Source organism: Maylandia zebra, linkage group LG13 (genome assembly GCF_041146795.1).
Source record: "Maylandia zebra isolate NMK-2024a linkage group LG13, Mzebra_GT3a, whole genome shotgun sequence".
NCBI lineage: Eukaryota > Metazoa > Chordata > Actinopteri > Cichliformes > Cichlidae > Maylandia > Maylandia zebra.
Window position 1 is genome coordinate 17699540 of NC_135179.1, and position 116592 is coordinate 17816131.

The window sequence follows — 116592 nt, forward strand, 5'->3', positions numbered from 1 at the left end:
TTTCTTCCGTTGAGCTTGAAAAAACTAGTTCGCACGTGGATAGTGTTTACAAGTTTTAAATGAGGTTTTTATATCAGTATATCAACCCCACTGGCGCAAAGGCACGAGCGTCAAGGAATGGCTTCATCGGATGTCGCGGCCCCCCCTCTCACAGCCCCTGCCTTCCCCGTCCCTGTCCTGAACCTTGACTGTTGTGGATCGTTTCTCGAGCCCCCGCTGAAGCACAGAGTGAGCCCGCCTCGCAGAGCGCTACATCGGGCTGTGCCGGTGACAGTACCAAACACCTTCAACCTGAGCAGCAGCCGTGGATCAGCAGCAGATCACAGCCGCCGTGGACTGCGCGGCTTTGGGAAAAGAAGCGGACTGTAACTACGGGGAACGGACAGCAGAGTCGATTTTTTTCTGGCGTGTTGGTGCTCTCTGAAAAAGTTGCATCTGCTTGGGACGCACAAGATACCCACTGCTGAAGGAAATATCCCCGCACGGGTTGGTTGTAAATAACATCTTTAAAGGTGAGCAGATCACGCAGTGTGCAACAGTGATTGAGTGAGTGTTGTGTTTTTGTGCTGTATTTTAACAGAAGGGTTAAGGACTTCTTGACTTTTATCAAGCGCCCTCAAAATGCTTTGTCCACGCATGAAAAAATAGAAATAGAAGTAGTTGTTGAAGTTTAGTTGTAATTTTATCGTAAAATACGAATTTTGCTTAAACCTGCGTGGATATTTATGTGAAAGTGTGCTTTGATTCTGCTGAGTTGCGTGGTTAGAGTATGTATGGCTTACGGTGTAGCTGCATGATCATTTGATTTATTGATAGTTTAATCTGAGTACTTGTGCAGTTAATCCACTTGAATGCAGTGATTTGCTTTACACGAGTTTCCTCAGCTTTTCTTCCTCAGGAGCTGGTGTGTGTGTGTGTGTGTGTGTGTGTGTGTGTGTGTGTGTGTGTGTGAGAGAGAGAGAGAGAGAGAGAGAGAGAGAGAGAGAGAGAGAGAGAAACAAGAGAACAAGCTTTACTGTTATCTTCATCCCGCTGTGTCAGTGAATAGGGGGGCTGCCCCTTGGAAATGGCACACATGCACACTTATTCCTGCAAACCGCGTTTCCTGTTATGGCCGTTTTCCTCTCTGAAAATGCGCAGCCAGTTTTGTTTGTATTATAAAGACAGAAGTGGATGGGAGAGGATGAAGTGAAAATGATGAAAAGGAAAGGTCAGACAAAGAGAGAGGGAGAGCTCTCATGGCCATTTCTTTATGCTCTCAAGGCCTACTTTAATTTATGGATTGGGTTTGAGTTGAATTGGAAACACCCGGGGTCTGATTGGACCATAAATAATCCCCACAGGAGTAGATATAAATGCCGAAGAAGCAGCATGCCTGAGATTCTCTCCATCTCTTTCTCATCTGCGGTGAACCCTCACAGATGATTGATGCGTTGGGTGTCCTGTTGTCACAGCTGTACGACTTTAGCTGAATGCAAACACGAGTACAACCACGCATGAATGAATGCATGCACGCTGCAAATGTGAATTTGTGAATGCTCGGCACGCACATACTCCATCCTCTCCTGCACAGACTAGTAGCATCACAGCACCATGATGTGCTCAAGCATCATGCTCCCTCTTTGGGAGAACCTATATCATACTGCTCTGTCACTGCAACATAACACAGCTAAAGAGAAGGGGGAGAGGGGGATTCGGTAGCAGTGGGAGGTAATAACCAACCTGTCAGGCCATTAGGATTGAAGTAGCTAAAGAGGTGGATGGGGGACAGGTAGGGGAGGATGCTTGTGATCATTTAAATCACATGTCCCCTTCACAGCAAGTGAAACCCTGAGGGGGTGAAATGTGAGGCAGCTAAGTGATAACATTACCAAAGTCATGGTTGTTTTTACAGCATCTTGTCCTCAAATTGTTTTCCTTGTCTCCTTTCCTCCTCCCGTTTTCCCTTTTTAACAAGGTTATGAAAATCCTTCTGCCTCTGCGGTCGAATAACGCGACCTCCCATCTTTTTTTATTACATTAACAATTAAGTGTGAAAAAAACTAGATCACAGCTGGAGGCGCAATCACAGCTGATGCACATCTGCCAGCACTCGAGAACGATGAAACATTAAAGACGCAACCCACTGTTCAAAATGTCGCTCCGGCGTTGGCAGCTTAATTTGCCCATTAGATAATCTCAGCCGAAAGTGACACTTACATGAACGTGCTCACACACACACACACACACACTTACATAACATGTAAAGGAGAATCCCTCGTGAAGCAGCAAACATCGTTATCCCACAACATTAAAACCACTCGTAGGTGAAGCGAAGTGTTTGGCTCCTGGCATTCATTAATCATTACCAATCTAAACGTGGTTGTTGACTCAGAATCCCTCACAAATACCTTGTTCAACAACAGTGAGCCCGAGAAACAGCCCCAGCCTTATAAACTGTGAAAAAGCCAGAATATAACTGAGCCACAAGATGCCACACCACAACCCTGAATGTACAACCTTGTACTGAATTTCCCAGAGGAACCCACCTGAGGGATTAATAAAGTTTCATCTAATCTAATCTAATCTAACACACAGGCCCTGCCAAACCTGAAGGTGCCAGACACCACAGGGGTCCCGATGGCCCCTGATCAGTCAGAAATACTGATCGATGCCTATTAAGTATTAGGTTGGTTTTATTGTTAAGGCTAATTTGGTGTATAAATACAGCACAATCTGATCCAGAAGACTATCGCTCTGCAGTGGTGATGATGATAATGATGGTGATGTTATTAAAAAGTGTGCAAACAGTGTGTCAGCACTGTTATCTATTTAGATGTAATGCAGACTGCAAACGCCTCGTGCAGCTCAAACTATCTCACGCTGCTCTTATTTAAACACTGCAAGTACATTTGAAAGAAAACAGGAAGTGTCTTTCTTTCTAACTTTCTAACATGTAAACTTCTCTGTGTGGAAGCACCACAGGAGCCTTGAATTCCTCAGACAGAGTCAAACGCACTCAGAGGAGCTCAACAGATACCTTTTCTCCATCTGATATTTTGTCTTTTCCTGTGCCTCCATTTCATGTCTTCAATTGCATGTCAGAGAGAAGCTCTGTTTGATTTTTATGGAGTAGTTCAGTGTTTAATATGCTTCTTTTTTTTTTTTGAGCATGTTGGTTCCAAGATTCAGTTTCCCCTCAGCTGTGATTTTTCTAGCAGTGCGTCACTAAGATTTCCGTCACAGTTCCTCGCTGTCAGCCTATTAGAACAGGACATGAGCAGGAGCACAACAGGGGAGAGACAAGCTGTCAGTCAGACACACGCACACACACACACACACACACACACACATGTGCGCACAAAGACTGCCCTTGTGTGTGAGACTGTAATTAGTAGCTGCCTGGGTTTGCAGTGACCTTTCTTTTCCTTTTTTAAAAATCCCCATTCAGGACCATAAATGTTGCAGCACCGCTAATGACTTTACTTTACAGCATCTTCATGGAGTTTTCATTTTTAAAGTCACTTGAGGTGTTATACTGTTGATCAGGTTAGTTATTTAGACAGACTCATTATGGATCTACATATGAATCGCTCAGCATAGGCCAGCAGACTCCTGAAGTATATTTAAATGAAACATTTATACGTGAAAGGTTTTAAAAAGCCTTTCCCCAGCTTGCAGTCCTGTGTCTTTTAGAAGAGAATGCTGGATGAGATCATTCCTCCTCTGTTTGCTATTGTAATTTCCAGTGATCGATCATCAGATAACTTTCAGAGTTTAGCATTTAAAAATAATGTATGTACTAGTAATGTCCATACTGTTAAAGGCTGATTATAGACACTTCTAAGCTTCCTGCAGACGTATCATTGCTTTACACATTTCAGACACTAAGAAAGAAATGAAAGAAAGTCACATTCATTTTAACTTTGACATTCAGTATTTAACTTGCAGAATAAAATCAACATCACAAGTCATCATTTGAGGTAGTTCTGGTTCACATAATGATGACTACATTTTTCTGCTGCTACTGAAGTGAAGTTGTTGTAAGAAGCTTGACTACAGCAAATCTATATCATTTCCTTGTTAAATATTAAAGGAAATCAGGCTTTTCACAGTTAAGTTTAATTTTATTTCATGAAATCTTGAGTTGCTGATGGCTTTAGTAAAATAAAAGGATTCTTGCAGTAGCAGTGCACTGTGAAATGTTGTAATGGGCAAGCAGAATTCTTATCAACAAGTGGCACTGGATCAGAAATCGCGTGCTGAGTGTTTCCTGTAAACACTGTTGTGAGAAGGGCCTCGTCATTTTTTTCCGAATCCTTTCTGTTGCATACTTTCAAAGCTTTTTTTGAACCCATTAGAAAAATGAAAGCTGGGCCTTTTGACTTTCTGACCCTGTAATGCTGACAAGAAATCCAGGTGGTATTTTAGGTTTATGAAGCTCTTTACTAAATGAATCGAATCTTTGAATCTCGCACTGCTGCATCTCGTCAGAGGAAAGCAAAAGAAGGAAGGAAATGGGTACACAGGAGGCGCAGTTGGTCTGCATAATAAAGTCAGATTTGATTCTTCTGACTGTGACACTCGAAATAACCCACATTTATCAAGTCATGTATACGTGCAGCAGGCTTATCCATCAAGCTGCAGGAGATCAGGTCAGATCTGCAGAGAGAGGCAAGGGTAGATGGGGGTAAATGGTACTCCAGAGATTTAGTATTATATTTCTTTTTGTTAAAGAATACAAATCAAATGTCTCTAAAGCTTCCTTCCTCCTTGCCTCTTTGCAACTCTTTTTTCTTGTAGATACCAAAGTCTAAAACTAGTTCAAGATAACCTTGATGACATTACCCAGATTAGTTTTTGGAGGTTGGAGAGCTCACTTCACAAACACAGAAGACAACTGTTTTCTCAGCTGAAGTGGATGAGTAAAGCGACCTTTGGCTCCATTAGGTTTGAAGGTATGGCTACAGTATTCCCTCGATTATCGTGGGGGTTAAGTTCCACACAATAGGTGTAAAACCCACGCTCTTATAAACCCTTTTTACACTCGTAAACACACTTTTGAGACACATCCTTACGTATTCAGCAAGTCCACCAGGTAGTTTTGCATATTAAGCGCCTTAATTGTGCGAATAACACCATGAGCCATTGGCTGGATCAGCGATGGGGTGTAGTTATTAATTTTTTAGGCAGAAAATATTTATTTTACTGCAAAAATAATTGAGATCTAAAAAATTAAAATAGGTAGCAGAAACCCGCGATTTAATTAAATTCCCACAATATAAATTTACAGGTAAATTTGGGATGTCAGCGAAAGGTGAAGTGCAATATGGTGCAGGAGTTCTGTATGTGAAGCTGTAAAAGCTCACAGGGACACATGTGGCCATACAGACTACTGGACCACTACTGCTCTCTCATTGTCAAACAGCCCATAGCCTCAGCTTGCCATTACCTCCTTTGAGTTTTTTTTTTTTTTACAAAAGAAAAGCATATATTAGATGGCCCATGAACATGCATGCAGCAGGTCAATTATCATACTCTTACAGAACCTTTCCAGCGCCAAAAGATACTCATAATGTGTTCTTTTCCCCCCTTTTTTTCTTTGCGTAAGTAGATTGCAGTTCAATTAAATTGCCATTGCAATCTGATAACTGAGATGGCAGGCGGAGATGGGCTCTGAAAGCCCTCGCAGTCTGTAAGAAGAGCCGGAATCAATGCAGGGTGGAGTAAGTCATGGTATAATGGACATTAGTGAGCAGAGCTCTGGCACAGATCACATTAGAACCAGCAGTGCTGAAGTCTGCCAAGTGCTCCAAACATCCATTAGTAGGCCAATCAAACTGTGTTTGCTCAACATTTATGCATTTGTTCACAGCACCCCAAAGATCCCGTAGAGAAGCTTCTCAGAGTGATTTTTGTCTGGAGCAACAAAAATCTGTTATTACGTGCTCAACCTTCGCAGTGCACAAATCCGTTGGCCGTCCCGTTAGGAAAGTGTCGTCATTGCACATGGAAATGGTTTTCATCTATCTGGGAACAGCAAGGCCTTTCTCCAGCTCTTTCTCTCTTTTTCTGAAGAGAAGGTAAAGTGGCATCATATGTCACTAAGCATCACTTCACTGCTGTCGGGAGGGTGATGTATGAGGACCGAAATGGCCAGTGCTGAAACAGCAGACCACACACACGCACGCAGACACACACACAAACGCAAGATTGATGGATGACACGAGTATTAGGTCCAGAATTGAGGCTCGTTGCCTGGTGGCTGATAAAAGATTTTAAGAGGTGACGACCTGCAGCTGCAACAATTAGTTCTTAATGGTAGCAGTCTTTGTTTTTATGAGAAAACTCATTCAGGAGACTCTTTTTCCTTTTAGCTAGGCAAGAAATTGCCTGTTGGTTGCATAGTTCCTAACGTGACTAACAGAGGCCTGCTTCCACTTAAGCGTGAAAGTCATTGATTAAGCTGTTGGTTGATTTGTCTTTATTGGAAACCTGATTTGTGCCAGCAAGGGAAACAAAGCATGAGTTATTGATCCAGTATAAAAGCTCATCAGCGCCTGCCGGTGTGGAGTTTTAGATAGGAAAACACTGCATATTTGTTCTTAGCCCTGCCAAACCTCAGTCGAATTGAATCAGTGAGTTTTCCAGCTTACAACTTACAGTGCGACACCCCTGAGCTAATAACATAAGCAAAGATCTCCTGACACCCAGTTGTTTGGACATGTGCTGGATTTATAGATTAGATTTCCTCCACCCTCTTGGTCAGCGTTCTTCCCCATTGTGCGCTCGACGGAGTGAAGCCAGCCCAGAGGATGCATCTGCCAGATGACCCCTCTGCAGAATGCGTACCATGCAGCGCCCCACCCTCCTCCCCCTTTCCTGCATCAGCTGACTAGCTTGGGTAAACTGTGTTTGGCTTGTCTGTGGAAGCGGAGAGGGGAAGGAGGCTGGGGGCTGGGAATTATTAACCATGAGAAAAGTGTTTACATCGTGACTCTAGAGTATCGCTGCATACTGTATCTCTCTGGCGTAACCTTGGGATCAATCCCTCCTTTTTAATTGGTGACAGATGTCGCCTCTCTCATCATCTGTGCCTCAATCGCTTTCGTTCTCATACACACATGTAAGGCCCCGATGTTCCCAGAATTCTTCCGGGAACCTCTGGGATCCCATCCCAAATCTTGATAACATAACTCCCACCGCCCTCTCGTCCGAGCCAACACTTCATCCCTCAGTTTATGAAGCTGTCCTGTCACAAGTGGATTGCCAGGACTCAGCTGGCCTGGAAGCTGTCCTGCGCTTATGAAACATTTGGCATATTTTTAAACTTACTTGCAGTTTATGGAGTGATGCTGTTACTTGGTTTCTGCTTATTTTCCAGTGAGTCTTGGGCTCAGACTGACAGAGCTGAATCCTGGAGGTGCTGTCTGCTTCTTTGTCATGGTGTCTTTGTCTGCTTGGCATTATCCTGCAGAGGATTGTGTCCATCTGGTGGATGAGATTTCTTGGAAATGAAAGGCACGGATAGGATAAAACGAAGAAAGACAGGGCTTGTCTTGTGGCTGATCGGTGGAAAAGTAAAACCAAGTCCCTCAGCATGTGTCCGTGAGTGTGTGCCCAGCTAAAATTTAGAGGAACTGTATTAAACAATGAGTTCAGTCTTTCTTTGCTTATTTCACATGCACACATCCTCAAGCGTCCCCCAGCTTCACTCTGTGATTTGACCTTCAAAAGATGTATTGTCCAAATAAACCTTTGATATTCATATTATTATTATTATTATTATTATTATTAACAGGCTTGATCAGCGTGAAGCTCGCTGCGTTTGAGGCCTTGCTGCCCCCACCTCCTCCTCCTCCTTCCAAAGCCCAGACTGATGGCAGACAGAAGTAGGTCAAAGTTCAGTGGAGCGTCCTGTCTGGGGAGGAGGATTGGAGAGCTGGAGGGGGAGTTAAAGGGCATTGTTGGTGCCAAGGACCTCCTTCCTACATGGTGGGGGCTTCTGTTTTTTCATATTAAAACTTTTAAAAAGTTTAACAAAGTTCAAAAACTGCTTAAAATAACAGCCTTGGTACTCATAAAGGAGTTAATTACCTGGTACTAATACTGAACGTTAAGAAACAGCTTATAAATACTCTACTGATCACAGACTGTATAAAAATAAATATAGATTTCTTCATCACCACATCTGTATATACACAGTCTGTGCTACAGATCAGTAATGATCCAGCTGATTGCATTAAAATGGGGTTTAGCCGGTGGTGATTTCATGCAGCACTCTCATGTGCATGTATGAAATTCTGCTGTTGTAAAGGGAAAAAAAGAAACTCATTTTAGGAGGTAATAGAATTTAATTTATAAAAAGTTGACTACGTATGAATGAATGAAAATGACTTAAAATTTAATATATGTTCTTACATTTGTTTTTGGGGAACCTGTAGTAATGGATTTGCTCACCTTGCTGTGGGGATGAAGAAAAGTACCCCATTATGTGTGGCTGTGACAGTGTTGGGTGGAGTTACAGGTCTAACGGACTCTGCTCATAAGTAATGGTGGGTGCAGGGTCTCTGTGTCACAGGTACACTGTAACCACAAACTCCCCTGAAACCCTGCACCATAACCTATGCAATAACCTGACGTGCACCCCCCTAAAAATGTAACCATACACTGGTTTATCTTCTGTCATCTACTGCCTTATTTTCTGTTTCAAGGTGTTTAGAAGAGAATTGATCACCTCGAGTGGAGAAAATTCCCAGCAAACGACTCTTTTAGTGGAAAATTGCAGAACACCTTACACGAGTGTAAATGTTCACAACGGTTGCCATTTCAGTGATAAAATGTGCTAAGCAGTGTGATAATTAGCCTTAAAATGTGCTCAACACTGAACTATTAAACCAGAGACATTTAACTCATGAAAAGTTACACGTCCTTTGTTCATTAAGCCTGGTTGTTTGATATAGCCCGCTTGTGTAAACTAGAACTACAACTAAGACTCTTTAGCTATGCTAGTGGCCATTTGCAACTATGCTATGTGTTAACGTGTCCATATGAACACAGTCTGTATATAAAAGATAGACGTAGCCACCAGGTCTGGAGCACAGGTTCAAAAGATGTTAGGTTATAAATTCCTATGACTTTCAGGTCTTTCTCTATACAGCATGGTGTTCATTTTGCAAACGGTAGTCCCATTCTAAGTAAAATGAATGATGCAGGCAGTTTTAGGGTGTGGCTGTCTTGTGATTAATAAATTGTTTGGTGTCTCTTGTGCTTGGTTGCACTAAGAGGCTCTAAGCAGGAGAGAAATTCAGGTTTTTTTGGTTAGACATTTTTATTTTAAGCCTTTTTTACTTTAGCCAAAATTAACGTATCCCTGAAGTGCACGATCGACTCGACCCTCTTGCCTAAATTTGAGGACCTCGGGTTTCAAAATGCCCAGATCTCGATTACCAAAATGTGAAACTTAAGCTTCAAAGCAGCAGATCGTAAATCAGTCGGCGGGATTAGGTTTCTGTGTCTGACACAGTCTGAAGCAACACGCTGTTGTGCTACAGAGTCATGTGGTGTAATATTGATATGTGTCTCGGCATTAATAACATGTTTAAAATGGTCATGTTGACCCTTGTGAAGCATGCCTTTGCAGATTAGGATGTCTGGATTGAGGCAGGGTCAGACTGCTGGGTTTAAATTGAGAAGGGAAAGCTGCGGAGGACAGCACTTCAAAGGATTGTATCATAATCTTTGACATGTTATCATTGGCGCTCCAAAAACATCAGGGGATCTGATGGGGTTTTTTTTAAATTCTATTCTTGCTGTCCCGCATTGGCTTGTGTTATGCAAGAAGGCTTTCAAAAATCTGATGTTATCTTTGATATCGGGGGGAAAATAAAAGAGGAGGAACGGATGCCATTTTTCTTTTCTGGGAGCATTTTCCCAATTAAAACTTCAAATATCTTGTATAACTGCTGTTGAGCTATTATACAAGATATTTATACAAGATGCTTATACAATTATACAAGCTTTCAACATAGCAGGATTTGCTGGTGTGCGGAGTTCAAAATGAAGCCCTAGACTGCTGTCAAAGATCAAACAGACAGATTAAGGTGGAGACGGAGCGGTTTGGAAGGCTAGTGGCGGCAGATGCAGGGATGAACGGATGAAATGAGGCCAGTGTCATCCCGTCTCATTTATTATGCAGGGTTGGGAGGGGATTAGCTTCACTTACATAACTCCATCTCTCCCACCCACCCCCCTAACTAGCATATCTCCCCCTTTTCCCCACCCTCCCCAAACTCTCTCCCTCTCTTCTGAGACCATTCGATTGGTGTTGGCCTCTTTGTTATTCCAGTATTTTGTTTCTCTGTTCTTTTTTTTTCTTCTTCAAGAGAAAAATGCATAAAGACAGGAGGCAGCTGGAGACTGAAAATGGAGGGACAACAGGGAGAGATGTTGGAGAGACATAGCGAGAGAGACAACCATCAGGAATAGAAGGAAATGGAAGACACAATCTTTATTACCAGCGACGGTTATAAAGATCTGCAGATAAAGCAAAAGGAAAAGAGGAAACAGGAAGAAAAAGGGGGAATAGGGGAGCTTTGGGGGTGGATGAGAGAGTCTATTTATAGTTTATCCCTGCTGTTGGGTTAAACCGCATGGTCCAGTGCAGCACAGCTCAGTGTCCATGTCAGCCCTCATGTCAGTCTCCATTAGCTCCACGCACAAACACGCACTATATATATAAGTTATGTATATACCCCGAGGATGTAAACACAGGCTGTCACGAGAACATGGGTACGCTGACCTGCCACTGAAGTAAAGGAAAATTACACACCAGCAGATCTGAGTGTGTGTGTGTGTGAAGCACTGACGTGCTGGAGATATTTGTTAACCGGTGTGTGACAGAAAATAGGCAAAAACTGCACACTATTCAGCTCAGCTCTTCGACAAAGGCTGCACTTCTGAGAGGATTCAAAACACACACACAGACTTTTTTTGTGTTCCTCTGACATTTCCTCCTGCCTTCACTTCTTAATCTTGGGAATAAGTTAATCACACCATCTCTTCAAGCTCCTTTTTGTTCCCAGATCACATTTGCATATGTGTTCACTTCCTCCCTCTCACGCTCTCCTTCGTACGTACAGCTATAGGTGCACGTGCAGGTAAATGCATGTGTTTCAGAGCGAGAAGCATGTTCACTTGACCCAGTCTAACTGTGGTCTGAGTCTGATGTCATTGCTGCTGCAGGCACACACACACACACACACACACACACACACACACACACACACACACACACACACACACAGGCAAAAATGCACATTCATTTAAATTGATTGAATGCAGGAGTGCAGTATATATCTGAAATACTGCAGCTCTGTTGCAAATATATAAATATATTTATTACATTTGGTCAGTAATATATATTTTGAGCACCTGCCATGTTGCATAGGAAGTCAGTTATTACTGGTGAGCTGAATGCTGTGAGAACAGGCCAGCTACTGTACACGTTTATGGATGATTCATGCAACAGTCTTGGGGTTGCACAGGACCTTGTTTGTTTCTTTTGTTCCTTCCCCCCGGCTAACCCCGCTCCAATAACACACTTACTGTGACAGAGGGTACACATTCACGAACGCACATAAAACCAGCATTCACTACGTGCACATGTGCAGGCGTCTGCAGGAAGAGTGATCAGGTGCTTTCACTCCTGCAAAGTACGCTAGCACGTACTGGAAGAAGTTTTCAAGAAAATAATCTCTTGATTTGAGAAAAATGACAACTTTTATTGTTTCTTAATAATGCATTTTCATTGTGCAGTCAATAAAAGACGCTTAAACATGATAGATAACCAGTGTGAAGCAGCAGCCCCCATACTGAATCTGTGTGAAAATTGTGTTTGAAATAATGTAAGAAAAGCTAAAGATAGGGAGGATGGAAATAATAAGAGAGGAGAAAAAGCGTGTGAATGAAGAGAGATGATCCATATCCTCCAGACAGACAAATTGTTACAACAACAGTGGTGGGGCTGATAGAGCTGGAAACAGACAAAGCAAGACAAAGCCTTTAGCTCCGGCTGTGATTTAAGCAGTGAAAAGGAAAAGGAAAATTTTTCCTGCAGTCATTGTTTCTCATTTGTTAATCTTCCTCTGTGTGGTCACCTTTTGCTCATCCTGCCCATGTTGCATTGTTTCTGCATAGAAGACCCTCATTAGTCATCAGCTGTCGTCAAACATGCAAACTCATCATTTGTTCTGCCAAGATTTTCATAAGAGGTTGACTGTGTGCAGCTGTGGCCACACATCAGCTGCTGCTCTTGAGCTCGGTTACAGAGATAAACTTTACCCACCGCTGCTGCTGCTGCTGCGGCCATCCCCTCCAATCTCTTGTCATCTCATCTAATCTGGCCACAGAGGAGGATGACTTATGATCCTTAGAAACATTATAGGAGTGGAGATAGGGGTCAAAGAGTTGGAGTGCATCAATTAGACCTTTCACTTTACGGTGGAGAGTACTGATGAGGTCACTCCCCTCTGACATAACTAAATACTTTCATTCAAATATTGTAAATTTGTTTTTTGTTTCTTTTTTCTACTCACAGATTTTATATTTTTGGTTACACAAAAAAGAGGAGTGCATGGTTATCGTGGTAACCAAACTGGATGTCTTGTCATACACTTACTGGCCACTTTATTAGGTACACGATAGAAACATTCCTCAGTGATTTCAGTTCATACAGACATGATAGCGTCACACAGCTGCTGCGGATTTGTCATGTGCACATCCGGACTATCAATCCCCTGTTCCAACACATCCCAAAGGTGCTCTACTGCTTTGAGATCTGGTGATAGTGGAGGCCATTTGAGCAGCCATCAGAAGATGGACATGTGGTGGTCATAAAGGGTTGAACATGATCAGCAATCATATTCATGTAGGCTGTGGTGTTTAACTAATGTTCATCTGGTTCTGAGGGGGCCAAGATGTTCCAAGAAAAGATCCCCTACACCAGGGGTGGCAAACTCCAGGCCTCGAGAGCCGGTGTCCTGCAGGTTTTAGATGTGTCCTTGATCCATCACAGCTGATTTAAATTGCTAAATTACCTCCCCAACATTTCTTGAAGTTCTCCAGAAGCCCGGTAATTAACTAATCATTTGATTCAGGTGTGTTGACCCAGGGTGTTATCTAAAACCTGCAGGACATTGGCTCTCGAGGCCTGGAGTTTGCCACCCCTGCCCTACACCATTGCACCACTACCACCCTACCCATTCATACAAAGCAGGATGGATCCATGCTTTCAGGCTGTTTACATTAAGTTTAGACTCTAAGATGTGAATTTCACAGCAGAAATCAAAACCCATCAGTGAACTAGAAAAGACCCAAAATATCTGAATAAGTAGCCAAATAAATTAAAATAACTGAATTAATTCCAGCCAGAAAAACAAATTCCCCTTTGGGTTGCATTAGGAAGGAAATCCTGCATAAGTCTCCCAAGTGGAGCTACCAACTGTGGCAACTCCTTGTGACAAGTCTCAATAATGTGGCCGTATGTACTTTTTTAAAGCAGTGTACATAGTGTACTGAATATAGAAAAGGAATCAATCTGAATGAAGGTTAAAATAATCATTTAAATAGCTAGTGCAATAGTTTTGCACAGCAGATATTAAAATAACTTTATACTATATTATCTGTTCCTTCTGTTATTTGTTGCTACGAACAAGTTTCACTCAGGACTGAACAGCCATCATTGCAGCTGCCAGATTTCACATCATTGCAGGCTGCCCTCTAGTGAACAATGCTGGATCTGCAGTGATCCTGATCTGAGCTCCTTGGACTCACACGTGAAGTGCAAACTAACAGGACTGAAGCTCGAGAGCATCACGGGCACACACAGTCCCTGCTGGGTTTTTTTTTTCTTAACCTGTAAGATGAATGGGCCTCATTAATCATGGCCATTTGTCTTTAGTTGTAAGTCTAGAGGTCAGTGATTAAACCTTGTTCTTTGTATCGTAGCCAGCTCTCTGTCTCCTTCTCTCTCTCTCTCTCTTTTCTTCCTCACTCAGAGGATCAGAGGGAGAGCTGCATTTCGTCGCTGCTCCGCTCTGCTTTTCATGGCTCTGATGTTGTCTGCCACCAAATCCCAGCTGAATAAAAGTCAGAAATTGAAGCAGCAAATCATGTTTTATGTATGTGTGCTTACACAATGAAAGCAAGATGGAAAGTGGGCCAAGCATCACACAGGGCATATTATGGCAACAAAGCAGCTTTCCACTTTCTTGGGAAAACGGCAGCCGCAACAGCCAGAGTGCCAGACACCGAGTACAATATGGCTAATGACAGAGAAAATAGAAAGAAAGATACATAGAAACTGCATTACCCGACTGCTCTTTTCCTGGGAAGTGCTTTACGATTCTCATTGATTCTATTCTATTCTTACTCAATATCCGAGGATGAGCAATGTGACAATGGATGCTACGAGACGCTCGACACCTGTCCCGATTTTTCACATTATGCAGAAGTAGTTTAACTTACATGTTTTCAGGTGTTTCGGGACACTTAAGTAGCAGCAGTTGTTCACTTTCATGATCAGCCAGTATTTATTTTCCTGGATATTGATGAATTAAAAATTACAGAAAATGGTGCAAAGATGAAATTTTAAAAATGTTTTTATAATAGAAATGATGATGATTTTTTTTTTTTTTTTAAAACTCAGATTCACAACAGTCCAAACCAAGATGAAATAGTTTACAAAGACAGTGGGAGTATTATTTGGAAAGAGTTGCTGTGGTGTATCTTGATTAAAACCCTTCTGTGTGCGTGGTTGATATGAGCAGTGGCTCAAACTGATAAAATTCACTTTGTGTTATTGAACTGATGTGTAATCTGCTTGTTTAAACAAAATAGCTGGTTGCTTTTCCCCTATTCCATTAATATACGTGCGTGATATTTGTGAGTTTTGGGCATAGAAGTTGGATGCTGACATGATGAATATCACCCACTGGTTTCTTGACTCCCATTTTAAAGCCGGGAGTTCAGTATTTTTGACATCACCGTCAAGGTATTTTGAAACGTCAGTGAGGTAACTGTGAAACTGAGAACACTGAGTGCTAATAGATTAGCAAACTGTTCATCACAAGCTAATTCTAGCCTAAATTGTACCCTCATTTACTGTGTATTTTGCTCTAAATGGGAGGATAATTAACATAATTGTTATTATTATGCTGTAAAAAATAAATAGATACATATAATGGGGAGCATGGTGGTGTAGCGATTAGCACTTTTCACATCAACAAGGTCTTAGGTATGAAGTAATCAGTCTGCTGAGGACTTTCTGTATGGGCAAACTGAACATGCATGTTCTCCTGCACAGTGTAAAGACATGTTTGTTAGGTTACTCAGTGATTGTAAATTAGTGTGAATGTGAGTTATATCTGTTAGGTCTATAATAGATAGGTGATCTGTACAGTCTGTACCCTGCCTCTCACCTGATAGCTTGCATAGGCTCCAACCCACCCTGCAACCTAGAGTTGGATAAGCAGAAGAAACAGGATAAAAATAGCAACTGAAACTCACCAGGAAAGTATTTACTGCGCTATCAAGTCAGGTGAGAAGTTGGGTTATTTTCTCCTAGGCTGTGTTCACACCAGAATGAATAAGAATCTGGTCTTTGTCTGAGGTTATGCTTTCACACAAGCAGAACACAGTTGGTCACGCTGATGCTTGGTTTAGGTGAGGATGGTTTCTGAGTAGACTGTGCAGGAGGCGGGTGAGCCACTGAGTAGCTGTGAATTCAACCGGTTATTACCTGAGATATGCAAATCAGCATGTTTGGAAAAAGGTATAAAGCACCTACAGTGGGGCAAAAAAAGTATATAGTCAGCCACCGATTGTGCAAGTTCCCCCACTTAAAATGATGACAGAGGTCAGTAATTTGCACCAGAGGTACACTTCAACTGTGAGAGACAGAATGTGAAAAAAAAAAAGTGGAGGCTAGGCCACTCCAGGACTTTCAAATGCTTCTTACGGAGCCACTCCTTTGTTGCCCGGGCGGTGTGTTTTGGATCATTGTCATGTTGGAAGACCCAGCCTCGTTTCATCTTCAAAGTTCTCACTGATGGAAGGAGGTTTTGGCTCAAAATCTCACGATACATGGCCCCATTCATTCTGTCCTTAACGCGGATCAGTCGTCCTGTCCCCTTGGCAGAAAAACAGCCCCATAGCATGATGTTTCCACCCCCATGCTTCACAGTAGGTATGGTGTTCTTGGGATGCAACTCAGTATTCGTCTTCCTCCAAACACGACGAGTTGAGTTTATACCAAAAAGTTCTACTTTGGTTTCATCTGACCACATGACATTCTCCCAATCCTCTGCTGTATCATCCATGTGCTCTCTGGCAAACTTCAGACGAGCCTGGACATGCACTGGCTTCAGCAGCGGAACACGTCTGGCACTGCGGGATTTGATTCCCTGCCGTTGTAGTGTGTTACTGATGGTGACCTTTGTTACTTTGGTCCCAGCTCTCTGCAGGTCATTCACCAGGTCCCCCGTGTGGTTCTGGGATCTTTGCTCACCGTTCTCATGATCATTTTGACCCCACGGGATGAGATCTTGCGTGGAGCCTCAGATCGAGGGAGATTATCAGTGGTCTTGTATGTCTTCCATTTTCTGATGATTGCTCCCACAGTTGATTTTTTCACACCAAGCTGCTTGCCTATTGTAGATTCACTCTTCCCAGTCTGGTGCAGGTCTACAATACTTTTCCTGGTGTCCTTCGAAAGCTCTTTGGTCTTGGCCATGGCGGAGTTTGGAGTCTGACTGTTTGAGGCTGTGGACAGGTGTCTTTTATACAGATGATGAGTTCAAACAGGTGCCATTCATACAGGTAACGAGTGGGGGACAGAAAAGCTTCTTACAGAAGACGTTACAGGTCTGTGAGAGCCAGAGATTTTCCTTGTTTGAGGTGACCAAATACTTATTTTCCACCCTAATTTACGAATAAATTCTTTACAAATCCTACCATGTGGATTCATGGATTTTTTTTTCACATTCTGTCTCTCACAGTTGAAGTGTACCTCTGGTGCAAATTACTGACCTCTGTCATCATTTTAAGTGGGGGAACTTGCACAATCGGTGGCTGACTAAATACTTTTTTGCCCCACTGTATAATGCTGCTTTCCATTTACCTCAGAAGTCGGATGACTGAGGTGGAAGTGATGTCACTCCTGAGTTGTGTGTGTTTCAGTAGTGAAGTCAGAAAAACAAGGAACAACAGCATTTGTTTTGCTCTTTAGCAAGATAGAGTCAGTCATGCATCATTATCATATTAGTGCAAAGCGTATTGTTTGTTTGTTTGTTTATTTTTTTAGCACTTAAAACCACCATTGCCACACGTTCGTGGATAGACCCTGACTTACTTAGCTGGTTACATGTCTTATGGTTTTACTGCTTTTTACATGCCCTGAAGCAATCTTGGATTGTCTTAGGGTTGGTGGGGCTGCTCTGACTGTCTGATTTTGGAAGTCTGGCTTGGGGGGGCGTTCCAGTTAAAAATTCTGTCCTCCAGTGAAATGCACCATAAGTTCCTTCTTTTTTTCCATCTTTTTAAAATTTTCAGATTTCCCATTTAACGCGGGAATCTGATAACGGTCAACTTTTCATGATTACCTGACTTTTTTTTTACATTAACCAATCAAGAGAATAATTGCTGATATTGTATTATACAGTGATGTGTACAGTGACAAATTTCTCCCATTAATACACTTAGATACATCCAGTACGTGTATTAATGGACTGAACTGAACACTTCTCTGTCTCTCTTGCTTCATTGTGCAAGAGTCACCTTGGCACAAATTTAGCCACGCCTTCTGGGTGACGGCAGCGACTTTCGCCTTCACCCTCCTTCGCTCCTCCCTCAACAGCACACCATACTGCATCTCTCCAGTAACCGAAAACTACTACTAACATAAGGATTGCTTTGATTTACAAAGTGAACCTAAGGCAGCCAAGCGCACACACAAGCTGCATGACCTTAGCGCTACCCTCAGCTGAAGTTAATACTGCAGCACCGTGCAGGAGCCTCAGTCACAGTGTCATTGTCCTGACATACAGTGTCATCCCTGCAGTGAGGACATATGCTGCTATTGCGATGTAATCTATCTAGCAGTGATCTAAAGGATGAATAATCTCTATCTAATCTGCACCCATGGGTTTACATCAGCCCATCATACTGGGTGAGATCTCGTCGCCTGATTAGACAGAGAGCATCGAAGCGAGATTTTATGCCTGTGCGTGTATGTGTGTGTTGAAGCCTTTAAACCACTGCGGAGATCATTATAGCATCACAGGTCATGTTTTATTGCCTTGCAGTGGGTTTTATGACAATTAAAAGACAGGCAGACCAGGGTTAGATCTATAAATCTGTGTGTATATTGATGTATTTGCACATTAGTGTTTCTAAAAAAATAAAATATTCTTGTATTTGGCTGTGAGCTGGCCTTATGGGACACTACTCTTCATTTATCTGTGAAGCTTAAAGAGGGTGAATAAATTTAACCACTCTCATGTTATCTCAACAAATCTTCCCCCGTGTCTCTGTGGAAAGGCTTTGACCCTCCTGCCACCCCACCTCCGTGTTAGAACATGCTAGATGCCCTTGACCCACCCCGTTTCTCGCACCTTCTCCCTCACAACGTTTTCTTTACTATTTGTTTCGTGGTGTTAGCGGCTACAAATCACGTGTCCATCAAATCAGGCCTGAAACACAATAATCATCTAATGGCAGAAATCCCAGACCCTGATTGCCACTTTAATCAGTCATACCTTGGCTTAAAGCCTTACTGACCTCTGTATTTCATTCAAATCTGGTTCTAAATTTGTGAGCTTTCCTGTTAACAGACACAGATGGACACCCGGTTTTGTTTCATTGTTGTTCCATGCTGATGATATTTGGGCTTCAGCTGGATGGAAGCCATATGGGAACCAAGTTAGTCAATAATTGTGTTTTATGTGGTCTTTTGATTGAATTAAATGGATCGTATTGATTTATATGAAACGTAATGCATTTGCATTTTTAAGCCAATGATGATCGCTGTTCTTTTCTGATTGTGTTTTGTTGGACACAAAATTACACAAACAATTAAGGACAAATGTTTAAAAAAAAGTGACATATATGGTTTAGATTGATGTGTAAGCTGTGTGATGCTCCGGTCCTTTTTGTTGTTTAAAGTTTGACAAGAAAAAACACCAAACTCCGGCTGGTCTCAGCAATTCTAGGAAAATCTGTCAATGTGATGGTCTGTGGTTTTACAGTCTATCTGCTGGTGGCACTGGCTGTCAGTGCCCAGTCAGCACTGGTCTGTGATTCCTGAAAGCCGCTCTATATCCTGGCCTGGAGGTCGGGTGATGTGGCATTACTGACCCCCTGGTGCACTGGGACATGGGGGCCAAAATCAATAGTCGTATCATATCGCTTCAGACTGTAACAAGCTGACTGATTACCTCATCGGCTTCCAGTGAAGATAGTGGAAAAGAAGAAAGAGGAAAAAAGGGTGCAATCAAAAGATTAGGAAAATTACAAATAAAAAACCCCAGCAAAGTAGCATTTTTTGGTGGGGGTGGAAATAAAATCCTCCCATGTGCATGTACTGCAAACCACAAGAAAAATGCTATAGTTAATATTATTGGACACCAGAGGGTGGTAGTACTAATGGAACTACATTTACACTTTGAAGTTATGATAAGGTATTTACACACAAGTGTATTCGGAGGAAGCAGTGTTGATATTATGGGAAAACACATATTCTTTATCTGCTCATAGATACGTTTTCTTTCTCTTTTTCATTTCATTTTTTTGCCTTAATGAGGATTTTTCCATTTCTCTTCCAAAGATTGGAACCACATTTAGTTTTAGGAAACTTGTGCAAAACTCCAGCTGTAAGAGCCGCAGTACAAGATGACAGTTTAATTTAAAATTTGTACAAATTTCATGATTCTTTTTTAGCTCTTGCACAAGAAAAGCGTGATGTATAAAGATAAATATTTGTGTATCTGCAGAAAAAACATCTACTGTCATACGTGTGAGACTTAAGTTACTATGCAAGCAGCTCAAAAGTGGCTTGTTTAAAGACAGAAGGAGAAAGGAAGAGATCAAGGATTGTAGATTTTATTGATCAAAAAGTGCATTTTCAGCTTCATGTTTGGACTGTGGTCACTGTGAGGTCATCACATTTGCTATTTCTGACTGTGTTTTTGTTTTCCTATGCTAACCATTTTAGATAAATTCAAATCCACACTGTAGAGTTTAGATGTTTGGCCCTTACTGTTTCAGTTCACTCGTACCTGACGGACACAACTGGTCAGATTAGTTCATCTTAACTCTTTGTTTTTCCTCAGGTCACGGTCCACCTGAAGAGAATCCCAGAAAGAAGCAAAGTCCTGGGATGAAAGCACTCTGCCATTTTCCTCTCTCCCCCAGACCACCAGGAGGAGGACGCTGGGTGACACACTGAGGTAAAGAACCACGCTAAAAAACAAAAAATAAAACACCCTCTGCAGACAAAACCCTTCTCTGATAACGCTGACCTTCAGTATTTGCTGACTCAAGCATCCCCCACTCCTCCTACTACCCACTCTTGTTCTTTCTTGCCCTCCCTTTTGTGTTCTTTCTCTCTTCTGTTTTTTTTCTTCTTCTTTCTTTTCATGAGAGCCGTCAATGCTGATCAGTGGACTGACAATGTGTGGGCTCATATTAGAGTGTCCTCATTTTGTCACACAGATGCAAGAACATTTATGGAAATAGGGGTCTTGGCCTCTTTGATGCTTCTGTTTAGGGACTAGATTTGGAGAAGGATAGCAGTTGGAGAATGTGACACAGGGGTTAGAGGGAGTAGAAGAAGAGATGAGGAGGTCAAGAGGTTAGAAATTTGCGGCTGAGCTCATGTTGTTCCATACTGTAGTCGAGTGCCTCACATGAGGCACCGAAGGTGCTGCTAATCAAATTGTCTCATTCAGAAAACACAATTTTCTTCGACTTCACTTTTTTTTTTTACACACCTAATATAGCTAATGCAGAGAATATTATGCACTTTTTTGTGTCTGTTGTTCTTCAAAAGCAGTCACACAACACTCAATCTTGACATTAAGCCCTTATCATTTCTATCAGCTAAAGAACAGTAAACGGCAGCACTTGTAAGATATTTGGGGTGATAATACTATGTTGTCAAGGCAGCAGCAGCTGTCTTCCTCTCTTCTTTCCACTGTATCCATTACAGATCTGCTATCTCTGCTGCATTTTTGTCCTCCAGTCCTCCCTGTCTCAGCCCAGCTGTCTCCTTCCTTCATTATCTGTCCCAAAACACAACTCACCACCTGTGTTAGAAGGTCGTTTTCAGAATACAAAGTCCTACTTAACATTTCATTTTTTGGTTGATACCTGTTTAGTAAATGCTAACGCTTCACTGAACTGTATTTGGCTGGGTAAAATGAGATTTAATGTGATAAACCAAAGCATACTTTGTCCTCATCTCTATAGAGTTTCAGCATCTTTAGAAATGTTTTCTGGGTTTTAAGGTACAAGTTCACAGTAAAATTGGCCAGAGTGTATTCAAGTAATCCCTGTGGTCCAAAAGCTCTGGTTTCAGACTGCTCTAAACACTTAGTTTCAAACATTTTTTCTACTCTTGGACCTGTATGATGTCACTGACAGCAGATATCCCAGGCACTCAGCTGCTCCTCCCAAGTGCTGTTCAAAGTTTCTGTTTGAGAAGGGCAGCCAATTAGAAGAAAGGAAAGAAAGTCAAACTGCTTGTTTCAGAAAGTGGATGAACTCAGGGGCTGCAAAAAGTATATTGTGTATCATTTTGTACTGTGAAAACTACATTAGTAGAGTTCAACAATGAAATATGGAGTTGAAAATGAGCATAATATGTCCACTTAAATGATTTATATTAGTTTTAGATACAAAGTCTCTCACTTTTCTTTAATACGTCACAAGTCCTGTTTTTCACTGACTCAAACTGAGCTGATGCACTGGTTTTGTGGATTTTTATTACCTATTCAAAGGCTGAAATAGAAACTCTTGCTGACTCACACACACTCGCACAGTGTCACACACATATAAAAGACTCAAAAGCTTTCTGGTGTTGTATTTTAAGCCCAGAGAGGTGGGCTGTGTTAGTGGTAGCAAAGTGCCAAGTCAGGGAGCAAAAGTGAACTCTTTCTTTTTTTCCCCCCTCTCTCACTTTACCACCGTGGGACTCAGAGGGAGGAATGGGGGAGTTCCAGTAAGGAGATAGAAAGTGATGACACACACACACCATTATTCAGTCCTCTTATTGGTTTTCCACCGCGGCAGCACACAACAACCAACCAAGAGTGCTAAGTGCTGCGTGCCACACAAGAGCCAAGTGTGTGATCTGAAAGTAAATTAGGGCTGAAACAGTCAGTGACTTAATTATTGATTAAATGATGAATTTATTTGTAAAAAAAAAAAAATTACTCAACAATTGAGCTGTCCTGATCAATTAATTGCCTGTACCCACTTAACAGCTGTATGAGGCTGGACTTAGCAATAGTGATGCTAACAATGATAGTGCTTTGATAACATTAGCACTTTAGCTTAATATCATAAAACTTGAAGTAAATTTATGAGGAAAGGAGAGACTTGCATCTCTGACTCTACAGTTGGTATGTTAAATGTTAAAGGTAATGACAGTAGTACTGGCTTGGAAGGGTTGCCAGGTTTGTAAAGTTGCATCTGAACAAACCACAAGATTTCTGGAACAACCTTGAAACCAAAGTAGATGTTTGGCCATAATACCCGCCGCCATGTCTGGAGAAAACCAAACACAGTATATCAGCTCAAAGACCTTCTATCAGCTGTCAGTGTAGTAGTGAAGGGGTGATGAACTGGGCTGGTTTTGCAGCCACTGGACCTGGGCATCTTCCTAATACCTGGTGAACAATACCCACACTCACTTTCATGTGCACTGGAGAACATGAGGTGCACGCTGCCAGAAAGATGTTATATAATATACTGAGATAAATGACTCGCCCTCTTTCTTCCTCTGTAGCGACTGCTGCTCTTCATGTGGTGGATGTTGTTTGTTAATTGGGTGTAACTAGGCCTAGTATTTAGCCAAAGGGGATAGGTGCTGCAAACCGTGTTGAAAGGGGTATTCCCCCGATGCCTGGGGCCATTGTGCTCGAACACAAATCCACTAAACACAAAAAGTGGATAAGATTTCCCAAAATGTCATATCCGATGCAGCACTGTGCTGATGCAGAGAGTAAATGTGAAAGAGGAGGGGGATGATTCTAAGGCTAAAAAGAGAAGGGGGAGGAGAAAAAGGGAGTCAGAAGAGAGTAGTGTGTGTGCTAAAAGAGGGGAACTAGAGGCAGACAAAAGTGGGAGAGGGGAGGGAGGAATGAGGAGGAGGAGGAGGCGGTGGGGGAGGCGGTGCTAAGGCAGACAGCAGGGAAGGAAAGCTGAGAAGAGAAACAGTGGAGTGAAGTGAGAAGACCAAGAAGGAGGTGGTGAGGGGACAGGAAAATAAAAGGGCTTCCATTTGAAAGTCCTTGTGTCAGGATATGAAGTCTGGGAGCGGCGCAGAGGCAACGGCAGGAAGCTGGAATGCTGTAGGGGAGAGATAGTCGACAGAAGAAGGAAGGGGAGACGCGGAGAATCTGAGCCATCAGAGCACCGGACTGATTTTTTTTTTTAAACTTTTTTTTCCAAGAGAGACAAGTGAAGGCAGCGATGCAGGGCTCTCACTGGAGTGAGTATGGAGGGAAGGAGAGAGTGTGTGTGCTCTTACATGTGTCTGTATGAGAAACGTCAGTGCATATGCCTCAGATTCTCCAAACTCAGGCTCTCCTCACCCTGCTTTCCATTGCCGTTTGGCTTCGTTTAAATTTATGCAAATTTGCCTGAGAATAAACTTTGTATTCATGAGCACCTTGACTCTCTGTGTGAAGCCCCTTATGAGGGTGAGTTACATTTAACGAAAGGCGCAAGGGAGATGGACAGCGAGGCGCGTGCAACAAGGATTTTGCAACTAGAATGGAAACTAGTTTAGTAAAGAAAAAATGCTGGTGACTTCTAAAAACTGAGTAATGAATAGTTAAATGATGATTCACAAACTTCAGTCAGCTGACAGACTCAGAAGCTTGAAGTTACTGCTCTTAAGTTGTCACTTTTGTGGCTGGTCTAAATGACCCTGAAGAGTTTTTGTGCAGGGACAAACAAAACTGGTTGCCTGGATTTGTTGAGGTGGGATGATGAGGGTTTTTTGTGGTGTCTGAGCCCAGGTTTTCTAATCCTGACCCTGGCTAATCTACTCATTACACACTGTTGGGAGTATTGATTTGAAATTTCAGCCTTAAGAAAAGCTGCCCCCCTTTTTGGACAGTTGGCCTGGAGGAAGAAGGAGAAGAAGGAGGAGGGTGTTATTCAATCTGTCTTAACACACACTCACAGTGAAGATAAGAAAAGCATGAGGCAGCATGTACACTTGCACCAAAGCAGACAATTAGGCCACATCTCAAAAGTGTGACCTGCAAAAAAACATGTTTTCATCCAGAAGACTCAAAGGGAATCTTTGTGTTTCTTTTGATGACAAAGCACTGGGGGTAGAGCCCGCTGCTATTCCTCTCATGTCTTCCCTATGTGTGTAATTACAAGACTCCTCGTGTGCCTCGGGCCACATATTGTAGTTTCTCATCAAGTTTGTTTTGACCCGAGAATGGTGCGTCAGCAGATATGTTTATAGACAGCTCGCAGTGCTGTCCATTCACTCAACTCTTTGTAGTATCTGTGTTTGATTGTATCATGTTAAGGCTTCATTTGAGGGCTTGCTAGGAGAAGACTGTAATTACCCAGAATGGGATTTGGCAGAGTTCGCAGGAGTGACGTTTTACTCTATAAATGCACAAACGCTGACGTGACGTTAACGGTAAGGTGAAGGGGAGTGAGAATGGGGGCAGAGATGGAAAAGAAGGGTTACCTCATCTTCTCTGGACAAAATAAATGAGGTAACGTGTCACATGTTGCAGCCGTGTTGACTAATGCTTCCTGTGTGCTGTGGGTGTGTATGCACAGTACTAAAAGGTAGTTAAGCAGCTTCAAAAAAAGGTATTGAGACCTTTTGTGGCTCTCTTTGTCTTTTGAAAGTCTTTTACCTTTTATCCTCTCTCTGTTTAGGCTGAGCTTAGGTGGGCTGGATTCATTTAAGATCACGTTCCAGTTTGTTAAAGTCACGTTCTCACACAGAATGCCAGCAAAAACTTTAGATCATTTGTCATTTGCCCTAAAGAAAGGATAGCCATAGCCACCATGATGTCACCCAACTGCTTCACAGTCACCATCTTCATATTTTGAAATTGGATGTGATGAGAAGACAGTGGATCTACCTGAAAAACCAAGGGACACTCATGATAGATGCTAGTCAGTCAAACTGTAAAAGATACCCTGCTTTATCCTTCTTTGTGACTGAATCAAACCAAATTCACAAAATAAATCTCACATTGTATTAAGTAAGACTTAAAAATAGTGATTGAGGCCATCATTAAACTGTGTTACTGAGGTCACAGTCAAGAGCGCCAAAAGGGTCGTTTTCTCCATGACTTCTATACCAGCGGTGCCCAACCCCTGGGCCACGTACCGGTACCGGTCCGTGACTTGTTTGGTACCAGGCCACAAGAGTTGAGGCTCGGGTGTGAAATTTATGGCTTTCAGGGTTTTTATCGTTAACTCGGTTTCCCTGGGTCTTTTCCCGTGTTGTAGTTGTAGAAATATTTACACGTTACCATAGCAACCAGAGAGCATTAAGGGCCAGAGAGGAGGATGTTGCTCTTGATGTTGTTGGCGGATTTCAGGAGGGCGCTGCTAATAAAGTTACACAATTACACAGTAAATTCGCATTTATTATTATATTTACAAAATACCACAGTTTTTGTCTTGGTTGTATCATTTTATTTTGTTGTATTTATCCGCGACATATTGTCTGACATTAAACCAGTCCGTGGCGCAAAAAAGGTTGGGGACCATGGTTCTATACAACTAGACTTCATTCCAAATTCAGTGTAGTCGCCCCCTGCTGGTCGATAAGAACGAATAGCTTTTTAATGCTCGCTGCAGTTTCTTTACTCATCAGACGTGCCTATGCTGTAGGTATGTCATAATTTCAAACCGTTTCTGAAAGACTATACCGTAACCTGACACCTCTCTATAAATGTGCACGTGGCCATTGATGCACCCACACAGGGATAAATGCTAGGAACAATCAACATCTGAGAGGTACATGACCGGCCGAAATAACACCAAAGCCCCGTGTGCGAGAGGGTTAATATAAATAAAGGGGTCCTACAACAGCATTAGCCAGTTTGACTTCAGCTGTCACACCAAAGGAAATAAATGAGCTTGTTTCTGTTTACTTGGTGGAGGATATGCTATCAGTATCAACTTGCTGTGCAAGCATTTAAAGGTAAATGTATGGTAGGCTGCACATAACCTCTGAATATAACCAACATGTGCAACAATGACTTTTTAATGGCAGTAGCCTTAAAAAAAACAAGATACACTTAAGAAAAAAAGTGTTATTCAAAACTATTCAGTCTTTCTCAGATAAAGGTTTTTATTGCTTTTCATACTGGTTTTTGACAGCACTCGCCCATGCAAAGAAACAAACTGTAGTGATTTACAATCTATGTGCTAATCGTGCACTAACATGACTTACTGAGAACGGCAAATGTTCCAAAGTCAATAAAACAACAGCAGAATGCTTTTAAAACGCTGAACTGTCATTGTTCTTGTCTCATATTAGTTTAGGAACTTGTGTTTTTGGTTACAGTAGTGTTACATCTTAGGCTTCCTAACCTTAGGGGGTTACATTGTCATGGTTCAGGTGATGATGAGTGCATCGTACCTGGAGAAAAATCTGTTATTTATATACCTTAGAATTACAGCTCTTTCCCATGTGTCATTTATTACTTTTTCATCTCCAGCAGAGCAACGAAATGCTGTTTTTGTTAAAGCAATAGGACAAATTACGTTTTGAAATACATGTACCCATTCAGCAGCGGTAGTCTCTTTGGTGTGGGGGCACCAAGTTCATCAAAAAGACCGAATTATAAGGATGGATTCAGATTCCATAAAATTTTACTAGCCCCTTTCACACTTTCTGTGCTCGGCTCCATTCTTTTGCAATGATCCCATTTAGCTACATCTCATGCCAGGTGTTTATGTAAAGCCTCTAGTTGAAGAGCAGGGTGGACGAATCCAGAAAGAGACAGACAGATATGCAGGAAGACAGAGAGACGGCAAGAGATTCGAAGTCGGCCTGGCTTGTGCTCAGTTTGCTGAATGAGTATTTTCCAAGCCAGCCTGTCCCCACTCTGTCTTTCTCGAGTTTGCAGCGGCACGGACAGTATGTCTGAATACGTCTGCACATGTGCTCCTTCGCCATGTCAGAATTTATGCAGTGAGGCTGGCACAGTTAAAGTGAGGCGTTGTTGCTTATGTAATAGCTGCTGTGGAACTCATTTGCCTGGCTGTATTTAGTAGCACTCTGTGTTTTTTGTGTATGCGTGTGGGCGGCATTGTCTTTGTTATCTTCTGCTTCAGCTATGATTGCTGATTTCACTCTCGAGCTGTGACACTTTCTGAGAAACATAAGAAAAATTTGAGACTTTTCAGATATCGAGTCCTACTTTTCCTCATTGAAGGATGCCAGTAAAGAGAAAGTCATATCGCTCGCTACCCCGTCTTTGTTCTGCGTCGCATTATAGGTCACATTGTGTGCCAAAGTGTGGTTGCTTTCAGTGTAAGATAACAGGCCTTTTCTCTCTGCTTTCTACCCTCTTGTTAAACGGAAACAATGGCCCTCCACTGTCGTACAGCCAAAGCAGCAGGGGGGGAAGGAAGGGAAGTTTAGGAGGGAAAACTTGCTCTTCTCACTACTGTTGGGACAATGAGGCTTCAAACAGAGTTTGGATTAGCCATGTTGTTAAAGACCAGATGACATGCTTTTCCACTGATAAGATTTCATAAATTAAGTGAAATAGTTTAGTTTGAACTGGTCATTGATCCTGACAAACGGTAGTCCACTGGCCAGACTAATCCATGTGTCTCTACCACCGGCATTCTTGGTATTTCCAGTGTCTGTGGGTCTGACCGCTGACCACTGCTGGATAACTTTCAGTGGCTGGAAAACCTCCTGGAAAATCCAACATTTGGAGCAGACCAGGAATGTCAGCCATCTTCCCCTTTTTACACATACTGCTACCTCAGTTTCCTCCAGCGTCAGCTGACTGAAGCACTGTTAAAGGCTGGGTATTGAGTTCTCTGTCATTTCTAATACAAATTTAAATATGTCAGACCTAAAATTTAATGCCATGTTAAATTCATATTCATACTCATGCTGCTATTTCTGTCAGCATGTGAGATCATCAATGAGTGCTGATGACCTGGCTCCACTGGCAGGCATGCATGCCCATGACATAACATTACCTCCGCCGTGTTCGACAGATAACGTGGTATGCATTATCTGTCATGAGCTGTTTGATTCCTTATCCATGCTTTTTCTTTTTTTTAAACTATCTATCCTTTATCTTTCATCTTGGTCTCACCTTTCCAAAGAATTTTTTTTGGATCAGAACAGGGTTTTTTTTTTTAATGTTTTCTGGCAAAGTCTAACTAGTGCTTTGCTCCTTACTGTAAGCTCCCTGTGTTTTCATTCATGAGGGCATCTCTTGATTAGTGTGGTTTTGACTTGGTTAGATTTAGTTTTTCTGAACCATGGAAATAAATCTGCGATCATGCACATTAGTTGTCTTCTTTGGGTTTTCAGACCTGTTAGTCTTTTTCACCGGGCCAGTTCATTCGATTGCTGACTTGATCACTTTTGAACTTTTTGCTGTCTCTCTGAAGCTTATTTTAGTTTTAAGCCTAATAAAGGACTGTTAACTTTCATTGACATCTCTGAGCCTAATTGAGACTTCCAGTGAACAGCTACCAAATGCAAGTTAGGTACTTGCAATCCACTCTAGATCTTTTATGCCTTTTACCCTCTTCTTACAGTGGAATAATGAAGGAACAGCTCTCACTTGGCAGTGAATCTGCTTGTCAGTCAATTGTCCAGTTACTTTTGAGCCCAAATGGCGAACTATGAATCAAAATGTCTGTAATTCCTAAACAGTTAAGTCGCTACTTTTGTAAAACTCTCTTCACATCATGTATATCATTGTATGATAAAACAAAAAATCCACTGTGTTGGTGTAACAGTGGTACACCACCACAGCCATAAACCCATCAAGGTTGAAGTGTATAAAAGGAGTAGCTGAGTAAACAAAACGTGCATATACACACTAAAACTAGACTAGACTTGGTAATGGTAATGTAACTATTCTTCTAACTGCTCATCCATGTTGTTTGCAGCTGTCCACGTGTGCATCTGTAAGTAAGTATAATCCATTTATTAGTGACATACTGGCTGTGGAAGCTTGGTGTGTGTGTGACCACATGTATTGTCTGGTGCATCTTGACAAAATGTATGAGAAGATTCAGTTCTTAAGTCAGCTGTGGGTGTTTGTGGGGAACCTAACAGGCAGTGTGTTCCAAACTGAACTTAGAAATAATCTTCCCAAGGTCTATTCGTGGCTATATGTCAACTTAAATGTCTTTCCATTTTCCATTTTCAGTAGTTTCAACCCCCACAAGAATTTTATGATTTGCCCCTGCAGCTATATGTATGTGTGAGCGTCCCTGTGCGTGATAGGACAACAAGAGAGTCTGGGCTTCGGTAAGCCCGCTCTCAAGTTCAAATTGAGGCCAGATGCTTTGAGATGCTAAAGAACCAAACCTGTCTGCTGTCAAACTGTCACAAATGCACAAAACACACTCCTTCACTCACCTATTCACCTATTCTATCACTCTTTCCCTTCCTTTCTTTTTTTCACCACGCTTCCTGACTCTATCTCATTTCGCCATGCACATGAAAAATGTGGGCCTCAAATGCCATGGCAACGCTTCCAAACAGAGGGAGAGGCTAAGGTCTGCAACAGCAACAAGTTGGTTGTAAAAGCACAAAAGGAAAAAAATGGAGCAAAGGAGAACCTGTTGCCAGTTACTCCTGCACAGACTTGCACTTTGCTAGAAAACGTATTTCTCCAGTTTTTTGTTTGTTTGGGGTTTTTTTGACAAAGAAAATGAAAAAATGAAGTCAGAGCTCAACACGAAAAAAGTTAGCGTCAAACAAAGAGGACAATATCTCTCCTGAGTGAAGAGAGATTTGGCACTAAGGTGATGAGTTAATGAGGACTAAGAAAGTATGCATGCATTCAGCAAAACACACACACTGAGACTGTAAAGCCTAGCCATGTGGGGGTAGGTGACAGTGAGCGCCCACTCAGACAGACAGTCATTGTGCAGGAATGATGGAATAATATAACCTCAGGTCTTCTGGCAAAACTTTAAAAGACATGTCTCATTTTACAGTGGTGTCGGCTTACTTCATTATAATACCATTTCTTGCCCGTTTGAAGTTTTATTGCGGCGTTTCAGCGAGTAGATGCGTGACAAATAAAGAGGTGAGCAGATTAGGGCTGAACTGATTGCCTTATTGTGTGCTTGTGTGTCGCTGCCTTGCCTGTACTTGTGGATCCTCTTTTGTTAGCAGCCATCGAGGATTATTGTGACTCACCTAGCCTGTTGATTTTCACTCTACCTCTGTCTCTCTCTCTGTTTCCATCCACTGCGATCACTTGTCTCAAGATTAATCAAGGCCACCCAGGATCTGTATACCAGAGTGGCATTTTTCTGCTGCGAGCATTCAATTTCATGTTATGCACTCTCTCTGTCCTGCTGGGGAAGTACTTGAGTGCCACTGATCAAAAATATACAGCTCGGCGGCCACCCCATCATAATGTGTGGTTCTTATTACCACTTGCATACTGATATTTTTGCAGCACCGACTCTGATCTGGTGATTTTTATTCTTTCCACTTGTTGCTCTGATCTATACACTGGCTTTACCTTTGGTTAGTCACACTGTGGTGCTGCAGTTAAAGAATGGGCAGTTGAAAATCTAGCTGCATAGACCAGCGAGCAGGGAGTGGTATGAAACGGTGAGGATGGAAAAGAAAGAGTGACAGGAGAGAGATGGCTCCATACTGTAGTGGTTTACACATTTTCTTGGAAAGCGCTAGGGTTAGGGTTTCTAGTTCATAGGGGACACAAATCCACCTTTGAGGTAGCATCAGGAAGGGTATCAGTGTAAAATGCTGCCAAATCAAACATGCAAACTCCTTGTGAAAAAGGGAGGAGACATAAGTACCTTTGGTAACAATGTGAAATACATAAATATTCACTTGCAACACATTCTTATATGATTAAACACAGCGATGTTTACAATCCATGCAGCATTGTCACCACAGGTGGAAAAGTCTGCAGCATCATTAAAGGGGCAAACTTTGCTGGCTGGGTGGCCAAGTCACACTAACAGGTGTTTTGAGGGTGTTCCACTTGCCTCGGAGGTCGGAGCTAGGAGTGACGTTGCTCATGAGTTGAGCTTGTTCCAGTAGTAAATTTGAAAAAGCAAGGAAAAATCGTTTTGCTCCTTAACGAGGTGGAACAATGCACTTTAAACATCGCTGCAGCAGGTTTATGCATAAAGCCTGGTCAATGCTCTGTGTATGGCTTATTTAGCCAGCTTTAACTCACAACAGTGGAAGCGGAAACAGTGGAAGTTTTTATTTCTGTTTATGTGCGATGCCACCATCTTGGATTGTGAAGTCAGGGTTGGTGGGGCTCCTCCAACTTTCTGAGGAGGCATTTCAGCTGAAAATGCAGACTGAGAACTCAGAAATTCTGACTTCCACTTTCAAATGAAATGCACATTTTTATCCTCATGCCTGAGACGTCTGCTGAGTGAAGATTTGGGGCCAAAAATAATGTGTTATTTTCAGTTTATTCATCAGAAACTGTTCAATAAATTACATTTTTCTGACATACAGATATCAGAAATGTAGAAGATATTTAGATATTTAGAAACAAGAAGATATTTGGTGGAGAATAGACCTGAGATAAAAGCAGAATGAATACTGGATGTGCTTTAATTGGTCTGATCTAATGCAGGTGTAAATAAACAGAAAGCACCCTGCAGTTTATGCATTTCCTTGTTCTACCTGCTCCAGTGTGAACATTTGCTGTTTTGCTCTATTGAAATTAGTCTAAAACAGGGACTTTTGTGTCTTTTGTCAAAACATCTTCAAATTTTAAAGGATTAATTAAGCAAATTTAGCCCTGTGTGTCAGTAATGGATACGTTTATCATGATTACGGCATACGCTAGTTTTTTTTACAATGTCATCAAGCTGCATGTCCTGGATTACAAAGGAAAGCACTTTTTGCTAGTTACATTTGAGTTTAAACAGAATGCCACACTCTGCTGCTTGACCGCATGTACTCATAAACCCTCGGGTTTTACAGGACCGAAGATGCTTCAGCATGACTTGTTTTCACAGCCATAACACAGCTGTGGCCTGCCGTGCAGATTTCACTGCATGTCGTTGTCGTCTTCGGCTTGTTGGGTTGAAGGAAAGTTCCTGCAAGCCGACATGAGTAACAGCATTTTTGCTCGGTCAGCAGGAGGTGGTTCAGCAAAGACAAGTTGTCTCGGTTCACATTTGATTTGAGACGTTAAGGTGCTCAGACCTCTGTGTCTCTGCACTGGCAAAATAATGATAAACAGGATTATGGATGCACGGTTCTCCCTGAAGCTCATTTCTGTTTGGCTCCTCTTTTTGGGCAACCTGATATTGGAAAATCCCCTAAAACCCCAGGCAACACTCACAGCTAGCCTTCCTTTGTGTGTTTACCCCTTATCCCCTTTCTTTTCCTTCCTTCGTGTTCTCACTTTTCTGAGTTTGTCCTGAGCCCAGCAGAGTCTCCGGAACAGCTCTGAGGTTGCGTGGGATTGCAAGGAGCGATCTACTGCTGCTCAATAATGGGGTTTCCTCTCCTGGGAAGGACTGGCATTATTAACAGACTTATCATAACGGGATTATTTCCCCGTCACAGAACTGACTTCTGGATCTTGTTAGAGAGCTACCTGGGAACTTCTTTCTTCTATCAGCCCTGCTCTTGTTCATCCTGGGCCAGTTGGTACCATGTGGACGCTAAACTCTCACATCCACTTGAAGTATTTCCAGTTCCTGTCAGAAGCAGTAATGCTGCCTTTAAGCGGTTCAGCATCATTTAATAGTTTTAGAGTGTCAGGATGTGGTGTAAAGTGCCCCTGGGTTGACCCCATCACAGCTAGCTGTAACACTATTGGAGTTTATTTTTGAACACCGAATCAAATGCCTCATGAAAGACTATCAGAATGATTTCAGGCACTTGAGATGTTTTCTATATTTAGTGGTGATGGCTGTTTTTTCTCTGCCTGTCTTGTGCTGCTGACAGCAGAGGAGGATGCGTGTAATGAGGAAGGTGGAGGAAGCAGTGAGGGCGGATGGAGCGGATTATGAAAATATTTTCACTTTCTCAGAAGAACCAAGGAGGAGAGGAGGCCTTCAATAACTTTTAAGAACCAACCAGTGAGCAACATCAGAGGGGGAAATTAGCTTTTGAGATTTGTTGCCCGAGTAGCCAGAACAAAGCCCTGCCCTCGGAGGTCACAGGGGTGGGAGGGGAGGGCAGAATCAGACCAGCCGCCCCCCACCCCATTCCTCAGGAGGAGGGGGTCACGGTTGACGGTCGCAGAGGCTTGTTAATTCTATTATCCCTGCCTGAGAGGTCCTTGTCAGGGCTGGGAGTGTAGAGGAGAAGGGTGGGGGTTAGTGGTGGCTGGATCAAAGGGGAAAGGAGGTTGTGTGAGGCGTGATTATTTTGGCATTGGAAATGATCACATACCACGCATATCTTTATCTCCTTGACTCACGAGTACTCACGAAGCCTGTCTCGTCTCTTTAACTCCCCGTCACTCTCTGCCATGTACTCACAGACGGTTTAGTCAGTATGGAGTGAACTGGCAGGAATCGAATCGTCCTGCTTACTGATCACGAATGAATAGTTTGAGCCGTTACATATGCTTTCCTCAAACTCCTATCCAGTGAGTTGTATTTTTTCAGTGATAAAATCAAAGCAGGATATTGTAAACTTGATTGCTTGATCAGGATTCAATCATTAATGACAAATAAAATCCATTATGTCAACATACTTTCACGAACAATCAAAATATTTCAGCTTTTCTTACCCAACAGAGCTGCATGTGAAACAGCAAATGCCCAGTTAACCTCCCAGCTTCCAAGTACAAAGTCCATGTGATGTCCAATTGCACCAGTATTCAAATAGCACAGTTAATATCTGTTGCATTCACCACTAGCGAGCGGGTGTGATGTGTGAGTTGCTGCACGCTCTGCCCGTAAGGCTCTCTCATCTAAATCACACAGTATTTTCAATAATACAAACATGTCGGAGCTTGACTGTTTCCTGCTGTGTGTCATGTGTGAGGCAACCTCGAGCACACAAAATGAGGCCAACACTGAAGTGCCAAAAACCTCAGTTCCTCTAGTGACCCCTTGAAAATTTCATGCCACCATGATATAAACCTTTAATTTGTAGAGTCCCATCTTTAAGCCTTGAGATGAGCATTTTCACCATTGCCATCCTTTTGAAGCTAGATGTGACGAGAAAGGGGTGGAGGAGATAGTTTAGCTTTTCTTAATTCAGCTGTGTAGTCATTGCAGATGGTTAGCAGCTAAAAGACCGCTTTTCTTCCAAATTAAAATGAGTCGTTTGATGACCGACTTTTGTTGGAGAGTGAAATACTGAGTGTAAGAAAAAACCCACTCCAGTAGTGGTCTGTGATGGATGGAATCAATGTCACTCACCCATTTGGGCCAATCATCTAAAAATCCAATACCACTAGTCAATATCCGATATATTGGCCAGTATTTTCAATAAGATACATGAAAGAAACATTTGCCAAACAGTTTTCATATACAGTTATGTATATGTCCTTACTAAGACAAGATGATCATGCATTTTAAAAAGTAAGTTGTGTAACTCATTTACATGCTGCTGACTCTCCTCGGATCAGCTGGTTCTGGTGTTTGTTGTGTCCCAAACACCTTTTGACAACATGGAAAAGTTTCAGGGTAATCTCTGGCAGACAAACAATCCACCATCAACACTCTTAACATGGCTGATGCGTGTTTCTCCTGTGTCGTCTTTACTTGACTGTTACGAACGCTGATACCGATATACCGGCAAATGGCTACAATCGGCTGATTATATATGAACCCTGCTGGTATACTGCTCGAGCGGGTGTATGTAAGCTTAGAATAAAAAGCAAGGAAGTTTATGTTTGGTTGATAATTTCTTTGTTGTAACACTGCTTCTTGGCAATAAATCTTATACTATTGGAAAACCTGTTTACTTCCCCTTAAATGCTGCCACATTTGTACAGAAAAGCGAGCCAGTGTGGTTTTGTTCTCACTCTGCCATGAACAGCATGCCCGAGCCAATCTCACAAGTGTTCGATAGGGTTGACATCCATCCGCTCCACTCCCAAATTCTCGAGGTAGTCTCTGATAATACCAATACCATGAACGCCTTCAGTGAGACACTGTTCAAGAGTTTGCACTGTTGGCTCAATTTGTGAGATCTGAAACATGAGTTAACACACTTGCTTTAGAACAGCCAACCAAAACTGTTCTCATTCCTTTTTATTTTAATCCACAGCTGGTGTTTGTATTTATTGTATTTCCGAGAATATAGACTTCTCTTAGGGGGTGATTATTGTCACCATTTTTCAGAATGGACATGTACATAACCGTGTGCAGCCATGGCACAAAGGATTATTCCACTTGGCCAGACGGGTTTCAGATTGGCACAGCAGGCTAGGATGCGAGTCCCGTCTATGCCCCTCTGGGCAATACTGATAATGCTATCTGCAAATTGAAGACTTAATCTGCTTCCATTTATTGTGTTAATAATATCTATCCATGTTTCACTGCCTAAAAATAGTACAGCAACCGACTGAAGCTAATATTCATTTCCTTCAAAGATGTTCTTTGATGGGTGTGAGCCTTGTCATCATAAAACGGTAAAGTGAATAAATTTCAAACCACTTTAGGAATAATACCCAGATGACTGCTCGCAGGTTCAGACGAGGACACGCAGGAATATCACAGAGCAGCTGGAGCTGGAGATGATTGTGACTCACCCCCCTCACCCTTTACTAAATCCATCCTCTTTTTTTTTTTTCCCCTCCTGCCTCATTAATGACACTGGCAATTAGCAGTAGATACAGTATGTTTAATGAGGGATGAGCCGTGACTGTGGAGGTCACGGGGGAGGGGGTTTGAAATATTTCAAACAGCTGTAAAGTGGGTGTAGTGAATCAGAAAAAATAAGTTTGCTTCATTGCTCATTGGGGCGATCGTGGCTCAAGAGTTGGGAGTTCGTCTTTTAATCGGAAGGTTGCCGGTTCGAGCCCTGGCTTGGACAATCTCGGTCGTTGTGTCCTTGGGCAAGACACTTCACCCGTTGCCTACTGGTGGTGGTCAGAGGGCCCGGTGGCGCCAGTGTCCGGCAGCCTCGCCTCTGTCAGTGCGCCCCAGGGTGGCTGTGGCTACAATGTAGCTTGCCATGACCAGTGTGTGAATGTGTGGATGACTGGATGTGTAAAGCGCTTTGGGGTCCTTAAGGACTAGTAAAGCGCTATACTAATACAGGCCATTGATTCTTCAAGTCTCTGGAACTCTACTGTAAGAACGAAACACAATTTCTTCCAAAACATATGTCTGCATTTAAAGTTTTGTTAATAATGGCAACACATTGAAGAGAGTTCAGAGGTGATTTGTAATATGAAGATTTTTTTCATTAAGTTTTATCTCCTCCCACCCATGATGTGTGAGACAGCTGTGGACACAGGAGCCAAAGCTGCTACATGAGAAAGTGTTTCCTTCCAAAGCGTCTTACATGCTCCAAATTTTTACACCTGTCAAATCAGCTGAAATGCATGTCCACAGAATTTGATCTCTTGCAGGGCTTTAAAATAAAATAGATTGGTTTAGATTTGTTAAATTGATTGACTTACTTTATCATTAGTGGAGCGAAGCGTCAGTTCAGAGTTAAGCCCAACCCATCCGATACCCTTCTTTGCGTCCTTCTTGGCAAGTCTCATTTTAGTGTTTTACCTTCCACACGGCTACTGCTACTTTTGCTCTGCAGCTACAGCCCACGCTGATGTAGTTTGACTGATCCACCGCAGTGCAGCTTTCTGCAGTGATCTTTTCTCGTGCCTAGTGTTGTGTTTTTGAATAAAATAAAAATACAACACTAGGATAAACACCATTGAATAAAAAACCTGTGTAATAGTTGCATCTGGAGTATAAATGTAACATTTTGTGTCTGTTTTCTCTCTTATCAGAGTGTGTGGTGCGTCTGACGCCGTCGGGCTACCATGGCTCTGGTTCAGGCACTACCCCTGACCGTGAGTGACCACCCGAATCCAGGCCTCGACATCCAGCAGTGCCGGCCGCTATCATCCCATTCCCCCTCAGGTCCCTGCTCTGGCCCCTGTGGGCACTGCACCTCTGACACAGCCATGGGGTCAGTGAGTAGTCTCATATCAGGCCGGACGTACCAAGAGAGACACTGCAGGGCTGCCAGCGAATTCAACACCAAGCCACGCCGCTCCACGCCAGCTACCAGCTGCTTCCGGCTCCAGGATAATACCCTCCGCAGTGGGAGCTCCCTGGAGCAGCTGCTGGTTATCAGCAACAGAACAGAGCCTCAGGCCCAGGTTCTGCCTCCACCGCTTCCCACAAAGAAGCAGCCACGGCCTGGAAACTCTGCTGGGACAGGAGGGGGTGTAACGGTTGCTGGAACAGTAGGCGGTGTCGGTGGCAGCACTAATGGGAACTTTGGGTATGTGAGCAAGGAGGTGGTGGTTGGAGACTGGAACGACAACCTGGTGCTGACTGCTGCAAGCCCCTGCAGCGACTCAGAGGACCAAAAAGACAACAGGACTCTAAATGGGAACATTGGTGGACCTCCTCCCAAACTCATCCCAGTGTCTGGACAGCTGGAGAAGGTGAGGAGAAGTACAGGGATAATCTGGGAAGATGATGCTGATTTAATACTCTGATTTCATTTTGCTGATATTAACAAGAGGATGCAAGAATAAAAATATTCTTGCCTCTGACATTTGCAATAAATACAATAATATTGACAAAAGTCTAAAACTAACACTGAAACTAATAAAAACTAAACTGAAACTAGCAAACCCAATCTTGTGGCTAAAAGAAACTAAACAGAATTTTTAAAAAATCAAAACGAAATAAAAAATAAAAAAGTATAATAACTGTCCAAATCAATTGGCCATGCCTTTGAGTCCATATCAATCTTCAGCTTCATCTGCTAAAGAAATCTATTAAATGTAGTTGAAAGATCTTAAACCGTGTATTAATCGTTTACCATACCGTACTGTTTCGCATATCTCACATCCTTTGGGGCTGTAGGGTGGTGCAGAAAGTGGAAAGTGCCTTTCAGCATGACACTGAAACCCCAGCACCTCTGTCAGTGCCCCTGACCTCTAATCTGAAGATATTTATAGGTCAGTTTCTTCTTAAATTACATCTCAATATCACCCACCAGGACATCAAATATCATACTGAGGACTTTTTTTTAATCTGTTATCTCTGCTGCCTGCGTGAACACGTTTTACAGCAGATTACCTCAGCTGTCTAATTGGCTATTTATTCCTATCGATCCGGAGGGAAGCTTAATAACCGGCCTGACAGGCTCAGATGGATCATTTGACAGCTGCTCACCTTGCAGACACATCATGATGAGTGTCAGAGCTCGCTCGCATCCAGTGACGTCTTTAGTGAACTCTGAGAAAGATCATTAAGAAAATGCTTACAGAGGAGAGGATGCTTTCACGCTCTCAGTCTTTGTCACGACTCTCCCTTCGCTCTCGTCTGTGCCCTTTGTTTCTGTGCCCTTTAATCAGATTTTTTCCTCTCCTCCACTCTTCTCCATCTTACGTCTGTCTATCCATCTTATACGATAGGAATATCATTAAGGAAATTGCTTAATGAACCCTTTAAATATCAATTAAACCAAACCAAACTAATCAGAGCCTTGTGGGGTGGCCTGCCAGCACATCGCTCAGCCTTTACTAATGAGTTTTACTCAGTCATTACTAATTAACACAACAGTCATTAATGCTAGTTGGTTTTTTTTTAATAATCTACACTTTCAGAACATGGAGAAAGTGCTGATCCGTCCTACAGCGTTCAAGCCTGTCGTTCCCAAGAATCGGCACTCCGTACAGTATCTTTCGCCACGGCCAGGTGCCAGCACTCTGTCGGAGGCCAGCCTCAACCTTCTGCTGCCCCATGGAGGATCCAGCAGTGCCAGCGGTACAAGCGGGAATGGTGGAAGCAGCAGTTCCAACTCTGAAGGGAAGTGCAACTCCTACACCGGTGGTCGCAATGCTCGGAGCAGTCAGTCCTGCTCCATGTCAGATTCAGGGAGGAACTCGCTCTCCAGCCTCCCTACTCACAGCAGCACAGGTTACAGTTTGGCTCCCAGTGAGGGCTCCAGTGCTGGTTCTGGGTCAGGAGGCCAGCTGGAGCCTGTGTCGGGCATCAGCCGAAATACTTCTGGTGGAGGCGGGAGTCACGGTCACAGTAACTCAGACAGTGGACGTTCCTCGTCCAGCAAGAGCACAGGCTCGGGGTCACTTAGTGGGCGCGGGCAGCCCCTGTCAGACAGTGGGTCCTGTGGCCACTCTCCACCCCCCGTGGAGGGTTACGAGGCCGTGGTGCGGGAGCTCGAGGAGAAGCTGAGGGAACGGGACCTGGAGCTCCAGCAGCTCAGAGAAAATCTGGACGAGAATGAAGCTGCCATCTGCCAGGTGAGACACGGTCGCCTCAAGACACCGATCATAAACTTGATACGCTGAGGAGCTGATGTTTGACCTCTCAGCTGCGTCTTTTACTGTGACAGGTGTATGAAGAGAAGCAGCGCCGCTGTGAAAGAGAGATGGAGGAGCTGAGACAGAGCTGTGCCACGAAGATGAAGCAGGCCTCTCAGAAGGCACAGAGAGCACAGCAGGTGCTTCAATTACAGGTATGCCAAGTATTTAAAAATATTAAATGAAGAAATGTAAGCGTTAAATTAGAAAGCTCGATTAATCCATTACACAGTGAACCCAAACTCTGCCGCAAATGTGTTTGTTTTTGTTCCAGTTATTTTTAATGTTGTCTTATGCTTTAGTAGTTTTCTCTCTCCACACTTGCATGTCTTATTTTAGATTAGCACATCTGTGTTTTTGTAAGAAAGCATGATCACGTGCATCTTTGTGTGTTGTCAGGTATTTCAGCTACAGCAGGAGAAAAAGAAGCTACAGGAGGACTTCTCCTCTCTGCTGCAGGACAGAGAGACACTGGAAAGGAGGTGCGCCACAATCCAGAGGGAGCAGACCCAACTAGGGCCACGTCTGGAGGAGACAAAGTGGGAGGTAGGTGAAAGCGAGATACCAGACAGTCAGTCATGAATCTGTCAGAAGCAGCGCGGTGATTAAATGTCTCAGCTGTGAATTTGTGTGATCCTATTTTTGTTTGTCAGTTGCTCTTTTCATTTTCTGTTCATCTCTTACTTTTTAGCAACTAATAAAAACATAAAATCCTGAAACGAACTTGTAAGCTTGGAAGAAATTGAGGTTTGCCTCTCTCTCACTTTCTTTCTGTTGTTCACCAGGTATGTCAAAAGTCAGGAGAGATCTCTCTCCTGAAGCAGCAGCTTAAGGAGATCCAGTCGGAGCTCAGCCAGAAGGCAGGAGACATTGTGGTCTTGAAGGCCCAGCTTAGAGAAGCTCGCTCTGAGCTGCAAGCCAGCCAGATTCGATCCCAGGAGGCCCAGACTGCTCTGCGGACGCGGTCACTGGAGCTGGAGGTCTGCGAAAATGAACTCCAGAGGCGCAAGAGTGAAGCTGAGCTGCTCCGGGAGAAAGTGAGCCGTTTGGAAGAGGAGACAGCCCGGCTACGTGACGCTCTGACCGGTCACAGTGGACCTGCTCTGCCTGGAAATGTAGCCATGAAGGGGCAATGCATGAGTCTGACGCTGCAACAGGGTAGAGCTGTGGCAGGAAGGGGAGGTCCCAGTCCCTCTGTGTACCGCAACGGAGAGGAGACTCATCTGGTCTGGGGTGGAGAGAGCGATGAAGCCAAGGCTCAGAGGCAGAATGCAGAAACAGTGTTGGGACTCAGGCAACAGGTATGTGTTTTTCGGTAACTTTTACAAGCATATGTGATGAAAGTGAATTGATGCAATTGAGGTTTTGTGTCAGCTCAGTTTTGTGGCCTTTTGATAGGAATACTTTGCATTCTGTGCTGTCATTTATTTATTATGTAGCTTATGGGCCCATGTAGAGACGAGCATTACAAATTTTTTGCTTTAAATTTCTGTAAGAAAAGGAACTAAACATGATACATCGAAACAGGTTGATAGGCTGAAGGCTGAGCTCATGTATGAGAGGAGGACTGGTGAGGAGCAGCTGTCACGTTTCGACGAAGAGAGGCGGGTGTGGCAGGAGGAAAAGGAGAAGGTAAACATTTCGTGGCGACTGACTTTAAATCTTTTTCCTTCAGCGTGACACGTGTCAAACTAGATTTTAAAGCTTATGCTAATCCTCCTTACCTATGTACTTAACTCAAATGCTGTTTTCCCATCAACTCAGGTAATCCACTACCAGAAACAGCTGCAGCAGAACTACATCCAGATGTACCGTCGCAACCGTGATCTGGAGAGAGTGATGAGGGAGCTGAGTCTGGAGCTGGAGAACAGGGATATGGAGGACTATGAAGTGCGCAGCGGCAGCAATGACATCCACTTTGAGGAAATCACTGCCACAGAGATATAAACACACACGCGCTGCGAGCAATATGTCCAAATAAAAACCATGGCAACACTCTGAAGGTGTAAACCAAACAATCAACTCTGGGCCAAATACTGCACTATCTTCAACGTGGCTTTGCCCGGATCATCGAGCAAGCACTCACCACCTGTCACTGTTAAAAGGGAGCTCTCCCAAAAGGTGCATTCTCACTTCCTGCTAACACAAATGTACTCCCAGTAAATCCTTTTAAGGTGTCTCCCACTACGCTTTTAATGGGTTTTTATTCCACTACAAAGCCAGCACAAAGACCTGTTTCCATCTGTGGGAGCGAGAGGAGGGAAAGAAGTGTTTTATTTCTCAGACCACGTTGAAATCAGGGTATTGAAAATCGATGGGAACCTTAAAGCAAAAAAACATTACTACACACAGAGAAATCTGGTTACAACTTTGTTGGTAGCACACGACGTGAAACACCCAGACACCAGCGTGCACGTACTCATGCACCACGAGAGCTGACCAATCAATCACCTGGTTATTAAAGCCGACGTCATCACCCGCCCGAACCGTGCTCATCGGCGACGCAAACCCCCGCTGCACCAGTCCTCCAAATCCCAAATATTACTGTTAACTGCTGTTTGTATTTCATGGAGTTGATAGCATCAAAGTTCATTTTACCAAGTCTAAAAAAAATACCAATATTTTGTTCTTTGGCTTGTGCGTATTTGATGAGGAATGTATTGTCACTTCTGAGAAATGCAGTAACGAGAGCATCTGAGAAGCACGCTGTTATTTTGCACAACTTCCCTGCCCTCTTTTTGTTCAGGACTCAACTGTTTTCAATTCAAACAAACCAATACTGACGTGCGCCTCCTTGCTTACATGTGAACATCCTATTCAGCCGTTTCCGAAAACCTACCGGGAACGCCAAACCAAACGCTCAAAGGAAATGCTTTATTTGAACTCTGCCCAAGTTTTCAAGACCACCAACTGTTGCACACGTGTCAATTCTTTAGACAATGCACCGATCTCACATAAACGTTTTAGTATAAGTGATATTTCCAGGATGCTGCCGATTCCCCTCTTTCTCTGTTTTTTTCTTCTCTCTGTTTGCTTCTTACTCAGCTATTTTTATAACAGTGAAAGGCACCTCTGTGGTTGGTATCAGGAAACTAAAAATAGAGCATATTTACAGAATTACAGAGATTTAAGCCAGTGTTTGAACTGTTTGCATTCTTATTCAGAGTTTCCATTTATCTCCCTTCACTCCCATTAGTTCCCTTTATGTACCTCTTGGCAAAGCAAAGCCAAATAACTGTTATGAAGTCTTCCTACCCTTCCCGTTTTTCCTGCCCACTAGATTATACTCTTCACTGACTGCTATACAGGAAGTGAGACTGGCATGTCTGCATGTCTTTGTTGTATGAGATTTCAGAAGAAACTGGTTCACGCAGCAGTCAGGTGAGAGTTTGCAGATGCAGTAGCTCCAGCACTGAATGTCCTCAAGGCAGGTCAGTTTTTGAGGGCCTAAATATAAACCGGCGAGGAGCATGTTACATATAAAAACTGTGGGTTGCGCTGCTGTTTTCTCACGGTATTATGCAGGGCTGTGCATACGACTGAGCATGGCGGTAGTGGGCTGCTGAGAGCTTTTATTTTGCAGAGTCTATATCGAGGATTAATAGTTAAATGAAAATCTATATAATGGAGGAGATGTTGTATATTTTTTATATATATATAGCACCCGAAGATATTTTGTTGTAGTACTGGTATAAGTGTGTGGATTAATGTATATCTCATACCAATATTTCAAATGATGGATCAATTGCAAATGGAGGTGGCGACAAAGGAAGAGTGCACCTAATACTGTAATGCATGAAAATTTAATGTTTACATTATATAATCTGTGTGGAAAACCTTCTAATGACCAAACCTTGCAGGTGATAGAGCAGCGGGGAGCTCTTATTTTAGGCTACTTTTTGGTCTGTTGTCTCTCCGTTTTGATTGATCTTTCACTTGACTGTCTGCATCGTAATCTCACGCTCATTCACGCTGTCGTCTTCAGGTTTTCCCACGTCATTTGTTTAGAACTGCACAAGTCGTTTTTGAGGGATTCGTTATTAAGTTATGGCCAGAGAGAAGGAATGCTCATGGCTATATTTGGCTATATTTTGCATAACCACATAACTGTGGCTGAGGAGGTATTGTGGAGCATTAAAGGTCTGTGCATAAATTGTGATTGCAAAGTAAAGCCATTGGAAGTAACTTTGAACGGAAAAAGCGTAGTTTATCCAACCACTTTCACGTTGTTAACCAAGCCTAGACTGTTATTACTCACCACAGGTTCATATTAACAGCAAGCACAGGTGTTCGAAAGCAGACTCCCTCACTCCAAAGCACTGTGTGCATATCGAATTCTCATTTCCTCCCCCTCATCGTTGCATGACCATTTTTCTGTGTAAATATGTAAAACACTAAATAGTATAACTGAGTGACATTGTCTTTTATTTAGACAAAATATCTATTTCAAATGTAGCCACTGTGACTAGACCAAAGCAACGTAACACACTTTTTTTTTGTGGCGCTTTTCCCCCATCGTTTTATGTGCTTTTTTTTTTTTTTTTGAAACATTTGCTTACTGTGTGTCTTCATTCATTCATAGAGTATGTAGTTGTCCATGTATATTTTTATGTGTACATTTCTTGTACAAATGACTGTTTTTAATTAAAGAACAAGTTGTCACATCTTGAAGTGATTGCAGATTTAATTGCTTCTGAAATTTTTTTTGCTTATCTTTAGGTTGAATGAACCAACTTTGCATTACAGTGTAAAATACACTCATCTGACACTTTATTAGGTACACTTGCAGGCACTGGGCTGGACCTCCTTTGGCCTTAAGAGCGGTATTAATTCTTCGTGGTGCTAGAGAAAATTCTCAATACTGGCATGATGCATCACAAGGCTGCTGTAGATATGTCGGCTGCACATTCATAAAACAAATCTCCCATTGCACCACATCCCAAAGTGGTCAGCTGGATTGAGATTTGATGACTGTGGAGCCCATTTGAGTACGTTGAACTCACGTACAAGAAACCTGTTTGAGATTATTGGAACTTTGTGACATCAAAAAGCAGCAAGTGGCCCAAAGTCCATTTATCCATTCATTCTCTTCTGCTTATCCTTATCAGGATCGCAGGGGGGCTGGAGCCCATCCCAGCTACTATAGGACGAGAGCAAGGACAAGGTGTGCCAAGAAAATATCCTCACACCATTACACCACCCCAGCATGAGTCCTTGATGCCAGACAGGTTGGGTCCTGTCATGTTGTATCCACCTGATTCTGACCCTACCACCCGAATGTCACAGCACAAATAAAGATTCATCAACTCAGGAAATGTTTTTCCAATCTTTGAATGCTTTTTATATGAGTTACTGTTGCCTTCCTATCAGCTCAAAGCAGGCTGGCCCTTCTCCTCTGACCTTTTCCAACTCTTCCACATGTCTCCATAAGCTCCATCCACAGCATGGTGTAATTAAGCCTCTAAAGTGGCGGATGGCTCCAGAATACAGGCACCTCTGCCAGAGAAATACAACACAAAAAAAATACTGAGCAGCAATTTGCAATAATCTCCCCAGACATCCTCTAAACCCAAACTATCAGTTTTGACATAATACAGGGATTTAATCTGAGTATAAATCTATAAATCTCATAATGCTGGCTGAGGTAATCGCCCTCTGGCATGCCTGCAGGGCTGCTGGGCTGAGATGCTTCAAGTAAAAAGTGCAGACCACTGGCTCCACTATCAGACAGTGCTCAGAGGTCACGGCAAAGTTGCCACGTGTTGAATAGTGGCACTATTCTAACCAAAGATCATGAATTACACGATCCTATCACAAAAGCATCTTTTAGAAAACGTGCAACATATGCATTTAGTAAAAGTTTTTCTAAAAACTAAGAATCATATAAAATTCATACAATTGCAACATTTGGTTTTCATCTCGCATTACATTATAGCAAAAGTGACCTTTATCTTGACAAATATGCAGCTGTATTAGTCTTCAAAACCAGCTGCAACCTTTATGCAAGACATACTTTATGGTATATTTTGTCATAACTTTGCCTTTGATTGTCTCCGCTGTGACCGGAGCGCTACCTATCCCATATTTCTTCTTCTGGGGTGAATCCTGTATTTATTAAGTCCCAGAGGAGCAGCAGGTTTTGTTGTCCTTCATGCCCGAGCAGCAACCTGGCTGTGAGGCACACAGAGTTTAGTCAGCAAGTCTGTTGGGGCTGCTGGGGTCGGTAGAGACCTTAGGGACCTTGACCACAAAAACCATCGGCTCTTTGGCCTTGTTGCTGAATGCACGCCGAATTACATCCACGGCGTGCTGATGAGTCACTCCCTCCAGACTCTCTCCATCTACGGACAACAGCTCATACCCTGCCTGCAGATTCAAACACATGCAAAAGGGTAAAAGAACATTGAAAAGCCACAGAAAAAGATTGAGTATCCTTTGTAAGCATGTTTTCCTCCATTTGTGTATCTCTTTTTTGTGTCTATTTTTTTTTTCAGAGCAACATTAAAGACAGTTTCCATAACACTGCAGAGATTGTGCCCCTCTGTGAAGAAATGTAATTTATGCCAAAGAGAGTTGGAGCTCTCCCACTTCTTTAATGCATTCACACTGAAAGCTGTCACTAGTGCACGTATAAAGTTTCCCCTTCAGCACAAGGTCTTTGGAAAAAGAATATACACTGAGACAGCCGCACAGTTAGGACTATGCTTGCTGTTTCCTGCAGGATGCGAGCAGAGAGTAGCAAATCTTTGCAGCCTCGAGGAGAGGAACTTCCTCTGATGTCATCAGCGTTTGCCAAGGATGCACCTGCCTAATGTGCTCAATCTCAGCGAAGGTTAGAAACACAGAAGCACACAAGGCCGACGGCCATTGTTGTACCTTCTTTTTTTTTCCTTTCCCTTTTCCTTTCGAGTCATTAGACACAAATAGATTATTTTCCCTTCATTCTCTACCACCCTGTTCCATCTGTTACAGCTCTAACCTATTTGGCCTGTATGGATGAGGTTAGATCCGGGCTGCTGATTTTTTTATTCTTTTTTCCAGAGAGTCCGGTGTTCACCAACAACCCTATAGCCCTCCGTGCAAACAGTATCAAAAGATTTAGCTCCATTTAACCAAAGAGGAGATTAAAAAGTGCTTTTTCATTTTTGAAAAGTAATTTATCTGAATTAAATAGATCACAACCTAATCTGCCCCATCCTCTTTACAGCCATTTATACTGAGCATTTACGAGGTTCTCTATTTTCCAGCCAACAAATAACATGGCATGTAATAATAACTACAGCTTGCATGGGAGGATCTGAGGCCAAATAGCTCATGTACTGGGCTGAGAGAAGCATAGCTCAGAGTGTTGGTTATCATAAATGTAACACCACTCATGCTCTAATTGTAGTTCGGGACAGTGGTTCGTGGCTGCTCAAATTTTGAGATAACTTTCTCTAAAATACTAAAAAAAACATTTTCTTTTTGCCTTGTGTTTAGAGAATCACTGCATTAGGATTTCATGTAAACATGCCTGCTTCTGCTAAGCAGCACTAATCAGCAGGTCCAGCTGTTGGGAATGTCATTTTGCAGGTATTAACTCAGCTGTCACGTTGACGTGACTCGCTTACGACCACGTTCCTGCCGGTGAAGGCAGATGGCAGCGTCTAATGAACAGGACAGCACGTGTCTCATGACTAATACACACACAATACAATATTCTTCACTGGTGTGATTATCATGTGGGTCTAAGGAAACAGGATGCGTGTTAACACTGAGCCCGCCTGATCTCACTTCCCTCTGCAGAATACCGGGAGATAACACTGAGCCGTGGAGCTGATATGAGCCAGCTGACATGCCTGGTTGTTAGGTGTGAGGAAGAGACCACAGATAGCACAGGAGTGCTAGGGAGTAGCCATATATCTGTGTCTAAGCCTCATAGCCAACAACCTGTCTGTTTTTAGTCATGCTGGTGAGATGGCTAAGAAAAGATCATAGTGTCATTAGGATGCAATGTTGCTTAAATCCCTTACTTTTAACCAGACTGAAACGTCGCTTTAAATATTTGATGAATTACATTTGGTATATTCTTTTATTGAGTCCTAGAGCGAAAACCTTTAATGATTCCTTGTTTTTTTTTCTATCAGTGCTTGGTTTTGAGTAAATTTTATGCAGAGCATTATGTTCCTCATTAGGATAACTGGTGATCCTCAAACATTTACCACCTCAGTCATCTGTAATGTGTCGAAAACCTTACTTGAGTACTAAAATCAAAACTATTATGTAACGTGTAACCCTGTGGCTAGATGCTATGTCCTGCTGGAAAAGGAAGTCTGCATAAAGTTTTTCAGCCGGTGGAACCGTGAAGAGCTCTAAAATGTTTTGGTAGATGGCGGTGTTGACTTTGGAGTTTGATTAAAACACAGGGGACCAACCACTGCCAACATCAGCAGATGACACCTGGTGGCACCTCAGATCATCACAACCTGCAGAAACTTTACACTGGACTTGGATTCTGTATCCCTCCACTCTTCCTCCAGACTTGAAAGAGGACTTTGGACCACTGAGCAACAGTCCAGTTCTTTCCTACTTAGCTGAGCTAAGGCACTTCTCTTGTCTGTGGTTCAGAAGTGGTTTGATATTAGGACTACTACAGCTCTGGACGTAGTGAAAGATGGAAACAGGCTCAGTCAACGCCTTGTGAAGCTCTCCAAAGTTCTTGAAACAACTTTTCTTGACAATCCTCTCAAGGCTGCAGTCACCCCTGTCGCTTGTGCTCCTTTATCTACCAATCAACTTTCCATCAATATGCTTTGATACAGCTGTCTGTGAACCACCAGCCTTTTCAGCAATGACCTGTGGCTTACCCTCTTTGTGGAGGCTGTCCATGAGTTTCATGTGGACACAATGTACTAAACTAGCCTGAGAGATACACAGTATTTATACTCTTTGAAATTCAAAAAAATCAACATTTGTATTATTTTGAGATATTTTTTCTATTATTTTTTTCTGTAAGCCATAACTGTCAAAAGTAAAACGGAGTTTAATTGCACAGTAAGTCCAGGATATCCTAAATGTTCATTTTTATTAAACTGATGGAAAATATTGAATTTTTTCCACAATATTCAAATGTCTTGAGATGCACCTACAGAGATGTGGAGTTTGTATGAATGTGAATGTAGGTATCTGTACACAGAGGGCCAGGGAAAGTTAGTTAGATATGGGATTGCCGACATGTTTGACACTGATCAGGAATAACACTCAGATAGCAGTTTTCAACTGATAACTTGCAGCTAGGAAACATACGAATTTGTCAGCAAACACGAGTACATAATGTCAGCCTCCTACTGCTGGAATAAGTATGTTTCAACTTTGCACACAAACATTTCTTCCCAAGCATCTCTAATTCCACTGAGCTTTAACAATAAGTCTGTGATTAACTTTAGTGAATGAGCGCATGTGTAGCATATGTGTTTCAGTGAACCAGGCCAAGAAGACTGTTAAGTTACTTTACAGGCAATATATTACCAATACATTAGCAGACCAGCATCCATGTACCTCATTCATAATGAAAGTGATGGGCCACTTGAGATGGCTCTCATCTACTCTCCACTCCTCATTGCACACGTCTCTGTCATAGACACAATTACTTCATAGCAACAACTCATAACCTCAGGACTGAGGGCTGGCACATCTCTCTCACAATCTGCTACAGACAAGCGCTATATAAATCCAATCAATTATTATTATTATTATTATTATTATTATTATTATTATTATTATTATTATTATTATTATCATTATATGTGTTCATGCTAGACGCTGACCTTCAAAGCCTGATTTGTAGATGCAGCTCCACCTGGAAAGATTTTCTCAACCTTTATCATGGGCTGGATTCTAGACTCTACACCTCCAGAGATACTAATACCTGTAAACACACAGAAAAAGAACAATAATAAACTGAGGGCATGTTTGGCAGTACCACATGTTTTGTAACTAGTCTTACACTGTATCGATTGGTCGTTTGGTCTTTTTTTGTGTGTGAACTCTTATAAATGCATTTTAGTTTAGCAGTTAGTGATGGCCTGACCTCTACTGGTCATGTAAGAGACAGCTTAGGATGAGTCACTAAGCAGTTTGTATTGTGCTTACAAGTGCATATACGGTCACAGATTAAAAACGATTTTAGAAGCTGGCATTAAAGCAAACCCTGAAATTTCAGTTTAAAGTTAAATGAAAGTCACAACAAGTGCTGTTTTTTTATTTACCCAGTGAGTGCTTGGCCTTGGAAATGGTCAAAGTGGCGATTTCACACTCCTTGGGTGGTAGAGTTTGTCTTCCTTTCACTTTTTGAACATCTTGTGAGTGTCCATTCACTTGCTGAGTACTCCCACTGGCATTGGACGGGCTCTTCTCCCTCTGGGGATCAAATACCTCAGCCAGAGGGGTTCTGCCTCTCCGCTGTGAGGGAACGTGTACGCTGACCTCCGTGTAGCCCTCTTGCCTGCTCTGTCTGCCATATATACTGTCAGGACTGCCCTCTCTCCTCACTCTCCCATGGCCATTCCTCACAGGTGACCGCCCTCGTTCATAAGCCCCGTCCCCTCGGTCAGACACGGACAACAAGGAGACCTCATCGTACCACGACGCCCCATTCTCTCTTCTGATTGGGGATCGATGGGGTTGGTGGCCACGTTTAGTGCTGTGTGGGGATTCTTTGAGGAGGAAGCTGTGAGTGGGCAAGGGGCTTGGGGAACGGGAGCGCACAGAGGATACATAGTTGTCCACAGGTACATCCAGCAGAGGGGTGAAGGCACGGGATGGCGAGAGATGGCCAGACCGTTGACCTGTCACACGCAGTCTCTCCAACTCCTCGATCAACCGGCGCTCATGCAGTCTGTCGTGGACCGGCTGCAGATAAAATCCACCCTTGTAGTCTGTACAAACATATAAACAGTGAGTGACTGAGTCAGTGCATATTATAAAGCTTATGATGGAGCAGAATCAGTGCTGTGAGTTTCATCCGTGCTTTCTACTTCCATGTTAAAACTTAGCTATGCTGGCAGAAGACAGAACAACGACAGCTCAGAGACGTTTTGACAGATATCTGCTGTTTTCATAATACTGACCCTTTGACCCGGGCCTATGACCTCAGAGGCGGCTGCAATCAGTCTGAAGATGGGACTGATTGTGTCTCGCTTGCTTTTAAATGAAGTAAATGCTCAAAGCATCTTTGCATTGTTGAAGTGTCACACAGCACGTCTCTGTCTTTTCTGTATGCACCGAGATGTAAAACAACCCTCTTCAGCACGAGCACGGGAAACCTGATCTGTTCGGGGTGTGTGTGTGTGTGTGTGTGTGTGTGTGTGTGTGTGTGTCCTTTTTATATGAGGGTGGGGAATGTGTGCCAGGGACAGGATATGGTCTGCGTGTGAAGGTGTTTGGCTTTGACTATGAATATAAGATGAGGCAGGAATAAAGTGGCAGAAAACTAGAGACAGACAGAGAGAGGTTTGAGCCTCTGTATAAGTTATAATCCTACAGGAGCCATCAAGCAGATAGAGAGAAAGGTTGAAGAAAGGACCGAGGCCTAGATAAGGAGAGTGCGAGAGCAAGAGATACAGCCCATGTACCTGGGATTGGGGTGATGAGGTGACGACGAGGAGTTCCACTACGAGGAGAACGCAGAGCTGGGGAACGCGCTAAAAAGAAAGATTTCATTTTTTTTAATCTCACTTGAAAAATTATTTTCTGTTTTTTATTCTGTCACAGCTTAGAATTTAATCTTGTAAAACTGGATAAATAAACAACAACAACAATAAAATATCAGGGCAGTGATGTCAGGTGCATCCTATGCTTACATGAGCGACTCTTGAGAATATCGTACGCTTCCAGCTCAAAAGGCATGACCATGCTGTCAAAGCGACCCAACTCAGTCATTGGTATCAGCATTCTGCAGTGGATATAAAGCGGACATGTAGTTCATACAGCATGTAAACACATAAAGCAGTATTATGCCTTGTGTATCTCACCTTATTTCCCTGAGAAGCAGCAGTTTCTCTGGCCTGTCCAAGATTGCCAGAAGAGGACGCACCAAGTCCTCGATTACAGAGTCGGACAGAAACTGTAGGAAGGATTTGATTGGTGCACAAATTAAAGTAGGCAAACAAAAAGAACCAGCTGGACATGTACACTGAGGATCTGACTGAGCTCAAAAAATATTTATACCCAGACAACTGACTTTAAGTAAATTTGAGTACATGTATAACATGCTTGTAATTTTGTTACATAAGTGCACTAAAAAACATTAATTTAATGGAAATTGAAGAACAGAAATGTACTTGATTAGTGTACATTCAGTTTACATAAAGCATATTTTGCTTAATCGACAATTATTTGAATCAATAAACATTTGATTTTAAATATTTCAGTATGATTTTGCTCAAAATTATTGCTTCATCTTTATGAGAGCGAAGAATCATTTTTTGAGTGTGTGATTATAAAATTAGTTTTACAATGTCATCTCTGCGAGAAGTTTTTACACCTCTGGATACATCTCAGCTTGTCCAAGAAAAGTTTGCTTCACACACCGAGGCTCCAGTATCTCAAGATACACATTTACAGCACGAGACAAATTTGTGATAAAACATATTATAGATTAGAGATAATGGGAAGTATAGTTTTTAGAGCTCTGCACTTGCTGTGACTAAAAGCTCAGCGTGCAGAAAAACTTTATGTGATGAACTGAGCACATGTTTATACCTCTGCAGCAAGTCCTAACTTTCTTGTCTTCGACCTCCCTTTTGTTTTGTCCCGTCTCTCTAAGCTCTCTTGTCAATACCCTCTGAGGTCAGACAACGGGCTAGCCAAGGAGCTGAATATTTTAGGATTAAGGTGGACTGAGAATGAATCAAATGACAGCTTATGTTCGATCCCGATCATAAAGACAGGCCAAATCCATCTTTTGTCACAGCTGTTACACGACACATCTGTGACTAAAGAACACTCGATGACTCACTGCACTCTCACAGCAGCGTGCCTCTGAGGTGGCGATGGTAATTTCAGTTTAGAAACTCACTCGCCGACAGTGTCTCATCACAGCAGCCACCTCATCCTGACTGAGCAGTTTCTTTGCCATGTCCTCCACGTGCTGCAGGACCTCGAGTCGGGGCAGTGGGCTGCCAGCTCGGGATTCCCTCGGGGAGGTCAAGAGGTGGAATGGGCGTCCCCGTTCCTTATCTAAAGAATAATGTAGATAAAAGAAATGATGTGCAAAGAAGAAACTGTCCTGATGGCATTTAAAACTCTTCCAGTTAGATGTTTGACTTCTCAACATCTATAAATAAATTGTGCAGGTTTTTTTTACCATCAGGAGAACTTACACTAACTTTAAATTAAGATATTAAATTAAGAAATCAAGCTTATCAAGGCATCTTAACTTATGCTCTTCACCATTACATTTTTGCTTCTAACACATCTGAATAGTATTTCTGTTTGTAACTAAGTTTTCTACAACACATCAGCCGAGACCCTATTTTTATGCAATTAACTGGATATTGTCATCATGAATGTTACACTCTTACAGGACTTTACAACATTAGAGATGAATAAAACCCTAAACATAATGGAACACCTCTATAAATCAGGGAAAGCAATGCAAATTTACAAAATCTTACTTATTACTGCAAACTTGTCATCTCACGAGGCTGTTTTAACATTTGAATTCTGTATTATAGCTCTGTCATGGTAGAGCACTGGGTTTTTGTCTTCGGGTCATTTTCTCTCTCTCTCTTTGTTGTAGGATTGGTTGGGCAGGTTGGAGCGTGGGGTCCTGCTGTTCAGAAAACACACTTGTAGTTCACTGACCTTATCAGGAGCTGGTATTAAAAGGGAAGCTCCATACTGAGTCTCTATCACAGCACACCACACCACTGTGTGCCATCTCAGATTGGTAAACAGGCCTCATTCTTGGTTACTCCAGCTATTCTTGTTCTCTCCTCTATGTCTTCATGATTTTGCTGCCCTGCTGAAGAAAAGACCCACCCGAGCTTTCTCACCTGCCACCTTCAAACCAGCGCTACCCACAATGACTTCTTTTAAAGAGGCTTTCCATCTCACCTCACTTGCGTTCTCAACCTCCTTCGATCCTGAGAACAACCCAGTGCCCCTCTATCCAAGCTCACTAGTCTTAGCTTCAAGTAAGAAACTCACACACTCCTAAAGACTTTATCTACAACTGGACTGTTGGGAAACCTCCCCTCACATTCTGCTGGATATAATGTCCTCACTTATCTCCTTCAGAGAACGCTATGCCCTGATTATAATTAAAAGTGTGGCCTTAAAATGAGACACTGTGTATTATAATTAGTCAATTTAACGACCTCTGAGTCATGTTCCACAATTTGTTCAAAACCTGAAGCAACATTTCACTTTGCAGGCTGCACTATGTGAAAGAAAAACCCACACCCTGTGACCGCTCTCTCACCTTTGTTTGCACGGCGAGACGGCGACTTGGAGCGACTCCTCTCTTTGCGGTCTTTCTTAAATAAGAGGTTGACAAAGGTTTTGGAGCGTTTCAGACTAGTTTTACCCTCTTCTGAGCTTTTCTCCCTGTGTTGCCTTTTCTTCTTCTGTCTCTCCTCTAAAGGTGGGGGGGAAAAACAGACAAATATCTCTTTTTAAATTAACACACATACTGTACTTTGTGCACTAAACAAACTATAGACTACATGTCATCTTTTTTTGCAGTTATGTCTTGTACACAGGAAAATTGACTGAGCCACAGCAGGAGTAGGACATTCTGCATATCTGTGTTGGGTGCTGAAAACATAATTCATTAGGCCTTGTTGTGCTCAATGCTTAACTGTAAGCTGGTAACAGTGGCTGACACGCACTCTCCTTTATAAGCACAGACTTTTCATTTCTCTTCCAGTCAGCTTCTCTTTTCACTGCAGTAAATCTGACACTGTGGAAAGCAACAGTGTATCACTGATGAATTGCAGCCTCACCAACCTGAACACACCCCCATCTATTAGAAGCACTACAGAGAAGTGCTCCCGCTTACAATAACAAATGTCCAATCAGACCTAAGCTTTGCCCGAGCCCCCACCAGGTTCTGAAGCTACGAGTGAGCTGGAGAAATTGAAAAGGAAAGGCTAATAACTCAACAGCCCCACCAAGGCTTGGATAGATATTTCTCCATATGCTTGGTCTTATTCATTTCTCACAGAGGTACAACAAGTGAGAGTAAAGGGCAGTGATTAATCATGAGTCTGTGGCAACCTTGTGCTCATAGACAAATTCTGTATGGAGCTTAAATCAGCCGTGGAGAGTCTGAATGTTCTTGTTTACTTTCTGGAGTGATGGAGGGTTAAGGCGTTGTCTAACTGATGCGTGTCCTATAGGAAGAGCCCAGAAGCAGTGAACTGTCACAAACATCAGCTCAATATCTGATAACAGTGCCGCAATTCTGGAAAGACTGATTTCTTAGCTGGGGTTAACCCTCGTTAACACTCTGTGTATTTATGTCCACGTCTCCCTCAGTTCAGTGTCACATTGTCAATGTCTCTTCCCTGAACTTGTGTGCCTTTCTCTGTGTTCCCTCTGTGCTCAGTTTAGTTTTCCCAGTTTAGTTCTGTTTCTTTGTGAAGCCTGCAATAAAGCAGAGGTTTTGAGTTCAGCTTTTGTCTCTGTGAGTTTTGCGTTTGGGTCCTCATCTGCCTTGTATCAATGGTCAGGCTGGTGGAGCTGTAGTGCTATAAGGGAGATATTTTCTTGGCACTCTTTGCATGCATTAGTATCGACTGGGCATCGTTTAAATGCCACAACTTACCCGAGTATTGTTACTGACCACCTCCACTCCTCTATAACCACCGTGTACCCATCTCCTGATGGCTGGATAATCAACTATGTCAGAAACTTTTATTGATCTTTGAGTATATCTAGTATATATCTATGAGTAATGTGTCCAGCACCTTGAAACTATGCCATGATGAATTAAAGCAGTTCTGAAGGCATCAAGAGGGCCCAACCCGATACTAGCAAGATGTACCTAATACAGTCCATAATTAAAACCAGTGACGTAAAACATCACTTGTCTGCTTAAATTTTCGTCACATGAATAAACTGTGTTGGTTGTATGCTCACTACCAAAATACTGAGAGCTTTATTTTTTATGCCACCATCTCGGTTTAACCACTGCTGCTAAAGTTAATAAATTAAAAAGTATTGTGTTTGTGTTGTTTTCTCAGAAAACACTGCCTTAATTGTAAACACCTAGACTGTTACTAAAATATGGTAAATGGCCTGCATTTGTATAGCGCTTTTCTAGTCCATAGGACCCCAAAGCGCTTTACACTACATTCAGTCATTCACCCATTCACACACACATTCACACACTGGCGATAGCAAGCTACATTGTAGCCACAGCTGCCCTGGGGCGCACTGACAGAGGCGAGGCTGCCGGACACAGGCGCCACCGGGCCCTCTGACCACCACCAGTAGGCAAACACGGGGTTAGTATCTTGCCCAAGGATATTTGGCATGCAGCCAGGAGGCAGCCTGGGATTGAACCACCGACCTTGTGATTAGTGGCTGACCTGCTCTGCCACCTGAGCTACAGCCACCCCATATGTCCTAAATAGGCTGGAAAAAACTTGTCAGCTAATAATAATGTACATAGAGAACTACCTTGCATCCATAGTTCCCCACATTTAACAACCCCAAAGAGCCTGCAGACCTCACCTGACTCTGTGATGTGACTCTGGGAACGACTGATTGGCTTCCGCGGTCTGCTCAGGGCCATCAGAGCTGCTGTCTTTGGTGAGTGTTTCTCAACTTCCTGCTTCCCTGATGACAGCGTTTTCACCCGTCCCTGTCCACCTTCTCCAGCTCCTCCCATCTCCCTTGGCCCTTCTCCTTTCCCACGTATGACCGTGTCCTTCAACACTAATGTGGCACCAACAGTCCGGCTTGTTTCTGTCGTGGAGAGCCTTTCGGGGTGTGACCCGTTAGGTAACAGGTGGTCCTGGTAGTTTGGAGGTTGGGGTTCAGTCTGTATGGCGGAGTCAGCAGTTCGATCAGTACTGCTCGGACGTCGGGAGTGGTCCTCAGTGCAGATGCCAATGTCTACCATCTCTGAGCCAAAGACAGGAGGGAAGAGGACCTGGGAGAGACCACTGAGGGAACTGAGAGGGGTGGTGGAGGACAATGACGAGGCAGAAGAGTTGGAGTCTGAACCCTGTGATGATGGTGGAGGGCCTCCATTGGCTACTATAGAACACAATCCAAAGAATATAAGGGATTAGTGTGTGTAACAGCTGCCATATGTTACAGCAACATAAATATACATGCTAGACTGGACTGTGGATAAAGTTTTCCCATAAAAGCTTAATTTGTTTCCTTCTTATTTCTGCTTTCTTTGAATGAAAACCTGTCTGTTCTCATATCCCCATAATCCTGTGAGCTTTTGATAGACAGAAAAAAAAAGCAGGACTTCTTTTTTTCTTTTTTCCTAATGAAACTCCAAAGTGACTCTGCATCTTGGCATCTCGACAGATGTCAAGTCATGCTCCATTCCAGATGACTGAGCTGCCTTTGAGTACACTGAATTAATCCCTAGCTGTGTTGAGATGGGCTCGTATCAAAGCAAAAAACAAGGAACTGGAGTGCTATTAAGAAACTGAATGACAGCTTTCTTGTTCAAGAAGGCTACACAAGGCCACTATCCCACTAATTTTTAAATGTTTCCAAGGAGACTCCACCATGTAGCTTTGAAAACCAGATAAAATCTTCATTGATTTTGTTTAGTCAAGGCAGTACTTCTCACGCCACCGTTCATTATCTCTTGTAAGACTTGTGTTAAACATTGTCCAGGGACTGTAAAAACAGTCAACATACACTTTTCCAGCCAGCCGTATTCTGCCACCATCTCCTTGTATGCGGGGTATCTGCCAGCTTCCTGTTGAAGATCAAAAAAACAAAATGTTCATCGAGAACAGCAAACAGTCAGCATGATTACTATGAAGTAGACTCTCTAGACTTTATTGACTGTTAGTGAGGTTTTTCAACATTTAAAAATGAGCCAGCATTTGTTCATTTGGATTTTTTCCTGTAGTTTTTTGTTACTTGTGAGCCACATTCACACTCTGCAAAAAAGAGTTTACAGCAACATGTTGATAATAGCAGTGTTTACATGAGGATCGTCAGCAAGTTCAGTTCGATTCAGTTTTATTTAGACAGCACCAAGTCATGACAACAGTTATATTGCTTTTATTTATTATGTTTGTATTTAAAGCTTGGTATATTACACAGTATGTAGCTGGAGAGAAACAGCAATTTTTGTTGTATGAAAATACACAAAGAACTGGCAATGGGGTGAATATGGATCTGAATCTGATCTTAAAAGAAGGAATAGTGTCTTCTGAATCCAATTAAAGGACCTGAATCCTCCAAAAAAAAAAAAAATCTTCAGAGAGGGAAAACAGTCAGCACATGAATGTAAGGTGTAGAGATGTGGAGACACGGCCTTTAAGGGAAGGATGGGGCTATCTACTGTATCCATACACTTAGGGCGAGATGGGAATTAGGAAAAGGGGGGAAGTAAAACATGGGTGAAAGTCATCAGAAAATCGCAAAGAAAGGAGCAAAATTCAAAGCAAAACATAAGCGGCAACAAAATGAGTAAAATTGGATTTTTTTTTTTAAACTAAACACAGAGATGCAAAAACTTGCACTAAAACATGATCTAAAGTTAGAATAAGAAACATGGGAAAAAACTAAAACTCTTCACTAGAGGAGGAATAAAGTAAACACAGAACTCAGAGATTTATTAATATTATAAAGCATCAAACTCACTAGAGAGTAATGAGGAAATTAAAACAGGAGTGCAAAAATCAGCCTGCCAAATATAAGAACCAAAACTTCAAACTCAAGCAGATAACTAACAATTCAAAACTTAGAGGTAGAAAAAAAACAGCTGGGACCACAACAAACACGTTACTGTGTGCTCATTAGCATGTCACATACAGCTGAGAGTGATGAGAAGGTATCATTTTAGTTCTGCAGATTAATCTGACAAGATTACGACCACAGATATAAAACAATGGCTAACCGAAGTATTATCATTTGACATGAGTCCTGAATTCAATTTCAAGCTAGTCCATACACTAATCTTTAAGACATGACGCTCAAAACCAAAATGTGAACTTGGTGAAGAGGGCAAAAGGAAAGTCTTTATCCTTTGAGCACCACTTGCAATGACAATCCCTGGAATCACTGGAATATTTGGACCAATCAATAAGCTGTCCACACATTAAAGCGAGCACTGGGCTTACAGGTTGTTCTGCCTTTGATATTTTCAGTTATGCATACCAGCTTAATTTCCACCTTTTGACCTCTGTGCAGCATCTTATTGTACTTAATGTTAGTTTAGTTATGTTATATTTGCTCTAGTAATGATTAGTAATTGCTTTAATATCCAGTTCAAATGAATCCTTACTTCAAATGTAAAGCTGTAAGGATATTAAGGTGCTTGTATTTACTGTATAGGTTAGGGTAAATATTATGTGGTTCACAGAATTACAAAACACGTGGCTCTCGTAAGCACATAATACTGTATAATGCCTTCTCAACTTTTTTTTAAGGAACTGTCTCATCAGCACTCATTTTTTCCTTTAAGAGCACAGGTGTGAGGGTCTTAAATAATAAAACCTTGCTTTACTATGTGTGTGATCCATCCATACAGGACAGGACAGGAGGAAGGCATAAATTAAGGCTTTCGGTTGATTATAACCTGATCCTCGCCTGCCTTTGAATAATGAACGTCGTGCCTGGCTGTTTTTCACACGTGGAACCTGAGATCAGGGGGGTAAAATGAGCATGCAGCAATGCTAGCGAGCTGAGAGCACGCCGCACATCACACATACACCGATTCATACGCACCTACACGCGGTGCCTTTATCCAGAAATGACACAGGTTAAGTGCTGCGGCCTAGCACACATACTAAGGCACACATAAGAAATTTGAGGGCTGTAAGCCAACTGTCTGCTCAGCAGTGCAGGCTCATTGAGAAGAGCCGGTGTTGTTTACACGCTAGCATTTATTATTGTGTCGGCACTCAAGGCTCCAATCAGCTGTTAAGTTTAAACTGAAGCAAATTATTAACACTCCACTGCAATTAGAGAACTTCCTGAAATCAAACTTCAGTCTCATTTCAGACAACACTGAGTTTTTTTTTAGTTTGGTGGTTTGACAAAATGTTGCTCATGTACACCTCAGCATTCAACTGGAGGTATGTTTATGTCCAAAAGAGGAAAATAAGCCCAATATATACTCTCATGTTAGCTCTTTGTCTTGTGTTCCTCTCACTCCTTGGAATATATTTAGCTTTTTGGCTGTTAAATCCTCTACTCTCGTCACTTGCTCTGTGTGTGCTGTCTGAAACTGAGCCAAGACATTTAAGTCACAGGTTGTAAAAGGAAGAACAAAAATGTGTCCTCATGCTGTGACAGTCCTCTCATACCCTGTTGATTTGTTAATTATAAAAATGTAAAAAGAAAAAAAACCCAACCCAACAACCTGAAACTGATTAGCTCAGCTTTAAACATATTTTTTTTCCCTTTTTTTTCATTCGCTCACCCTGATGGTCAACATGACGTGGGTGTGGCTCTTCAGGACCTCCACCGCATTGCTGTGAGTGATGTCATCAAAGCTCACCCCATTAGCTGCAAGGATCTGATCCCCCATTTTGATGCCATGCTGCTCTGCAAGTCCACCTGGGTCCAACCTGATGAGCAGTATGAAAAAATCCAGACATGAAAAAAAGAAATGTAACTACTAATTGAATTTAAATGTGAGCTTCTTTGCTTTGATCTACCACAAAGACTCAGATAAACTTTGCAAATGAGATTATGATATCATCTTTAATTATTGGGGTTAATATTATTATTTGCAGCCAGGTGGGGTAAACCTGGATTCCACCAAGTGCACCAATATAACCATCCTGAGGCCTAAATGATTTTACAACAGGTACTAATTAATTTTTTTTTATCTCATGCAGAAAAAACAAAAAAACAGTGTTTGTATTCATACTTAGACACATAGATCCCCAATCCAAACTCTCTTCCTCCTCTGATGTTGAAGCCCAAGCAATAATCATCTGACGTGGTGAAGAGATGTACGATCCTGCGAAGAGCGCTGTCCGAACTGGCCTCTGAAGGGGTACGACCGCTCTCCTCCACTACCATCCGCCGGTGAATCAGATCCACCCTGCACGCACACACATAAACACACACAAAAGGAGACATTGTATATGCACACATGAAAACACTCATATAAACTGCTTTCTCTCTGTCCACTGAATTCAGGTGTGTCAGTATCAGATAATCAAGTAGCCATAAAGGTCACAGCAGTAATCAATCCACTGATGCCACATGAAACCAAGATACTGTATATCCCAAAAGAAAGATAACCAGTGTGAGCTACAGTCAAGTGACAAGACTTGACAAAACAAGAGCCACACAAAGGTCAGTGATAGTAGTTCCAAAGCTGTAGTCTCTTACATATTCAGCAATAAGTATTTCATCAGTAAATGTTTGATATCTTGGTAGTTTCCAGCCCTGCTGAGTGGACTGGCCTCACCATGTGGTCTTCTCCTTAGAGTAGCGGATGCCGGGGATCTTGCCCACCCGTCTCACCACCATCCTCAGCCTGTTGTTTCCTGTCAGGACCTTCACAGCACTGCTCATGGTGATGCTCTCCAGGCTGACCCCGTTCACCTCCACCAGCTTGTCACCCACAGTCAGCCCAGCCTCCGCTGCAGACACAGGCAGAATTCAGCATGAAAAACCAGAAGACAACATTCCCACGTGTAAGCACACTGGGAAAAAAAGCTTGTCGTGACCATTTACATAGACAGTCTGATGAACACACACATTTCTTCCTAACCTGCAGGGCTGTTGTCCTGCACCTTACTGACAAATATGCCGAGTCCATGTTCAGAGCCCCCGCGGACACTGAAACCCAGACGCCCATCTGGACTCTTATCTACTGTCACTGTGTGAATGTCTTCACTGTCATCCCCTCCTGCAAACACACAAAACACCAACATGAGTCCACCATAAATATGCACAGTGTGACCCACAAGTATTCCCAGGATTGGGACACTTCCAACAAAATATGATTTGAAAATTCAAAGCTGATGGGAAAAAAACTCATTTACAAAGAACAGACAATAAATGACAAACAATAAACATTCTAACATTTAAAAGTTACTGATAACAAACCTATTGACTGTTAAACCTAAAACATATGTATCAACCTTAAATGAAAAACTTCATCCTTATGAACTTTTTCAGGTCACAGGTCGACAGACTCCTATGAAGTTAACTGACAAATGAAATGCATTTATATAGGCTCATCATTGAAAGCAACTTTATTTAACTGACAGAATTTTTGCACAACTTGGGTGGCGCCTACTGTGAATACAACTAACCATTAATTAACATTTGTGTTGATCACTCTGATGTTGTCTCAATTAAATATTGGCCGATCAGTCTTTCAAATGTCAGAAATATCCAAAGCCAAAATTCACATCTTCACACAACTTTTTGGTCTCGTCTTAAATGAGCAAAGCCTACTGCGGACATTCAGTTTCTGATCACTGAAAATGAAGAAGACTACCAAAATTTTACATTTCAGATACTTGAATTGTTTGCATTTCTGCTTAAAAATAGAAAAGAGGTTGACTAAAAAAGTTTTTAGTAACTCAGTTCTCATTGCCTTTTAGCTTAAAAACACATAAGATTAACTCTGTCCACAGTATTTTACATATGTATATCAGCTTGCTCTGAATTAATTTTAAACAAATATCTGTGTCACTGATTGTCCTGAATACACCTTTGCAGCCAGTTGCTGTGTTGCCATGGTAGCAGAAGACTGTTACTGGGACCAGACCTCACCATCAACAGGTGCATTGATGAGGATGACCCTGCCCATGGGTGAGGAGGACCTGCGTCTGTGGCGCTGCTTCTTCACCATGTAGCGTGTGGTGCTGTGGGAACCCCCATTCGGACCTCCGTTTTTAAAGTGGGGGTGCCCCCCTCCATTTGTCATCTCCCTCCAGGCTGGAGTTTGAAAGGAGTCAGCCATGGTAAGTGTCCAAAAACTCTTCCCTCAGTCATCCAGGCGGGAGGATATGTGGAGTCCTAGTTTAGGATGGCAGAGATGGAGCCAAGTGTTTGGGGAAAGGCAGTGAGGGACAAATAACTTGTAAAATGGACACTTTAGCACCTGCTTGTCCAAACTGAACCCCACTGGAGGAGGCAAGTAAAAAAGCTGCTGGTAGCATCTCTAATCTCAAGTGACATCAGTTTCATTCAGTAGATAAAGCTTAAAAATAGGAACCAGGTTGAAAAGAAACCTCTGACTTCAGCTGAAGCCACACAGCTAAGTCACAAAACACAAAAGTTGGCTAAAAGAAAAGCTCCATGACTGAAGAGAGGGATTTTCTCACACTCAGATATAATCCTGGTCTTATAAGTCAAAGATGTTGGCGTGATCCAACAGTGTCCTCTGTACCTTCCGAAACCAGGGTACCCGGTGCCCGCTGTCTGCAGAGAAGTCAGCAGTGCAGGGTGATTCCCCTCTGGTCATGTTTAATTAAACGGCCTGTTGTGAAAAGAATATGTTGTGATGAGTAATGTGGCCTCAGAGCTGAAGAATAGACAATGAAATCCTTTAATTCTGACACAGTATTGACCTGTGAGGATAAGAAACACTCACTGAACTCCCGTGGCCGTCTATTAATCAGCACCATGGACAGCAACTCAGTCAGCATGCATATAACCAACAGGTCTAATTTGACAGTAAGTTATATGAGCGACAGTTTGCAGGGAGGCATAATTATAGGTGGACTTTAATTCTGTTCATATCTTCGACTTGCTGAGTCTAAAATAAAGTAAAGAATTTTAGCATTACCTGCCGTGTCCATGTTGCGCTGGCTGCGCTCGCACTGAGCTGGTCCGCCTCACTGACGCATTAAGAGACACCTCCGGAGCGTTAATGCCACCTCATTTGTTCTCCCGGTGACCATTATTGTCTTAAGAGGTGTAATCCTTTTACATAAGCCCCCACCCGCAGCTGTGCAGCCACTAGCGCTGGGGCTGGAGATGAGTAAGTACACTGATTACTCAAACAGTAAAGTAACACTCACTCAAGACTTCTCCAGCGTGTCCTCGAGTAAACTTTCTTATTAATGTGCTACTGGACTTGGGTAGAGCTGGAGAGAGATGAAGGCGGGGGAAAACGGAGCAGCTGATCCTCCTGCCACGCCGTTAAGATGGGTAAACAACCCCACCCGGTGGCTAGTTTAGTCACATCCATGTGGGTCTCCAGCTCAAAAGCAGTTTTGTAGGAGACTGTGGAGGAGTGTGGTTAACAGGGCTTTCAGAAAACAGAAGTTGTCATTTATCTTTTACAAAAGATATTTATCTTTATTTCTGGTTTGTCATTATTAATCTGACATTATTATATCTACACAACACAGATAGGCCTACATAAACACGTGCATGCCCCACTGGTTGCTGCTGTGCGCTGTAACAACGCGTCAGCGAAGCGCCATATGGAGGCAGATACCTATATTCAATTAAATATCATCATAAGTCGTTGACTTTCGAGCCAATTTGGATTCAGTTTGGTTCATTAAAAATGCCAGAACGGATACAGAAGACTTAGTAACGCTTAATATGTTTCCAGGTTTCATGTCAAAATGATGTTCTGCTTCAAAAACTGAAATGTGTAAAAATCATTTTAAAACTTTGAAATCAGAGCTGCAACCTGTTTCTGCTCTCGGAGAATTATTATTTTGTATATTCATCATAAATATATTATTTTCTGCATTTAATCTTTGTGTATCTTTTTCATTCATGTCTGGTTTTTAACTGAATGCCAGCATTTAATGTGATATATTTACTGTCCATGTACTGCCACTTTTGGCCACAACAAAAGAAGAAACAAACACACAAGGGGCCATTTTTCGGTGCTGCACTATTACTGCCAATACAAAGATTCATTTACGTTTTTCTCTGAAATATCGACCTTGGACACCTTATGTAAATGCCATCCTATGAAGAAGGATTTTTATTATCGAGTGGTTGCATGCTTTGCGTTTTAATGTTGAGTGTATTTTAGTGTTGCATGCTTTTATTCCATTTATTGGGACTTCTCCCCGACAGACTCCGCCCCCCCTTGCTTCCCCAATTAGATACACCTGGAGGGCACAGGGGACAGAAATCAATCGGGCCTCCCATGTTGGCAGCGGCCAATAAGAGGCTCTGGCAGGTCAGAAAGACGTGTGTGGCAGCAGGAGAGCCATGGAGTAGCGTGGCGGCAGGCGCAGCCACAAGAAGAAGGACGCGGTCGGCCTGGCTCCCACTGGTGGAATAAGCATATTCTTCACAGCCAGGAAGTGTGGCATAGCCTGATCGGGAACTTTGGGGACTTAGCTCATGGACTGAGCATCATCATATTTTTAGTATGCCGAGGTTTATGGAGGGTTTTCTCTCCCCTGATCAGGGCAGTTTTAGTGTTGTAAATAAAGTTCATTTATTTTTATTGACTATTTTAACTGGGTATTACGTCTTCTGTTTCCGTGATCACGCCCTGCTACTTTCCCTGTTATAGAAGGGGTTCCCTTCTACGGAGCCCCTCTGATGTCATGGTCCAAAAAATAAATAAATTGTGGCCATAAAATACTACTTCGTGCCCTCGAAGTAGTATAACGTGCCCACGAAATACTATTTCGAGGCCACGAAATGCTAATTTGTGGGCACGAATTGAGTATAACGTGGCAACGAATTACGCATTTGTGGCAATTAGATAACGTGCGCACATCATATTGATACAATTCCTGGACAGCTGCGTAGAGACACAAGCATAAGAGTAGGCTAAACCTATAAACCATGGACAGAGACCGTATGATTGCGTTTTATTTTAGGCTGGGAATGAGCTACAAATGCATTTTGAAAAGCCTGACAATGCAAGGAACCATTACGGAGAGACGTTTAAACAGGATATTGAGAGCCCAGTTGCTTTACAGACGTTAAGTACGACATGGAGCCGGGATAGATTTTATTGCTGCAAGGGCCTGGGAAGGATCACGGTTATCTGTCAAGTGTTTCGTGGCTACAAATTAGCATTTCGTGCGCACGTTATTCCCATTTCGTGGGCACAAGTAGTATTTTGTGGCCACAATTTACTTATTTTTGGACCATGTCATCAGAGGGGCTCCGTACCCTTCTAACTTACACCCGCGATATAAACACTCGGTAAGAAGGATCCTAAATATGTTGAAGAATAAGAAATTAAAACTTTATTGAAAATGGCAAAATACACCCGTGTTTTCTTTAAAATCCTATTTGATGTCACGTGATAGACGTTAGCCGAACGCCATGTCTCAGCGTAATTTGCTTATAGAACGTGTTAATGTTTGAAACAGTGAAGTAACCACAGTAACGGGCAACAAGTAAACACAGTGTTCGGTATTTTTCTTTAGTGTGTTTTCGCCGGTTAGACGTTGACATCGCCACATTTCTGAACATATTTAAACAAGTTTTGAATTCGTCTTTGCAAAGATTTTCCACTCGTCTTCAAAAAACAAGAAGAACATCAGTCTACTTGCGTTGGTTTGTTTTGCAATGTCTCAAAACATCTATCAACCGCGTTTCAGAGGACCTCCTCCTCGCTGCGGTGGGCAGTACGGTCCCCCCGGTGAATACAATGGTCTCAGAAAAGCTTTTGAGAACTGCAGGAGGGAAAACCTTCGTCTACGAGAGAGCGAGTACCAACTGCGAAGTCGCCTAAACGGTCTTCTGGTAGAGAGGAGCAATTTATGTCATAAGGATGGGCTTGTAGCTCTTAGAGAAGAAATGGAGTCCAAATACAAGCAACTGGAGAAAAGAAATGAAAAGCTAGAAGAAGAAAACAAAATACTAGAAGGGAAGCAGCTAGACTTGGATGACTTGAAGGAAAAGCTGTCAGACATGTACTCAAGAATTAAAGCAGAAAATGAGTACCAGCAATTTCTAAGGGAGAAACATTCAGAAGTCCAAAATTTGAAGGAGAAATGTCAAGACATGGAGGAAGAGAAGACAAAACTGGAGAACAAAAATAAAGAATTGGAGGAAGAGAAGACAAAACTGGAGAACAAAAATAAAGAATTGGAGGAAGAGAAGACAAAACTGGAGAACAAAAATAAAGAATTGGAGGAAGAGAAGACAAAACTGGAGAACAAAAATAAAGAATTGGAGGAAGAGAAGACAAAACTGGAGAACAAAAATAAAGAATTGGAGGAAGAGAAGTCAAAACTGGAGAACAAAAATAAAGAATTGGAGGAAGAGAAGACAAAACTGGAGAACAAAAATAAAGAATTGGAGGAAGAGAAGACAAAACTGGAGAACAAAAATAAAGAATTGGAGGAAGAGAAGACAAAACTGGAGAACAAAAATAAAGAATTGGAGGAAGAGAAGACAAAACTGGAGAACAAAAATAAAGAATTGGAGGAAGAGAAGACAAAACTGGAGAACAAAAATAAAGAATTGGAGGAAGAGAAGACAAAACTGGAGAACAAAAATAAAGAATTGGAGGAAGAGAAGACAAAACTGGAGAACAAAAATAAAGAATTGGAGGAAGAGAAGACAAAACTGGAGAACAAAAATAAAGAATTGGAGGAAGAGAAGACAAAACTGGAGAACAAAAATAAAGAATTGGAGGAAGAGAAGACAAAACTGGAGAACAAAAATAAAGAAATTGAGCAAGAGAAGAAAAAACTGGAGGACAGAAATAAAGAATTTGAGGAAGAGAAGGAAAAGGTAGAAGACAAATATACAGCGCTTGAGCAGAAGCATAAAGAAGTCCAGGACAGGAGCACAGAAATGCTTCAGGAGAAGATCCAACACCTGCAAAAATATGAAGAGCTTGAGAGGATTCACAAAGAACTGCAAAGCAGAAACAGTGAAATCCAGGAGGATCAGAAAAAGCAGAAACAAGAGGAGCTTGAACAAAAGGGCAAAGAAGAGGATGAAAAATTTGACAAACTGCAGGAAGATTTTGAGAAGATTCAAGCAGACAATGAAAACCTCAAAGAAAATAACACACAGGAGATTAAAAACGATGAGTTGCAGGTGCAAGAAAAGCAAAAGAAAAAAGGATCCAGCTTTTTCAAGAGGAAGTCAAGCAAGAAAGAGGAAAAACCAAAACAAGACCAGGAAAGTGTAGAGAAAGAAGAAAAGGTAGAAAAGATAAACGGCAAAGTAGAAGAAAAAGCGAAAGGAAAGAAGAAGACAGGCTGCTGGAGCTGGTTTTTCAGGAGTAAGAAACGTTCTGGTGAGATGAGAGTGGAAGAGGCTGCTGAGTCTGGACAAGTGTAGGAGGTTCTCCATTTCATTACTATTCACATCTCCACCCGGATCCTCCCTGCACCTCCCTCTACCCTTTGTCTACCCCCTTCTTCCCTCCTTCTCCCTCTTCACATCTCCACCCCACCCATATCCTGCACCTCCTTCTACCCCCTTCTTCCCTCCTTCTCCCCCTACCCCTGCAACCTCCATTTGCCATGTCCATCGACAGGTCTTTCTATGTGAAGATCTGTTTCCTCTGTATCATAATAAAAAATAAAGTTGAACAAAATCAGAACTAAATAAGCATTTCATTTTATGAGAAAGCACAATTATACAACCTGTTTCTCTATAAACTAAAAACCAGTGGATAAACAGACTAATGAATAGGTAATAAAACTTGTTAAATATGACTGACTGTGACTCCCCTTGAAACCTGTTAAAGAAACGCTGCCACCTTTTGGGGAATTATAAGGATGGCGTACGTTGTAGACCTTTCAGCTGTGCATAAAATCACAGAAAAATATACGGTCACACCACACAAAAATGAGAGTCTTTCTTTAGCTGTGTACTTCTATCTATAAATTAGCCTTCTTGTTATTTTAATGATCATAAATTGTTTGGGATGCTGTTTAAATTACACAGACACCAGGGAGCTGATACAGCAAGACTAGTGAAAACTGAGTATAATAAATTAAACTAGAAAACGAAAATTTCAGAAGAAATTTTAAGCGTGCCTATGCTGCTGCCAATGAGTGTAGTTTGTGTTAGTAAAGAGCAACTTGTACTTCGGTCCCATTAAGCGATGGTTTAACAAATTTCACTGCACACTAAAAGGAATCTGGATTTAAATATAACATAGTACTGTTGGATTAAGTGTAGGAAACACTAGTATAAGGTGTCTATGGAACAAATCTCCTTCAACATTCATAATGACCAAAGTGAGGACAAAGTGAGGATCAGTCAGCTGATTGTGTTTAAGGTAAAAGCATCTATAGACACTGAGATTGCTCCATATTTTAGTGAGATAACTCCAGATGTTTGTGGGTTTTGTCAACTTTGGGTGAACAAAAGCAGAAAAATGGTAAAAGATTCAGACATGGAAAGTCTGGTTTATTTCATGAATACAGTGAAACATTTTACAGTCCACAGAGCAAAGTAGCATACATGATAATGGATACTACAACATAACACGGACAGCGAGAAGCAAAACCCATTGTCTTACCAGCTGTTATATTCTTTAAACTTAAAATAAACCTTTGAAATTAGAGTTTAGTCTTTTAAGTCATCTATTTAAAAAAAAAAGAGTCAACACTTGTTTCTCTCAGCAGCATTACTGAAGTGACACTTTAACGATGCTTCTTATCACAGTCTTTATGATGAAAAAACATGTTCTCTCATTAGCAGATGTAGCAGAATACATTTATTGCAGTGTATGAGCTACACTTCTTGTAAAAAAAAAAAAAGAAAAAAAAAAGCTGATTGGAAATGCATTCCAGCTTTTTGGTTTTTCACTCTTTGATGGATTTAATATGAACAGCCACATAAAATTTATTCCAATTTTTTGCCTTTGCTTCAATTAAGGTCTTTAAAGCTACGATACCTTTCTTGTTCAAAAAGTTTACTGACACAGTAAAGACGTAGCTAGGGAACTCAGTAAGTATGAGCAGCAATAGCTTAGGGACACTTTCTCAAATAAAGAGGATTTCATCATCTGCAGTTCGTGAAAAAAGTGCCACATTAAAAACAAATCCGCAGATCCGCAAATTATGGATACAGACTCTTTTCAGCTATTGAGGTATACTTATGCACTTATCAGCATACAGTTTAAAGGCTTGCATTAGAGTGCATTGGTGTCCAGTTGGGCATCTTTTATGGTTATACCACTGTGAATTTTGCTATATAAATATGCTCAAGACTCTATCATATGTTTGACATCCAGCTAAAAATTCGAAAATATATATTTTTAAATCAGTAACTTTGAAAATTTAGAGGAAATGTTTTTTGGACAACAAATTAGTCACATTTTAAAAACAGTTTGAATAATCTGCGCTGACAGACAGACATTTATGAAGCGCCGGCTATAACACACATGAAAGGACCGCGGATGTCTTGGAGCAGAGAACCGCGTTGTATTGTTGCTTTTCCCTTAAGCAACGCCAGCCAGTCAGAAACGCTCTGTGTGGGTAGAAAATGGTCTGCACCGGCGCTGGTCCTGACGCGAAATGGCGAGGGTCTCACTCTTTGAGTAACGCTTCATATAGGACCGGGGGGCTTCCAAAAACAATAGATGGTGGGCCGATAAGTCTGGGGGCGATACACCTGCAGGGCATCACCTTGCTGTGCAAGTTTAAAACAATGAGGGTGGGGCACGCAGTTGCTGAGCTCCGGTGTAATTTGCCAAGATAGGTCTGGACTTCAGACTTCAGAAAATAGGCGATACCCTGCTCGACTGGTACATCTGCAGGGCTTTTACCTTGTCGAGGGTTAGGGTTAAAGAGCCGATGCCGGCCACCTTAAACAATAGGTCGGTCCCCGCTTTTACACCTGTCGGCTTTTACCTTTTCCTAAGGAATCCCAACAATTAAATGATACCCACGGTGGGCTTTTGCGTTCCTGAACAAATTCAAAAAATTAACCAGCTGCTGAAAGACGGATGGGGCTTGCGAGACTGGTTTTAGAAGTATCACTGCAGCATTTATTTCTAAAGGGGCTGAATGTTATTTGTGACCACCTATTGCATTAAAAACTAGCAGCCTCTGTCTCCCTCTTGGATTAACATTCCGAAATCCCGATTTTTAAATAAAATGATCGCATCAACCCGTGAAAGAAACCCCAGTGGATGCGTAAAAACTAGTTAAATTAAAACTAGCGCTTTGATTAACACTTGTGAACAGTCATGAAGGCTGAAATTACCCGTATAGAAGAAATTCCCGCTTGTGCCGTTTTTAAATAAATAAATAAAATGCTTGCATTGCCGCATGCTGTGACATCAGAATCACAAAATGAGTGTGATTAAAACTAGAGATGGACCGATCCGATATTACGTATCAGTCCGATACTGGCGCAAATTACTGGATCGGATATCGGAGAGAAATAAAAAGTGTAATCGATTCATTAAATATCAAAAAAGCACCTCACAAAACTTGCAACATGGCTCAGCTCATAACCATAGCACGTCAGAGCAGTGTGCTCACATGATAGAGCGCTGTGGCGTGCAAGACCTGTTGTCTGGTTGAGCATTCCTACCAAACCGGCATTTCATCTCAGACAAAGTTATCCCAGAGAGAAGTAAAGCAAGTGTGTAAGTTCATCTCTGAATGTTTGTTAAGCATTCCAGCGTTAAGCTTAACAACCTATATGGAGCGACTGCCTTTCTCTCCCTCCCTCTCCTGCTGCTACTTCAATCCTGAAACTGATCAATGATCAGCTGAAAGAAGAAAATAGGAAAGAAAAGTATTTCTTTGTGCCCCCCTTTCCCTGTTAATGCCCCACTTATAAGTCAAAGATGTTGGCGTGATCCAACAGTGTCCTCTGTACCTTCCGAAACCAGGGTACCCGGTGCCCGCTGTCTGCAGAGAAGTCAGCAGTGCAGGGTGATTCCCCTCTGGTCATGTTTAATTAAACGGCCTGTTGTGAAAAGAATATGTTGTGATGAGTAATGTGGCCTCAGAGCTGAAGAATAGACAATGAAATCCTTTAATTCTGACACAGTATTGACCTGTGAGGATAAGAAACACTCACTGAACTCCCGTGGCCGTCTATTAATCAGCACCATGGACAGCAACTCAGTCAGCATGCATATAACCAACAGGTCTAATTTGACAGTAAGTTATATGAGCGACAGTTTGCAGGGAGGCATAATTATAGGTGGACTTTAATTCTGTTCATATCTTCGACTTGCTGAGTCTAAAATAAAGTAAAGAATTTTAGCATTACCTGCCGTGTCCATGTTGCGCTGGCTGCGCTCGCACTGAGCTGGTCCGCCTCACTGACGCATTAAGAGACACCTCCGGAGCGTTAATGCCACCTCATTTGTTCTCCCGGTGACCATTATTGTCTTAAGAGGTGTAATCCTTTTACATAAGCCCCCACCCGCAGCTGTGCAGCCACTAGCGCTGGGGCTGGAGATGAGTAAGTACACTGATTACTCAAACAGTAAAGTAACACTCACTCAAGACTTCTCCAGCGTGTCCTCGAGTAAACTTTCTTATTAATGTGCTACTGGACTTGGGTAGAGCTGGAGAGAGATGAAGGCGGGGGAAAACGGAGCAGCTGATCCTCCTGCCACGCCGTTAAGATGGGTAAACAACCCCACCCGGTGGCTAGTTTAGTCACATCCATGTGGGTCTCCAGCTCAAAAGCAGTTTTGTAGGAGACTGTGGAGGAGTGTGGTTAACAGGGCTTTCAGAAAACAGAAGTTGTCATTTATCTTTTACAAAAGATATTTATCTTTATTTCTGGTTTGTCATTATTAATCTGACATTATTATATCTACACAACACAGATAGGCCTACATAAACACGTGCATGCCCCACTGGTTGCTGCTGTGCGCTGTAACAACGCGTCAGCGAAGCGCCATATGGAGGCAGATACCTATATTCAATTAAATATCATCATAAGTCGTTGACTTTCGAACCAATTTGGATTCAGTTTGGTTCATTAAAAATGCCAGAACGGATACAGAAGACTTAGTAACGCTTAATATGTTTCCAGGTTTCATGTCAAAATGATGTTCTGCTTCAAAAACTGAAATGTGTAAAAATCATTTTAAAACTTTGAAATCAGAGCTGCAACCTGTTTCTGCTCTCGGAGAATTATTATTTTGTATATTCATCATAAATATATTATTTTCTGCATTTAATCTTTGTGTATCTTTTTCATTCATGTCTGGTTTTTAACTGAATGCCAGCATTTAATGTGATATATTTACTGTCCATGTACTGCCACTTTTGGCCACAACAAAAGAAGAAACAAACACACAAGGGGCCATTTTTCGGTGCTGCACTATTACTGCCAATACAAAGATTCATTTACGTTTTTCTCTGAAATATCGACCTTGGACACCTTATGTAAATGCCATCCTATGAAGAAGGATTTTTATTATCGAGTGGTTGCATGCTTTGCGTTTTAATGTTGAGTGTATTTTAGTGTTGCATGCTTTTATTCCATTTATTGGGACTTCTCCCCGACAGACTCCGCCCCCCCTTGCTTCCCCAATTAGATACACCTGGAGGGCACAGGGGACAGAAATCAATCGGGCCTCCCATGTTGGCAGCGGCCAATAAGAGGCTCTGGCAGGTCAGAAAGACGTGTGTGGCAGCAGGAGAGCCATGGAGTAGCGTGGCGGCAGGCGCAGCCACAAGAAGAAGGACGCGGTCGGCCTGGCTCCCACTGGTGGAATAAGCATATTCTTCACAGCCAGGAAGTGTGGCATAGCCTGATCGGGAACTTTGGGGACTTAGCTCATGGACTGAGCATCATCATATTTTTAGTATGCCGAGGTTTATGGGGGTTTTCTCTCCCCTGATCAGGGCAGTTTTAGTGTTGTAAATAAAGTTCATTTATTTTTATTGACTATTTTAACTGGGTATTACGTCTTCTGTTTCCGTGATCACGCCCTGCTACTTTCCCTGTTATAGAAGGGGTTCCCTTCTACGGAGCCCCTCTGATGTCATGGTCCAAAAAATAAATAAATTGTGGCCATAAAATACTACTTCGTGCCCTCGAAGTAGTATAACGTGCCCACGAAATACTATTTCGAGGCCACGAAATGCTAATTTGTGGGCACGAATTGAGTATAACGTGGCAACGAATTACGCATTTGTGGCAATTAGATAACGTGCGCACATCATATTGATACAATTCCTGGACAGCTGCGTAGAGACACAAGCATAAGAGTAGGCTAAACCTATAAACCATGGACAGAGACCGTATGATTGCGTTTTATTTTAGGCTGGGAATGAGCTACAAATGCATTTTGAAAAGCCTGACAATGCAAGGAACCATTACGGAGAGACGTTTAAACAGGATATTGAGAGCCCAGTTGCTTTACAGACGTTAAGTACGACATGGAGCCGGGATAGATTTTATTGCTGCAAGGGCCTGGGAAGGATCACGGTTATCTGTCAAGTGTTTCGTGGCTACAAATTAGCATTTCGTGCGCACGTTATTCCCATTTCGTGGGCACAAGTAGTATTTTGTGGCCACAATTTACTTATTTTTGGACCATGTCATCAGAGGGGCTCCGTACCCTTCTAACTTACACCCGCGATATAAACACTCGGTAAGAAGGATCCTAAATATGTTGAAGAATAAGAAATTAAAACTTTATTGAAAATGGCAAAATACACCCGTGTTTTCTTTAAAATCCTATTTGATGTCACGTGATAGACGTTAGCCGAACGCCATGTCTCAGCGTAATTTGCTTATAGAACGTGTTAATGTTTGAAACAGTGAAGTAACCACAGTAACGGGCAACAAGTAAACACAGTGTTCGGTATTTTTCTTTAGTGTGTTTTCGCCGGTTAGACGTTGACATCGCCACATTTCTGAACATATTTAAACAAGTTTTGAATTCGTCTTTGCAAAGATTTTCCACTCGTCTTCAAAAAACAAGAAGAACATCAGTCTACTTGCGTTGGTTTGTTTTGCAATGTCTCAAAACATCTATCAACCGCGTTTCAGAGGACCTCCTCCTCGCTGCGGTGGGCAGTACGGTCCCCCCGGTGAATACAATGGTCTCAGAAAAGCTTTTGAGAACTGCAGGAGGGAAAACCTTCGTCTACGAGAGAGCGAGTACCAACTGCGAAGTCGCCTAAACGGTCTTCTGGTAGAGAGGAGCAATTTATGTCATAAGGATGGGCTTGTAGCTCTTAGAGAAGAAATGGAGTCCAAATACAAGCAACTGGAGAAAAGAAATGAAAAGCTAGAAGAAGAAAACAAAATACTAGAAGGGAAGCAGCTAGACTTGGATGACTTGAAGGAAAAGCTGTCAGACATGTACTCAAGAATTAAAGCAGAAAATGAGTACCAGCAATTTCTAAGGGAGAAACATTCAGAAGTCCAAAATTTGAAGGAGAAATGTCAAGACATGGAGGAAGAGAAGACAAAACTGGAGAACAAAAATAAAGAATTGGAGGAAGAGAAGACAAAACTGGAGAACAAAAATAAAGAATTGGAGGAAGAGAAGACAAAACTGGAGAACAAAAATAAAGAATTGGAGGAAGAGAAGACAAAACTGGAGAACAAAAATAAAGAATTGGAGGAAGAGAAGACAAAACTGGAGAACAAAAATAAAGAATTGGAGGAAGAGAAGACAAAACTGGAGAACAAAAATAAAGAATTGGAGGAAGAGAAGACAAAACTGGAGAACAAAAATAAAGAAATTGAGCAAGAGAAGAAAAAACTGGAGGACAGAAATAAAGAATTTGAGGAAGAGAAGGAAAAGGTAGAAGACAAATATACAGCGCTTGAGCAGAAGCATAAAGAAGTCCAGGACAGGAGCACAGAAATGCTTCAGGAGAAGATCCAACACCTGCAAAAATATGAAGAGCTTGAGAGGATTCACAAAGAACTGCAAAGCAGAAACAGTGAAATCCAGGAGGATCAGAAAAAGCAGAAACAAGAGGAGCTTGAACAAAAGGGCAAAGAAGAGGATGAAAAATTTGACAAACTGCAGGAAGATTTTGAGAAGATTCAAGCAGATAATGAAAACCTCAAAGAAAATAACACACAGGAGATTAAAAACGATGAGTTGCAGGTGCAAGAAAAGCAAAAGAAAAAAGGATCCAGCTTTTTCAAGAGGAAGTCAAGCAAGAAAGAGGAAAAACCAAAACAAGACCAGGAAAGTGTAGAGAAAGAAGAAAAGGTAGAAAAGATAAACGGCAAAGTAGAAGAAAAAGCGAAAGGAAAGAAGAAGACAGGCTGCTGGAGCTGGTTTTTCAGGAGTAAGAAACGTTCTGGTGAGATGAGAGTGGAAGAGGCTGCTGAGTCTGGACAAGTGTAGGAGGTTCTCCATTTCATTACTATTCACATCTCCACCCGGATCCTCCCTGCACCTCCCTCTACCCTTTGTCTACCCCCTTCTTCCCTCCTTCTCCCTCTTCACATCTCCACCCCACCCATATCCTGCACCTCCTTCTACCCCCTTCTTCCCTCCTTCTCCCCCTACCCCTGCAACCTCCATTTGCCATGTCCATCGACAGGTCTTTCTATGTGAAGATCTGTTTCCTCTGTATCATAATAAAAAATAAAGTTGAACAAAATCAGAACTAAATAAGCATTTCATTTTATGAGAAAGCACAATTATACAACCTGTTTCTCTATAAACTAAAAACCAGTGGATAAACAGACTAATGAATAGGTAATAAAACTTGTTAAATATGACTGACTGTGACTCCCCTTGAAACCTGTTAAAGAAACGCTGCCACCTTTTGGGGAATTATAAGGATGGCGTACGTTGTAGACCTTTCAGCTGTGCATAAAATCACAGAAAAATATACGGTCACACCACACAAAAATGAGAGTCTTTCTTTAGCTGTGTACTTCTATCTATAAATTAGCCTTCTTGTTATTTTAATGATCATAAATTGTTTGGGATGCTGTTTAAATTACACAGACACCAGGGAGCTGATACAGCAAGACTAGTGAAAACTGAGTATAATAAATTAAACTAGAAAACGAAAATTTCAGAAGAAATTTTAAGCGTGCCTATGCTGCTGCCAATGAGTGTAGTTTGTGTTAGTAAAGAGCAACTTGTACTTCGGTCCCATTAAGCGATGGTTTAACAAATTTCACTGCACACTAAAAGGAATCTGGATTTAAATATAACATAGTACTGTTGGATTAAGTGTAGGAAACACTAGTATAAGGTGTCTATGGAACAAATCTCCTTCAACATTCATAATGACCAAAGTGAGGACAAAGTGAGGATCAGTCAGCTGATTGTGTTTAAGGTAAAAGCATCTATAGACACTGAGATTGCTCCATATTTTAGTGAGATAACTCCAGATGTTTGTGGGTTTTGTCAACTTTGGGTGAACAAAAGCAGAAAAATGGTAAAAGATTCAGACATGGAAAGTCTGGTTTATTTCATGAATACAGTGAAACATTTTACAGTCCACAGAGCAAAGTAGCATACATGATAATGGATACTACAACATAACACGGACAGCGAGAAGCAAAACCCATTGTCTTACCAGCTGTTATATTCTTTAAACTTAAAATAAACCTTTGAAATTAGAGTTTAGTCTTTTAAGTCATCTATTTAAAAAAAAAAAGAGTCAACACTTGTTTCTCTCAGCAGCATTACTGAAGTGACACTTTAACGATGCTTCTTATCACAGTCTTTATGATGAAAAAACATGTTCTCTCATTAGCAGATGTAGCAGAATACATTTATTGCAGTGTATGAGCTACACTTCTTGTAAAAAAAAAAAAGAGAAAAAAAAGCTGATTGGAAATGCATTCCAGCTTTTTGAATTTTCAGTCTTTGATGGATTTAATATGAACAGCCACATAAAATTTATTCCAATTTTTTGCCTTTGCTTCAATTAAGGTGTGTCTTTAAAGCTACGATACCTTTCTTGTTCAAAAAGTTTACTGACACAGTAAAGACGTAGCTAGGGAACTCAGTAAGTATGAGCAGCAATAGCTTAGGGACACTTTCTCAAATAAAGAGGATTTCATCATCTGCAGTTCGTGAAAAAAGTGCCACATTAAAAACAAATCCGCAGATCCGCAAATTATGGATACAGACTCTTTTCAGCTATTGAGGTATACTTATGCACTTATCAGCATACAGTTTAAAGGCTTGCATTAGAGTGCATTGGTGTCCAGTTGGGCATCTTTTATGGTTATACCACTGTGAATTTTGCTATATAAATATGCTCAAGACTCTATCATATGTTTGACATCCAGCTAAAAATTCGAAAATATATATTTTTAAATCAGTAACTTTGAAAATTTAGAGGAAATGTTTTTTGGACAACAAATTAGTCACATTTTAAAAACAGTTTGAATAATCTGCGCTGACAGACAGACATTTATGAAGCGCCGGCTATAACACACATGCTTACCGTGTGAAAGGACCGCGGATGTCTTGGAGCAGAGAACCGCGTTGTATTGTTGCTTTTCCCTTAAGCAACGCCAGCCAGTCAGAAACGCTCTGTGTGGGTAGAAAATGGTCTGCACCTGCGCTGGTCCTGACGCGAAATGGCGAGGGTCTCACTCTTTGAGTAACGCTTCATATAGGACCGGGGGGCTTCCAAAAACAATAGATGGTGGGCCGATAAGTCTGGGGGCGATACACCTGCAGGGCATCACCTTGCTGTGCAAGTTTAAAACAATGAGGGTGGGGCACGCAGTTGCTGAGCTCCGGTGTAATTTGCCAAGATAGGTCTGGACTTCAGACTTCAGAAAATAGGCGATACCCTGCTCGACTGGTACATCTGCAGGGCTTTTACCTTGTCGAGGGTTAGGGTTAGGGGTTAGGGTTAGGGTCAGGGTTAAAGAGCCGACACCGGCCACCTTAAACAATAGGTCGGTCCCCGCTTTTACACCTGTCGGCTTTTACCTTTTCCTAAGGAATCCCAACAATTAAATGATACCCACGGTGGGCTTTTGCGTTCCTGAACAAATTCAAAAAATTAACCAGCTGCTGAAAGACGGATGGGGCTTGCGAGACTGGTTTTAGAAGTATCACTGCAGCATTTATTTCTAAAGGGGCTGAATGTTATTTGTGACCACCTATTGCATTAAAAACTAGCAGCCTCTGTCTCCCTCTTGGATTAACATTCCGAAATCCCGATTTTTAAATAAAATGATCGCATCAACCCGTGAAAGAAACCCCAGTGGATGCGTAAAAACTAGTTAAATTAAAACTAGCGCTTTGATTAACACTTGTGAACAGTCATGAAGGCTGAAATTACCCGTATAGAAGAAATTCCCGCTTGTGCCGTTTTTAAATAAATAAATAAAATGCTTGCATTGCCGCATGCTGTGACATCAGAATCACAAAATGAGTGTGATTAAAACTAGAGATGGACCGATCCGATATTACGTATCAGTCCGATACTGGCGCAAATTACTGGATCGGATATCGGAGAGAAATAAAAAGTGTAATCGATTCATTAAATATCAAAAAAGCACCTCACAAAACTTGCAACATGGCTCAGCTCATAACCATAGCACGTCAGAGCAGTGTGCTCACATGATAGAGCGCTGTGGCGTGCAAGACCTGTTGTCTGGTTGAGCATTCCTACCAAACCGGCATTTCATCTCAGACAAAGTTATCCCAGAGAGAAGTAAAGCAAGTGTGTAAGTTCATCTCTGAATGTTTGTTAAGCATTCCAGCGTTAAGCTTAACAACCTATATGGAGCGACTGCCTTTCTCTCCCTCCCTCTCCTGCTGCTACTTCAATCCTGAAACTGATCAATGATCAGCTGAAAGAAGAAAATAGGAAAGAAAAGTATTTCTTTGTGCCCCCCTTTCCCTGTTAATGCCCCACTTATAAGTCAAAGATGTTGGCGTGATCCAACAGTGTCCTCTGTACCTTCCGAAACCAGGGTACCCGGTGCCCGCTGTCTGCAGAGAAGTCAGCAGTGCAGGGTGATTCCCCTCTGGTCATGTTTAATTAAACGGCCTGTTGTGAAAAGAATATGTTGTGATGAGTAATGTGGCCTCAGAGCTGAAGAATAGACAATGAAATCCTTTAATTCTGACACAGTATTGACCTGTGAGGATAAGAAACACTCACTGAACTCCCGTGGCCGTCTATTAATCAGCACCATGGACAGCAACTCAGTCAGCATGCATATAACCAACAGGTCTAATTTGACAGTAAGTTATATGAGCGACAGTTTGCAGGGAGGCATAATTATAGGTGGACTTTAATTCTGTTCATATCTTCGACTTGCTGAGTCTAAAATAAAGTAAAGAATTTTAGCATTACCTGCCGTGTCCATGTTGCGCTGGCTGCGCTCGCACTGAGCTGGTCCGCCTCACTGACGCGTTAAGAGACACCTCCGGAGCGTTAATGCCACCTCATTTGTTCTCCCGGTGACCATTATTGTCTTAAGAGGTGTAATCCTTTTACATAAGCCCCCACCCGCAGCTGTGCAGCCACTAGCGCTGGGGCTGGAGATGAGTAAGTACACTGATTACTCAAACAGTAAAGTAACACTCACTCAAGACTTCTCCAGCGTGTCCTCGAGTAAACTTTCTTATTAATGTGCTACTGGACTTGGGTAGAGCTGGAGAGAGATGAAGGCGGGGGAAAACGGAGCAGCTGATCCTCCTGCCACGCCGTTAAGATGGGTAAACAACCCCACCCGGTGGCTAGTTTAGTCACATCCATGTGGGTCTCCAGCTCAAAAGCAGTTTTGTAGGAGACTGTGGAGGAGTGTGGTTAACAGAGCTTTCAGAAAACAGAAGTTGTCATTTATCTTTTACAAAAGATATTTATCTTTATTTCTGGTTTGTCATTATTAATCTGACATTATTATATCTACACAACACAGATAGGCCTACATAAACACGTGCATGCCCCACTGGTTGCTGCTGTGCGCTGTAACAACGCGTCAGCGAAGCGCCATATGGAGGCAGATACCTATATTCAATTAAATATCATCATAAGTCGTTGACTTTCGAACCAATTTGGATTCAGTTTGGTTCATTAAAAATGCCAGAACGGATACAGAAGACTTAGTAACGCTTAATATGTTTCCAGGTTTCATGTCAAAATGATGTTCTGCTTCAAAAACTGAAATGTGTAAAAATCATTTTAAAACTTTGAAATCAGAGCTGCAACCTGTTTCTGCTCTCGGAGAATTATTATTTTGTATATTCATCATAAATATATTATTTTCTGCATTTAATCTTTGTGTATCTTTTTCATTCATGTCTGGTTTTTAACTGAATGCCAGCATTTAATGTGATATATTTACTGTCCATGTACTGCCACTTTTGGCCACAACAAAAGAAGAAACAAACACACAAGGGGCCATTTTTCGGTGCTGCACTATTACTGCCAATACAAAGATTCATTTACGTTTTTCTCTGAAATATCGACCTTGGACACCTTATGTAAATGCCATCCTATGAAGAAGGATTTTTATTATCGAGTGGTTGCATGCTTTGCGTTTTAATGTTGAGTGTATTTTAGTGTTGCATGCTTTTATTCCATTTATTGGGACTTCTCCCCGACAGACTCCGCCCCCCTTACTTCCCCAATTAGATACACCTGGAGGGCACAGGGGACAGAAATCAATCGGGCCTCCCATGTTGGCAGCGGCCAATAAGAGGCTCTGGCAGGTCAGAAAGACGTGTGTGGCAGCAGGAGAGCCATGGAGTAGCGTGGCGGCAGGCGCAGCCACAAGAAAAAGGACGCGGTCGGCCTGGCTCCCACTGGTGGAATAAGCATATTCTTCACAGCCAGGAAGTGTGGCATAGCCTGATCGGGAACTTTGGGGACTTAGCTCATGGACTGAGCATCATCATATTTTTAGTATGCCGAGGTTTATGGGGGTTTTCTCTCCCCTGATCAGGGCAGTTTTAGTGTTGTAAATAAAGTTCATTTATTTTTATTGACTATTTTAACTGGGTGTTATGTCTTCTGTTTCCGTGATCACGCCCTGCTACTTTCCCTGTTATAGAAGGGGTTCCCTTCTACGGAGCCCCTCTGATGTCATGGTCCAAAAAATAAATAAATTGTGGCCATAAAATACTACTTCGTGCCCTCGAAGTAGTATAACGTGCCCACGAAATACTATTTCGAGGCCACGAAATGCTAATTTGTGGGCACGAATTGAGTATAACGTGGCAACGAATTACGCATTTGTGGCAATTAGATAACGTGCGCACATCATATTGATACAATTCCTGGACAGCTGCGTAGAGACACAAGCATAAGAGTAGGCTAAACCTATAAACCATGGACAGAGACCGTATGATTGCGTTTTATTTTAGGCTGGGAATGAGCTACAAATGCATTTTGAAAAGCCTGACAATGCAAGGAACCATTACGGAGAGACGTTTAAACAGGATATTGAGAGCCCAGTTGCTTTACAGACGTTAAGTACGACATGGAGCCGGGATAGATTTTATTGCTGCAAGGGCCTGGGAAGGATCACGGTTATCTGTCAAGTGTTTCGTGGCTACAAATTAGCATTTCGTGCGCACGTTATTCCCATTTCGTGGGCACAAGTAGTATTTTGTGGCCACAATTTACTTATTTTTGGACCATGTCATCAGAGGGGCTCCGTACCCTTCTAACTTACACCCGCGATATAAACACTCGGTAAGAAGGATCCTAAATATGTTGAAGAATAAGAAATTAAAACTTTATTGAAAATGGCAAAATACACCCGTGTTTTCTTTAAAATCCTATTTGATGTCACGTGATAGACGTTAGCCGAACGCCATGTCTCAGCGTAATTTGCTTATAGAACGTGTTAATGTTTGAAACAGTGAAGTGACCACAGTAACGGGCAACAAGTAAACACAGTGTTCGGTATTTTTCTTTAGTGTGTTTTCGCCGGTTAGACGTTGACATCGCCACATTTCTGAACATATTTAAACAAGTTTTGAATTCGTCTTTGCAAAGATTTTCCACTCGTCTTCAAAAAACAAGAAGAACATCAGTCTACTTGCGTTGGTTTGTTTTGCAATGTCTCAAAACATCTATCAACCGCGTTTCAGAGGACCTCCTCCTCGCTGCGGTGGGCAGTACGGTCCCCCCGGTGAATACAATGGTCTCAGAAAAGCTTTTGAGAACTGCAGGAGGGAAAACCTTCGTCTACGAGAGAGCGAGTACCAACTGCGAAGTCGCCTAAACGGTCTTCTGGTAGAGAGGAGCAATTTATGTCATAAGGATGGGCTTGTAGCTCTTAGAGAAGAAATGGAGTCCAAATACAAGCAACTGGAGAAAAGAAATGAAAAGCTAGAAGAAGAAAACAAAATACTAGAAGGGAAGCAGCTAGACTTGGATGACTTGAAGGAAAAGCTGTCAGACATGTACTCAAGAATTAAAGCAGAAAATGAGTACCAGCAATTTCTAAGGGAGAAACATTCAGAAGTCCAAAATTTGAAGGAGAAATGTCAAGACATGGAGGAAGAGAAGACAAAACTGGAGAACAAAAATAAAGAATTGGAGGAAGAGAAGACAAAACTGGAGAACAAAAATAAAGAATTGGAGGAAGAGAAGACAAAACTGGAGAACAAAAATAAAGAATTGGAGGAAGAGAAGACAAAACTGGAGAACAAAAATAAAGAATTGGAGGAAGAGAAGACAAAACTGGAGAACAAAAATAAAGAATTGGAGGAAGAGAAGACAAAACTGGAGAACAAAAATAAAGAAATTGAGCAAGAGAAGAAAAAACTGGAGGACAGAAATAAAGAATTTGAGGAAGAGAAGGAAAAGGTAGAAGACAAATATACAGCGCTTGAGCAGAAGCATAAAGAAGTCCAGGACAGGAGCACAGAAATGCTTCAGGAGAAGATCCAACACCTGCAAAAATATGAAGAGCTTGAGAGGATTCACAAAGAACTGCAAAGCAGAAACAGTGAAATCCAGGAGGATCAGAAAAAGCAGAAACAAGAGGAGCTTGAACAAAAGGGCAAAGAAGAGGATGAAAAATTTGACAAACTGCAGGAAGATTTTGAGAAGATTCAAGCAGATAATGAAAACCTCAAAGAAAATAACACACAGGAGATTAAAAACGATGAGTTGCAGGTGCAAGAAAAGCAAAAGAAAAAAGGATCCAGCTTTTTCAAGAGGAAGTCAAGCAAGAAAGAGGAAAAACCAAAACAAGACCAGGAAAGTGTAGAGAAAGAAGAAAAGGTAGAAAAGATAAACGGCAAAGTAGAAGAAAAAGCGAAAGGAAAGAAGAAGACAGGCTGCTGGAGCTGGTTTTTCAGGAGTAAGAAACGTTCTGGTGAGATGAGAGTGGAAGAGGCTGCTGAGTCTGGACAAGTGTAGGAGGTTCTCCATTTCATTACTATTCACATCTCCACCCGGATCCTCCCTGCACCTCCCTCTACCCTTTGTCTACCCCCTTCTTCCCTCCTTCTCCCTCTTCACATCTCCACCCCACCCATATCCTGCACCTCCTTCTACCCCCTTCTTCCCTCCTTCTCCCCCTACCCCTGCAACCTCCATTTGCCATGTCCATCGACAGGTCTTTCTATGTGAAGATCTGTTTCCTCTGTATCATAATAAAAAATAAAGTTGAACAAAATCAGAACTAAATAAGCATTTCATTTTATGAGAAAGCACAATTATACAACCTGTTTCTCTATAAACTAAAAACCAGTGGATAAACAGACTAATGAATAGGTAATAAAACTTGTTAAATATGACTGACTGTGACTCCCCTTGAAACCTGTTAAAGAAACGCTGCCACCTTTTGGGGAATTATAAGGATGGCGTACGTTGTAGACCTTTCAGCTGTGCATAAAATCACAGAAAAATATACGGTCACACCACACAAAAATGAGAGTCTTTCTTTAGCTGTGTACTTCTATCTATAAATTAGCCTTCTTGTTATTTTAATGATCATAAATTGTTTGGGATGCTGTTTAAATTACACAGACACCAGGGAGCTGATACAGCAAGACTAGTGAAAACTGAGTATAATAAATTAAACTAGAAAACGAAAATTTCAGAAGAAATTTTAAGCGTGCCTATGCTGCTGCCAATGAGTGTAGTTTGTGTTAGTAAAGAGCAACTTGTACTTCGGTCCCATTAAGCGATGGTTTAACAAATTTCACTGCACACTAAAAGGAATCTGGATTTAAATATAACATAGTACTGTTGGATTAAGTGTAGGAAACACTAGTATAAGGTGTCTATGGAACAAATCTCCTTCAACATTCATAATGACCAAAGTGAGGACAAAGTGAGGATCAGTCAGCTGATTGTGTTTAAGGTAAAAGCATCTATAGACACTGAGATTGCTCCATATTTTAGTGAGATAACTCCAGATGTTTGTGGGTTTTGTCAACTTTGGGTGAACAAAAGCAGAAAAATGGTAAAAGATTCAGACATGGAAAGTCTGGTTTATTTCATGAATACAGTGAAACATTTTACAGTCCACAGAGCAAAGTAGCATACATGATAATGGATACTACAACATAACACGGACAGCGAGAAGCAAAACCCATTGTCTTACCAGCTGTTATATTCTTTAAACTTAAAATAAACCTTTGAAATTAGAGTTTAGTCTTTTAAGTCATCTATTTAAAAAAAAAAGAGTCAACACTTGTTTCTCTCAGCAGCATTACTGAAGTGACACTTTAACGATGCTTCTTATCACAGTCTTTATGATGAAAAAACATGTTCTCTCATTAGCAGATGTAGCAGAATACATTTATTGCAGTGTATGAGCTACACTTCTTGTAAAAAAAAAAAAAGAAAAAAAAAAGCTGATTGGAAATGCATTCCAGCTTTTTGGTTTTTCACTCTTTGATGGATTTAATATGAACAGCCACATAAAATTTATTCCAATTTTTTGCCTTTGCTTCAATTAAGGTCTTTAAAGCTACGATACCTTTCTTGTTCAAAAAGTTTACTGACACAGTAAAGACGTAGCTAGGGAACTCAGTAAGTATGAGCAGCAATAGCTTAGGGACACTTTCTCAAATAAAGAGGATTTCATCATCTGCAGTTCGTGAAAAAAGTGCCACATTAAAAACAAATCCGCAGATCCGCAAATTATGGATACAGACTCTTTTCAGCTATTGAGGTATACTTATGCACTTATCAGCATACAGTTTAAAGGCTTGCATTAGAGTGCATTGGTGTCCAGTTGGGCATCTTTTATGGTTATACCACTGTGAATTTTGCTATATAAATATGCTCAAGACTCTATCATATGTTTGACATCCAGCTAAAAATTCGAAAATATATATTTTTAAATCAGTAACTTTGAAAATTTAGAGGAAATGTTTTTTGGACAACAAATTAGTCACATTTTAAAAACAGTTTGAATAATCTGCGCTGACAGACAGACATTTATGAAGCGCCGGCTATAACACACATGAAAGGACCGCGGATGTCTTGGAGCAGAGAACCGCGTTGTATTGTTGCTTTTCCCTTAAGCAACGCCAGCCAGTCAGAAACGCTCTGTGTGGGTAGAAAATGGTCTGCACCGGCGCTGGTCCTGACGCGAAATGGCGAGGGTCTCACTCTTTGAGTAACGCTTCATATAGGACCGGGGGGCTTCCAAAAACAATAGATGGTGGGCCGATAAGTCTGGGGGCGATACACCTGCAGGGCATCACCTTGCTGTGCAAGTTTAAAACAATGAGGGTGGGGCACGCAGTTGCTGAGCTCCGGTGTAATTTGCCAAGATAGGTCTGGACTTCAGACTTCAGAAAATAGGCGATACCCTGCTCGACTGGTACATCTGCAGGGCTTTTACCTTGTCGAGGGTTAGGGTTAAAGAGCCGATGCCGGCCACCTTAAACAATAGGTCGGTCCCCGCTTTTACACCTGTCGGCTTTTACCTTTTCCTAAGGAATCCCAACAATTAAATGATACCCACGGTGGGCTTTTGCGTTCCTGAACAAATTCAAAAAATTAACCAGCTGCTGAAAGACGGATGGGGCTTGCGAGACTGGTTTTAGAAGTATCACTGCAGCATTTATTTCTAAAGGGGCTGAATGTTATTTGTGACCACCTATTGCATTAAAAACTAGCAGCCTCTGTCTCCCTCTTGGATTAACATTCCGAAATCCCGATTTTTAAATAAAATGATCGCATCAACCCGTGAAAGAAACCCCAGTGGATGCGTAAAAACTAGTTAAATTAAAACTAGCGCTTTGATTAACACTTGTGAACAGTCATGAAGGCTGAAATTACCCGTATAGAAGAAATTCCCGCTTGTGCCGTTTTTAAATAAATAAATAAAATGCTTGCATTGCCGCATGCTGTGACATCAGAATCACAAAATGAGTGTGATTAAAACTAGAGATGGACCGATCCGATATTACGTATCAGTCCGATACTGGCGCAAATTACTGGATCGGATATCGGAGAGAAATAAAAAGTGTAATCGATTCATTAAATATCAAAAAAGCACCTCACAAAACTTGCAACATGGCTCAGCTCATAACCATAGCACGTCAGAGCAGTGTGCTCACATGATAGAGCGCTGTGGCGTGCAAGACCTGTTGTCTGGTTGAGCATTCCTACCAAACCGGCATTTCATCTCAGACAAAGTTATCCCAGAGAGAAGTAAAGCAAGTGTGTAAGTTCATCTCTGAATGTTTGTTAAGCATTCCAGCGTTAAGCTTAACTACCTATATGGAGCGACTGCCTTTCTCTCCCTCCCTCTCCTGCTGCTACTTCAATCCTGAAACTGATCAATGATCAGCTGAAAGAAGAAAATAGGAAAGAAAAGTATTTCTTTGTGCCCCCCTTTCCCTGTTAATGCCCCACCTGGCCCACCTGGCAAAAACTTTGCTAGATCCGCCCCTGCACAGTTACCAGCTGTCAGCTACACAGAAAAAGATTCTGGTGTCACTTGTCTCTCAGAAACAGTTCATAACTTCCCTTCAACTCAATCATGTCAACCTAAAAGGTAAATCTGTTTGTCCATCACCTCTGATGATTCAGTAAGGACATCTCCTGGTTTCATCTTCATGTTTCCCTCTCACCAGATATCCAAACCGATATAATGACCAGCAGCTTTTACAGCTGGGGCTCCAGCAAACATCACCTGATACTAGAAATTTATATCAAATAAATTCTAACAACAGCTGATCAAGCTTAAATGTGCTGCTCGACATCCCCCAGTTTCCCCGCTCTGGCGCAAAGTGGGCGATAAACAAACATTCTAGCTGAAGTACAGGACAAACTGTGTTCTTTTTCAGCTCAATACCAAACGCTAATATTTTCTCTGAATGCCAGACGATTGCGTTTTTACTGGACGGTTGGCAATTCTACTAACTAACCTTATGAATAAAATAAAGTTCACTATGGTATCAGTAACATCAAAGCACCCACCCAGCTGTATAGAAACTCCGTCATGCTAGCTAGCAGTACCAGTTATTGTAACTGATTGTAAGTCAGCACAACGAAAATAAACTACACCTAAACTTGGTTTATATCTGATCCCAGATAGACTGCAGTTCATACCTTCTTACCTGCAATTCAGTTCACCTGATGCTCTGACCGCAGCCGCCTTGGGTCTGCTTCTTCTGCCTTCGGTTTCCCTCATCCACTGGCTGCTCTCTGTTTGAGCTCTGCCACCACCAAACAACTGAGTTATTTTTTCACATCGACCAGCATCTGGATAATCCACCACCTTCCACTGTTTATACCGTTACTAAAATGAATACATAAATCATCAAAAGTCCAAAACACGTAAAAAGTCCAAAACACGTAAAAACTCAGAAGAACGTAAAAACCCCAAAACACGTACAAAACACAACAGAAGTGCTCAAGAATGCTAGGCGCAGTGCTGAGCTTTTGTTACCCAGTGGCTACACAAGCTAGCAAGTACCAACGACTGGATTTGGTGTGTGGTAGTAACAGGTAAATTTACTTTTTTTAAAAAAATTATTTGAATATATATGTGTGCTTGTGTATAAATACACAAACAATACACATATGCTTTCAATTGTGTAATTTAAGTGATCTAGGTAGCTCTGTTTTGGAAGTTCAGTTAATGCTAGAAATGTGTTTTGGAATTTAGTGTAGTGTAAAGCGCTTTGGGGTCCTATGGACTAGAAAAGCGCTATACAAATGCAGGCCATTTACCATTTTTGGAATTTGTACATGTTTTGTCTTTAGGTGCCACTGCATATATTTATATATAAACATATATAAATAAAACCACTTTTTTTTTACATTAGTAATTCCTTTTGTGCATAATTTTATATTATTGTTAATAATAAATAAATTAAAGCAACAAAACAACCTGAAGAGCCGAAAGACCCGGGTCTTTTTAGTGAGTCGAGCTGAAAGAGCCGGTTCTCTAAAAAGAGTCGGAAATCCCATCACTTAATAAACTAAGGACTTCTGGGAAGTGGACTCCTCCCCTGTCCCGCCAGCTTTTAGCCAATCCTGCGTGATCTTCCTCCCACGCCCAGGAGTTTTTCACCATAAACACCGCCCCTCCTGTTTCGTCGCACGGCGCTGCCTTAACGGGCAGCTTAGAAACTCGTTTTTGTTTTAACCCTCAGCTTCATGCGAACAGTTTGACTACATTTAAATGATTTATTCTATATTTTACATTTTCTACTGTTGTATTTAATAAAAAACAATAGAATAGAATAGATATTCATCATACTGCAACTGAGCAAACAAATCGAAGAAGTCTTTGACCGTCCACATACCGTCTGGCACGCATTTTAATTCCCATTATTTTATCACTGTAGACATCTGTAATGAATCCTCATATGAGTAACACAGAACATAGACAGAACATTATTGATTGTTACTTGCTCCACGAATTATTTACCGACCCATCCTTTTTTTCAAAATGCTATGTTACTATATTTCAATAAGTACGCGAAGGCAGCATATGTCTTCCCGGTGGTGCTGTGATATTGAGAGGTCATACATTTTCAAAAACCAGGGAGTTAAGAGCAGGTATGTTTCCGTGATTGCTGAATTCACATCACTGATCAATAATGATCATATCTGATTAAATTAGCGCTCGCTCTATTTCCATATTTGTCTTTACAACGCTAACTGAGGTGCTAATGTGCTTGCTAGCTTGTAAACTAGCTGGTTAGGGGACGTTAGTTAGCAGGTATTTTGATGACATTAGAAATCTGTTTGTTCTCCCATCTGTCCGAACATTTGATGGTTTTGTTTTTGTTTTTTTTTGGGGGGGGGGGTGTTTTTTTACATTTAACTCCGTTTTATTAACAACAGTGGGTATTTCTGTTCTCCAGTTCGTGATTTGCAGTGCTGCTGTCGGCTACCTTGCTAGCGTGTTCGCTAGCCATTTAGCAGCCAGCTTGGTGACAGGAACTGGGGCACCTGTCGTGACAACCCCAAACCCATCTGCCACTGTGTCTGTTGCGGTTTTCTTTAATCGGCTATTTCGGTATGACAAACATCATTCATGTGGTTGTCTCGCTAGTGAGGCGATTGGAGGCTCGTGTACTTTACACATAGTTTGAAGGAGCAAACCAATAGCCAACTCCTCTGTTATCTATTTATCCACGCTATCAGGTGTTATCTCGCTCTTTAAGGTGTTTTTTTTTTGTTTTTAAATCAATTTGGTAGTTGTGACCTTCATGCCAGAAAGAACAAAAACCAAGGTCTCCACACTGCTGTGCCCCCCAGTTTCTTACTCAATTATGGCCCAAGTGCTGGATGAAGTTATCCAGTTAACACTGTGGTGAAAAGCCATAATGTGAACAGCACAGAGATAAAGAGTTGGATCTGAAAGAGGTCAATAGTTGTATTACAAGTGAGGTATTGTTTTATTTGAAATTGTACAGTCCAACTTGGATCTTTAAGTGACTGTGGGCTTTTTGGTGTGGTGTGGGCATTAAATGGATAAAAACATCATCTTAATTTTACTTTATCCTATACTCACAGACACAGCTCACATCACCAGCGTTTTTCATTACAATAATTACACTTGTAGGGCTAGGAATCAGGTCGCCATAGTTATGTTGTTTCAAACTTTGATCTCTGTTTGTGATATTTGAGCATGCATAAAATTTTAAAATAACATTCAGGGCATGTTTGTTGTTTTTTGGGGTTTATTTTTCTTGCCTATAAAATGTTTTGACAAGTCTTTTCTGTGAGAAATGCATTAGTTAATCCAACTCATACGGTTCTTTTTTTCTTCTGACTTGATGTTTTCTGCAGTGTTTTACGTTTGTGCCTGAGCACTAATCAAAATTTCTGAGTGAAGAAGCCAGGATGTCAGAAGAGGTGTCCCGCAACATAAACATCAAGGAGCCAAGATGGGACCAAGGCACGTTCACGGGCCGCGCCAAGCACTTCTTCATGGTCACGGACCCCAGGAACGTCCTGCTGTCCTCTGAGACTCTGGAGGAGGCCAGAGTGACTGTGGAGAACTACAGGTAGAGAAGGTCAAGATATAAAGAAGGGAATAGGAATGTATAACCCTTATTCCAAAAGACACTGTGTAAAAACCCATATTTTAATTACAATAGGATATAGAAAACATATCAAATGTTTAAACTGAGAAAGTGTACAATTTTAAGAAAATTATTAGCTCATTTTGAATTTACTGGCAGCAAAATGTCTCAAAAACATTGTAAAAGGGCCATGTTTACCATTGTGTTGAGTCCTCTCTTCTGGGAACTGAGGAGACTAGTTATGGATTTTGGGGGAGGAATGCTGTCCTATTCTTGGCTCACGTAGGATTTGAACTGCTCTACATTTTGGGGTCATATTTGTCATATTTTTCATCTCGTGCTGTTTTCAGTTGGTGAAAGGTTAAGTATGTATACGCAGTGTGTGGTTTTGCATTGCCTTGCTGAAATATGCAAGGGTTAGGGTTAAAAGAAGTCATGTGGATGGGAGCATGCGTTGCTCTTAAACCCGTATGTATCTTTATGGTGATTTCCAGGTGTGCTACCTGGCAATTTCAGACATTGAACAAAAATATAAATGCAACACTTTTGTTTTTGCTCCCATTTTCCATGAGCTGAATTCAAAGATCTGAAACATTTTCTAGATACACAAAAGACCCATTCCTCAAATGTTGTTCATAAATCTGTGTTCATGAGCACTTCTTCCTTTGCCGAGATAATCCATCCCACCTAACAGGTGTGGCATATCAAGCTGCTGATTAGACAGCATAAATATTGAGGGAGTGTGCAATTGGCATGCCGACTGCAAGAATGTCTACCAAAGCTGTTTGTGAAATTAATGTTCATTTCTCTGCCATAAGCTGTCGCCAAAGAGTTTGGCAGTACATCCAACCCGCCACACAACCGCAGACCATGTGTAACCACACCAGCCCAGGACCTTCACATCCAGCATGTTATCCTCCATGATCGTGTGAGACCAGCCACCCGGACAGCTGCAGCAACAATCGGTTTGCATAACCAAAGAATTTCTGCACAAATTGTCAGAAACTGTCTCAGGGAAGTTCATCCAAATGCTCGTCGTCCTCATCGAGGTCAGACGACGAGATCCTAAGGCCCATTGTTGTGCCATTCATCCAAAACCATCCCCTCATGTTGCAGCATGATGATGCACGCCCCCATATTGCAAGGATCTGCACACAACTCCTGGAAGATAAAAACATCCCAGTTCTTGGATCAACATGATCAACTCTATGCGATGGAGATATATTGCACTGTGTGAGGCAAAGATACTGAGAAACCCCATCACTTTAAGGTGCTCTTTTTATACCCAATCACGTTGCTAAAATGCTACCAATTAACCTAATTTGTTAAAAATAGCAACACCAAACAGCTGGAGAACTAACTCCTCCAGTGTTTTTGTTGCCCCTACTCCAACTTTTATGAGACCCACTACTTCCATCAAATTCAAAATGAGCTAATAGTTTTCTTATAGTTGTACATTTTCTCAGTTTAAATATTTGACATGTTTTTTGTTGATGTTGTTTTTTGTAAATAGAATATCGATTTATGAGATTTGCTAATCATTGCATTCTGTTTTTATTTGCATATTACAACAATGTCCCAACCTTTTGGGAAGCGGGGTAGTATGTCTGATCTGAGTAAGGCATGGATAGGAATGAGCTTTGAACGAGATTATATGCTGACTTGTTTTCTCCGGGGTTTTTTTTTTTTTTTTTACATATAACAAAAACTGTACTGTAGCGCTGTACTGTTATGACTTTTTCAGAGCTGGGATCGTGAAGCCTGGTCTGACGGAGGATGAGCTCTGGAGAGCCAAATACATCTATGACTCTGCCTTCCACCCCGACACAGGGGAGAAGATGTTTGTGATTGGCCGGATGTCTGCTCAGGTGCCAATGAACATGTCCATCACAGGCTGCATGCTCACCTTCTACAGGTACAGCTCAGGTTTAAACACACAATTCACTATAATCTGCTTCTAAAATGATTCCCTAAAGAGAATCTAGAAATGGAGAAATCTAATATTTAATAAATGAAAGACTGAATTTGATACAGTTTCTGTGTGACCAAAAGTCAGCCTTAATACAGCAGCAAAAATAGAAATGTTAATCCCTGTGCAGAGGGAAAATCCTCTTAAAGAATAAAAAATGTTGCTCTTAATTCTACTGATAACTCGCTATGCTGTGACCATTTAATAAGCTGAGATCAATTCATGTTCAGAATCAGAAGACTTTATTTATCCCCAAGGGGCAATTAACAAACAACCGAGCAGCATACGTTGAAGATAAGGACAATAGGAACAGGCAGTAGGAGTGAAATAATAAATACACAGTATATACAGTTTTAAAATTACACAGTTTTAAAATTAAAGTGACCGAAGGTGAATAAATAACTGCAAGTGACTAAAAGTGAATAAAGTGTCAGTAGTGTAGTGTAGAGTGTAGTTTATGTTTATGGGTGTGGAGAAACAGTTTGATCTGCAATAAAAGTATACACAATATGATAAAAGGTAAAGCTGAGATGACTTTTAATACTCTTTGTAATTACAGAAATAGATGGTGAAACGAAATAATAGATTATTGGCTATAGTTTTAAAAACTGATTTATTTAAAAATTTTATGTTAATAGTTCACATTTTATTTTAAGTATTTTTTCACGTTTTTGTTAATTTAATATTTAACAATTAAGTCTATCATTTTTGTCATATTATGTTTATGTTTATTACTCAGGTTCAGGTTGGATGTATCGTGCACTACCATCAACCACAATGTTGTTTTTGCATCCTACCACTTGAGGGCACCATATGGTGACATTTTAAAGTCTATATATTATAGCTTTATATAGTAAAATTGGTATAGTAAAGAAGAGAGCGAGTGCTTTGGGGGGTTTCTTAATACCAATATGAATATTTTAGGTGATTTAAGTTAAAGTTGAAATTCAGCATATATTTCTGGAGGCCTGTAAACTGTGCTAAAGGACCATTTGGTTTTTAGATCACATGAATAAAATTGTGACACATACCCTATCAAGATGATCTGTATCTTTTGCATGTGAATTTTATTCAAACTTGACTATGGGCTGATTGATTTTATATGAAGATGTTATCTGCTGGGAACACTAGTGTGAAATGAGGGTCCACACAAAGTTATCTGTATGCAGTTATGACTAAATGCATCTGTAGGTTACTTAGTAGTTTTGCCTGCATCCTCTTTTTTTTAATTATTTTTTTAAGTGTTTGTCGCTAGCAGCTACTTTCTCAAGTAGTGTCACTTCTTTGCCACAGCGCAAACGGCACCGAACACGCAGCGTGAAATCTCACTTCCTCAAACACACTGTCGCTGTTCCTTCATGTTTTTTGCAGGACTACTCCAGCAGTGGTGTTTTGGCAGTGGGTTAACCAGTCCTTTAACGCCGTCGTCAACTACACCAACCGCAGTGGAGACGCACCCATCACCGTGAAGTATGGAGGACTTCTCATTTCCCTTCCTCTCTTGATCATTCCTGTCCCACGTCTAAACTAGTCTCTGTGAGGAGGCTGTGGGAGCGGCTGTCCTCTCCCTCACAGCGGTATTACGTTCCACTGTTAAGCATGTTCGGCAGTGTCACAGTGATCTCATGCTGACTTAGATTACGTGCTCCTTGTTGACAACAGGTCAGCATATTTGCAATAAATTGCCCCTTCCAGACGCTGCAAAAATGCATTGAATGCATGCATTTATGAAGAACAGCAACATGCGAATGCATATTTATGGATCAAGCATGCAGTCAGTGAAACACATATTGTAATGTTCTGTTTTGCAATTATTTGCGAGGATGTTCTCGTTCATTCTTAAATATTCATACATGACTTCACACATTTCTTGGTCCACTTAAACTTTGCATTGATTCACCTTAGCTTAATTTGTAGACTCTGAGCTGCTGTCTTCATGTGGTGATGCATAATTGGCTCTATTTCACTTATGAAAATGCTGAAAGGGGATGTGGGTTCTCAGTGTGTGACCTGTGATAATTTTGTTCTTGCAGCCAGCTCGGTGCAGCCTACGTCAGTGCAACAACTGGAGCCGTAGTCACTGCACTGGGACTCAAGTCTCTAGCTACGGTAATACGTTTGTTTCAAGTGCAACAAACATGAAGTAAACCGAAGATAAAACAAACACACATGACCTGCTCTGAGATGTGATCCTGATTGCTTAATTTTGTTGTCTTTGCAGCGTCTCCCTCCAATCATCAGCCGGTTTGTCCCTTTTGCTGCTGTTGCTGCTGCTAACTGTATCAACATTCCCTTTATGAGGCAGAGGTGAGGTCACTAAAGTATTAACTATAATAGGCCACTGATTAATATTTTAACAGCTGGTATGACAGCTTTACATGATGTTTGTTTTTCCCCACTATCAGGGAGTTAAAGTACGGTATCCCTGTAACTGATGAGAATGGAAACCGGTTAGGAGAGTCTCCAAATGCTGCCAGACAAGCCATCGTGCAGGTGGTGGTGTCGAGGATTGGGATGGCGATGCCTGCAATGGGTAACGTCGACATTTTCTCTGCTTGGTCATTACCTTGCATGCATTAGTGACAATCTGCAAAGAAGTATCAGCTGAAACTGCAGCTCCTCTCTGCTTTATGGAGTTTTCTGGCTGGTTAGGTTCCCCGTTTTTCTGCCTGTTCTGTATAGTGTTCATCATTTAACAGCCTATGACCCAGATATTTATCTCAAGAGCCGCTAGACAGCAAACACAAAGTTAAGAGAATATATGTTGACTTTATGATCGTCACTCACCAAAAATATATTAGAAAATGTATCTTCACCTCACACATTCTGAGCCTTACTAACAGTTTCCTGTTTTGCTATTGAAGCAGAAACCCCCACCTGACTTGTTGTTCTGTTCACAGCCATTCCTCCTGTCATAATGAATGCTCTGGAGAAGAGAGCTTTCATGAAGGTAAGCGAATTGCATCCGTGTTTGCTGTACTGTTTTGTTTCTACTGAGTGGATTTACCAGACATGCTGGTATTTTATGAGGTTAAAGAGTCCCACCGCATTCCACATGTTGCACATACATTGAATGCTTGTGTCTGTGGACGCTCTGTACAGACAAACTCATCTGATATGTATGTGTCCCTGATTTTTATCTGTTTTCTCTGCAGCGGTTCCCAATTCTTAACGCTCCAGTCCAGGTGGGACTAGTCGGTTTGTGGTGAGTAAAGTAGACTTGTTATCAGTGAGAGTATCCTTTTATCAAATGATATTTTTAACTTCACCTAGAAAGTACCTGCAACAACATCTGAAACATTCCTGTTTTCATCTCATGATTTCAGCCTGGTGTTTGCAACTCCTCTGTGCTGCGCCCTATTCCCTCAGAAAAGGTACCAGTAGCCACTTTCACTCATTCAGTCTATATCTAGAGTTGTTTAACTTAGCTGCCTTTTAATGATGCTGGACCATCTCTTTGTAGCTCTATGAGTGTTAGCGGGCTGGAAGAAGATCTGCAAGAAAGGATACGAAAGACCAGTCCTCACATCACCACAGTCTACTTCAACAAAGGCCTGTAGGAGCAGCAAGCACATTTCCATGCATATGTTGAGACACACACACACACAGTGCTCTGGATTCAGTTGGAAGGGTGAAATAAAATATATTTGCAGGGGTTGTTGTTTTTTTTTTTTGTTAAGGCTCTTTTTCTTTTCTCTTGAGAGAAGAGCACCATCAATTTACAGTTTATTGTTTTGTGGTGTGCTTTTTGTCTTCCGCTGGTCACAGCTGAACTTTTGGATGGCTATTCATGAAGTTACTGATTTGTCCTCAACCCGCCAATATCTTGCGTTGCATTCAGGTTCATTTCTGATTCAGTTAAAATGAAGACTCATGTGTGTAACTTCTTCTGAATGTAACAGTCTTTTCTGCCTTGTGCTCCCACTTTTTCCAGTGTATATTCCAGTGTCATATATTTCGCACTGACAGTTTTGTTAAAGCTTGAGGCCACCAACTCAGTTGCCCCAAGAAAACTGTATGTTAAGTCGCTCTAAATAGCCCGACTCCTGTTGAAGTTCCTGTTTTGTTGTACCATGCCTGTTGTTACCCAGTGCAGCTTCTTACCCTCGTCTACTCTCCTCTAAGTGTACTTATGCCCTTCATATTCTTAGTCAAAGTAATAAGGTGCTCAGTACCTGTGGCAAAGATCTTTATATAGCAAATTGCTCATCCTATATCAGTCAACACTACAAACTGTGGTTCTCATCAGCATAAGTATGTACTGTGGCAGCCTGGGTTTTTTTTTTTTCTTTTTAAAGGTGATGGCGCTTTTAAATAGTGGCATCTGGTGGAAAGAGGATAGTGTGTTGTGTGTCCATGAGGAAGTAGAAATGCTGTTGATATCGTTGATAAGGATCTTAAATTATCTTAAATGTATTGCTGCTGTTATGTGAATACTAACTCACAGTTTGGAGGAGGGGTTTTTTTTAGTGTTTGCACCTGACCTGAAGTGGGCTGGGAGACATCAAAACAGCCAGATTGTCAAAAGCGCGAGAGCCACTGATGTCCTGTTGAACCAAAGGACAGTAATAAATGTTGTGTAATAGGTCAAAATAGTAAACTCCTGGTTATAGGTCATGGTAGCTGTGTGTGCACAGTGTTTGTAGCTGCTTTGTTAATGTGGACAGCTCGGCCGAGTTTGAGCATCTTTGATCAACAGTCATTCACATTGTTGACCAAGCTCTCCAAACGCAGTGTCTCCAGTGTGGTTAGATAGTGGTGATGGTGTCTTAGTGGTGTAAAAATAATTATATTTTTCTTGGATATATTTATGTACAAAGCACATATAATGTAGAAGCTACGAAGCACATTTTTGAGGGATTTTAGAGATTTTAATTAAAATGTATGCCTCTGTTAGTGAATGCATCAGATGGCCCCACATATGCACTTGGAAACAATGTCCTCTTCTCTTGGTACATAGTGTAACTTATTGCAAATGACTAGGAGCTTCTCCTGCTTCAAGACCAATCAGTTCTCAGATTAAAGGAGTGTTCCTATAGTTTGATTTATCACTGTTGCAAATTACCAGCTCGGATTCAGTGTTAGTATAAAGTGATGTTTTGTGTATGTTGGTTAAAAATGTGACCACAGTAAGATTGTATAGATCACCAAAATTCATCTCCATTAAGACACTTCGATGTAGTTGTGGACAGATGTTGGGCGTTAAGGGACTGTAGTAACCGCACAGCATTTGCATTTTTGTGAATGGACTTTTTGTACAGATACAAATGCACAGTGATTGTGTTAATGTGCGATTCCAACAGTCAGTAGCTTTATTCACCAAACGTTAGGAGAGTGTTGCTACTTGAAACTTAAATGAAAGTGGACGTAGTGTTTTGGGTTTTTGTTTTGTTTTGTTTTTTAACTATTGGCTCTGTTGTTTTGGAGAGAAATTGGGTTTTCATATGAACACTTCACTCCCTTTCATCTCATCCATGTGAACAGAAGGCTTCTGTTTGAGTCCCCTGCTTGAATTGGACACCAACGTGGGATCACATGCACTGCAGGACAGTGTTTCACACTTAGCATCACTACTATAGTCTATATGTAGAAATGTTTGCAGTGCCCACTGAAGACATTTTTGCTACGATGCTGACAGCAGCTACTGTGTGATGTGTTTGCTGTGCTGCTGTAGGAGTTAACTGGATTTGTGTTGCTGTTTTAAAGGAGCTTTTACAAGTGTGCATTGATGATTGTGAGTCTTCATCATGCTGGATAATGCTGATTGAATCGTGGCTTCGCGTCTGCTAATTTTTAATCATTTGTGGTCTGCTAGCTTTCGTTGCTCGTAACCAAGTTGCTTTGTTCCCATCTTTCTCCTTTTCTACTCGCGTTTTGGTGCACAAACGTTTAAGAACAAAACTGAGGGGTTTGAGTCGGCATTCAGACACGTTTGGAAACTTTCATCGTCCCAGCTTGTGACTGTGTTTTACCACCGTATCATGTCACACCTGTAGAGCCAGCCAAAGATGAAACGGGTAAAGGACTGAGGAAGTGTGTAGCTTTTTAAAAGTTTTTGTTTCAGCTTTAGCAAATGGACCTTTTGCCATACTTGTGCAAAAACAGTTTGTTTTTTGTGTATTTTAACACAAGTGGTCCTCTCCACCAAATCCATTGTCTTGAATACAAAGCTACAAGTTTGAAAATGTAAAGAAAGTCCAACACACACTTTATGTTTGGAATTCATTTTTTTGCCATTGATTTTATTGACAGTAACATTTTAGATCACAGAGTTCTTTCAGTGTTTTACAACTTTGCATACTGAAGGCATGCATGGAAAAGTCATGTCATGCTACACTCCATGAATGTTTTGGTTATTTTATATACATACAACTCACATACATGTAGACTTATAAGTATTGTGTTTTCTCCCTCTGTTTGTATTGTTTTGAAATGTATATTTCCTGGACGTGAGATGTATTTTAATCTGAGCAATAGAATAAAATGTGTAACATCAATGCCCAAGCATGCTTGTTTCATGCAGTAATATTTAACACGGGTTATTATCACCATATAAGTGAATATTTCAGCAGAACAGTTCAGATATGAGCGTAAACATTTAACCTAACTTAAAAACCACTGAATTTTGGTGGTTGGAACATTCACAACTTTAATCTGACACCGTCAAACAAAGAAATTTCACACTCTATGACATGGTCACGTCACAGTCAGCAGAGCAGGACGAATTAGGCTGCTGTTAGATGAGTTAACTGATGAATATAAGAGAAAACAAAGTAAATGTGATCACGTCTCTCCCTGTGTCCCTGCTGACTTTGCCACTGCTGTAACTTAAAGTTTGGCAGCCCTCTGGGTCCCACCCCACTGACCTGGGGGCCCAAGCAGTTGCTTGCCTTACCTAGTGGTAAAAAGCTCCTCTGCATTACTACTGCTTCATATAGAGAGCTATAGATACACAAGTGTGTGTGTGTGTAAATTGTCCTTGTGGTAGCTCCTATATGTAAAGGACTTTGCCTCGAATTTATACACACTGGCCACTTTATTAAGTACACCATTCAACTGCTGTTTAATGTAAATCTTTGATCGCTCAGTGCATTTCATCATGTAGACATGGTTAAAATAACCTGCCAAATTACATGGGTTCATCCTGCTATCACTTCAATGGGGTAATATGGTTAGATTTTCATGTACCTGTAGGGATCTTGGATGTTGCATTTTGAAACAGTTGAAGTCATCATACTGATGGAGAGTCCCGCAAATGGACCATTACAATATAACCTGCTTAATAAAGCATGGACCAGTTTCTCGGTGCAAATTTGAGATAAGAATTTTCTAACCTTTGATATACTTGCAAGAGGGAGAGAGCCGTTCTGGTGACCTTACTGATGTAATAATACCAAGGTTCCTGACAAGAGTATTTTTTGTGTCTAAAGGTGAAATGATAGAACATAATAAAACCAGACTCATGCAGAGGAATTCTTTTGGTTTGTTTTTGTTGTTGTGCTTTCAAGGATAAAGTTTTAAATGTTCAAAACTCAAAAATACTAAAGTTCTCTGAAAACTCTCATAAGAGCTGTGTAAGTTGTTTTATTAGACCAAGTTTTAACCAATATACAAATTACATTTAAAGAAAAAGAAAAGCACAGATATTGGATGAGGTCTTCTTTATTCACTGTTCTGCAGCTGGTATGCAAATGTGCAGATGCATAAAATTCTCTCTCATACGCACAGTCATACAAAAGCGAGCAACGCCTGCACCACAAACAGTCCTCAACATGACGACAGCAGCAGTGTGTGTGTGTGTGTTTAGGCATCAAACTTGCTCCCCTCGACCAAGAGTTTAGAGTGAAGTTGTCATTATCACACACAGACCGCACGCTCTTGTTATGTCAAAGGAGTGTTTGAGAGCTTGACCAGTAGAAGCAAATTAAGCTTTTACACAGAGTCAACATTTCAAATGTTTCACAGTTATATTCAGATGTAAAATTCAGCCATTAGATTAAAGCATCTGATTTTCAAGTGACCTTAAATAAATGGCTGCTGCACCTAAAAGGAAGTGATGCCTTTAATTCCCTAACATTTTCATACCCGTGTCAAGAATCTAGCTTGTAGGTGGCTTGATTTTCATAACCAACAGCAAATTACATGTGCAAAAGTCAGCGGCATCTTATGATATTAAACAACACGGACTTCATAAATACCAGAACGTTACTGAAATAATAATTATATTCGATTTTGACTGAAACTCTGCATGAGGTTAAAAATATTCAATTTGCTATTCAAGTTGTGATCTAATAAAAGCATGCTACGAAAATTATTTCACTGGTACAATTTTTTTAACGGCCTCTAGAACATCGGCCGTGTCCACCTTATCGCCAAACTCCTTCTCGCGGTGTTCCAGGAGGATGCCCTGCCAAAAAACAAAACATGTGCTTAAAAATAGAGACGAATTTTGTGAAGCATCACTGAGCCAAATCTGTGGAAGCTACCTGTTCTGCTGGTCCGATGACAAACACCCCTCCGAGGACAAACCCCTCTCCATTCATGTTGCCCTGGTACCCAGACCTCCAGGCTCGCCTGAAGTTCTGCCACACTCCCAGGCGAATGAACCCCAGGCCTCCCATCCTTCTCTGCACCGGGCCATAAAAACGTTTCTGCAATGCACATTTTAGTTTCAGTCCGCCTCATTTATACACAGCGTACAGCAATTACAGTAGCATTATTTGACTGCTACTCTAAAACTGATTTAACACTGCGTTCTCATGACCCAACACTCTTACTGTCAACAAGCAATCCCTGCACTGCTGCTTGATTTGAGATTAAAGATCATACAAAAGACAGGGGTACTTGTAACTGTGGTTCTGTCAGGACATTCGGTAAAACGGCCCCTTGCAGTTAAGACAAGATGCTGGTCAGGATTAATTTATTCACAGAGCTCCCATTAGAAAAACCATTAGGAGGAAGGAGGAGGGCATTTAAGAGCTTTTTAAGCAGCAGAGGCAATGTCAGAAAGACAAAGAGGAGATATATGCTTGAAAAGCTTAATAGCAGCGAGCTAATGAAACGCGACAGATTAGATCGTGCGTGGATAATGTGTGTGGTGGATACCATTAGAGACGCACTCGTGCCGAGAATGAAAAAGATAACGCTGAGAAAAAAAACTCCAAAGAGTTCAGCGGCGATGAATTCAGCCTTTCACATGAACGATTACCTTCCTTTCAAACAGGCCTCCCCTGCTGTTGTGGGTGTAAATATTTAAAAGCCAAACAATTTATCAGCATTAATAACTGACAGATAACAGTACTCATGTTACCATCATGGCAAATAAACATAACCAAGTGATCATAACGACTATGAGCATGTTGATTTAGACGTTTGCAGTGAATCTCTGCAGAACCTACAATGTAAGTGAAGTGAGTGGCCAACGTTGTTGCCAGCGTTTAAGCTTTTTCTGGTTCATTGCGTGCCAGTGTGACCGTGTCCTGTTTCATATGCGGTGTCGGCCAATAAAAACAAAAAGATGCGACGACTTTTTCCACTCCTGCGTCTTCACTCTTTGTTGTGGTCAGTTGGTTTTTTGATTTGTTTTTTTTTCCTCGGGGGTAAACATATTTGTCCTTCAAGTTTTCCCATTTCTTTGTACATTCCTTCATTTAAATTCCGATCATTTCAGCAATCACCCTGCAGCAATGTGACATTTGTGAGTGTTTATATTGATGCTATGATTACTTTTTTTGGATGATATAGCAGTTATTATTATTCTTTCATATATTAAATTCAAAAAAGTCACCTGAAATGCACAGGAGGACTCGACATGCATTTCAGTACACCATACGGTTTCAGTTACGAGGTAGCTACGATGGTGATTTCCTGCTGAAGCCTAAACCGGAAATCTATGCTAGAGGTTTTTCAGTTCAGCCAGGAACTCTCAGATTATTCTCACAATTTTTCTGAGCATGCCCACTTGTTATCTACAGCTGCTAACCTGTTCATCAATATAGATGTCCCCAGCGAAGTGCGGTCTGAAGTCCCGGATCTCTGTGCCGATGTCCTCTTTCACAACAGCAACCAGAGGGACCCCGAGCTCTTCCAGCTGGGGCTTCAGAGAGGACAGCGCAGAGGCCTCCTGCAGCAAGACAAAAATACCAAAAAGAGAAAATCAATCTCATCACATGCACTTATAGTTGAGTGGAAACAGACAATGTTCATTCACAGAGACTTTTGGCGTCACCTCTCTGCACAAAAATCATCCAGGTCTTCTTACAGCCATGACCACAGCCCCATTCGTCTCCCACAGGCTCTTTGCTTTGATGACCTTCTCATCTGCAGACAAACCCACATTGAACTATTTCTTATCAAATCTTTGACCTCACGCGTTAGCGATTAAACGCAAGTCGCAAAGATTACGAATGCCACAGTTAAAAGAATCTAACAGAGTTTGCAAGATAGAGAAAACAACAAAATGTTCACGGTCACATGGTGCATCTCTTTCACGATGTTCATTAAATACTCAGCATAGGAATTTGACCAAAGTTTACAATGATTTAATCTGCCAGAAAATTCTAGAAAGTGGCTTCACTTTACATACTACACAAAACCTCATTCGCTGCATGTGTAATGTGTCGAAACGCGCACGAGGAAAGGAAACCACATGTGGCTGATTCTAGTGCTTATGTAACTTTATATTTCCTTTTAATAGCCTTAACTACATCTGCTGTTAGTCTGGTACATTCCAATATTGTACCGTATCAGAACGCTTTCTTACCACCCGTGGTGGAGTGCAGATCAGCATCTTCAAGGTACTGCAGCGTTGCATTGGCAGCTTTAGTAAGACACAGATCCGTGTTGGCCAGGAAGATCCCAGTTAGCGCAGCTCCGACGGCACCCAGACCCACAGCCCACATCCCCATTCCAAAGAGCTCGCCCTCCAGCCCAGAAGCAGAGGACAAAACTGCAACACAAAAAAGCAAAAGCATGTTGAGAAGAAGAAACATAAGCATAAGGGACATTAACTGTTCTTTATTAGAACAATATTTCACAGTGCTAGTGCAGACATCACATCTCAACTGAGATTGCATCTCAACAAGGCTCAGCATGCCCATTTTATTTGAATCTGGTGCAGACTGTAGTCTGTGAGTGTGCGTTTGTTTTTGCCACTGTACTCTTATCTAAAACTCACCCATGCGATTAAATTCCTCACACACAAAGATCTGCAGGCAAATTTCGACTAGAGCAAATGTGCTTCTCGATAAAGCACAGCTAACCGCAGAGTTTGTTTTTTGTTGACAGTGTCTTTTAGAAAATATCGCAGCATAACATCAGGCTGCAACTACTTATTTTATTGTTTTAATTATTTAAAACATAATCTATCACCATTTCCCAGAACTGAAAATCTTTAAATATGGTTTGTTTTAGGTTTTTTTTGTAATTTTATTTTCTGAGAACTGGTTTATCGATTAACTGCCGAAGGGTTGGTAAACTGTGCGTATGGGACTCCAATCTGACGTTAATTGAATTATTAAATGACTCGTTTAACTTGTTTGTTTTTGTAACATTTCAACCTGGAGTCATTCCAGTGTACGGTAAGTGGGAAGAAAGAAAAAAAAAAAAAAAAAAAAAGAGTCGCCATGCACAGGTGAACAAACCTGAAGTCTGGGCTGTGACAGAGATTGGCTAACTGTGTAGGGAGCAGTCAAATGTGTCCTTGCCTGAAAGGATCTTGTTTGGGTCTGGACTGGCTTTGGCTTTACTTTGGTGAAACGGGGCAGCCTGGGTCCTTAGAAACTGAGGCCTGGCTGTGGTGGAGGGCTGGCTGCCTGGGTTAGAGCCCCTCACGGAGAGGGCAGAACAGCGGAGGGCAAGCCTCCAGCTCAAAGCTGTGGAACATCTGGACAGAGCCAGCATGGTGGATAAAGTCTGATGATCTGACTACACACACTCTTAAGATTTCGCTGGAAGACAGAAACACAAGTCGTTTCTAAGCAGGTTAAAGCATAGTGCAGTGCAATGCCATAAACAAACAACAGCATAATCCACCTTTATCAAAAGCTAAAGTCAAGGATCGACTTGACAAGTTTAAAGGAAAAGAATTTCAAACTTTTGCTTTCATTGTGATCCAATTATCAGGTTTTACCACCTGTTAAACAAGTTCGCCAGGCTTCAGTTACGCTCACACTGCAGACGGTGCAATCAAATGTAACAAAAGCATAACGTACAAAATGTTTGATCTTCCTTACAAAGTCTACTGTGTAACTATTTTTCAAGTTCCTACTTTTGCCCCTTAAGTTCTCTTCTGTGTAGCAATAAAGACAGAAATTACACTGAAAACCAAAACACTGTTGCCAGTTTACAGCATGCTACACAGAGGGAGTCAAATCTGGCTTTTCTATATAGTCAACTTTAAAGTAAGATCAGAAAATACTAACTTGTCTCCATTGCCAAAGAATGAGTGAATGCGTCCCCTCCTGTGGTTCAGCCCATCCGGTTTAAAACTCAATCACCCAAAAGCATTTGAGTTCTGACTCCTTATTACTCAGAAAATGAAGAACCAAAAAAATATAACCGCAGCAGCCAATCATCTGTGCAACGCACACAAGAGTCTGACTTTCTACATCTGCAGAGCCAGAAGTGAAAAAAAGGAAAAAAAAGCTGTCAACACTGACTGCTGATCAGAATCTAGTCTTCCACAAAACATGTAAACAATGAGCACGACCAGTAAATTACAAGTTTCCTAAAAAATAAAATGCTTCACTGGTGATAGCGCAACAAACCCTGTGGTATAAAGTAAATTAGTTGATTTATCTACACTTTATTTGAACGTTTTTTTGCTTTGCTTTTCACTTCTTTCATCTGTCATCTTGCTGTAGAGTGAGTCCTTTAACTCATTTACACCTCAAGTGCATGTCGATGAGAATACCGTGCAACTTTATACTTTTTCTAAAGTAGATGTTTGAATAAAATATTTGACAGCTACAGTAAAAAAGTAACCTGCTACGACATTAAAATAACTTTATTTTATTTTTACTTGTGTTAAAGTATTCATAAGCTTTTCGTGGCTCAATCTGTGACTTTTACCTGGAGAACTAGCGTGTCACTCATTATCACAATTGATAACTCAATGTAATTATGAGCTGATTTGTATAAAGCAGCTATGAGTAGATGTATGGCATTAGTATTGTCTACTCTTTCAATAAAAAAAAAAATAAAAAAAAATTCTTATTGCTGGTGGTTTTTTTTAAGTTGCAGTACGTTTGGCCTCTCAGGGCCACCGTAGAAAAGAAAAATAAAACCATTACACTGATGATGTAGAGGTCTCAAAAACCCATGTGTCAACGCATTAATAGTTCCTCTACCTTTGACATTTAGCATACATGTGAATCAGATGATGAGATGGCAAAAACTAACTAACAGTCGCCCACAGATCACACGATACAAATAATGACCTTGATACTGGTAATTGTGTAAGATGTTTGTTTACGATGACAACTGCCCAGGCAGACCAAACTTCAAAACTGTAAATGAAAAGGTGTGATTATCTGGACGATTGCAACTGCGTGAAAGATACTGTCAAAGTCCAGAGAAGTTACTGTGGTTTATCACAGCGTCGCCGCCTCATAGATAAACCGTCTCCCGTAAATTAGCATCTAAAATGAATACCGAGTCTGCAACCTGAGCCAGCCGTGCCTGCCAATGCATCCGTGCTTGCTCCGAAAATGTCACCGTGACAAAGATAATGAAGTAGTTTTTCAAAAAATACACACTTACCAAAATCAATTTAGCCACCAGTAACGCCTCTCACTAAACGGCTTGTCTTCGGACTTTTGCGCAGGCGTACTAACCGATTCTAAGCGCAGGGGAAACTAATCGAGCAAGATTTAATATCGTTTGACGTAATTGAGAAAAGTCAAAGCAAGACTGAGAAACAGGTAAATGTGCGGGCTCTCTATGAGCATCGCTGATGTATCGTTTTATTGTTAACTACTAGGGATGCAGTTTACATTAAATTTTCATCATATTAGGCCCAGATTAAGGTGTTGGTTTTGTGCGCTTTGGGATCAGAGCTGTTCTGTCTTTATTAGTTTAGAAACAACCCATCATTAAAAACACACAAAACATCATTACACAGTCGAGCTCATATAACCAGACATTGAGTCATTACACATTTAAAGTGTCACATTTTAACCACATCGCATGACATCTCAGCTTGTTCATTCTTATTTGCTAGAGGACATGCTTTTAGGAACATGTTATCTATCACTATCACACAAGCTAATAATAATTCTGGCATCTATCCTTTCATGTCTTCTCGCATTTTGCAGGCTGCTCTGAGCACTGCCAGCATATTCACTTTATCCCCAAATTCCTTCTCCCGGTGCTCCAGTAGAATACCCTGGGAGAAGAAATATAATCAATCATAACCAATGAAAATATCCAGATACACTTGCGATAAGGTATTTTTTCAAACTTCACTTGTGCTCTACCTGATCTCCTGGCCCAATGACAAAGACTCCTCCCAGCACTAGTCCTTCACCTCTTAGGTTTCCCCAGAAGCCCCTCCTGTAGGCCCTCCAGATGTTCCTCCACACACCGATGCGCAGAAACATGGAGAGACACATCCACCTCACTTGTGGGCCATAGAAGTTTTTCTGTGAGAGTGAATATAAAGCTTATTGGCTTTAATTATGAAACCTTCCTTTTTTCTTTGAATATCCCAAAACATTGCATAGAGGAGCAACATAAGACCTTCTGATCCACGTAGACTTTCCCCAAAAAGTATTTCTTGAAGCAGTCCAGCTCCTTGCCGAGGTTTTCTTTCACCACCGCAATGAGGGGAACTTCAAGGTCCTGCAGCTGGGAGTTCAGAGAGGACAGCTCAGCAGCCTCCTAGAGGGACAAGGAAAGAAAGAATCAAAAGCATGAGTGAAAGATAAGCAGTTCTTTTTACACACATGGGTATCTCACTTCATACCTCTCTGCACAGTAATCATCCGGGTCGGCGTACGACCATGACTACAGCTCCAGTCTTCTCCCACAGGGTTTTGGCCTTGTGTCTCTCATGGACTAAAAGAGACAGCAGAGCATTTCTGAATCTAAATGCCACTGAGTTTCCCTTAAAGAAAGAGAACTCACATCCTTAAAATGAACCATATTTATGTGTCTTAAAAATCTTCTCTCCTCTAAATGTTAATGAAAGTTTGAATGGTGTTGGATAATTTTACAAATTTACAATTTTTCACATAATTTAATTACTCTCTCCGTTTATCAGTCTTGCAGACAAGTTCCTGTGTTAATACACACACACACACACACACACACACACACACACACACACACACACACACACACACACACACATATATATATATATACTTTTTCCCACCACAAATAAAAAATACAATTTGCATTTCAAATGTTCAGATCTCTAAGTTGTTATAATTTTAATACTGTTCTTTGACTTACCCCCTCCAGTTGTCTTCAGCTCTGTGTCCTCCAATATTTTTAGGTCGGCCCAGACTGGTTTGGTCTGGAACCAGTCTGTAATGGAGCTTATGACCTCTGCAACAAACAGACTCACTGCCTTCAGGACAGTGGTAACAGTCACCATGGTCCTAAACTGGCTCTATGAAGACCTGCACAGAAAGCAAGCACAAAGATTAACTTTCAGATATGTTTCCGTCTTTATCGCACGCTCATGCAAGCTGGGAATCAAGATGATCTCAAAGTCTTTTCATGGGACAGTCCCTCTGAATGTCACCAAACTAAACAACATAAAATAGTGTCATTAATAATGTATAAGCACTTAACTGAACTAGAATCTGTAAAGTAACTCTTACCAGGCTGTGCTGCACGGAGAAATGTGGAGAAATCTTATGTTTTCAAGCAGCCTGGTAATCTCTCAACCCTCAGATCAGCCCAATCACAGTCAAATCCTTACTCATATGAAGAAAACATGCAAGGAATTCCTCAAAATCTGCTGTTAAACAGGGATTACGATGAGCTGAATTCTCAGTACCAGGTTCAGCATGGTGCAGCACAGACAGCTTATCAAGCAGCAATGCAGACTCGGTGGTGCAACAGCATTTTTGGATATTTATTTAATGAGTTATGTTGTTCTAATTACAATTAAGCTGCTAACATTAATAAATAAAACTAGACATGAACTCAGAGGTTGCTTATGGATGTTGCACTTTTCTGTGATTCTTCATTACTTGCCAGCAAAACAAGCTGAAAGTAACTGGACATCTCTTGTGATCGGCTGAGACCAACACTGACACCTGCAGGAGGTTAACGACATTACAAAGTCTGCAGTAGCTGACTTCCATGATACAAATAGCATTGTTTATTATTGTTTTGCTCATTCATCAATCCCACATTTTAATCAGTTTTCCAGTTATAGCCAAGTCAAGAATTGATTAAACATGCCTCTGTGTACCACACATTAGTCTATTAGACATGTTGAGCCATCTGCAGTTGTGATATTCAGGTTTTGCTCAGTTCCACATATAACGAATTTCATTAATTCATTCTGGGTGTTAGAAAAACATTGTTAAAAAGAAATGTTTTAACTTTACTTAAACGTTTTTATTGAAAAACACTCTCTTTGAGAACTGATTTGATGATTTTTTTTGTTCAGCTTTTTTTTTTTTGTACTTTTTAGATTTGTTGTGAAGGACTAATGCAAAGTGTAACTGTCTGCCGTTGAGTGCAATGATCTGCTGAAATTTCTGTTTTATTTTTGTTAAATTGGAAATTTTGTGAAAGCCCAGATTTAACCTCAGATAAACTACAGGTTAAGGAGTTGGTGTCTGGTTTCAGTGTCAGATATATTTGAGTATCATGAGCATAATGGTTGTTGTTTTCCCTAAATCAGATTAATGAAATTACAAATTTTAATCTATTTAAAATGCAAAATCAGTCAAATTCTCACATTTGACCTTGATTTTGACTTATTTTTTTGTAAACTAATTTTTCTTGAAAAGCTAAATGCTGCCCATTAGTTTATTTCTAACCTTGTATCCTTTTCTGCTTGTCCCTATCTGTAGCAATAAAACAACTGATATATGCTTAAAATCAGCATTCCCATTACAATGACATTGCAGTTTACTACTTTATTACCTAATAATGCAGTAAAATAGAGTGGGCCAGTAAATAAATAATCGTTTTAATGTAGTGGTTTTGCAGGTGGATATTTCCTGATATTGAGGGCATTGCTATTAATGTTAGAAAAACTGGTGGTAGTACTCTTTTTCAACAAGCCAAAGGACTGAAGATAGAAGATACTGAGGAAAGATTTAATTACACAGAGGCAAGTCAAACGAATATCATGCCTTGCTCCATGATTTCTATGTGGAAAGTGGATTGCTAGAGTGGTATTGAGGGTAATATTTCACTCATTGGTGTCAGCTTCACAGAGGAATGTGCTGAGAGTCCCAAATGGGCTGGAGTACAGATAGGGCAGGGTGACTCTCCACCAGCCCAGCTGCTGCACTCCCTCTGGCTCAGCCATGTGCTGGGTTAATCTGCCCAGAGGCGTCTTTTTGTTGCTGTAAATGATTATAGGTCATTTACTTGGTAACGTAACAGATGACCTGTTTTTGTTTTCGTTTATATTAGAAAAAACTCATCCATTTGTGATGATTTAATGTGCTTTAACCATTGTGTAAAACTCATCTGTGAGGTTCAAGTGACGTCTTGGCTTTGTTTCCCTGCTGGTGTTCCCGTCACACTAACACACAAATGCAAACATATAAACAAATGTAGAACACTGTTGTGTGGGACCAGTGCTGCTGGGAGTGTGTGGGACAGACAGCCAATCAAAGCTGAAGAACTGCGCCCCACCTCCTGTGTGGTGTTGTTGCTCATTTGCATTGGTTGACATGTTACGTTCTTATTGCACTCGTGAAGCCAATCAGCGAGCTAAATCTGTAGTTAAAGAAGGAGAGTGAGAATGATAGCAATTGTAATCTGTGCCTGGTACCTTGATGGTGGAGATAGATTTGCTTTCTTTATTTGTTAAAATTGTGAGCAAATTGTAATAATCATATTTTTGATATGAAAGGATTTTCAAGCCAATAATTCAGATGACTACAAACAACAAGCCAGTAGGTAGTAAAAGTCTGCAAAACCACAAACTTTTGATAAGAAATCACTATGTATCTGAGCATATAGTAAATTAAATCTGGTGACAAACTGTGTGCATTATCTGCTGTTTACTGACTGCTGCTGCTTATATAACAAGTTGTAGGGCACACACTAAACCCTCTGCAATCTCTCAACTGTGCAATAAAAGTCCAAGCCAGGAGAGATCCAACTTTTCCTGCCTGCTCTCACTGCCATCCAGATGAAACTGGTTGGTGACTAGATGAGCTCAGGTTGTGGAGAGGTGAGCTGCAGAGGTAAACTGCATGTCCTTGAACCTGAGGAAAGACAAACAGGTGTTAACACCCACTCCCTCTGAGGCCCTCGGGGTTCGCTTAACATATCTTGTTCTGTCAAGTTTGAGTCTGACTGACCCTCAAGCCCCGAGGTGACCCAGAAACCATGACCCGGCTTTAAAAGACACACTTTCAGGTAGCCAATCAAACAGGAGGAGGTTACACTGTCACGTGGCTTGATCTTGTCAAAGTGCTTTCGGATTGGAGGGGCAACATTGGGAAATATTGCAGCTTAAATGACGATTAAAAAGAAATGGAACTTGGTAATTAATGTTCAAAATACGTGAAGGTTTAAATACACTGGAAAGCTCCCTTGTAGAAATACAAAGTTCATAAGTCTACTATCTTTTGTGCTTTTCATTTTCCGACAGGCTCTTAGTAGCTGAAAGTTCAAGAGGATTTGAACTTTAGACCCTATCTAGTGTGTGTGTCTTCGGTAAATTTCAAACACACAATGACTAATTAGAAGATATCAAACAATTCATGGTTACATGGCACATTTTAGTGTATACCCAAATGTTCCTCCACATCAATTAAATAGAAGAAAAATAAATAAGACAGCTCTACATGGAGTTTCTTTATAGAAACAAAATAGTAACGATAATCTTCAATGAATGGAGCTTATACTAATAATTTCTAATTAGCTTGAATTAATATGATAATCAGTTTAAGAACTCAGAGTGGTCCCCACTACAGGGATTGTAGAATTATTAGGCAAGTTGTATTTTTGAGGAATAATTTTATTATTGAACAACAACCATGTTCTCAATGAACCCAAAAAACTCAGTAATATCAAAGCTGAATGTTTTTGGAAGTAGTTTTTAGTTTGTTTTTAGTTTTAGCTATTTTAGGGGGATATCTGTGTGTGCAGGTGACTATTACTGTGCATAATTATTGGGCAACTTAACAAAAACAAATATATACCCATTTCAATTATTTATTTTTACCAGTGAAACCAATATAACATCTCCACATTCACAAATATGCATTTCTGACATTCAAAAACAAAACAAAAACAAATCAGCGACCAATATAGCCACCTTTCTTTGCAAGGACACTCAAAAGCCTGCCATCCATGGATTCTGTCAGTGTTTTGATCTGTTCACCATCAACATTGCGTGCAGCAGCAACCACAGCCTCCCAGACACTGTTCAGAGAGGTGTACTGTTTTCCCTCCTCATAAATCTCACATTTGATGATGGACCACAGGTTCTCAATGGGGTTCAGATCAGGTGAACAAGGAGGCCATGTCATTAGTTTTTCTTCTTTTATACCCTTTCTTGCCAGCCACGCTGTGGAGTACTTGGACGCGTGTGATGGAGCATTGTCCTGCATGAAAATCATGTTTTTCTTGAAGGATGCAGACTTCTTCCTGTACCACTGCTTGAAGGTGTCTTCCAGAAACTGGCAGTAGGACTGGGAGTTGAGCTTGACTCCATCCTCAACCCGAAAAGGCCCCACAAGCTCATCTTTGATGATACCAGCCCAAACCAGTACTCCACCTCCACCTTGCTGGCGTCTGAGTCGGACTGGAGCTCTCTGCCCTTTACCAATCCAGCCACGGGCCCATCCATCTGGCCCATCAAGACTCACTCTCATTTCATCAGTCCATAAAACCTTAGAAAAACCAGTCTTGAGATATTTCTTGGCCCAGTCTTGACGTTTCAGCTTGTGTGTCTTGTTCAGTGGTGGTCGTCTTTCAGCCTTTCTTACCTTGGCCATGTCTCTGAGTATTGCACACCTTGTGCTTTTGGGCACTCCAGTGATGTTGCAGCTCTGAAATATGGCCAAACTGGTGGCAAGTGGCATCTTGGCAGCTGCACGCTTGACTTTTCTCAGTTCATGGGCAGTTATTTTGCGCTTTGGTTTTTCCACATGCTTCTTGCGACCCTGTTGACTATTTTGAATGAAACGCTTGATTGTTCGATGATCACGCTTCAGAAGCTTTGCAATGTTGAGACTACTGCATCCCTCTGCAAGATATCTCACTATTTTTGACTTTTCTGAGCCTGTCAAGTCCTTCTTTTGACCCATTTTTCTCAGTCAATCATTAACAAATACTCTCTTTTTGTGAGTTCACATGTACACACAGCAACATGCGCTTGTGTTGAGCATTTTTAGACCAAAACATACAGGGGTGTATTATCCAGAGGTCAATCAGTTATGACACCAGAGTGGTTCTCCACTTTCTTTGGCATCAAACAGGACTTTCACATCTTCTCTGGTTTGATGTAGTTCACGTTTTGTTATGTTAAATCCCCTCTGACCTCTGTCTCCTATTAGATAGCTTATTATTAGATTTTGAAGGTAGCGCAGTGTCCCTGTGGTAGGACACTCAGTACACTCTAAATCTAACCAGTGTCATGGTCCTGGGCCATGTGGGCCCAGTATTCTTAGTTTTCATGTATTTTTGTATTTTGTTCTTTATTTAGGCCATGCTTCCTGGGTTGATCTGTTACGTTGTTCCTTATGTGTTTTCCCTTCGTGACTCTTACCCCCTGTGTGCCCCTCTGTGTATTTATGAGCCCTCGTCTCTCTTTGTGCTTTATTCTATGTTTTCCCCAGCCCGTTATGTCTGCGTTCTCCCCGTGCTCTCTCTCCTCCTGTTTGAACCTCTGTGTACTTCCTGCTTTACTTTGCCCATCTCCCATCAGTGTTACGTTCACTCCTGCCGTGTCTTGTTATGATTATCAGTGTCACCTGTGTTCCCCGTGTGCATCCACTTCCCCTGATCTTCCCTCATGTGTATTTAGTCTCTGTGTTTCGTACAGTCTGTGTCGCGTCGTCTGTGTTCCCACCCTCCATGTTTCCATGCCCGGTCTGTTGTATTCTAAGTCATAGCCTTACCTTAGTTCATTTCCAGTTTAGGTTTCTGTTTTAGTTATTGCTTTTGTGCTGCCCTTATTCTTGTTTGTTTCTCTTGCGTTACCAGCCACAATAAAAGGCTCGCTTTTGTTTAAAGTTCACTCCCGTCTGCTCACTTGTGTTCGCACCTGGGTCCACCACACACACCACCGCACAGTCTGTCACAGCGCACCGTGACAACCAGGTTCTGACTGGTTTTATTTTTTACAGCAGGAGACATGAGTAAATAAGGCGTGTCTACTAACAATCTCCTACTATGTTGTTATTGCCCAACATATTTGCTAAGTCATGCTTTAAAATCTGAGATAGCAATGTACAAAGGAAATTAGGTATTTTAGATCAATCCATAAAAATAGTTTGATTGCTGTTATTTTGCATTTCATGTATACAGTTCACTCTTTCAACTAGGAATTTAGGTTATCCATTTTTTATTTGTAATGTCAAATTAGGTTTCATTGTTTTTCATGTAATTATTACTAAAACAACACAGGTAGATAAATTATTTCTGGCTAATTTCTACAATTGAAAAATGTTTCAGTTAGCACTAAGCTAATTTATGTTTGAATATTAGGCGATTTTTTAGCTAAATATTAGCTAACTGTGCATTGCTAGTGACATTTTAACTGTTGCTTTCAGCTAAGTATATATAATTAACACGTGCCTACTATTTCAAATTAACTATTTAAGATCAGCTATTGATGCATTTGTCAACTGTTTAAGGTTTTCAGCTTATATGATGAATTAGAGTTGAAAAACAAATGATTTAGCCATAAACAAAGGGTTTTGTTTTTGTTTTGTTTTTTTACTATCTATGATTTTAGCTAAATGTCTAAATTTTTAGCTGTTTCTTAACAGTTACGATATCATTGTTAACTGTTAGCTGTTTTCTTTGGCTATCAAGTATTTTAATAATTTCAGATTGCCTGATAATGGTTTCATCTAATTATTGTTATCACTACTAATTTTTTTTTCCTTTACATTTATATTACAACATTACTTTTAGCTAAATATCTCTAATTAGCCAGGGGTGGGAGTGGGAGGTTGTTTGACTGTTTGTTTTTTATATTTCTTGTTTTTGCTTTTACCTTTGGCTTAATATTTAACAGTACATCAGTTAAAAACAGTACTTTTATCGCTTTTGATATCTTAGCTAACAATCTTAAGCTATTAACTCTTTGTCCATTATGTTAATCTACTATTTATATTTTTCTCTATGATAACGATACAATAAATGTTTCGTAGATATTTTGTTGACTCTATTTACATATAGGGGATTTTCACATACTTCGCTGAAGACATATGTGCCACCCTGCCAAGACCTCTTGTCCCTCCTTTGCCCCCTTTGTAAAATTTTCTAGCTGCACTATGCTAATTTATATTACCTTTAAATATTTTAACTATAAACTATATAATAGATAGTTCAGATATCTTAGCTAGATAGCTGTGCAGATTTCAGGTTCGGTGAGCATGCTACTTATGTGAGTGGTATTTATTTGTAAGTCAACACAGCTGTTTCTCATTTTCGCCTACCCTCCTGTATTTCCTAAAAATTCCAAATTCCTCTCTTGTGTGCATTCCTGATTATCAGTTGTTTTCACTAATTTCATCAAGCCGATTATTATTGCAAAGCTCTTGTTTTCAGCAATAAGTTCCACAATGCATAATACATACATCAAATCTGCTTTAAAAGTCCCAAAGCTGTCAGGAAGAGTGGTATTTTATTCACTACAGGAAACTAGTTAAAATTCTCATCTCATTTCTCAAGGCCAACTCAACACTGAGTGAAATTAGAGCCAGATGATGGAAAGACGTAGAGAAAAAGGATTGGCCCACTGCACTCTTGTTGCATTTAATGGGACAAGAAACTGAGTCAGAGCCATTTTTCTGTATGTTAATGTTTCTTCAAGCATGTATTGTGTT

The 116592-nt window shown here is 41.4% G+C and overlaps 5 protein-coding genes and 1 pseudogene across 13 annotated transcripts; 3 read left to right on the forward strand and 3 right to left on the reverse strand.

The window, feature by feature from the left end:
• The first annotated feature begins 213 nt into the window (after window positions 1-213).
• Window positions 214-44633, forward strand: lzts2a (leucine zipper, putative tumor suppressor 2a). Its single transcript, XM_012919273.4, has 9 exons — window positions 214-512; window positions 20367-20483; window positions 37407-38072; window positions 39246-39902; window positions 39995-40117; window positions 40362-40508; window positions 40748-41263; window positions 41490-41594; window positions 41727-44633. The coding sequence occupies exons 3-9, from the start codon at window positions 37440-37442 to the stop codon at window positions 41907-41909; spliced, it is 2364 nt and encodes a 787-aa protein (XP_012774727.2). The 5' UTR covers window positions 214-512; window positions 20367-20483; window positions 37407-37439; the 3' UTR covers window positions 41910-44633.
• A 473-nt stretch (window positions 44634-45106) lies between these two features.
• On the reverse strand, window positions 45107-65406 carry pdzd7a (PDZ domain containing 7a). 4 transcript variants are annotated; one of them, XM_076891668.1, is made up of 17 exons: window positions 63919-65406; window positions 63724-63795; window positions 62901-63609; window positions 61888-62025; window positions 61582-61756; window positions 61033-61209; window positions 60580-60727; window positions 57840-57900; window positions 56685-57212; window positions 54427-54582; window positions 53020-53180; window positions 51974-52065; window positions 51803-51894; window positions 51575-51643; window positions 50210-50878; window positions 49769-49869; window positions 45107-46328 (listed from the first exon to the last, which is right to left on the reverse strand). In XM_076891668.1, the coding sequence occupies exons 3-17, from the start codon at window positions 63088-63090 to the stop codon at window positions 46152-46154; spliced, it is 2934 nt and encodes a 977-aa protein (XP_076747783.1). In that variant the 5' UTR covers window positions 63091-63609; window positions 63724-63795; window positions 63919-65406; the 3' UTR covers window positions 45107-46151. The 4 variants fall into 4 exon arrangements, with proteins under 4 accessions (XP_076747783.1, XP_076747781.1, XP_076747782.1 ...); XM_076891666.1 differs by having other exon boundaries at window positions 62901-63146; window positions 63520-65406; XM_076891667.1 differs by having other exon boundaries at window positions 62901-63146; window positions 63455-65406.
• A 732-nt stretch (window positions 65407-66138) lies between these two features.
• Window positions 66139-68972, forward strand: LOC143421791 (uncharacterized). The gene has a single exon (XM_076891670.1). The coding sequence runs from the start codon at window positions 66636-66638 to the stop codon at window positions 68364-68366; it is 1731 nt and encodes a 576-aa protein (XP_076747785.1). The 5' UTR covers window positions 66139-66635; the 3' UTR covers window positions 68367-68972.
• Window positions 68973-89776: 20804 nt separating this feature from the next.
• sfxn3 (sideroflexin 3) lies at window positions 89777-97033 on the forward strand. 2 transcript variants are annotated; one of them, XM_004551720.4, is made up of 12 exons: window positions 89846-89932; window positions 90241-90395; window positions 91172-91389; window positions 93152-93322; window positions 94748-94846; window positions 95410-95485; window positions 95598-95683; window positions 95782-95909; window positions 96277-96326; window positions 96532-96581; window positions 96703-96750; window positions 96840-97033. In XM_004551720.4, exons 3-12 carry the CDS (start codon window positions 91226-91228, stop codon window positions 96934-96936), a joined length of 969 nt encoding a protein of 322 aa, XP_004551777.1. In that variant the 5' UTR covers window positions 89846-89932; window positions 90241-90395; window positions 91172-91225; the 3' UTR covers window positions 96937-97033. The 2 variants fall into 2 exon arrangements, with proteins under 2 accessions (XP_004551776.1, XP_004551777.1); XM_004551719.2 differs by lacking the exon at window positions 90241-90395 and having other exon boundaries at window positions 89777-89932.
• Window positions 97034-100923: 3890 nt separating this feature from the next.
• Window positions 100924-107218, reverse strand: LOC101476995 (peroxiredoxin-like 2A). Of its 4 annotated transcripts, none has more exons than XM_012919233.4 (7): window positions 107138-107215; window positions 105082-105324; window positions 104139-104324; window positions 103605-103696; window positions 103359-103499; window positions 101863-102027; window positions 100924-101783 (listed from the first exon to the last, which is right to left on the reverse strand). In XM_012919233.4, the coding sequence occupies exons 2-7, from the start codon at window positions 105275-105277 to the stop codon at window positions 101688-101690; spliced, it is 876 nt and encodes a 291-aa protein (XP_012774687.3). In that variant the 5' UTR covers window positions 105278-105324; window positions 107138-107215; the 3' UTR covers window positions 100924-101687. The 4 variants fall into 4 exon arrangements, with proteins under 4 accessions (XP_012774687.3, XP_076747786.1, XP_012774688.3 ...); XM_076891671.1 differs by lacking the exon at window positions 105082-105324 and adding an exon at window positions 105799-105986 and having other exon boundaries at window positions 107138-107214; XM_012919234.4 differs by lacking the exon at window positions 107138-107215 and adding an exon at window positions 105799-105986.
• Window positions 107219-107299: 81 nt separating this feature from the next.
• On the reverse strand, window positions 107300-109304 carry LOC101469184 (peroxiredoxin-like 2A; annotated as a pseudogene). The gene is made up of 6 exons (XR_013101369.1): window positions 109207-109304; window positions 108833-109002; window positions 108342-108433; window positions 108116-108256; window positions 107854-108018; window positions 107300-107762 (listed from the first exon to the last, which is right to left on the reverse strand). The product of XR_013101369.1 is annotated as a peroxiredoxin-like 2A (transcript).
• Between the last annotated feature and the right edge of the window lie 7288 nt (window positions 109305-116592).

Coding starts and splice junctions, on each gene's coding strand:
- lzts2a (XM_012919273.4), top strand. CDS start 37,440: ATGGCTCTGGTTCAGGCACTACCCCTGACCGTGAGTGACCACCCGAAT. Junction 39,903..39,994: donor ATGAAGCTGCCATCTGCCAG/GTGAGACACGGT, acceptor TTACTGTGACAG/GTGTATGAAGAGAAGCAGCG. Junction 40,509..40,747: donor TGGAGGAGACAAAGTGGGAG/GTAGGTGAAAGC, acceptor GTTGTTCACCAG/GTATGTCAAAAGTCAGGAGA.
- sfxn3 (XM_004551719.2), top strand. CDS start 91,226: ATGTCAGAAGAGGTGTCCCGCAACATAAACATCAAGGAGCCAAGATGG. Junction 93,323..94,747: donor TGCATGCTCACCTTCTACAG/GTACAGCTCAGG, acceptor TGTTTTTTGCAG/GACTACTCCAGCAGTGGTGT. Junction 95,486..95,597: donor GACTCAAGTCTCTAGCTACG/GTAATACGTTTG, acceptor TTGTCTTTGCAG/CGTCTCCCTCCAATCATCAG.
- pdzd7a (XM_076891668.1), bottom strand. CDS start 63,090: ATGGCTGACTCCTTTCAAACTCCAGCCTGGAGGGAGATGACAAATGGA. Junction 50,879..51,574: donor CCTCATCACCCCAATCCCAG/GTACATGGGCTG, acceptor ATGTTTGTACAG/ACTACAAGGGTGGATTTTAT. Junction 46,329..49,768: donor CTACAAATCAGGCTTTGAAG/GTCAGCGTCTAG, acceptor TTGAATCTGCAG/GCAGGGTATGAGCTGTTGTC.
- LOC143421791 (XM_076891670.1), top strand. CDS start 66,636: ATGTCTCAAAACATCTATCAACCGCGTTTCAGAGGACCTCCTCCTCGC.